The sequence below is a fragment of the Procambarus clarkii genome, chromosome 32 (assembly GCF_040958095.1).
Source record: "Procambarus clarkii isolate CNS0578487 chromosome 32, FALCON_Pclarkii_2.0, whole genome shotgun sequence".
NCBI classification, from domain to species: Eukaryota; Metazoa; Arthropoda; class Malacostraca; order Decapoda; family Cambaridae; genus Procambarus; species Procambarus clarkii.
In genome coordinates, this window is record NC_091181.1 from 40,429,039 (window position 1) to 40,568,138 (window position 139,100).

The following is a 139,100-nucleotide window of genomic DNA, read 5'->3' on the forward strand; positions in this document are numbered from 1 at the left end:
TCCCTGGTGTTCTCTGTGTCCCTGGTGTTCTCTGTGTCCCTGGTGTTCTCTGTGTCTCTGGTGTTCTCTGCGTCTCTGGTGTTCTCAGTGTCCCTGGTGTTCTCTGTGTCTCTGGTGTTCTCTGTGTCCCTGGTGTTCTCTGTGTCTCTGGTGTTCTCTGTGTCCCTGGGGTTCTCTGCGTCTCTGGTGTTCTCAGTGTCCCTGGTGTTCTGTGTCTCTAGTGTTCTCTGTGTCTCTGGTGTTCTCTGTGTCTCTGGTGTTCTCTGTGTCCCTGGTGTTCTCCGTGCCTCTGGTGTTCTCTGTGTCCCTGGTGTTCTCTGTGTCTCTGGTGTTCTCTGTGTCTCTGGTGTTCTCTGTCTCTGGTGTTCTCTGTGTCTCTGGTGTTCTCTGTGTCTCTGGTGTTCTCTGTCTCTGGTGTTCTCTGTGTCTCTGGTGTTCTCTGTGTCTCTGGTGTTCTCTGTGTCTCTGGTGTTCTCTGTGTCCCTGGTGTTCTCTGTGTCTCTGGTGTTCTCTGTGTCCATGGTGTTCTCTGTGTCCCTGGTGTTCTCTGTGTCCCTGGTGTTCTCTGTGTCTCTGGTGTTCTCTGTGTCTCTGGTGTTCTCTGTGTCTCTGGTGTTCTCTGTGTCTCTGGTGTTCTCTGTGTCCATGGTGTTCTCTGTGTCCCTGGTGTTCTCTGTGTCCCTGGTGTTCTCTGTGTCCCTGGTGTTCTCTGTGTCTCCGGTGTTCTCTGTGTCCCTGGTGTTCTCTGTGTCCCTGGTGTTCTCTGTGTCTCTGGTGTTCTCTGTGTCTCTGGTGTTCTCTGTGTCTCTGGTGTTCTCTGTGTCTCTGGTGTTCTCTGTGTCCATGGTGTTCTCTGTGTCCCTGGTGTTCTCTGTGTCCCTGGTGTTCTCTGTGTCCCTGGTGTTCTCTGTGTCTCTGGTGTTCTCTGTGTCCCTGGTGTTCTCTGTGTCTCTGGTGTTCTCTGTGTCTCTGGTGTTCTCTGTGTCTCTGGTGGTCTCTGTGTCTCTGGTGTTCTCTGTGTCCCTGGTGTTCTCTGTGTCTCTGGTGTTCTCTGTGTCCCTGGTGTTCTCTGTGTCTCTGGTGTTCTCTGTGTCTCTGGTGTTCTCTGTGTCCCTGGTGTTCTCTGTGTCCCTGGTGTTCTCTGTGTCCCTGGTGTTCTCTGTGTCCCTGGTGTTCTCTGTGTCCCTGGTGTTCTCTGTGTCCCTGGTGTTCTCTGTGTCTCTGGTGTTCTCTGTGTCCCTGGTGTTCTCTTTGTCCCTGGTGTTCTCTGTGTCCCTGGTGTTCTCTGTGTCCCTGGTGTTCTCTGTGTCCCTGGTGTTCTCTGTGTCCCTGGTGTTCTCTGTGTCCCTGGTGTTCTCTGTGTCCCTGGTGTTCTCTGTGTCTCTGGTGTTCTCTGTGTCCCTGGTGTTCTCTGTGTCTCTGGTGTTCTCTGCGTCTCTGGTGTTCTCAGTGTCCCTGGTGTTCTCTGTGTCCCTGGTGTTCTCTGTGTCCCTGGTGTTCTCTGTGTCTCTGGTGTTCTCTGTGTCCCTGGTGTTCTCTGTGTCTCTGGTGTTTTCTGCGTCTCTGGTGTTCTCTGTGTCCTTGGTGTTCTCTGTGTCCCTGGTGTTCTCTGTGTCCCTGGTGTTCTCTGTGTCCCTGGTGTTCTCTGTGTCCCTGGTGTTCTCTGTGTCCCTGGTGTTCTCTGTGTCTCTGGTGTTCTCTGCGTCTCTGGTGTTCTCAGTGTCCCTGGTGTTCTCTGTGTCTCTGGTGTTCTCTGTGTCCCTGTTGTTCTCTGTGTCTCTGGTGTTCTCTGTGTCCCTGGGGTTCTCTGCGTCTCTGGTGTTCTCAGTGTCCCTGGTGTTCTCTGTGTCTCTGGTGTTCTCTGTGTCTCTGGTGTTCTCTGTGTCCCTGGTGTTCTCTGTGTCTCTGGTGTTCTCTGTGTCCATGGTGTTCTCTGTGTCCCTGGTGTTCTCTGTGTCCCTGGTGTTCTCTGTGTCTCTGGTGTTCTCTGTGTCTCTGGTGTTCTCTGTGTCTCTGGTGTTCTCTGTGTCTCTGGTGTTCTCTGTGTCCATGGTGTTCTCTGTGTCCCTGGTGTTCTCTGTGTCCCTGGTGTTCTCTGTGTCCCTGGTGTTCTCTGTGTCTCCGGTGTTCTCTGTGTCCCTGGTGTTCTCTGTGTCCCTGGTGTTCTCTGTGTCTCTGGTGTTCTCTGTGTCTCTGGTGTTCTCTGTGTCTCTGGTGTTCTCTGTGTCTCTGGTGTTCTCTGTGTCCATGGTGTTCTCTGTGTCCCTGGTGTTCTCTGTGTCCCTGGTGTTCTCTGTGTCCCTGGTGTTCTCTGTGTCTCTGGTGTTCTCTGTGTCCCTGGTGTTCTCTGTGTCTCTGGTGTTCTCTGTGTCTCTGGTGTTCTCTGTGTCTCTGGTGGTCTCTGTGTCTCTGGTGTTCTCTGTGTCCCTGGTGTTCTCTGTGTCTCTGGTGTTCTCTGTGTCCCTGGTGTTCTCTGTGTCTCTGGTGTTCTCTGTGTCTCTGGTGTTCTCTGTGTCCCTGGTGTTCTCTGTGTCCCTGGTGTTCTCTGTGTCCCTGGTGTTCTCTGTGTCCCTGGTGTTCTCTGTGTCCCTGGTGTTCTCTGTGTCTCTGGTGTTCTCTGTGTCCCTGGTGTTCTCTGTGTCCCTGGTGTTCTCTGTGTCCCTGGTGTTCTCTGTGTCCCTGGTGTTCTCTGTGTCCCTGGTGTTCTCTGTGTCCCTGGTGTTCTCTGTGTCCCTGGTGTTCTCTGTGTCCCTGGTGTTCTCTGTGTCTCTGGTGTTCTCTGTGTCCCTGGTGTTCTCTGTGTCTCTGGTGTTCTCTGCGTCTCTGGTGTTCTCAGTGTCCCTGGTGTTCTCTGTGTCCCTGGTGTTCTCTGTGTCCCTGGTGTTCTCTGTGTCTCTGGTGTTCTCTGTGTCCCTGGTGTTCTCTGTGTCTCTGGTGTTCTCTGCGTCTCTGGTGTTCTCTGTGTCCCTGGTGTTCTCTGTGTCCCGGGTGTTCTCTGTGTCCCTGGTGTTCTCTGTGTCCCTGGTGTTCTCTGTGTCCCTGGTGTTCTCTGTGTCCCTGGTGTTCTCTGTGTCTCTGGTGTTCTCTGCGTCTCTGGTGTTCTCAGTGTTCCTGGTGTTCTCTGTGTCTCTGGTGTTCTCTGTGTCCCTGTTGTTCTCTGTGTCTCTGGTGTTCTCTGTGTCCCTGGGGTTCTCTGCGTCTCTGGTGTTCTCAGTGTCCCTGGCGTTCTCTGTGTCTCTGGTGTTCTCTGTGTCTCTGGTGTTCTCTGTGTCTCTGGTGTTCTCTGTGTCCCTGGTGTTCTCCGTGTCTCTGGTGTTCTCTGTGTCCCTGGTGTTCTCTGTGTCTCTGGTGTTCTCTGTGTCTCTGGTGTTCTCTGTCTCTGGTGTTCTCTGTGTCCCTGGTGTTCTCTGTGTCTCTGGTGTTCTCTGTGTCTCTGGTGTTCTCTGTCTCTGGTGTTCTCTGTGTCTCTGGTGTTCTCTGTGTCCCTGGTGTTCTCTGTGTCCCTGGTGTTCTCTGTGTCTCTGGTGTTCTCTGTGTCTCTGGTGTTCTCTGTCTCTGGTGTTCTCTGTGTCTCTGGTGTTCCCTGTGTCCCTGGTGTTCTCTGTGTCCCTGGTGTTCTCTGTGTCCCTGGTGTTCTATGTGTCCCTGGTGTTCTCTGTGTCCCTGGTGTTCTCTGTGTCCCTGGTGTTCTCTGTGTCTCTGGTGTTCTCTGCGTCTCTGGTGTTCTCAGCGTCTCTGGTGTTCTCAGTGTCCCTGGTGTTCTCTGTGTCTCTGGTGTTCTCTGTGTCCCTGGTGTTCTCTGTGTCTCTGGTGTTCTCTGTGTCCCTGGGGTTCTCTGCGTCTCTGGTGTTCTCAGTGTCCCTGGTGTTCTCTGTGTCTCTGGTGTTCTCTGTGTCTCTGGTGTTCTCTGTGTCTCTGGTGTTCTCTGTGTCCCTGGTGTTCTCCGTGTCTCTGGTGTTCTCTGTGTCCCTGGTGTTCTCTGTGTCTCTGGTGTTCTCTGTGTCTCTGGTGTTCTCTGCGTCTCTGGTGTTCTCAGTGTCCCTGGTGTTCTCGGTGTCTCTGGTGTTCTCTGTGTCCCTGGTGTTCTCTGTGTCTCTGGTGTTCTCTGTGTCCCTGGGGTTCTCTGCGTCTCTGGTGTTCTCAGTGTCCCTGGTGTTCTCTGTGTCTCTGGTGTTCTCTGTGTCTCTGGTGTTCTCTGTGTCTCTGGTGTTCTCTGTGTCCCTGGTGTTCTCCGTGTCTCTGGTGTTCTCTGTGTCCCTGGTGTTCTCTGTGTCTCTGGTGTTCTCTGTGTCTCTGGTGTTCTCTGTCTCTGGTGTTCTCTGTGTCCCTGGTGTTCTCTGTGTCTCTGGTGTTCTCTGTGTCTCTGGTGTTCTCTGTCTCTGGTGTTCTCTGTGTCTCTGGTGTTCTCTGTGTCCCTGGTGTTCTCTGTGTCCCTGGTGTTCTCTGTGTCTCTGGTGTTCTCTGTGTCTCTGGTGTTCTCTGTCTCTGGTGTTCTCTGTGTTTCTGGTGTTCTCTGTGTCCCTGGTGTTCTCTGTGTCCCTGGTGTTCTCTGTGTCCCTGGTGTTCTCTGTGTCCCTGGTGTTCTCTGTGTCCCAGGTGTTCTCTGTGTCTCTGATGTTCTCTGCGTCTCTGGTGTTCTCAGTGTCCCTGGTGTTCTCTGTGTCTCTGGTGTTCTCTGTGTCCCTGGTGTTCTCTGTGTCTCTGGTGTTCTCTGTGTCCCTGGTGTTCTCTGTGTCTCTGGTGTTCTCTGTGTCTCTGGTGTTCTCTGTCTCTGGTGTTCTCTGTGTCTCTGGTGTTCTCTGTGTCCCTGGTGTTCTCTGTGTCCTTGGTGTTCTCTGTGTCTCTGGTGTTCTCTGTGTCTCTGGTGTTCTCTGTCTCTGGTGTTCTCTGTGTCTCTGGTGTTCCCTGTGTCCCTGGTGTTCTCTGTGTCCCTGGTGTTCTCTGTGTCCCTGGTGTTCTATGTGTCCCTGGTGTTCTCTGTGTCCCTGGTGTTCTCTGTGTCCCTGGTGTTCTCTGTGTCTCTGGTGTTCTCTGCGTCTCTGGTGTTCTCAGCGTCTCTGGTGTTCTCAGTGTCCCTGGTGTTCTCTGTGTCTCTGGTGTTCTCTGTGTCCCTGGTGTTCTCTGTGTCTCTGGTGTTCTCTGTGTCCCTGGGGTTCTCTGCGTCTCTGGTGTTCTCAGTGTCCCTGGTGTTCTCTGTGTCTCTGGTGTTCTCTGTGTCTCTGGTGTTCTCTGTGTCTCTGGTGTTCTCTGTGTCCCTGGTGTTCTCCGTGTCTCTGGTGTTCTCTGTGTCCCTGGTGTTCTCTGTGTCTCTGGTGTTCTCTGTGTCTCTGGTGTTCTCTGCGTCTCTGGTGTTCTCAGTGTCCCTGGTGTTCTCGGTGTCTCTGGTGTTCTCTGTGTCCCTGGTGTTCTCTGTGTCTCTGGTGTTCTCTGTGTCCCTGGGGTTCTCTGCGTCTCTGGTGTTCTCAGTGTCCCTGGTGTTCTCTGTGTCTCTGGTGTTCTCTGTGTCTCTGGTGTTCTCTGTGTCTCTGGTGTTCTCTGTGTCCCTGGTGTTCTCCGTGTCTCTGGTGTTCTCTGTGTCCCTGGTGTTCTCTGTGTCTCTGGTGTTCTCTGTGTCTCTGGTGTTCTCTGTCTCTGGTGTTCTCTGTGTCCCTGGTGTTCTCTGTGTCTCTGGTATTCTCTGTGTCTCTGGTGTTCTCTGTCTCTGGTGTTCTCTGTGTCTCTGGTGTTCTCTGTGTCCCTGGTGTTCTCTGTGTCCCTGGTGTTCTCTGTGTCTCTGGTGTTCTCTGTGTCTCTGGTGTTCTCTGTCTCTGGTGTTCTCTGTGTTTCTGGTGTTCTCTGTGTCCCTGGTGTTCTCTGTGTCCCTGGTGTTCTCTGTGTCCCTGGTGTTCTCTGTGTCCCTGGTGTTCTCTGTGTCCCTGGTGTTCTCTGTGTCCCTGGTGTTCTCTGTGTCCCTGGTGTTCTCTGTGTCCCTGGTGTTCTCTGTGTCTCTGATGTTCTCTGCGTCTCTGGTGTTCTCAGTGTCCCTGGTGTTCTCAGTGTCCCTGGTGTTCTCTGTGTCCCTGGTGTTCTCTGTGTCTCTGGTGTTCTCTGTGTCCCTGGGGTTCTCTGCGTCTCTGGTGTTCTCAGTGTCCCTGGTGTTCTCTGTGTCTCTGGTGTTCTCTGTGTCTCTGGTGTTCTCTGTGTCTCTGGTGTTCTCTGTGTCCCTGGTGTTCTCCGTGTCTCTGGTGTTCTCTGTGTCCCTGGTGTTCTCTGTGTCTCTGGTGTTCTCTGTGTCTCTGGTGTTCTCTGTCTCTGGTGTTCTCTGTGTCCCTGGTGTTCTCTGTGTCTCTGGTGTTCTCTGTCTCTGGTGTTCTCTGTCTCTGGTGTTCTCTGTGTCTCTGGTGTTCTCTGTGTCCCTGGTGTTCTCTGTGTCCCTGGTGTTCTCTGTGTCTCTGGTGTTCTCTGTGTCCCTGGTGTTCTCTGTGTCTCTGGTGTTCTCTGTGTCTCTGGTGTTCTCTGTGTCTCTGGTGTTCTCTGTGTCTCTGGTGTTCTCTGTGTCTCTGGTGTTCTCTGTGTCCCTGGTGTTCTCTGTGTCTCTGGTGTTCTCTGTGTCTCTGGTGTTCTCTGTGTCTCTGGTGTTCTCTGTGTCTCTGGTGTTCTCTGTGTCTCTGGTGTTCTCTGTGTCTCTGGTGTTCTCTGTGTCTCTGGTGTTCTCTGTCTCTGGTGTTCTCTGTGTCTCTGGTGTTCTCTGTGTCTCTGGTGTTCTCTGTCTGGTGTTCTCTGTGTCTCTGGTGTTCTCTGTCTCTGGTGTTCTCTGTGTCTCTGGTGTTCTCTGTGTCTCTGGTGTTCTCTGTGTCTCTGGTGTTCTCTGTCTCTGGTGTTGTGTCTTATTTTGTTCCCTCAAATCATAATTATCTAAAACAACTTCCCAATACCGTATTAAACTATAACATATTAAAAAACATGTTTTTAACATATCTCAAATGATTGCTAATGCCATATTTATTACAGAAAACAACACGAATAAAAAAGCTTTACTTGATGTCTAAATATATGACGTCATCACGCATGCGTGTTTTGCACTAGTAAAGTTTAATTATTTTCTAAGAAAACCTTACTAATAGGTATTATTGTGGGTATGAGGACAAGGAGCTGGGGTATGAGACCAAGGAGCTGGGGTTGGAGCACACGTAGCTGGGGCAAGAGGACAAGCAGCTGGGGTATGAGGACAAGGAGCTGGGGAGTGAGGACAAGGAGCTGGGGAGTGATGACAACGAGCTGGGGTGTGATGACAAGGAGTTGGGGTATGAGGACAATGAGCTAGGGAATGAGGACAAGGAGCTGGGGAGTGATGACAAGGAGCTGGGGTGTGAGGACAAGGAGCTGGGGTGTGAGGACAAGGAGCTGGGGAGTGATGACAAGGAGCTGGGGTGTGAGGAGAAGGAGCTGGGGTGTGAGGACAAGGAGCTGGGGTGTGAGGACAAGGAGCTGGGGTGTGAGGACAAGGAGCTGGGGTGTGATGACAAGGAGCTGGGGTGTGAGGAGAAGGAGCTGGGGAGTAATGACAAGGAGCTGGGGTGTGAGGAGAAGGAGCTGGGGTGTGAGGACAAGGAGCTGAGGTGTGAGGAGAAGGAGCTGGGGTGTGAGGACAAGGAGCTGGGGTGTGAGGACAAGGAGCTGGGGTGTGAGGACAAGGAGCTGGGGTGTGATGACAAGGAGCTGGGGTGTGAGGAGAAGGAGCTGGGGAGTGATGACAAGGAGCTGGGGTGTGAGGAGAAGGAGCTGGGGTGTGAGGACAAGGAGCTGGGGTGTGAGGACAAGGAGCTGGGGTGTGAGGACAAGGAGCTGGGGTGTGAGGACAAGGAGCTGGGGAGTGATGACAAGGAGCTGGGGTGTGAGGAGAAGGAGCTGGGGAGTGATGACAAGGAGCTGGGGTGTGAGGAGAAGGAGCTGGGGTGTGAGGACAAGGAGCTGGGGTGTGAGGACAAGGAGCTGGGGTGTGAGGACAAGGAGCTGGGGTGTGAGGACAAGGAGCTGGGGTGTGATGACAAGGAGCTGGGGTGTGAGGACAAGGAGCTGGGGTGTGAGGACAAGGAGCTGGGGTATGAGGACAAGGAGCTGGGGAGTGAGTACAAGGAGCTGGGGAGTGATTACAAGGAGCTGGGGTGTGATGACAAGGAGCTGGGGTATGAGGACAAGGAGCTAGGGAATGAGGACAAGGAGCTGGGGAGTGATGACAAGGAGCTGGGGTGTGAGGACAATGAGCTGGGGTGTGAGGATAAGGAGCTGGGGTGTGAGGACAAGGAGCTGGGGTGTGAGGATAAGGAGCTGGGGTGTGAGGACAAGGTGCTGGGGTGTGAGGAAGGTGCCCTACTATTTTGGCCATCAGGAATCGAGCGTCGACCTTACAGGAAGTGGGGACTTTGCTCTACCCACCAGTCCAGGTGGGTGAGTTAATTAGGTAGCGGATGTTAGTGGGGTGAGACGCAGCAGAAGACCCATGTATTGTTACATGTGTACATCACAGTTTTGTATACTGAAGATACATATTCATTAATGTAAACTCTGCGCTTTTCGTCGACCATCTTCAGACACATGGCCTAACGAACATATTTATGCCTACATATGGATTCACGTGCATAATTATACACATATTTGGCTGCATATACATAAATGAACACACATCCGGCTACAAGTGCATGATTGTGCACACACACACACACACACACACACGGGACTACAGGTACACAATTGTACACAAACACACACACACACACAGGGCTACAGGTTCCTTATTGTACACACACACACACACACAGGGCTACAGGTTCCTTATTGTACACACACACACACATATACTCACGGGACTACAGGTACACAATTGTACACACATACACACATACACACACACACACACACACACACACACACACACACACACACACACACACACACACACACACACACACACACACACACACACACACACACACAAGGCTACAAGTATATAACATAATTGTACACACACACACACACACACACACACATTATGGGATGGGTTTACAAGCAAGGCGTGTGAATTTAAGGAAAGAACACAAGATAAAGCCCAGATGTAATTGGAATCACGGAAACAAAACTCTCAGGAATCATAACAAATGTGGTGTTTCCCCAAGATTACACTGTAATAAGGAAAGAGAGGGAAGGAAGGGGAGGAGGCGGAGTGGCCCTACTCATGAGAAAGGAATTGAGTTTTAAGGAGATGGTTATCCCAGGCTGTGAAGGGTTTAGAGACTACATAGCAGGCACCATGACGATGGGAGGACCTAGAGTAGTAGTAGCGGTGATATATAACCCTCCACCAAATGACAGACAACCCAGGCAAGAGTATGACACAGACAACATGGCAGTTAATAACATAATTGAGAGGGAAGCCTCTGTTGCCTGTAGAAATCGATCCCATCTGCTCATTATGAGGGACTTCAATCATGGAAGGATAGACTGGGAGAACAAGGAACGGCACGGAGGAGAGGATACATGGAGAACCAAACTAGTGGAGGTGGCGACAAGAAACTTTCTAAGCCAACATATCAGGGAACCCACTAGAATGAGGAGAAAATATGAACCAGCGAGACTCGACCTAGTCTTCACTCTGAATGACTCCGACATAAGGGAAATTGACTTCGAGGCTCCAGTAGGAATGAGCGATCACAGTGTACTGACGTTTGAGTATCTGGTCGAAGAAGGACTAAAGTACTCGAGAAAGGGAACTGAAAGCTAAAAGATACCATTCCGTAAGGGAAATTATTACGAGGAGATAAGAAAATTCCTAACGGATGTAACATGGGAATCAGAGCTAAGGGGAAAGACGGCCGAAGACATGATGGAATACATCACGCAGAAGTGCAAGGAGGCAGCAGAAAAGTTTATCTCGGCCCAAAAGGTAAAAACTGAAATGCAGATGAGAAACCCATGGTATAATCAGAGATGTAAGCTAGCTAAGCAACAAATTAATAGAAGCATGGAGAAACTATAGAAATAACAGGACACTTGAGAGCAGAGAAGGTTACCAGAGAGCCAGAAATGAATAGGTCAGGGTGAGAAGAGAGGCAGAAGGGTAATATGAAAACGACATAGCAAGCAAGGCTAAGACCCAACCCAAATTGCTGCACAGCCAAATCAGGAGAAAGACAACAGTGAACGAACAGGTAATAAGACTGAGGATAGGGGCAGACAGATTCACTACAAATGACAAAGAAGTGTGCGAGGAACTCAATAGGAAACTCCAGGTCTTCACATTAGAGCAAGGAGAAGTTCCAGAGATAAGAGAAGGAATAGTTAACCAGGCACCACTAGAGGAATTTGAGATTACCAGTGGAGATGTATGGAAGCTTTTGCTAGAGTTGGATGTGACAAAGGCTATAGGCCCAGAGGGAATATCATCTTGGATACTAAAGGAAGGAGCAGAAGCACTGTGCCTGTCACTCTCCATGGTGTATAACAAATCACTGGTAACAGGTGAACTGCCAGAAATTTGGAAGGCGGCAAACGTGTTACCGATATCCAAGAAGGAGAATAAACAGGAGGCACTGAACTACAAGCCAGTGTCCCTAACTTGCATACCATGCAAGCTAATGGAGAAAATTGTGCGAAAAAAGCATGTTGAACATCTGCAGGGAAGGAACTTTGTGTCACAACACCAACATGGTTTCGGGGATGGCAAGTCATGCCTCACAGGATTAATTGAATTCTACGATCGGGCAACAAGAATCAGGCAAGAAAGAGAGGGGTGGTAGACTGCATATTTTTGGATTGCCAGAAAGCCCTTGACACAGTGCCACACCAGAGACTAGGGCGAAATCTGAAGGTGCAGGCAGGAGTGAAATGGAAGGTACTCCATTGGATAAGGGAGTACCTAAGTAACAGAAGGCAGCGAGTCACTGTGCGGGGTGAGGTATCAGATTGGCGAAGGTACTCTAGTGGGACCCCACGGGACCAGTGGGGTCCCGCAGAGTTCAGTCCTTAGACCCATACTGTTTCTTATATATGTAAATGATCTTACTGATGGTATAGAATCATTTCTCTCATTGATTGCTGATGAGGCAAAAATTATGAGGAGAATTAAGACGGAGGAAGACAGTATGATACTACAAGATGACCTAGACAGACTGTATGAATGGTCCAACAATTGGCTACTAAAGTTCAACCCGAGTAAATGTAAGGTAATGAAACTAGGCAATGGCAACAAGAGGCCACACACAGAATACAGAATGAGAGATGAAGTCCTTCATGAAAAAGACAGAGAGAAGGATCTAGGAGTTGATATCACACCAACTCTGTCTCCTGAAACCCACATCAAAAGAATAACATCTGCCACGTATGGGAGGCTGGCAAACATCAGGACTGCCTTCAGGAACCTGTGTAAGGAATCATTCAGAACCTTGTACACCACATATGTAAGACCAATACTGGAGTATGCGGCCCAGCATGGAGTCCGTGCCTTGTCAAGCACAAGGCGAAGCTTGAAAAAGTTCAGAGATATGCCATTAGGCTAGTTCCAGAACTAAAAGGCATAAGTTACGAAGAAAGGCTGCGAGAAATGCACCTCACGACACTAGAAGACAGAAGAGTAAGGGGAGACATGATCACTACCTACAAAATTTTCAGAGGAATTGACAGGGTAGATAAAGATAAACTGTTTAACACGGGTGGTACGCGAACGAGGGGACACAGGTGGAAACTGAGTTCCCAAATGAGCCACAGAGACGTTAGAAAGAACTTTTTCAGTGTCAGAGTAGCTAACAGATGGAATGCACTAGGCAATGATGTAGTGGAGGCTGACTCCATACACAGTTTCAAATGTATATAAGTTAGAGCCCAGTAGACTCAGGAATCTGTACACCAGTTGATTGACGGTTGAGAGGCGGGACAAAAGAGCCAGAGCTCAACCCCCGCAAGCACAATTAGGTGAGTACAATTAGGTGAGTACAATTAGGTGAGTACACACATACACTCACACACACACGGGGCTACAGGTTCATAATTGTAAACACACACACGCACACACACACACACACACACACACACACACACACACACACACACACACACACACACACACACACACACACACACACACACACACACACACACACACACACACACAAACACACACGGGGCTACAGGTACATAATTGTACACACACACACACACACACACACATACACACACACACACACACACACACACACACACACGCATGGGGCTACAGGTTCATAATTGTGCACACACACTCGCGCGCACACACACACACACACACACACACACACACACACACACACACAGGGCCTGTGTGTGTGTGTGTGACACACAGGGCCACAGGGCCTCTTAGGGCCTCGTAGCCTGGTGGATAGCGCGCAGGACTCGTAATTCTGTGGCGCGGGTTCGATTCCCGCACGAGGCAGAAACAAAATGGCAAAGTTTCTTTCACCCTAAGTGCCCCTGTTACCTAGCAGTAAATAGGTACCTGGGAGTTAGTCAGCTGTAACGGGCTGCTTCCTGGGGTGTGTGTGTGTGTGTGGTGTGGAGAAAAAAAAACAAAAAAAAAAAACAGTTGATTGACAGTTGAGAGGCGGGCCGAAAGAGCAAAGCTCAACCCCCGCAAAACACAACTAGTAAACACAACTAGTAAACACACACACACACACACACACACACACACACACACACACACACACATGGGGCTACAGGTACATAATTGTACACACACACACACACTTAGAAACTAACAAATTTATGGATAGTGTCCGATAGTGAATATTAGACAAGTTCAGGGGTACGACATCAGTGCCAGGACAAGCACGTGCGCCACTGCATCGTCAGAGTGTACACAACTAGATGTGACAGTGAAGATCATAACAAATAGTGAATAGGATAGTGAAGAAGTGATTCTAAACGTGTGGCATTGATCTCTATCGGTGCGAAGAGGAACAAGAAGGAGAGTACTGGCGATAGATAGCGACAAGTTGGAGGGACCTACGCCTGGCAGCGGCGTGGATGGAGACAGCAGGCCTACACACCACTGTCAACAGTACTTTTAACACCTGTTTGTGCTGTGGGATGTTTTGAATTGGTGGTAAGATAAGGCCTCTCAAAAGTCAGTCAAAAGGTGTACAGTGTTGTTGCTTTTTAATAGTTAGTCTTGGATATAAGTTAACAAACGGAAACGAACCTCAGGGGAAATGTTCGGCTCATGTGGAAACTAGTTTTCTGGCACCCTAGTGTGAAAAAAAAACACTACGCCCTACACCAGACAACTCACCCCTCCTGCTCTTACCCCCACTCCTTCCCTACATTGGACCAACAGTACAAACACAGCCTCCCAACCCAACCCGTCCTCTTAAAAATAAGGTCACTTTTGGCTCGTATTGCGCGCTATGGCCAAATTTGGACGTAATTTGAAATGAAATCGACTCACAAAAGTGACGTTCTGTTCCATTTTCTATTTGAGTCGTCCAGCGTTCGCGCAGAGGTTATAAGAAGACACTTTAAATTCACGTTTTTCATAACGTTTTGAAACTTTATGAGAATTTCCTGCCCACCTAACCTATCAGAGGACCCTTAACTTACTGTTGTTGAAAAAAATATCCCAAATTTATTTTAATTTTTTTTCATTTTCAAATTACGTCCAAATTCGGCCATACGGGCAAACGGCCAAAAGCGACGCTCTTTTTAAGAGGACAGGTTGCAACCCGTCCTCTTAAAAATAACGTCACTTTTGGCTCGTATTTGGGACCATAGGGCCCACACCCTTCCACTCTAATCTGCACCACACACCCTCACCATCCCCTCCTTCTCTCCTACCTCCCCCACATACACACACACATATGCCTGCCTGCCTGCCTCCCTCCCTCCCTCCCTCCCTCCCTCTCCCTCCCTCCCTCCCTCTCCCTCCCTCCCTCCCTCCCTCCCTCCCTCTCCCTCCCTCCCTCCCTCCCTCTCCCTCCCTCCCTCCCTCCCTCCCTCCCTCCCTCCCTCTCCCTCCCTCCCTCCCTCCCTCCCTCTCCCTCCCTCCCTCCCTCCCTCCCTCTCCCTCCCTCCCTCCCTCCCTCCCTCCCTCTCCCTCCCTCCCTCCCTCCCTCCCTCCCTCCCTCCCTCTCCCTCCCTCCCTCCCTCCCTCCCTCTCCCTCCCTCCCTCCCTCCCTCCCTCCCTCTCCCTCCCTCCCTCCCTCCCTCCCTCTCCCTCCCTCCCTCCCTCCCTCCCTCTCCCTCCCTCCCTCCCTCCCTCCCTCCCTCTCCCTCCCTCCCTCCCTCCCTCCCTCCCTCCCTCTCCCTCCCTCCCTCCCTCCCTCCCTCTCCCTCCCTCCCTCCCTCCCTCCCTCTCCCTCCCTCCCTCCCTCCCTCCCTCTCCCTCCCTCCCTCCCTCCCTCCCTCTCCCCCCCTCCCTCCCTCCCTCCCTCCCTCCCTCCCTCTCCCTCCCTCCCTCCCTCCCTCCCTCTCCCTCCCTCCCTCCCTCCCTCCCTCTCCCTCCCTCCCTCCCTCCCTCCCTCCCTCTCCCTCCCTCCCTCCCTCCCTCTCCCTCCTCCCTCCCTCTCCCTCCCTCTCCCTCCCTCCCTCTCCCTCCCTCCCTCCCTCCCTCTCCCTCCCTCTCCCTCTCTCTCTCTCTAGCTCTCTCTCTCTCTCGCTCGCTCGCTCTCTCTCTCGCTCGCTCGCTCTCTCTCTCTCTACCTCTCTCTCTCTTTCGCTCTCTCGCTCTCTCGCTCTCTCTCTCTTTCGCTCTCTCGCTCTCTCTCTCTTTCGCTCTCTCGCTCTCTCTCTCTCTCGCTCTCTTTCGCTCTCTAGCTCTCGCTCTCTCTCTCTTTCGCTCTCTCGCTCTCTCGCTCTCTCTCTCTCGCTCTCTCTCTTTTTTTTTTTTTTTTTTTTTTTAAAACTAAGACTATGATTCATAAGGATGCCTAATGAAATACCTCGTGAAGCTGCAAGCAAGAGCTGTTATCCTACCTCAGCTCATCTGAAGCCTACACCTAGAAACTCATTTATTTCATAAGAGTATACTTTGAAACTAACACATTGGGAACTATCATATATTTAACTTATGTAAGCTAAGTTGAAACCTACTCCTAGCTGCCCATTTATTTCATGAGCCTGTTAATATTTGCTTAAGAAGGAACAGCCTTTATTCATTAAAAAAACATTAAGTAACAATCATATAAGGAACAGGATGAGCTAGTTGCCAGCTGTGTGCAAGAGTCTTCATGTTAACAGTTGACCTGATCTCTCGTGTATCAATCTGTTGAGCGAACAAGTTCCAGATACGAGTAAACCTCGGAATGAATGAACGCTGATGGAGTGATGTTCTTGAGAATGGCACTTCAAGCATGAGACTGTTGAAGGTTGAGAGCCTAGTGTTACGAGTGGGAACTACTGGTACTCCACGGAGTTAGGCCAAGTGCGGAACTTTGAGGATGTTGGCCTTGTAAATAACAGTAAGACCAACAACGTTCCTACGGTGTTGCAGGCTCTGATGTTCAGACCGTTCCCACCAGACTTGGTCAAGACTAAAGATAAGCCTTCTAGCCCGTCTCTCTACTTTGTCCAACAGTCTGACGAAAGATGGGGGGCAGGCAATCCAGGAAAGGGGTGCATACTCAAGAGGGGAGCGAACTTGTGCTTCATATAAGGTTTTGCATCTCTTGCTGTCAAGATCATATGAGATGCGCCGTAGTGCTGTAAGTTTCCTGGCTGCCTTTTTAGCTAGGTTTAGCACATGGCTCTTCATTGTCATTGAAGAGTCAAACTTCATTCTCAAGATGTCAAATTCTTCTGTGAACTCTAGGGATTTGCCACCCATTTGCAGTTCTGTCCGATTCGCCATGTGCAGTCTAGATATCATCATCGCTTGAGTCTTCTCAGCCGCAAATGTGACCTGCCATCTCCTACCCCAGGTAGAAATTGCTGAACGTTTGTAATTAATGATTCTTGCAGCAGTTAGCATTTCATCCTTTCTGTATGTAAAGGTTAGAGTACAGTCATCAACATAGGCTTGAGCTTCAGGAATGAGATGAAGAAGATCGTTGAAATAAACATTCCACAGCAGAGGGCCAAGCACACTACCCTGTGGAACGCTGGCACCAATTGAGCGGCTATCGGATTCTGCTCCATTGAGAACTACCCTTAGAGCCGTTCTTGAAGGTAGTCTTTTAATAACACTAAGATGGAGCCTGCAATGCCTAAAGCTTGAAGTAAGTAAGTAATTATCAAAAGAAGGCACCAAACCGGGAAGGCTATGTAGCACCATCAAATACGCAAAATAATCAGAGGGCGCTAAATATCACCAAGGATGCCAATACGAGAACAAAAACGCATAAGGCGAACGATATCAAAAGTATCCGAGTCACCAAGAATTCTATCGAGGGACAGGTGACCGCGAGGGGCGGTCGGAAAGCAAGACACACGCTCGTCCTGGAAGTCAGGACATTCAAGAAGGACATGCACGACCGTAAGAGGGACAATGCAACTAGGACAATAAGGAGCAGGGCGGCGCTCCATCAAGTGACCATGGGTTAAGCGAGTATGGCCAATACGCAACCTCGCTAGAGCTGTTTCCCACCGCCGGTTACGGTGGAAGGAGGACGGCCACGAGGAAACACAACATTTAAGAGTACGTAGCTTGTTACCAGTAACAGACAACCAAGAAGCCTGCCAACGGGTAAGGACTGAGGAATGGATAACCGGGTAAAAGTCGGAATACGGAATGCCTTTACGAGAGATGGGACAAGAGCGGACAGCTTCCTTAGCGGCAGCATCCGCACGCTCATTTAAAGACACGCCAATATGGCTGGGAACCCAACAAAACTCAACCGACTTAAATTTACTGTGAACGAGAAACAGCCAATGCTGGATCTCGACAACTACCGGATGAACCGGATTAAAGCACCCGAGAGCCATGAGGGCACTACGAGAGTCAACAACAACCACAAAGGAAGACTGACAACGAGAAAGCAGGAGACGAAGAGCATAGAGAATAGCATAAAGTTCCGCTGTAAAGATGCTAGTCTCCGGAGGCAAGCGACACATATAAGTGCGATCAGGAAAAACAACAGAGTAGCCAACACCGTCCGCTGACTTAGACCCATCGGTGAAGACAGAAACGGAGCGGGAGTGAGAAGAAAAGTGCTCGAGGAAAAGGCGTTTTAGAACTGTAGGAGGGGTAAAAGCTTTAGTGATACGAGTCAAGGATGTACAAAACCGCGGAAGAGGGACCCTCCACGGGGGCAAAGAAGGAACAACACGAGGAGAAACATCAGAAATACGAACGGAGAGAGAATCCTGCAGGCGAGATAACCGGACAGAAAGAGGGAGGTGGCGAAGAGGAACAGGAACCGCAGGAGGGGTAAAAGTTAAAGCACGACAGAGACGAGAGGAAGGATGTTGCAAGGACCGCGCAAGATAGCGAAGACAGTAGCGATCACGGCGGTCCTGGAGAGACAGGAAGCCAGTGTCAACATACAAGCTAAGGACTTGAGTCGAACGAAAGGCACCAGAACTGAGGCGCAACCCAGTATGGTGCAAAGCATCAAGACGGCGAAGAGTAGAAGGAGAAGCAGACGAGTAAGCAGGGCAACCATAATCGAGCTTAGACAGGACGAGAGAGGAATGTAAAGCAAGGAGAGTGCGCCTATCTGCCCCCCAAGAAGTATGGGACAAGACCCGAAGGAGGGTAAGGGACTTAGAGCACTCAACACGGAGGTAAGAGATATGGGGAGACCAAGACAAACGAGTGTCAAGGAATAACCCCAAAAGCTTCGCGGAATCTTTGTATTCAAGGGGATGACCATAAAGTGACAAAGAGGGACGAAGAACAACCCGTTTCCGCGTAAAAGTCATGGCACAAGTCTTAGAAGTAGAGAACTTGAAGCCATGACCTGTGGCCCAAGACGACACGGCATCAATCGCAAGTTGAAGCCGGCGTTGAAGGAGAGGCGAATCATCACCCTGACAACAAAGGGTAAGATCATCGACATAGAGAGCAGAGAAGACACCAGAAGGAAGAGAGGAAAGAAGACCATTGAGGGCAACCAGAAAAAGAGTAGTGCTCAGAACACTACCCTGGGGCACACCTTCGTATTGCTGAAAAGGGGGAGAGAGAGCGGTACCAAGGCGCACCCGAAAGGAACGACGAGAGAGGAAGCTGCGGAGAAAGAGAGGGAGATGACCACGAAGGCCAAAAGAATGAAGTTGAGATAGGATATGATAACGCCAAGTGGTGTCGTAAGCCTTTTCTAGGTCAAAAAGGACGGCAACAACGGAGGTCTTCGCAGCAAAAGCAGTACGTATATAGACCTCCAAGTTCACCAGGACATCTGTCGTGCTGCGGCACTTGCGGAAACCAAATTGAGAAGGGGAGAGGAGGTGATGGTGTTCCAGGAACCACATCAGACGAACGTTAACCATACGTTCAAAGAGTTTGCAGACACAACTTGTGAGAGCAATAGGGCGAAAGTCCTTAGGGGAAGTACCCAGAGACCCTGGTTTGCGAACAGGGAGGACAACGGCATCGAGCCAGTCCTCAGGGACTGACGACGACTCCCAGATCCGATTATACAGACTCAGTAAATACTGAGACGTGCTCGGAGGGAGATGGCGAAGCATCTCATAATGAATACCATCGGAGCCCGCCGCCGTAGAACCGCAGAGGGCCAGGGCAGAACGAAGTTCAGAGAAAGAGAAGGGATCATTATAGGGAAGCTGAAGATGAGTGCAGAAATCTAAAGGACGAGACTCAAGGACAGGTTTACGAAGAAGGAAAGATTGGGGAAGATGAAGACCAGAGCTAACAGAAGAAAAGTGGGAACCCAGTTCGGAAGCGACCTGCAACGGGTCCGCCACAAGAGTATCATGGAGGTGAAGGACCGGTGAAACATCGGGAACGAACTTACCCGCTATCTTGCGGATACGCTTCCAGATCTGGGCCAGAGGGGTTTCGGACGTAATTGTCGAGACATAAGATGCCCAACATTCACGTTTAGCCGTACGGATGGCCCTACGGGCCACCGCACTCGCTTTCCGAAAGAAAAGAAAAGAATCGGTCGTCTGCCTACGGCGGTGCTTCTTCCAGGCTGCACGCTTACAGCGGACAGCCCGAGCACAGTCCGCATTCCACCAGGGAACGCACTTCCGTGGACCCCGAGAGGAAGAGCGAGGAATAGAGCGGAGGGCAGCGTCGAAGACAGTGTCATGAAAAAGGAGGAGAGCGCGAGAGAGGGGCAGAAGGGAGAGGTCAGAGAGAGTAGCACTGAGGGAAAACAGGGTCCAGTCCGCCTTAGCAAACTGCCACCTAGGGAAAGAGAGGGAAGGGCGAAAAGAGAAAAAGGAAACAAGGATGGGGAAATGATCACTTCCATGGAGGTCATCAAGAACCTGCCATGTGAAATCTAAGTAAAGAGAAGAAGAGCAGAGAGAAAGATCAAGACAAGAAAGGGTGCGAGTTCGAGAGTCCAAATGAGTGGGCTCACCAGAATTCAGAAGAGACAGGGAAGAAGAGAGGAGAAACGGCTCAAGGAGGCGACCCCGGGTATTCGTCAGAACGTCACCCCAAAGAGAATGACGACAATTGAAGTCACCCAGCAGGAGCACAGGCTCCGGCAAGGAGTCAAGGAGGTGTTTCAAATCAGGAAGAGAGAGCGGGACACTCGGGGGGAGATAAATGGAACAAACTGTGTACCATTTCCCCACAAAGATACGAGCAGCAGAACAATGGAGAGGCGAAGGAAAAAGTAAAGGAACAAAGGGAACATCAGCCCGAATCAAGAGAGCAGAAGAATTAGAAGCCCCAGCAATGGCTGGGGGGGGGGGAGAGAAAGGAATAGCCACGAAAACGACCAGGACGAGCACCAAGCATCGGCTCCTGGAGACAGACACAAAGGGGCGAAAACCGCGAAACCAGAAGTTGGAGTTCGAGGAAATTGGCGTAATAACCTCGAACGTTCCATTGAAGAATGGACAACGACGAGAAGAGAAAGGACAAAAACAGAGAACAAGGAAGAAACAAAGGCGAAAGACCAACAGAGCACGTTAAAGAATATCAGGGTCGGGATCAGGGTCAGCAAAGTCAGGGTTAGGGGGCATGGGTAAACTGAGCAAAGACGGAGGGAAGGAAACGGGAGAACAGATCAGAGGTGGGCGGGCAGGGTCCGGAAGAGGAGGAGGAGGAGGAGGAGGAGGAGACAACGGAGAGGAGCAGTCAAGGACAGCAGCAGGAAGAGGGGGAGTAGAAAGAGAGGAGCGCACCCCAGCAAGAGCAGCAACCGAAAGGGAAGCAGGGGCCAAAGAAACCGCCATAGCAGGAACAGGGGGCGCAAGCACTGAAACGGGAGTGGAAGGAGCAACAGAGCCAGAAGGAGGAGCTGAGGAAGAAAGCGAAGCCTTCTTACCCGCCGGGGAAGAGGAAGGAGAGGAGCCAGGCTTACGCTTCTGACTTAAAGAGACCGGTGTCCCAGCAACTACGTACCGGGCAACGGATTCCAGTGTCTCAACAGGAGAAGCCGAACGAGAGCACACACGACGGCCGTTAGGAGAGCGATGGACATCCGCCCGCACCGACAGGCGGCGGGGAGAGCCGATAGATGGAGGAAGAGGATGGGAAGGAGGATCGGAGGGGGACGAGGAAGGAGACACAGAAGACACGACAGACCGGGTAGAAGGAAGGGGAACCCCAGACAGAGGACCAGGAGGAGGATCCTTCGGGAGAGAACCCAAAGGGACAGAGGAGGGGGCAGTGGGCGCATCAGGGTCCAAGGCCTGGAAACGGTTGTGAGTCTGAGGAAGGCGGGAAGGACGAGGAGAGGAAGAGCGCAACACGCGAGCATAAGAGATATTAGCATAAGGCGGGAGCCGGCGAACCTGGCGCCTCGCCTCAGGAAAAGATAAACGCTCCCGGTGCTTCAAGTTGAGGACGGCTGCCTCAAGCTTGTAATGGACACACGCACGGGAGAAGGTAGGATGGGCCTCACCGCAGTTGAGGCAACGAGCCTGGGGAGAAGCGCACTCCGACTTAGAGTGACCTTCGCCACCACACAAAGGACAGAGAGAGACAGTCCCGGAGCAGCGGAGGGCACCATGCCCAAACCTCCAGCACTTGTTGCAGAGCCGAGGAGAAGGAATGTACTCCTGGACAGAGCACCTGGCACCAGCAAGAATGACAGAGGGTGGAAGGGTCCTACCATCAAAGGTAATCTTCACAACCCGGAGGGGTTGACGGCGACTACCACGAGGGGGACGAGTAAACGTGTCCACCTGGAGAATAGAATGGCCCTGGGCAGCGAGGATATGTCGAATATCGTCGTGGCAGTCGCGTAGGTCCCGAACACCGGTCGCAACATGGGGCGGGAGCAAAATAGTGCCAACACTGGCATTCAACTGGACGTTCTTCGAGACCCGAACGGGGGTCTCGCCAAGGCAGGATAAGGCAGCCAAGCGGGAAGCAGCATCCTGAGAAGGAGCAGCAACGACACGCGTACCGAGACGAGTGGGGTTAAAAGTAATGGAGGCATCCACGGAATCAATGAGATGTCGATGAAGGGAGAAATCGTCAGGAGGCGCAGAATCAAGAGGGAGGAGATCAAAATATTTGGCCCACGAAGCGGGACCAAACAAGGCCTGATAGGTAGCAGAACTGGAAGGAATCGAGCGAGGGCGGCCGTGACGAGAACGGCGGTGAGAACCCCCAGAGAGAGAGGGGTTAAAAGGCGCAGTAGTAACAACTAGAGAAGGAGCCGCGCCAGGGGACGAGGTAGTCACCACTGGGGGCTTGGGGCTCGACCCAACCACAGAGGAGGGAGGGGAGCCAGGGGAAGGAGTCAGAGAGGCCAAAGGAGGAGCATGGTCGGGGCCCAATGCAGCGGAGGCTACAGAGCCCGGTCTTCCAATACGGACCGACTCGGGGGCTTGGTCGCCCACCCCACGAGCCTGAAAAGGTAAGCCAGAAGCAGCCGAAACAGGGGTTATCATCTTGACGAAATTACGAATTCACTCACGAATGTGCCCCTACACCCACCATGGAGCCACAATTAGAGGCAGGACACCCAACAAGAAGCTATCGCCGATCTTGTCGGGGCCTCCTAGGGGTGCGTCGTGAGTATACGCCCCACAAACGCCACCTTAAGAAACCGACAGTCCGTCGAGATCGGGTTCAGTGACGAAGTGGGGATTGACAATAAAAGGTTCCCCTCGCTCTCGACGTCGGGTACTGCAGTTCTACGGGTGCAAGAGTATGCCTCCTCAAGCACCCGGGCGTCAAAGTAGAAGAAGTCCAAGGGAAGAACCAGAACGAGCAAAAGGTCGGCAGGAAACGGCAAGCAGATAGGAGAAGAGGGGGGAGAAAAACGAAACAGAAGGAAAAGGAAAAGATGCCCAGCAGAATTGGAGAGGACGGCAGCAGGAGCACAAGGCTAGAAAAGGACAGAGGACTGTCCCAAGGAGCATCACACTCCGGCAGCCGCCCACTAAGCCCCCAGACGGCGACAACGAGCTGAGCGGGGAGGGGGCCTAAAGCTTGAAGCTTCACTGCTAATCCAGAGTGCCATATCCGATCAAAGGCTCCTGCTATATCTAGAGCAACAACACAGCTGATCTAAGACTCATCCAGTGACTGATGCCACTTAGAGGAGAGATTTAGCAAGAGATCAGCAGTAGATCGGCCTTTTCTAAAACCATACTGTCGATCACAAATTAGCCGATGACGGTCAAAAAATTATGTCATTTGCTGAGCAATTAATGATTCTAGGTTTTATGATTACCAACTACTGAGCGGCTCTTCTTTTTGTGCACTGGAACAACGTCGGCCTTCTTCCATGAGGAGGGCCAAATTCCTTGAACTAGGCAGAGTTGGAAGAGGCGCGTGAGAGGTGGATCCAACAGGTCAGCGCAGCAGCGTAGTAGTCTTGGACTGACCTTATCTGGCCCCACAGCTTTGCTTGTGTTCTCTCTCTCTACCTCTCCCCCCCCTCCCCTCCTCTCTCTCTCTCTCTCTCTCTCTCTCTCTCTCTCTCTCTCTCTCTCTCTCTCTCTCTCTCTCTCTCTCTCTCTCTCTCTCTCTCATAGGGAAAACATGGCAGAGACACGAACTCGGGGGGACAAACGCAGGAGGACAATCGCAGCTGGAACAAACTCAGAGGATGGGGTGGAACAGGAGGCCTGGATGAAGGGAGTATCCCCGCAAATTTGGGATGAATTCAGTGAATGACTGAGGGTAATGAGGGAGACAGTAGCCAACCTGCAGGATGAACTTAGGGCATCAAAGGAGGAGTTAAGATGCCTGAAGGAGACTCCTCCGCAATACCAGACACAAACCGTACCTCAGGGAGATGGGAATGCTATTGTGAAGGGGACCTCCATAGTAGCATTCCCATCTACAGAGGGGACCTCCACAACACAGTTCTCATTTGCTGAAATGCTTAAAAAGAGCCCTGAAGCTAGGTCTGCAGTTAGGGAAGTTGCCATGGAAGTGGCGTCCTCTCAGGAAGCAGCTAGATGTACTAGATAGAAAGAAAAAGAGTAGTAGTAGTAGCAGGCATTAAAGAGCAAACAGGGACCAGTCCAAAGGAGCGGAGAAACAAGGATAAAAACATAGTTACCGAGATCCTTAAAGAGGTAAGGATGGAGGGAACAGACCAAAATGTTGAAAAGGTTTTCAGACTTGGAAAGTACAACAAGAACAGAGACCGAATGATAAAGGTAGTATTCATGAGCGAAATCACTAAAGAGGAACTGTTAGCAAGGAAGAGCGGTCTAGCAAATATGCAGAAGATCAAAAAAGTATTCCTGCAGAGGGATGTGACAAGGGAAGAGAGAAAGCAGGCAGCAGACGCAAAGAAGGAGCGCAGGGAGACAGAAAGGAATCAGAGAACCACAACCCCGAACCCTACAATCCCAGAGGGGCGTGGGGAACCCTCCTCAAACAGTGCAACAGCCACAGGGAGTGAAACACCACCCCCACATTCTACCCAACAGACACCCTACCTGCCCCATCCCCCTGTCAGCTCCCCACTAAGTACCCACCTAGGGCACCCTCCCCTCCCCCACCCACCCCCTCCTCCCACTCGCCCCCCTCCTCCCACTCCTCCCTCTCCTCAGGACTTCCCTTCTCCCCCATCCCCCAAGCCCTCCTTCTCCCACATGCCCTCCCGTCTCTCCAACCCCAATCCCTCTGTTCTCCCCCGCCCCTTCTCCCCCACCCCACCTAAGCGTTCCCCTCTCCACCACTCCTCTGAACCCTCCTCTCTTTCTCACCCACTTCAGCCTTCCCTTTCCCCCCTTTTCTGCCCGCCCCAAGCCTCCCCCCTTCTCCCCCATCCCCCCAAGCCTCTCCTTCCTCAATACTCCCCCAACCCTCCCCCTCTCATACGCCCCAACCCTCCCCTTCTCACTCTCCCGCCCAACCCTCCCCCTCTCACTCTCCCTCCCTACCCTCAACCCTCTCACCCACCCCCCTACCCTCTCCCTCTCACCCCCCCTGCCCTCCCCCTCTCAAACCCCCTTTCCCCCACCCCCCCAAGCCCTTCCTTCTCCACCAGTCTCCCCGTACCAGATCCTCCCAGCTCACGCTCACCCCAGATCCCACAGGTCCCCCCCCTTCCCAGAGGAGAAGCAGAAGAGAGTCAGTTTCAGGGGTAATGTACTCGAACATAGATGGGATTACAAGCAAGGCAAGTGAACTAAGGGAAATAGCACAAGAAGTGAACCCAGATGTAATAGGATTACACTGAAACAAAACTCTATGGAATCCTAACGAATGCCGTGTTTCCCCAGGAGTACACAGTAATAATGAAAGAGAGAGAAGGTAGGGGAGGAGGTGGAGTGGCCCTACTCATGAGAAAGGAATGGAGTTTTAAGGAGATGGCTATCCCAGGCTGTGAGGGTTTCAGAGACTACATAGCAGGCACCATGACAATGGGAGGACCAAGAATAGTAGTAGCAGTAATATATAACCCTCCACCAAATGACAGAAGACCCAGTCAAGAGCATGAAAACAACAACATGGCAGTTAACATTATAATTGAGAGGACAGCATCTGCTGCCTGTAGAAATAGATCCCACCTGCTCATCATGGGCGACTTCAATCATGGAAGGATTGACTGGGAGAACAAGGAACCGCATGGAGGCAAGGATGTGTGGAGAGCCAAACTATTGGAGGTGGTGATTAAAGACTTTTTAACCCAGCATGTCAGAGAACCCACAAGGATGAGAGGAAATGACGAACCAGTGAGGCACGACCTAGTCTTCACTCTGAACGACTCCGAAATAAGAGAAATCGGTTTTGAGACCCCAGTAGGAATGAGCGACCACAGTGTACTGGTGTTTGAGTACCTGATTGAAGAAGGGTTATTGAACTCGTGGAGGGATACCGAAAACAAAAGGTTAGCATAACGAAAGGGAAACTACGAGGAGATAAGAAAATTCCTAACAGATATAGCATGGGAAATAGTGCTCAGGGAAAAGACGGTCCAAGACATGATGGACTACATCACGCAGAAGTGCAAGGACCCAGCAAACAAGTTTGTCCCAGTCCAAAAGGAAAACAGTGAAATAAAGATAAGAAACCCATGGTTTAATCAGAGATGTAGGCTAGCTAAGAAGCAAAGTAAAAGGACATGGAGAAACTATAGGAATAACAGGACACTTGAGAGCAGAGAAAGATACCAGAATGCCAGGAATGAATATGTCAGGATGAGAAGAGAGACAGAAAGACAATACGGAAACGGCATCGCAAGAAAGGCAAAGACTCGGCCTAAATTGCTGCATAGCCACATCAGGAGAAAAACAACAGTAAAGGAACAGGTAATGAAATTAAGGATAGGGGCAGAAGGATTCACTACAAACGACAAGGAAGTGTGTGAGGAACTGAATAAGAAATCCAGGAGGTCTTCACCTTAGAGCAAAGAGAAATTCCAGAGTTAAGAGAGTGAATAGTTAACCAGGAACCACTGGAAGAGTTTGAGATTACCAGCGGGAAAGTAAGGAAGTGTTTACTAGAGTTGGATGTGACAAAGGCTATAGGCCCAGATGGAATCTTCCCTTGGATACTAAAGATAGGAGCAAAAGAACTGTGCCTGCCACTCTCCATAGTGTATAACAAATCACTGCCAACAGGGGAACTGCCAGAAATTTGAAAAGCAACTAACGTAGTCCCGATATACAAGAAAGGGAATAGACAGGAGGCACTGAACTACAGGCCAGTGTCCCTAACCTGCATGCCATGCAAGCTGATGGAGAAGATTGTGCGAAGAAAGCTAGTGGAACATCTGGAGCGAAAGAACTTTGTAACACAGCATCAACATGGGTTCAGGGATAGCAGGTCCTGCCTCACAGGATTACTTGAATTCTACGACCAAGCAACAAAATCAGGCAAGAAAGAGAAGGGTGGGCAGACTGCATATTTTTGGATTGTCAGAAAGCCTTTGATACAGTACCACACAAGAGGCTAGTGAAAAAGCTGGAGATGCAGGCTGGAGTGAAAGGGAAGGTACTCCATTGGATAAAGGTTTACCTAAGCAACAGGAGACAACGAGTCAGTGTGAGGGGTGAGGTCTCAGATTGGCGAGACGTTACACGTTGAGTCCCGCAGAGGTCAGTCCTTGGACCTATACTGTTTCTGATATATGTAAATGATCTCCCAGAGGGTATAGACACGTTTCTCTCAATGTTTGATGATGATGTAAAAATTATGAGGAGGATTGAAACAGAGGATGATAGTAGAGGGTTACAAGATGACCTAGACAGACTGAGTGAATGGTCCAACAAATGGCTGTTGAAGTTCAACCCGAGTAAATGCAAAGTAATGAAACTAGGCAGTGGAAACAGGAGGCCAAACACAGTATACAGAATAGGAGATGAAGTACTCAATGAAACGGACAGAGAGAAAGATCTAAGAGTTGATATCAAACCAAACCTGTCTCCTGAAGCCCACATAAAAAGAATTACGTCTGCGGCATATGCGAGGCTGGCTAACATCAGAACAGCGTTCAAGAACCTATGTAAGGAATCATTCAGGAAGGAATTTTTTCAGTGTCAGAGTAGTTAATAAATGGAACGCAATAGGAAGTGATGTGGTGGAGGCTGACTCTATACACAGTTACAAATATAGGTAAGATAGAGCCCAGTAGGCTCAGGAATCTGTACACCAGTTGATTGACGGTTGAGAGGCGGGACCAAAGAGACAAAGCTCAACCCCCGCAAGCACAACTAGGTGAGTACACACACACACACACACACACACACACACACACACACACACACACACACACACACACACACACACACACACACACGTGCGCGCGCGCGGGGTTACAGATACTTCAAAGTACATACAGGTTTAAGGCCCAAAAGGAGAAAAACTAAAAGCAACAGAAAAATCTATGGTTCACTCAGGAATGTAAGGTAGTGAAGCAGTTGAGTACAAGAACAAAGAGAAACTACTAGAATAACAGAACACCAGAGAGCAGGGAGAGATACCAGAGAGCCAGAAATGAATACCTCAGAGTCAGAAGAGAAGCAGAGACAGTATGAAAATGAGATCGTGAGTAAAGCTAAGGCCCAACCAAAACTGCTCCACAGCCACATCTGGAGGAAAACAGCAGTAAAAGAACAAGTGATGAGACTGAAAAAAACAGAGAATGACAAGTAGGTGTGTGAAGAACTCAACAAGAGATTCCAGGAGTTCTTCACAATAGAGCAAAGAGAAGCCCCTATAATAACAGATAGGCGGCATATCAAGGAACCTTGAACGAATTTGACCCCACCAGTGATGAGGTCAAAAGGAATCTGTTGGAGCTGAATGTGACAAAGGCTGTTAGGCCTGACAGAATTTCACCGTGGATACTAAAGGAAGGTGCAGAAGCACTAAGTGTCCTACTCTCTATGGTGTATAACAGGTCACTAGAAATAGGAGACCTTCCGCAAAGTTGGAAGACAACTAATGTAGTTCCAATTTACAAAAAGAGTGACAGGCAAGAGGCTCTGAACTACTGGCCAGTTTCTACATGGTATAATTTATAGTTTCATAGAACAGTTTAATGGCATGGTATACAACTTGTATACAATGAAAGGTGATGGAGAAGATCGTGAGGAAAATGCTCATAGAATATTTGGAAGGAAGGAGCTTCGTAACACACCACCATCATGGTTTCATGGATGGTACATTGTGCCTCATAGGCTTAATAGAATTTTATGACCAGGCGGCAAAAATTAGGGAAGAAAGAGAAGGGTGGGTAGACTGCATTTTCTGGGACTGTCAGAAAGCCTTTGAGACTACCCCATAAGAGGCTGTTGGAAAAGTTGGAGAGACAGGCAGGAGTAAAAGGTAAGGTGCTCCAGTGGATAAGGAAGTATCTAAACAACAAAAAACAGCGAGTAACTCACACTAGAGTTACAGCCCCGCTCCTGTGGTAGGTAAGTACACTACGGGCTCACCATAGCCAGTGCCACTTGGAACGTTTTGTTCCGAGTCTCACGAGGACTCCGCTGGTGACTCCGTTCTTGGACCCATCATGTTTCTGATATATGAAAACGATCTTGCCGAGGGTATATAGACTCATGTCTTTCAGTGTTTGCTTATGATGCAAACATTATGAGAAGAATCAAGACAGATGAAGATAGGCAAAAGATAGATAGGATAATGACCTGGATAAACTGGAGGAATGGTGTAGAAAATGGTTACTAAAGTTTAACTCAGGAAAGTGTAAAGTAATGGAATGAGGCGAAGGGATCAGAAGGTTGAACACAAGGAAGGTGATATCCTGCAAGACTCAAATAGAGAAAAATATCTGGGGGTTGATATCACACCGAACCTGTCCCCAGATGTCCACATCAAAAGGATGTCATCAGCGGCATATGCTAGGTTGACCAGCATTAAAACTGCCTTTAGAAACTTGTGGTAGGAATCGTTCAGGACCTTGTTTACCACTTATGTCAGACCAATCCTGGAGTATGCAGCTCTAGCCAGAATTCCATACGTAGTTAAACACAATACAAAGTTAGACAAGATTCAGAGGTATGCTACCAGACTAGTCTCAGAACTGAGAGGTATGAGCTACGAGGAAAGGCTAAGGGAGCAAAACCTCACGTCCCTGGAAGACAGAAGAGAAGGGGAGACATGATCACCACCTACAAAATTCTCAGAGGAATTGACAGCATGGACAAATCTAAACTATTTAGCATGGGTGGAACACGAACAAGGGGTCACTGTTGGAAACTTAGTACCCAAATGAGCCACAAGAACTAGAAATATTATTTCAGCGTCAGAGTAATTAACAAATGGAATGCATTAGGCAGTGAATATAGTGGAGGCAGACTCCATACACAGTTTCAAATGAAAATTTAATTGAGCCCAAGAGGTTCAAGAATCTGTACACATTTGATTGACAGTTGAGAGGCGGAACCAAGAGCTAAAGTTCAACTAGATGAGTACAATTGAGTACATAACTGTACATACACACACGGGACTACAAGTACACAACTGTTCACACCAAGATACAAAATACAGAGAACCATACAGCAGGGGCGCGGGGGTATTCCCACCCAGAGTGTGGAACAGTGGAACAAGGGAACATTACATCACACGAGATACACAAATGAGTCAGAAGTCAGAAGGAACAGTTTAAGAATAGTAAATAAGTGGAACGAGTTAAAGAAGACCAATTAAATTCACAGTTTTATACGTAAGTATAATAATAAAAACGAATGAAAAAGTGATTACACTGAACTACTGTTGAGCCAAAAGTGGATCTTAAGAATAGATGTTCTGCCTTGCGAGTACATCTAGGTGAGTACAACCACATAGACAGCTGAATGCATTCATCAAACTCTCTTTCCAAATAAAAAAATATTAATATTGACCAAGGGCTTGCAGTGGTGTTAATGGAAAAAAGAGCTCTGCTATTAGTACGGCTGCAATATACCTGGTTGGTGTGGGCTCCATATGGCCGGACAGTTCCCTCCATTCCAGCATTAGTTCGTCAAAGCGATTGTTTATGAAGAGCTGCGTCGACAGTGCCGTATCGATGGATGTTTGTGAGTTATAACCATTCCAATGCAACAACGCAATCCCGCATATCAGATTTTTTTGGTGCGATGCAGAGGGATTCGTAATCCACGTTTGCAAAGTTTGCAATGTTGACATAACAATTTGAAAATGAAAATAAAAGGACGATAGAAAAAGCGTTTTAAAACAAGAATACGACGCAGTTAATATCGGAATATTCAGTGTGATTGACATGCAACTCGGGAACTCTTCAGGTATTAAATTAATAAAAAACTATTTTTGTAACCCTGTTTACTCAGTCGTTGGCGTAGCCTAATTTTTGATTGGCGTAGCGCTAAATTTTGATTGGCGAAGCACTAATTTTTTTATTGGCGTATCAATATTTTGTGGTTATTGTGTCATTAAGGTTGATGCAGAGACTAGCGGGCACACAGACATACTCTCGCTCTACACACACTGGAGTGAGAGGCTACTATGGAAGGTCTCACCGTCCCTGTCACCATCAACCCACACTCTTATTTTCGGTCCATTCTTGATCGTTATCAAGGTGAAATTGAGGAAGAAACCCCCACCTCACCTACCCTCTGGCCATAAAATGACTTCATTTTCCTTGAATAACCTGCCACTGCTCTACCTGTTGTACAGGTTAAAATACCCCTACGTTTTTCACCAACCAACTGACCAGAAGACTTTCCAGTCTTACCAAATAGTGACTCCTCCCACCAGGCGACCCAGTCTTCACAATGGGGACCCAAGGCCCCACAGGCTCCTTCACAGCCCCCTGCATCACGTGCAGGCATTATCCCTGGTCTTATTAGACTAGCGGAGAGGCTTGCTGGACCAGGCAACCACCGTTTTGTCAGTGAATTGAACGCATTATACATAGCCAATGGCCTGGACCCCATCATAGCTGCTGGCGCAAGTTTCATTACCTCCACTACCACTCCGGAGACGACCACGAGGTCGATTTCAACTCAGACTTTAGAACCACCCATGACCCAGGCGGCACAAACAGAGGATTTGTCCCGTTAAAATATAAGGAGTTCCCACCGGGCGTGCATCAATTCATGTTAATAAAACTACTACCTATGCTAAATATCAGAAAGTATTTTGGTTAATAGGATAAAATGTTCTCCTTCGAAAAATAGAGTTGTGAGTAAAGATAAAATTATTAGAATAGCAATTGAAGCTACTAAGGCAATAACTCCTCCTAGTTTATTTGGGATTGACCGGAGAATAGCATAAGCAAAGAGGAAATACCACTCGGGGTGAATATGGACGGGAGTTACGAGCGGGTTTACAGGAATAAAGTTATCTGGGTCTCTTAGAAGATACGGGTTAAGAAGAGTTAATATAACTAGGGCTCAAAAAAGGATGATGATACCTAAGATGTCTTTAAAATTAAAATAGGGGTGAAAAGGAACTTTGCCTGTAAATGAAGAAATTCCTAGAGGGTTATTGCCACTTGTTTCATAAAGAAAAATAATATGAATTACTGTTAGGGCGCCAATAATAAAGGGGGAATAAAAAATGGAAGGAGAAAAATCGAGTTAAAGTAGCGTTGTTTACAGCAAACCCGCCTCAAATTCATTGGACTAAGTCTGTTCCTTGAAAGGGAAGAGCAGAAAAAAGGTTAGTAATAACTGTTGCGCCTCAAAAGGATATTTGTCTTCAGGGTAGTACATAACCTAGGTATTTCCCTCTCCAGCTCCCATCACTCCTACCATCACCATCTCAACAGCCGCGCTAGCAGATGTGCTGTCCACTAAACACCACCGATGGAGGTTACGAACTCCTCAAACGAGGAAATCTTAGTAGGAGCTCCACCGCCGCACCACAAATACGACACCTACTCGGTTTAAGACCTCCTTATGGACGCCACCTCACCAAACGACAACGACAGCACGGCTCAGCCTAAATCTCAGGCAGAGAAAAAACGGAAAACCTAGAGGCCTACACTAACTCCACCAGCTCCATAACTGGTACAGCCAGCCCTACAGGACTGAAGACTCACATCCATCCCCAGATCACTAGTATCAGCAATTGATACAAATAATTGCTCCAAAGAGCCTCCACTTACGGGCTCACCATAGCCCGTGCTACTTGGAACTTTATGTTCTAAGCAGCTGAATGTAAAACGACAACAACAACAATCTGAATAACCTGCCACTGCTCTGCCTGTTGTACAGGTTAAACTGCCTCTATGTTTTTCACAGATTATGGAGCAAATCAAGAAGAAAATATTCCCAATTTATTCACAGAGCCAAAGTAGAGGAAGTACTCTCTTAAACCTCAATGTGTCCGAACGATCCTCTGTTCGGACAAATGTATTTGATAGCAGACCTCGAGGTCAGCTATCAAATACATTTGTCTGGGGTCCTCAAAATCAGGGGAGGTACTCCATGCAGTTCCTTCAATCTGCTGCATCTGAATTCCTCCTCAAATGTCAATGAAGCTCTCTCACACGGCTTCACACAAATGACGTGTAGCTCCCTACACTACTTGAAGATTCACTATGTCCATGAGGTTCCATTCTTCACTAGAAGTCCTAATCCACCTTGCAGTTTAGGTCCCACCTGGACTTCAGCATACACTCCTCCTCTGGTGCGAAGTTCCTTCACTAACCTCTTTTCCAGCCTCGAAGTTCCTCCATTTATTTCTTCCCAGACAAACCGCAGGGATCTATGACGTAGGGCACTCATTCCCTGGCCCTCAACAAGGTGCTCACACAGGCCGTTCTCAAAAATTCCTATAGAACTGCTTCACAAGGCTTCGTCTAGTCCTGACTTGAGTACACAGAGTCGCCCAGCAGGCTCCACAACTGAAACGCCTGCTTACTTCCTTACTCCTGAAGGAGCACATAGTTAGAGTTCTTCCTACTGTCAGGAGATCAACAAAGTACAACCTTTTCTGGTGTCTGCTGTGACTCAAGTGAGGTCCGACGGGTTGCTAGCATCACGTCATGTCACCAAAGTATCGACATCTCATTTCATGTCACTTAATTAAATGCTCATCCTCTGCTCATATTTTAAATTATTCACTGACGTTTATTACACATTTTCTTCCTCTAGCCTCTTAATCTCTGATCCGGAAAGTGGAATAACTTTCACAAGGGTAAACTTGTTCCATCCAAGCTACATGGGGTCATAACACAAGCCACTGGGTACTGCTCTCTCAAGCCTGGCAAAAAGGTATTCAGAGACATTGCAGTAGGCATACACAGCCTCAGACTTGGTTACAAGTGCTGCTGGGAGGTAATAAACCCAATAGTTTAAGAGTGTCATATCTGTGGAACAGAAGCAGAGGCGCCACTATCGCATTACTTACTAGAATGTGAAGCGACTGAAGCCCTGCGCATCAAACTCAACATTAATCCAACGACAGCAGCTGCATTAGATGCACATTCCACAGCATCTCCAAATTCCACAATGATTAGGAAAGCCGTTGAAGACTGGGACTCACTAGTGAACATTCTGCACCAACATCCGCCACCAAGATATTGTTATTAAAACAAGACTAAAACCGGGACACTAAAACAGTATGTTAAAACAGAAACAGGAGAAAAGGTGGAAACCCCACCTCCATCTAAAACTTTGACCCAAATATCACAGTAACAAGGTTATCACGAATAACCGAACTCAATTATGGGCTCACTTTAGCCCGTGCTATTTGGATATTTCGTTCTGAGTAGCTAAATCTAAAACAACAACAGCCTGAATGTTGAAGAACGAGTGGTGTAAAACCATTTTCTACCACTTACGGGCTATTCATGCCCGTGCCACCTCTTGGGTGGCTTAATCTTCATCAATCAATCAATCTGAATAACTTATGGGCTCACTATTGCCCGTACTACATGGACATTTTGTTCTGAGTAGCTAAATCTAAAGCAAGAACAACAACAACCTGAATAACCAAGTTACAACCCCATTCCGGTGCCAGGTAAGTCCACTATGGGCCCCATTCCTACTTGAATTTTTTTTGTTCCGAGTATCTGAATATGAAACAACAACAACAACTGAATAACATTACGGGCTATTCATGCCCGTGCCATCTCTTGGGTGGCTTAATCTTCATCAATCAGTCAACCTGTATATCTCAGTTTCGACTTCATACGAGTCCTTGAAGAGCCGCGAATTCCGCCATTTGTTTTATTCTCATATATGTGGGTTGTGTTATTTATTTAGAGAAATTCCCCTTTTTGATACGAGACTGGTCCCTGGATTTAAGGATAGAGTTATGGAGAATAGCTGAGAAGTAGACCTCATAACGCTTAAAATATTAAAAACGGGCCAGGAGGCGGACAGCCCGCCTGCTTTCATACCTCTCACTGTATTTCCCACTTCTAAACTGCCCTTCACCTATGCCTCTCCTTCCTCTTTACTCCCCCCCCTAAAAAGTGACATGATCACAACGTGCAAGATTATTAGAACTATTAACAAAATAGATACCAGTGTTGGTATGAACAGTGGTAAGAGGGATGAAAGCCACAGTAATAAGTGACCTAAGGCTAGAAGTCGGGTCCTATGCGGTAACACTAAATTTTAAGTTAATAGAAAATGATGTAGACTGCATCTAGCATGAAGTTAATGGAAATTCACTCGCCAAGGGAAAAATGTTGTAAAGGTCTGCTGTTTGGTTAATTTAAAAACAAATTAGCATCGAAGAGGTTTCTCAGTGAACTTGGCCGGCCAAAGGACTCAACAATTGTTCTGATAATTGCCGCACTAACGAACTATGCAATTGTGGAGTCTAGTTCATAAGAGAGACGGGCCCCTGTGGAGCCTCGTGGAGGAGTGAGAGAGAAACCTTGCTGATAAAAGAGAGAGTTATAGAAGCCTTCTGGATGAGAGAGAAGCCTTGTTGAGCCTCGTGATAGAGAGAGAGAAGCCACGTGGTAGAGAGAGAGAGAGAAGCCTCGTGGTAGAGAGAAAGAAGCTTTATGGAGCCTTGTGGATAAGAGAGAAAAGTCTTTTGAAGCCTCAGGCATGGGAGAGAGAGAGATATGTCTTATGGAGCCTGATGGTGAAAGAGAGTTTGAAGCCCTGTGAAGCCTCACTCAGAAATGAGACTGCCTGTATGTTATCAAAGTTCTGGTACAACTTTTTCCTTAAGCCAGGAGACCCGTGGAACCGACACCTTAATTCTTGTACGTCTTTTTTTTCGCCCAATGAAAAAATATTCACTAATATAGAACCTGTCCTAGCAAGGTGTTTGTACTCTTGAGATTATCACTTCAAACCCACTATGTAATTATTTGTGTTTTCTACTCTATTCATGGTTAGGTTATATAAGATTAGGTTTGATTAGGCTTGGTTATGTTAAAACAGTGTATTATTCTCAAACATGTGATATATAAAATTCGATAGCGATTTGAGACTCCCCTGAAATTTCATATTAATGAAAACCTAGGCTTCAGGCCGTATAAAAAACAATTGACTATACACATTTTGTATTTTAAACCTTCGTTCTATAATACAGTAAAGTTGCAACTTGAGAATATTCTCTGTTCAGGACAGATGTTCCCTTGCCAGTTTACAAGTAGACTAGTATTATTAGAACCATAATATGCTTCCAGACAATCACAAAATGTCCAGATAACTGTCCAAGTGGTGTGAGAGTGAGGTTGGTGTCTCCATTCAAACGTGGTATTGCGGCCCTCACTTTACCCTGAGGAGAGGCTGCAACTATAATGTCTGGTAGTGTGATTATCTTGCTACATACACTTTACACTATTCTCCAGGAAAGTAGTGTAAAGTGGTACTATTCATGAAAGCTCTCCCTTCTTGAAGTAATAGATACTTTGCAAGTAATTACCACTATGTTTTTATTTATTCAAGAGTACACATCAATTGTGCCTGTTGAGGTCTCTCGTAGCCTTCCGGTCGGGACCAAGTGGACACATCAAAGAGAAACCCAGATTCAACGTTGATTGAATGTCGAACCTACACCACTTTTGGGTCTTGTATCCACTGGGCGGAGAATCACCAGCAAACCAAATACAATGTTTTAGACATAAATTACATTGCTATGCATATACAACGATCAAGAAGGTTTGGGCTTTAATATAGGAACCGGTTCTGGTATTTAGTGCCATGTGCCCAGCGGGCACCATTCCAGAGCATTGTTAATTCGATGACGTTCTTGGATATAGTGTCCACTAGTTTGCCCCTGAGCTCGATCAGCTAACTGGTTTACACCAAGGTCACAAATTGCTGTTGATTGTTCAAAATCGAGTGAATGAAGTGACGGACCCCATCGTCCTGCTTTGCCCACTCAAACTTTGGTCCCATAGATTGTAACGCGATTACATTTATAATTAATCAGGATGCTCAATTTTCCATAAGTAGGATGTGATCATTTTCAATTTAGATAACATGTACCTTTTCATTCTCTATAATAATAATACGTCGTATTTCTTTATGGAATCAATGTATTAGTAAATAGTAAAACTCTGTAATCTCGATCTTTACTATGCGTTATTATGAATTGGTTAGGTGAGATCTTGGGTACGTACGTTTCTAATTAGGCAAAACAGTGGCATTTGTTACGAGTGACAAATCGCAAGAACGTGCTGATTCAACACTACAGGTTGAGCAAGATGAAGAAATGGTCACAGTGTACAGTTAGAAACCCATTAAGATTTCAACTTAGATTCAACAGAGCAGAAGTTGTCAAACACATATGGCAAAATCTTACTGAAGCGACCATACGAGTCATAAATAGTCATACTCCGCCCAAGTAAAACAGAAACAAGCAACCCTTAGTGGGCCAGCCAGAGGCTTAGGGCCCGCACAGGAATATCCCTGCAAAATAAAAAAAATTGTAAATTTTAATTGGTGGTGCATTCAGCAGTTCAGTTCGAAGTTGGAGAGTCGATTGCTGATATCCACCCACAATTTTCCAAGGTGAATTGAGATTGCATGGTGAGCGTCATAGGGAAGTTTGGGTAAACCTGTATGTCCGCCTTTAAGTAGGATTGGCTCTTATTGCAATAACGAGCAATTTCTATGAACATATGTAGAGTCTATGTGGACACTCTATGGACAATCAAACCCATATATCAGACTTCATTGGAATCTTTTATTATCGCAATTAGAGTCAATGCTACATAACGACGAGTATGGGGGTCGATGCCTATCACTTTATGAGCCCAACCATACAATAATGTTGACTCAATGTCACTTGAGCATGTTTTGCCGACTTGGAGAGAGAACGAGAGAGATAATGAGAAGGAGGTGGGGGAAGAGAGAAACAGAATCCCTCACACCCTAACTAGTATATTTATAATTCAAACTTAATAATGTTTGACAAAGTCTTTAAATAGACTGAATACAAAATAACTGCAGCCAAGTCTTATGACAAATACTTCAAAACAACTTATGTCTAAAACATGGAAATGAATCAAAAAGTGAAATAATAACAAAGTACAAAGTACAAAGTAGCGAGTCAAGCTGAGAGCGTCTGTTCTACAGGATGCTATCAAGTTATTATCTCGGAACACTGTTAGTGACAGCCACGAGTTGTCAGAGGCAATGTTGGAAAAGTTTCACCCATCGCATTTTGGTAACCTGTTCTCAGGACAGACTCGTTAATGCGGCGGCCGTCCCCAAGATGCATTTATAATTGGTTAGCATACTAGTATATTTTAAAGCTCTATATATATTTATGCATAATTATATGCATAGGTGAGGTGTTTAGGTACTGGTGGCAATTATATGTATTTAAAGCACATGAGTGAAACATTTGCAGAGTTGCAATTCAGACAGTGGTCGTCAGCAAAATACTGTTCAAGAAATGTTTCAACGTCATCAGTTGAGTTGTGTGTAAACCGTTTTCATTCATAACATTGGGCTCCAGACTTTACAAGTTGTGCTCTCCAGGCATGTGACTTCCTCGATCTCGGTGATGGGCTTCAGGCTTCAGAGTGGAACATAATGGCAACTACGCACTCGTTTCAGGCATGGTTTCCCGGTTATCCAGGCGTGTGAACAACTTACATGATACAGGCAGTATGCGCGGTCTAGTAAAGGCGCCGCCTGCGGCTGGATCGGGTGCTGTGCAGTTCCATGTGAAGGGTGAGGCCCAGGCGAAATGCTTGCCCTTCACATGAGACGAAGTTGTTCCAGGTCGACGCTGATGTGGTGGGTGGGTCCAGTGGCAATGCAAACTCCTCGTGACCAGGGACTCGGTCAATGGATGAACCACGCAGCATGGCTTGGCAGAGTCCTGGCCCCCTGGAAGCTGAACACGAGGAGGGAGTGGTGGAGTCGGAGGGTGATGGAGTGAGCTGGTGTGTAACGCCCGGGTGGTCTGGCAAGGACTTGAGTTTGAAGTTTGGAAGGCCTGAGGGCAGTCAGGTTTCATGTGATTGAAGGTCTGGCGGCCTAAGCCGATGTTCCTTGTCGGATTGTATTTATTATTGGCTGAAAGTCTGATTAATGTTACCCCACTGAGGGGCCCCTCTGTGTGTGTGTTGTGTGGCTGCGTGTGCACCTGCCTCCGCTTGTTACACACTGGGCCCCCCCCCCTGTGTGTGTTGTGTGGCTGCGTGTGCACCTGCCTCCGCTTGTTACACACTGGGCCCCCCCCCACTGTGTGTGTTGTGTGGCTGCGTGTGCACCTGCCTCCGCTTGTTACACACTGGGGCCCCCTGTGTGTGTTGTGTGGCTGCGTGTGCACCTGCCTCCGCATGTTACACACTGGAGCCCCCCCCCCCCTGTGTGTTGTGTGGCTGCGTGTGCACCTGCCTTCGCTTGTTACACACTGGAGCCCCCCCCCCCTGTGTGTTGTGTGGCTGCGTATGCACCTGCCTCCGCTTGTTACACACTGGGGCCCCCCTGTGTGTGTGTTGTGTGGCTGCGTGTGCACCTGCCTCCGCTTGTTACACACTGGGGCCCCCCTGTGTGTGTGTTGTGTGGCTGCGTGTGCACCTGCCTCCGCTTGTTACACACTGGGCCCCGTGTGTGTGTTGTGTGGCTGCGTGTGCACCTGCCTCCGCTTGTTACACACTAGGGCCCCCCTGTGTGTGTGTTGTGTGGCTGCGTGTGCACCTGCCTCCGCTTGTTACACACTGGGCCCCGTGTGTGGGGGGGGGGGGGGCAGCAGAAGAAGGTAGAGATGCCTCGGGTTACGAGTATAAACGTGGCTGCCTGGAAAGCTTCCTCACCAGAGATTTGTTGGTTACACAATGGCGTCCTCCCTCCCTCCCCGGGTCTAGTGACCCCACCAGGAACGGTTCAATTTTCTGCCAATTTATGGACGAAGGTAGAGAGGCGTTGATTATAATTATTATTTGATTTGATTCAGTCATAGAGAACAGTTTTTTATTGATTCTGATACTGAACTGAAAGTTTTAAGTTTTTCGTTTTTATTTGATGTAGATATTTTAATGGCGTGACAATAATATCTGATGTTCAAGGGAAAATTCCACTGTAATCTCGTTTTTTTAACGAGTTACTAAATTAGTTTGTGTTAGTATTGGTTAATGCATTAGTACAAGAACTGCATCGCAAATATCTACATATTGCAATTAAGATTATTAAAGGATGTCTGTTTTTTCCAGACATGTGCCTTGTTTTGATTAGTTTATTGTCATTACTATTGTTCAAAACGTGTTTGTGTACTCACCTAGTTGTGCTTGCAAGGGCTTGCAAGCCCTTGCAAAGGCTTTGATCTTTGGTCCCGCCTTTCAACTGTCAATCAACGGTTAAAGCTTCATGGGTCTATCATATCTACATTTGAATCTATGTATGTACTCTGTCTCCAGCACATCACCGACTGCCTAATGCATTCCATTTGGTAACAGCTCTGACACTAAAAAAGTTCTTTCTAATGTCTCTGTAGCATATTTGCCTACCAACTTGCCACCTGTGTTCCCTTGTTCGCATTCCACCATGATAAATAGTTTGTCTCTATCTACCCTGTCAATTCGTGTGAGAATTTGAAGACGGTGATCATGTCTCCTCTAACTCATATGTCCTCCAGGGACGTGAGATTTAATTCCAGTAGCTTTTAGTCGTAACTCACACCTCTCAGTTCTGGGACTAGTCTGGTGGAATACCTCTGAACTTCCTCTAATTTTGTCATATGTTTGACTAGGTATGGACTTCAGGGTGGAGCTGCATACTATGATATACAAGGTTCTAAATGATTCCTTACACAAGTTTCTAATAACAGTTCTTATGTTGGCCAACTTATCATATGGAGCTGACTATATCCTTTAGATGGGAAGTGAATCAGAACCCGAACCTGCTTCCTCCCTTCACCCATTTTCATTACACTTACATGAGTTAAACTCTGGTAGTCATTTGCTCAACCATTTTTTTCCATTTTTCCAGGTCATCTTGTCATCTCTTCCTAAGCCTTAATCCTCTTCATAATTTTAGCATCATCAGCAAACACTGAGAGGAATGAGTCTGTACCCTTTGGAAAATCGTTTACATAAATCAAAAGCAGAATGGGTCCAACTACAGAGCCCTGTATTCACCTAGTTGTATCCACCTAGTTGTGCTTGCGGGGGTTGAGCTCTGCTCTTTCGGCCCGCCTCTCAACTGTCAATCAATCAACTGTTACAAACTACTAACTAACTTTTTTCACATATACACACACACACCAGGAAGCAGCCTGTAACAGCTGTCTAACTCTCAGATATTTATTTACTGTTAGGTAACAGGGGCATCAGGGTGAAAGAAACTCTGCCCATCTGTTTCTGCCAGCGTCGGGAATTCAAACCCCGGTCCACGACTACGTAACCAGCGTGCTGCTCACTCAGCCACCAGCGTCCCCTGTGTGACACCGCTGGTGACATCTCGCCACATTGAGGTCTCTCCTTCACAGTACCTCGATGTTTTTTGTTGCTTAGATACTCCCTTATTTACTGGTGCACCTTACCTGTTATTCCTGCCTTTTTCTCTGATTTATGTACCAGCCTTTTAAAGGATACTGTGTCAAATGCTTTCTGACAGCTCTTGTCATAGAATTCAGTTAAACTTGTGAGGCACGATTTACCATCCCAGAACCCATGCTGGTTATTTGTTACAAAATTCCTTCCCTCCAGATGTTCTATGAGCATTTTCCTCGAATTATTCTTCTTTACCTTGCATGATATACAAGTTAGGGAACCGGCCTGTAATTCAATGGTGCTGTCTGTCAATTTTTTTATATTGGGTTTACATCAGTAGTGTTTCCAACTTTCCAGAAGGAGTCCTGTTTCCAGTGACGTATTACACAATAATGGCATGCAGACTGCTTCTGCACTCTATTAGTAACCACGGAGAGATTTTGTCAGGCCCAACAGCCTTAGCCACGTCCAGCTCCAACAGATTCCTTTTGACCTCATCATTAGTAAGTTCAAATTCCTCCAAGGTTACTTGGTTTACCGCCTTCTCTCTCAGTACAGGGAGTTCTCCTTACTTTATTGTGAAAACCTCCTGGAATCTCTGGGTGAGTTCTTCACACACCTTGTGAAGAACCTCTGTGTACCTTTTCTCTCGTTTTTCAGTTTCATCGCCAATTCCGTAAATGTTGTTTTCCCTCCTGATAGAACTGTGAAACAGTTTTCGTTGTGTCTTGGCTTTAGTTCCTATGTCATTTTCTTTGTCTCTTCGATTCCCTTCTGTTACCACCCTTGAGACTAAATAAGATTCTTCTCCCCGCAGTGCAATAAAAAAGATAATAAATCGGCCTTGTCAACAACTGTCTAGGGGTAAATATACATCACTGCATAAAATGGAGAACAATATATTTATGCTAAGGGGGACAATCATAACAATATTTAAATGTATAATAGCCAGAAATATTCTTCAGCATGCAATATCATAGAATGAAATTAATTATTGAGACATGAGCAATATCGCCAGAACATGGATTAATCAATAGTAATACTCATATCATCTAACCAGATAATTAACATTTATATGGGCTAAAATAACAGTGACCAATGACTTAACTTAAAATATGACTCCTCTCGAATACAGCTGCCACGCTTCTGCCCACGCCTTGGTCCGCAGGCCAAGTGTCTACCAAAAAATCAACTAAACGTCCACATAAACATTGTGGAAATTCTAATAATAAAATGCAGCACTAATATTCAAAACATTGTTAAACTAAAGAGTAGTAAACACTGGTACAACATTCCATACAATAATACGGAAACCAAATATGGGAATAATCAATGTACAACTATAAACACTCGATTGACAGCAATGTTCCCACACTGGCCATATCCAAATATGGTCAACCGCCCACACGGAGAAACTACATGAGAAATTAACACCAAAAGCCTCACACAATATAATGTAACTCAGGCACACTACAGCATGCTATAATATATATATAACATACAAAATCTTATATCATACAACTGGATGCTATATTAAAGAACAAGACAATAAAGTAATATGAGAATCAAGAGTAATGGCAGAATCCTAGTGAGATTCGTAACACCTTCTCACACTGAGGTGCTCATTCCTGGTACTCAGGTATCTCCCTTTGCTCTCTGGTGTTATTTCTGTAGTATTTTCATATTCTTGTACGTAATTGCCTTGCTTCCTTACATGCCTGATTGAAGCATGGATTCCTCTGTTGCCTTTCATTTTTCTCCTTTTGGGCCCAGCTAAACTTATTTTCAGCCTCCTGGCATTTCTGGGTAATGTAGCCCATCATATCTATGAATGTCTAAATGTTTGTATGGGGATTGACTCTGTGTTGTATGTAGTTTAATGCTTGATTTTAATTCTGTACTTACCTTATGTAATTTTGCAAATAAAGGTAAACAGACGCGGAAACAATCGTTTTACTCTGGTGAACATAAGCCGAGGAGTGACACTAGTACTCACCTAGTCGTAATCACCTTCTGGTGCTTGCGAGGGTTGAGTTTCGGCTATTTGGTCCCGCCGCGGAACTGTCAATCTGGTGTACAGATTCCTGAGCCTACTGGCCTCTATCATATCTAATTTTGAAACTGTGTATGGAGTCAGCCTCCACCACATCACTGCCTAATGCATTCCATTTGTTAGCTACAAAGTTCTCTATATTGTTTCTGTGTCTTATTTGGAAACTCAGTTCCCATCGGTGTCCCCTTGTACGTGTGCTCTTTGTGGTAAATAAACTGACTTTATCTACCATAGTTCCAAGGGTTGTTATAGCAGGGGTGAAGGGTTGTAGAGATAAGTTCCCACAGCCTGTAAAGTGCCCCTGATGGCGTGCGTCTCAAATAGCCTCTGACAACCATGTCCAGCTCCTGGCCTGCACGTGTGGCTTAGCCTCTAGGCCTGGCGGAACTGCTTCTACCAACAGGAGAAGGGGCGAAGGCGGGTCTCTGGCACCTTAAAACCAGTTGCTTCGGGCAGATGGGACTCGTTAGCCTGGAAAGGCAGCTCATCTAGGGGAAGGAAAACCCCGAATTCAAACCTCTGCTGTCTTGTGGCTAAACCCACTCATGGGAATGACTTCGGGAGTCAACCCTGAGGAAAAATCCGGAGTCGGAGTCCCTAAGGCAGTTTGCAGCTGTTTACAGCTACATTCTGGCAACTCCTGCGACGACACTGGTGCCAAGCGTATCGGCGCCTACCCATCCCTTGGATCACATCGGTGGCGTGGAGAGGGTGGATCTGCTGCATGGGCAACAGCCAGTTCTCCATAATTACTGCCCAGGCCTGTGCCCTGGAGAGGACACTCCAGCATCGCCTTGGCGATGGCTCAACACGGGAAGTAACAGTTACCGGTGATAAGCCTACCACTCAATTGGCGTAGAGTAAGGCGCCAGAGGTTGCTTCCGTTGGTGGGAGAAATCATCCGATTTCATAGGACAGCTACCGCCCGCCTCAAGCTGGGCAGCCCCCAGCCAAATAAGGTGCTGTCCCGCCACGGTCCACCTGCTTTACTGGGTGCGTGGGGCTTAGGCCACAATCCAATAAGCGGATCGTCAACCCATGCACCAGGCAAAAGAAAACAAACACAGAGCCACCCAGCTCTCAAACTTGGCACATGGAATGTAAGGACCATGACACTGGGTCTCTCGGAAGATCTACTGGAAGTGAACGACGCCCGCAAGACAGCCGTGATCAACAATGAACTGCCCAGGCTCCAGATGGACATAGTCGCCCTGCAGGAGACACATCTGCCCGCAACCGGCGGCATACAGGAGAAAGACTTTACCTTTTTCTGGCAGGGCAAACCACCAGAAGAGGTAAGGGAGCATGGCGTTGGCTTTGCCATCAGGAACAGGTTGTTAGGGTCCATAGTATCGCCTATGGAGGGGTCTGCAAGGATCATCAAACTTCAGCTTCATACAGCAGTACGAATGGTCAGCCTCATCAATGCCTATGCACCAACACTGACCTCCTCTACCGAAGTGAAGGACGAGTTCTATGATGACCTCGGCCTAGCTCTCAGAGACATACCTCAACAAGAGCCAGTCTTCCTCCTGGGAGATTTTAATGCAAGAGTTGCTTCTGATCACAGCTCTTGGCCTTCCTGTCTGGGCCAGTTTGGATTTGGGAAGATGAATGAGAGTGGGCAGCGCCTCCTGGAGTTCTGCTGCCTTCATGATCTCTGCATCACCAATTCCTTCTTCGACACCAAGCCCCAGCATAAGGTTTCCTGGAGAAATCCCAGGTCTAAACATTGGCACCAACTCTACCTGGTGCTTACAGGGCGTAACAATCTGAGAAATGTCAAACTGACCCGCAGCTTCCAGAGCGCAGATAGTGACACCGACCACTCTCTCGTCGTTTGCAGAGTAAAGTTCCAGCCCCGGAAAATCCACAGAGCAATGAAGGAGGGAAGACCACACATTAATGTAAACAAGACCCATGACCCTCACAAGGTGGAGGAATTCACTGAGGCGCTGGTAAATGCCCTTCCTGTACCACCCTGCGATAGCGCAAGTGAGAGGTGGTTACATCTCAGGGGCACTATTTTCAACACTGCCATGTCCACCTTCGGTAAGAGTCAGAACAAGTCAGCAGATTGGTTCGAGGCCAGTGCAGAGGAACTGTTACCCCTCGTAGAGGAAAAGAGACGAGCTCTCTCATCCTACAAGAACCTGCCCTCAGAAAGGAACCTACAGGCCCTCTGTACTGCCCGCAGTAGAGTTCAACAAACTGCGAGGGGTTGTGCTAATGATTACTGGCTTCGACTCTGTTCCAGCATCCAGACTGCGGCCACTGTCAGCAACATAAGAGGCATGTATGAAGAGATCAAACAGGCAACAGGCCCTACACAAAACCGGACGGCTCCTCTAAAGTCAGCCACTGGAGAGATCATTAAAGACCGTGACCAACAGATGAATCGCTGGGTGGAACATTACTCCGAACTCTACTCCATAGAGAACTTGGTCAGCGTAGAGGCTTTGGATGCAATTGAATGCCTGCCCATCATGGAAGAACTTGATCTTGAACCAACTGTGGAAGAAGTTGAGAAAGCAGTGAATTCACTTTTCTCAGGGAAGACCCCAGGAGACGACGGGATTCTGCCTGAAGGTCTTAAGTGCGCTCATGGAACACTTAAATCTGAGCTTCATGAACTTCTGTGCCAGTGCTGGAGGGAGGGCTCGGTGCCACAAGACATGAGAGATGCAAACATCATCACTCTCTACAAAAATAAAGGTAACAGAAGCGATGTAGACAACTATCGGGGCATATTCCTCCTCAGCGTCGTTGGCAAATTCTTCGCTAGGGTCGTTTTGGTCAGGCTTCAGATTCTTGCCGAAAGAGTGTACCCCAAGTCACAGTGTGGTTTCCGAGCAGAGAGGTCGACCACTGTCATGGTGTTCTCCCTGAGACAGCTTCAAGAAAAGTGCAGGGAGCAGAGAAAAGCCTTGTACATTGCCTTCATTGACCTTACAAAGGCCTTCGACCTCGTGAGTAGGGACGGACTCTTCAAGATATTGGCCAAAATTGGCTGTCCACCCATCCTACTCAGCATGATACAATCGTTCCACAAAGACATGAAGGGGACAGTCGTGTACGACGGCTCAACTTCTGAACCATTCAACATTAACAGTGGTGTTAAACAGGGGTGTGTTCTTGCTCCAACCCTGTTCGGCATCTTCTTCGCGATCCTCGTCAAGCATGACTTTGGAACAACCACAGAAGACATCTATCTCCGTACAAGATCTGATGGAAAGCTCTATAATCTATCCAGACTCCGAGCAAAGACAAAAGTACAGATGCGAATCCTCAGGGAGTTCCTCTTCACAGCCGACGCAGCGTTCACCACACACACAGCAGAAGGCCTGCAGCAGCTACTCAACCGCTTTGCCGCAGCCTGTTTCGCATTTGGCCTGACAATCAGCCTGAAGAAGACACAGGTGATGGGACAAGATGTCAATGAGCTACGCTGTATAAATATAGCAGACTATGTGCTGGAGGCAGTTCACGAGTTTGTGTACCTGGGCTCCACAATCTCAGACACCCTTTCCCTGGACACTGAGCTCAACAGGCGTATCGGGAAGGCCGCAACAACACTGGCCAGGCTCACAAAGAGCGTTTGGGAAAATGCCAAACTGACAGTACACACCAAGGCACAAGTCTACATGGCATGTGTGGTGAGTACACTTCTCTACAGCACGGAATCCTCAACCCTGCGCTCTCGCCAGGAGAGACGGCTTAATACGTTTCACCTGCGGAACCTGAGACGCATCCTTGACATCACGTGGAAAGAGCACGTCACCAACAACACTGTACTCGAGAGAATAGGAGTCCCTTCAATGTTTATTCTCCTGAAACAGAGACTCATGCGATGGCTGGGACATGTCACACGCATGGTCGATGGCCACATACCGAAGGACCTCTTGTATGGAGAACTGGAATCAGGAAGGACACCCACCGGAAGACCTCAGCTGCGTTTCAAAGATGCCTGCAAACGCGACCTCAAGCACATGAACATCGACATCAACACTTGGGAGGCAGCAGCTGCGGACAGATCTGCCTGGAGATGTAAAGTGCAGAAGGGACTCCAGCAATTCGAGGATGAACTGAAGAGGCAGGCGGAGGATAATAGATTTCAGAGGAGGTCTCGACCACTGTCAGACGCACCCGCTTCGGCGTTTATCTGCGCTCGCTGTAGTCGAGACTTCACAGCCTCGGTTGGTAGGTTGGCCTTCACAGCCACAGCAGAGGCTACATCCAACTACACTACAACAACTAGACACCCAGGGCACAACTCCATAGCCCCACGGGATTGACGGATGCCTACTATCTACCATATCAATTCTTCTGGGAATTGATTGGCATTTGGTGAGGTAGGGGGGGGGGGGAGAGGCTAGAGGGAAATATAGAGAGATACAGAGAGAGAAGGGGTGTGTGAAGAACTAGAGGGAGTGGGAATAACTAGAGGGAGTATGAACAACGAGAGGGAATGTGAACATCGTGAGGAAGTGTGGACATCGAGAGGGAGTATGAACAACGAGAGGAAGTGTTAACATCGAGAGGGAATGTGAACACCGAGAGGGAGTGTGAACAACGAGAGGGAGTGTGAACAACGAGAGGGAGAGTGAATAACTAGAGGGAGTGTAAAAAACGAGAGGGAGTGTGAACAACGAGAGGGAGAGTGAACAACGAGAGGGAGAGTGAATAACAAGAGGGAGTGTAAACAACGAGAGGGAGTGTAAACAACGAGAGGGAGTGTGAACAACGAGAGGGAGTGTGAACAACGAGAGGGAGAGTGAATAACTAGAGGGAGTGTAAACAACGAGAGGGAGTGTAAACAACGAGAGGGAGTGTAAACAACGAGAGGGAGTGTAAACAACGAGAGGGTGTGTAAACAACGAGAGGGAGAGTGAACAACAAGAGGGAGTGTGAATAACTAGAGGGAGTGTAAACAACGAGAAGGAGTGTGAATAACTAGAGGAAGTGTAAACAATGAGAGGGAGTGTAAACAGCGAGAGGGAGTGTGAATAACTAAAGGGAGTGTAAACAACGAGGAGTGTGAATAACTAGAGGGAGTGTAAACAACGAGAGGGAGTGTAAACAGCGAGAGGGAGTGTGAACATCGAGAGGGAGTGTAAATAACGAGAGGGAGTGTGAACAACGAGAGGGAGTGTAAACAACGAGACGAAGTGTAAACAACGAGAGGGAGTGTAAACAAAGGGAGATTTTGTAAACAACGAGAGAGGGTGTAAACAACGGGAGGGAGTGTAAACAACGGGAGGGAGTGTAATCAACGAGAGGGAATGTAAGCAACGAGAGGGAGTGTAAACAACGAGAGTGTAAACAACGAGAGGGAGTGTAAATTACAAGAGTGAAACAACGAGAGGGAGTGTAAACGGGAGGGAGTGTAAACCACGAGAGGGAGTGTAAACAACGAGAGGGAGTGTAAACTAGGAGAGTGAAACAACGAGAGGGAGTGTAAACCACGAGAGGGAGTGTAAACAACGGGAGGGAGTGTAAACAATGAGAGGAAGTGTAAACAACGGGAGGGAGTGTAAACAACGAGAGGGAGTGTAAACAGCGAGGAGTGCAAACAACGAGAGGAAGTGTAAACAACGGGAGGGAGTGTAAACAACGAGGCGTGTAAACAACGAGAGGAAGTGTAAACAACGGAAGGGAGTGTAAACAACGAGAAGTGTAAACGGGTATGGAGTGTAAACAACGAGAGGGAGTGTAAACAACGAGAGGGAGTTTAAACAACTAGATAGTGTAAACAACGAGAGGGAGTTTAAACAACTAGATAGTGTAAACAACGAGAGGAAGTGTAAACAGACGGAGGGAGTGTAAACAACGAAGAGTGTAAACAACGAGAGGAAGTGTAAAAAACGGGAAGGAGTGTAAACAACGAGTGTAAACAGGTAGGGAGTGTAAAAGACGAGAGAGAGTGTAAACAACGAGAGGGGGTTTAAACAACTGGATGGAGTGTAAACAACGAGAGGGAATGTAAACAACAGGAGGGAGTGTAAACAACGTGAGGGAGTGTAAACAATGGGAGTGTAAACAACGAGAGGGAGTGTAAACAGCGAGAAGGAGTGTAAACAACGAGAGGAAGTGTAAACAACGGGAGTGTAAACAACGAGGAGTGTAAACAACGAGAGAGAGTGTAAACAACGAGGAGTGTAAACAGGTAGGGAGTGTAAACAACGAGAGAGAGTGTAAACAACGAGAGGGATTCTAAACAACTGGATGGAGTATAAACAACGAGAGGGAATGTAAACAACGGGAGGGAGTGTAAACAACGGGAGTGTAAACAACAAGAGGGAGTGTAAACAACGAGAGGAAGTGTAAACAACGGGAGGGAGTGTAAACAACGAGAGGGAGTGTAAACAACGAGAGGGAGTTTAAACAACTGGATGGAGTGTAAACAACGAGAGGGAATGTAAACAACGGAAGGGAGTGTAAACAACGGGAGGGAATGTAAACAACACGAGCGGGAGTAAACAACGAGAGGGAGCGTAAACAACGGGAGTGTAAACAACGAGAGGGGGCGTAAACAGCGGGGTGGAGTGTAAAAAACGAGAGGGGGTGTAAGCAACGAGAGGAAGTGTAAACAACGGGAGGGGGTGTAAGCAACGAGAGGAAGTGTAAACAACAGGAGGGAGTGTAAATAACGGGAAGGAGTATAAACAACGCGAGGGGTGTAAACAAAGGGTGGGAGTGTAAACAACACGAGTGTAAAAAACGAGAGGGGTGTAAACAACGGGAGGAAGGGAGTGTAAACAACGAGAGGGGTGTAAACAATAAGAGAGTGTAAAACAACGAGAGGGGGTGTAAACAATAAGAGAGTGTAAAACAACGAGAGGGGGTGTAAATAACGGAAGAAATGTAAACAACGGGAGTGTAAACAACGAGAGAGGGGGTAAACAACGGGAGAGAGTGTAAACAACAAGTGGGTTTGTAAACAACGAGAGGGGTGTAAACAACGAAAGGGGAGGGGTGTAAACGAGAGGGGATGTAAGCAACGAGAGGGGTGTAAACAACGGGAGGGAGTGTAAACAACGGGAGTGAAAACAACGAGAGCGGGAGTGTAAACAACGGGAGGGGGTGTAAATAACGAGAGGGGTGTAAACAACGGGAGGGTGTGTAAACAACGGGAGGGGGTGTAAATAACGGGAAGGGATGTAGTTTTCCTCTCATAACAATCCCGGCAGTTTTTCTCACATTTATGGTCCTTCGTACCTAGATGATTATACCTAAACCTAGATAGTCTAGAAACTAATTTATATTTCAATAGCAAATACATAAGAAACTTCTTAATTTTGCATTGGAATAATTTTTACATATTATAGCCTAACCTAGCTAACAGCCAATATTTATAATATCTATATATCTAAGTGAACAAATTGTTTGCAGTGGCTTAAGCGGGAGGGAGTGTAAACAACGAGAGGGAGTGTAAACAACGACAGGGATGTAAATAACGGGAGTGTAAACAACGAGAGGGGGGTGTAAACAACGGGAGGGAGTGTAAACAACGAGAGGGATTGTAAACAACGAATGGGGGGTGTAAACAACGAAAGGTGTAAACAACGAGAGGGATGTAAATAACGGGAGGGAGTGTAAACAAGGAGAGGGGGTGTAAACAAGGGAGGGGGCGTAAACAACGAGAGGGATTGTTAACAACGTGAGGGGTGTAAACAACGATAAGGAGTGCAAACAAATAGAAGGCGTTTAAACAACGGGAGGGAGTGTAACCATCGAGGGGGTGTAAACAATGAGAGGGGTGTAAACAACGAGAGGAGGTGTAAACAACGAAAGGGGTTGTAAACAACGAGAGGGAGTGTAAATAACGAGAGGGGGTGGAAACAACGAGAGGGAGTGTGAACAACGAGAGAGGGTGTAAACAACGAGAGGGGGTGTAAACAACGGGAGGGAGTGTAAACATCGAGGGGGTGTAAACAACGAGAGGGGTGTAAACAACGAGAGGAGGTGTTAAAAACGAAAGTGGTTGTAAACAACGAGAGGGAGTGTAAATAACGAGAGGGGGTGGAAACAACGAGAGGGAGTGTAAACAACTAGAGGGGGTGTAAACAACTGGATGGAGTGTAAACAACGAGAGGGGGTGTAAGCAACGAGAGGGAGTGTGAACAACGAGAGGGGGTGTAAATAACGAAAGAGAGTGTAAACAACGAGAGAGAGTGTAAACAACAAGAGGGGGTGTAAACAACGAAAAGGTGTGTAAACAACGAGAGAGATTGTAAACAACGAGAGGGGGTGTAAACAACGAAAGGGGGTGTAAACAACGAGAGAGGGTGTAAACAACGAGAGGGGTGTAAACAACGAGAATGAAAGCAAGGAATCCATAAATGCATTATCTTCAACAATGTGTAATGGATAGAAACAATGCCCAAGTTAATGTACTTCTCAGACGAGAACGAATTGTTGGGGATGGGGCTGGGGGAGGTGGATTGGGAAGGGGGAGGGGAAGATAGATGAGGAAGGGAGGGGGGAAGGTGGATGGGGAAGGGAGATGGGGGAGGAGGATGGGAAGAGGGTTAACTGGAGAAGAGTGGGAGGATGAGGGAGAGTGAGGGATGGTAGCTGTCTTGGAGGTCTGAGGATGGAGTGAAATATAGTAATTAACATTATAGGTATCATAAAATGGTAGTCTCTCAGGGTACCGGAATGGGAAGAGATTTCAGAGGGATGGCGATGGGGAGGAGAGAGAGGGTGAGGAGACTAAGTGGGTTGAGAAGAGTGAGCGGGGATTTAAGAGGATATAAGATTGGAGAAAAATTAACAGGAGGAGAAACACGAGTAACAGAAGATAGTGGACAGAATAAAAATGAGAAAAGGGGTGAAATAAATGAGCCTAAATGGAGTTGCACCAAGGCGAACAAAAAATCCATGTTTTGAAAGAGAGGGACAGAGAAAGTTGGAAAGAAAATATGAAAGAGACAAAGAGAGAGCGACCCATGTGATATGTTTGTGTGGTGCCGTCAGCAGCAGGCCAGCAGGGCACTCCAACACCGGCGGCAACTCCGGGAGTGACGCCACCACCGCTAACACAGGGAGAGACGCCACCACCGCCAACACAGGGAGTGACGCCACCACCGCCAAGACAGGGAGAGACGCCACCACCGCCAACACAGGGAGTGACGCCACCACCGCCAACACAGGGAGAGACGCCACCACCGCCAACACAGGGAGTGACGCCACCACCGCCAACACAGGGAGAGACGCCACCACCGCTAACACAGGGAGAGACGCCACCACGGCTAACACAGGGAGTGACGCCACCACCGCTAACACAGGGAGTGACGCCACCACGGCTAACACAGTGAGTGACGCCACCACGGCTAACACAGGGAGTGACGCCACCACGGCTAACACAGGAAGTGACGCCACCACGGCTAACACAGGGAGTGACGCCACCACGGCTAACACAGGGAGTGACGCCACCACGGCTAACACAGGGAGTGACGCCACCACGGCTAACACAGGGAGTGACGCCACCACGGCTAACACAGGGAGTGACGCCACCACGGCTAACACAGGGAGTGACGCCACCACAGCTAACACAGGGAGTGACGCCACCACCGCTAACACAGGGAGTGACGCCACCACCGCCAACACAGGGAGTGACGCCACCACCGCTAACACAGGGAGTGACGACACCACCGCTAACACAGGGAGTGAGGCCACCACCGCCAACACAGGGAGTGACGCCACCACCGCTAACACAGGGAGTGACGCCACCACCGCTAACACAAGGAGTGACGCCACCACCGCCAACACAGGGAGTGACGCCACCATCGCTAACACAGGGAGTGACGCCACCACGGCTAACACAGGGAGTGACGCCACCACCGCTAACACAGGGAGTGACGCCACCACGGCTAACACAGGGAGTGACGCCACCACGGCTAACACAGTGAGTGACGCCACCACGGCTAACACAGGGAGTGACGCCACCACGGCTAACACAGGGAGTGACGCCACCACCGCTAACACTGGGAGTGACGCCACCACCGCCAACACAGGGAGTGACGCCACCACCGCTAACACAGGGAGTGACGCCACCACGGCTAACACAGGGAGAGACGCCACCACGGCTAACACAGGGAGTGACGCCACCACCGCTAACACAGGGAGTGACGCAACAACCGCCAACACAGGGAGTGACGCCACCACCGCTAACACAGGGAGTGACGCCACCACGGCTAACACAGGGAGAGACGCCACCACGGCTAACACAGGGAGTGACGCCACCACGGCTAACACAGGGAGTGACGCCACCACCGCTAACACAGGGAGTGACGCCACCACGGCTAACACAGGGAGTGACGCCACCACCGCCAACACAGGGAGTGACGCCACCACCGCTAACACAGGGAGTGACGCCACCACGGCTAACACCGGGAGTGACGCCATCACCGCCAACACAGGGAGGGACGCCACCACCGCCAACACAGGGAGTGACGCCACCACCGCTAACGCAGGGAGTGACGCCACCACGGCTAACACAGGGAGATACGCCACCACCGCTAACACAGGGAGTGACGCCACCACCGCTAACACAGGGAGTGACGCCACCACGGCTAACACAGGGAGAGACGCCACCACCGCTAACACCGGGAGTGACGCCACCACGGCTAACAAAGTGAGTGACGCCACCACCGCCAACACAGGGAGTGACGCCACCACGGCTAACACAGGGAGTGACGCCACCACGGCTAACACAGGGAGTGACGCCACCATGGCTAACACAGGGAGAGACACCACCACCGCTAACACAGGGAGTAACGCCACCACCGCTAACACAGGGAGAGACGCCACCATCGCTAACACAGGGAGTGACGCCACCACGGCTAACACAGGGAGAGACGCCACCACCGCTAACACAGGGAGTGACGCCACCACCGCTAACACAGGGAGTGACGCCACCACGGCTAACACAGGGAGTGACGCCACCACGGCTAACACAGGGAGTGACGCCACCACCGCTAACACAGGGACTGACGCCACCACGGCTAACACAGGGAGAGACGCCACCACCGCTAACACAGGGAGTGACGCCACCACGGCTAACACAGGGAGTGACGCCACCACCGCCAACACAGGGAGTGACGCCACCACCGCTAACACAGGGAGTGACGCAACCACGGCTCACACAGGGAGTGACGCCACCACGGCTAACACAGGGAGAGACACCACCACCGCTAACACAGGGAGTAACGCCACCACCGCTAACACAGGGAGAGACCCCACCACCGCTAACACAGGGAGTGACGCCACCACGGCTAACACAGGGAGAGACGCCACCACCGCTAACACAGTGAGTGACACCACCACCGCTAACACAGGGAGTGACGCCACCACGGCTAACACAGGGAGTGACGCCACCACGGCTAACACAGGGAGTGACGCCACCACCGCTAACACAGGGAGTGACGCCACCACGGCTAACACAGGGAGAGACGCCACCACCGCTAACACAGGGAGTGACGCCACCACCGCTAACACAGGGAGTGACGCCACCACGGCTAACACAGGGAGTGACGCCACCACGGCTAACACAGGGAGTGACGCCACCACCGCTAACACAGGGACTGACGCCACCACGGCTAACACAGGGAGAGACGCCACCACCGCTAACACAGGGAGTGACGCCACCACGGCTAACACAGGGAGTGACGCCACCACCGCCAACACAGGGAGTGACGCCACCACCGCTAACACAGGGAGTGACGCAACCACGGCTCACACAGGGAGTGACGCCACCACGGCTAACACAGGGAGAGACACCACCACCGCTAACACAGGGAGTAACGCCACCACCGCTAACACAGGGAGAGACCCCACCACCGCTAACACAGGGAGTGACGCCACCACGGCTAACACAGGGAGAGACGCCACCACCGCTAACACAGTGAGTGACACCACCACCGCTAACACAGGGAGTGACGCCACCACGGCTAACACAGGGAGTGACGCCACCACGGCTAACACAGGGAGTGACGCCACCACCGCTAACACAGGGAGTGACGCCACCACGGCTAACACAGAGAGAGACGCCACCACCGCTAACACAGGGAGTGACGCAACCACCGCCAACACAGGGAGTGACGCCAACACAGGGAGTGACGCCACCACCGCCAACACAGGGAGTGACGCCACCACGGCTAACGCAGGGAGTGACGCCAACACCGCCAACACAGGGAGTGACGCCAACACAGGGAGTGACGCCACCACCGCCAACACAGGGAGTGACGCCACCACGGTTAACACAGGGAGAGACGCCACCACCGCTAACACAGGGAGTGACGCCACCACGGCTAACGCAAGGAGTGACGCCACCACGGCTAACACAGGGAGTGACGCCACCACCGCTAACACAGGGAGTGACGCCACCACCGCTAACACAGGGAGTGACGCCACCACCGCCAACACAGGGAGTGACGCCACCACGGCTAACACAGGGAGTGACGCCACCACGGCTAACACAGGGAGTGACGCCACCACCGCTAACACAGGGAGTGACGCCACCACGGCTAACACAGGGAGAGACGCCACCACCGCTAACACAGGGAGTGACGCCACCACCGCTAACACAGGGAGTGACGCCACCACCGCTAACACAGGGAGAGACGCCACCACCGCTAACACAGGGAGTGACGCCACCACCGCTAACACAGGGAGTGACGCCACCACGGCTAACACAGAGAGTGACGCCACCACCGCTAACACAGGGAGAGACGCCAACACCGCTAACACAGGGAGTGACGCCACCACCGCTAACACAGGGAGTGACGCCACCACGGCTAACACAGTAAGTGACGCCACCACGGCTAACACAGGGAGTGACGCCACCACCGCTAACACAGAGAGTGACGCCACCACGGCTAACACAGGGAGTGACGCCACCACCGCCAACACAGGGAGTGACGCCACCACGGCTAACACAGGGAGTGACGCCACCACGGCTAACACAGGGAGTGACGCCACCACCGCTAACACAGGGAGTGACGCCACCACCGCTAACAGAGGGAGTGACGCCACCACGGCTAACACAGGGAGTGACGCCACCACGGCTAACACAGTGAGTGACGCCACCACGGCTAACACAGGGAGTGACGCCACCACCGATAACACAGGGAGTGACGCCACCACCGCCAACACAGGGAGTGACGCCACCACCGCTAACACAGGGAGTGACGCCACCACGGCTAACACAGGGAGTGACGCCACCACCGCTAACACAGGGAGTGACGCCAACACTGGGAGTGACGCCACCACCGCCAACACAGGGAGTGACGCCAACACAGGGAGTGACGCCACCACCGCCAACACAGGGAGTGACGCCACCACGGCTAACGCAGGGAGTGACGCCAACACCGCCAACACAAGGAGTGACGCCACCATCGCCAACACAGGGAGTGACGCCACCACGGCTAACACAGGGAGAGACGCCACCACCGCTAACACAGGGAGTGACGCCACCACGGCTAACACAGGGAGTGACGCCACCATTGCTAACACAGGGAGTGACGCCACCACCGCTAACACAGGGAGTGACGCCACCACGGCTAACACAGGGAGTGACGCCACCACGGCTAACACAGGGAGAGACACCACCACCGCTAACACAGGGAGTAACGCCACCACCGCTAACACAGGGAGAGACGCCACCACCGCTAACACAGGGAGTGACGCCATCACGGCTAACACAGGGAGAAACACCACCACCGCTAACACAGTGAGTGACACCACCACCGCTAACACAGGGAGTGACGCCACCACGGCTAACACAGGGAGTGACGCCACCACGGCTAACACAGGGAGTGACGCCACCACCGCTAACACAGGGAGTGACGCCACCACAGCTAACACAGAGAGAGACGCCACCACCGCTAACACAGGGAGTGACGCAACCACCGCCAACACAGGGAGTGACGCCACCACGGCTAACACAGGGAGAGACGCCACCACCGCTAACACAGGGAGTGACGCCACCACCGCTAACACAGGGAGTGACGCCACCACGGCTAACACAGGGAGTGACGCCACCACCGCTAACACAGGGAGTGACGCCAACACAGGGAGTGACGCCACCACCGCCAACACAGGGAGTGACGCCACCACGGCTAACGCAGGGAGTGACGCCAACACCGCCAACACAGGGAGTGACGCCAACACAGGGAGTGACGCCACCACCGCCAACACAGGGAGTGACGCCACCACGGCTAACACAGGGAGAGACGCCACCACCGCTAACACAGGGAGTGACGCCACCACGGCTAACGCAGGGAGTGACGCCACCACGGCTAACACAGGGAGTGACGCCACCACCGCTAACACAGGGAGTGACGCCACCACCGCTAACACAGGAAGTGACACCACCACCGCCAACACAGGGAGTGACGCCACCACGGCTAACACAGGGAGTGACGCCACCACGGCTAACGCAGGGAGTGACGCCACCACCGCTAACACAGGGAGTGACGCCACCACGGCTAACACAGGGAGTGACGCCACCACTGCTAACACAGGGAGTGACGCCACCACCGCTAACACAGGGAGTGACGCCACCACCGCTAACACAGGGAGTGATGCCACCACGGCTAACACACAGAGTGACGCCACCACCGCTAACACAGGGAGAGACGCCAACACCGCTAACTCAGGGAGTGACGCCACCACCGCTAACACAGGGAGTGACGCCACCACGGCTAACACAGTGAGTGACGCCACCACGGCTAACACAGGGAGTGACGCCACCACCGCTAACACAGGGAGTGACGCCACCACCGCCAACACAGGGAGTGACGCCACCACCGCTAACACAGGGAGTGACGCCACCACGGCTAACACAGGGAGTGACGCCACCACCGCTAACACAGGGAGTGACGCCAACACTGGGAGTGACGCCACCACAGGGAGTGACGCCAACACAGGGAGTGACGCCACCACGGCTAACGCAGGGAGTGACGCCAACACAGGGAGTGACGCCAACACATGGAGTGACGCCACCACCGCCAACACAGGGAGTGACGCCACCACGGCTAACACAGGGAGAGACGCCACCACCGCTAACACAGGGAGTGACGCCACCACCGCCAACACAGGGAGTGACGCCACCACCGCTAACACAGGGAGTGACGCCACCACGGCTAACACAGGGAGTGACGCCACCACGGCTAACACAGGGAGAGACACCACCACCGCTAACACAGGGAGTAACGCCACCACCGCTAACATAGGGAGAGACGCCACCACCGCTAACACAGGGAGTGACGCCACCACGGCTAACACAGGGAGAAACGCCACCACCGCTAACACAGTGAGTGACACCACCACCGCTAACACAGGGAGTGACACCACCACGGCTAACACAGGGAGAGACGCCACCACGGATAACACAGGGAGTGACGCCACCACCGCTAACACAGGGAGTGACGCCACCACGGCTAACACAGAGAGAGACGCCACCACCGCTAACACAGGGAGTGACGCAACCACCGCCAACACAGGGAGTGACGCCACCACGGCTAACACAGGGAGAGACGCCACCACCGCTAACACAGGGAGTGACGCCAATACCGCTAACACAGGGAGTGACGCCACCACGGCTAACACAGGGAGTGACGCCACCACCGCTAACACAGGGAGTGACGCCAACACAGGGAGTGACGCCACCACCGCCAACACAGGGAGTGACGCCAACACAGGGAGTGACGCCAACACAGGGAGTGACGCCACCACCACCAACACAGGGAGTGACGCCACCACGGCTAACGCAGGGAGTGACGCCAACACCGCCAACACAGGGAGTGACGCCAACACAGGGAGTGTTATGATCTCAGCCTACAGGAGAAACGAGTCTCCCTCCTTGAGAGTTATTCATCAAGCCTGACCTGATTAGAAGGTCTAGCGAATATTGAGGTGATAACGCATATGTAAAATAGTTGCTTGGATATGTGTAACAGTTTGAGATTATGGGCAATGAAGAAGAAAACAGATAAATGACTGGCGAGGAGATGTGGACATTTTGCTGGAGGCGTGAGGCTCACTTCCGGAGGACCTTGACCTCACTTGAGTGCCAGACATCGCAGGGGGAAGCCGCGCTTCGTTTGAGCTCCCGCCAGAAGGGAACCCCTAGTGATATATCTCTAAGAGAAGAGAAGTGTGCAGACGTGCCAGCTGTGGAATTGAGCTGAGAACGTTGTGGTGTCAAGTCTTGGACGGCGAGGAGAGTTTAATAAGCTGTTCAGAGGCATTTTCGTGGGCTGTGTGGAGCGCCCTGACCAGACGCCGTCAGAGGGAAAGCGCCCTCGATCAATTAATCTGTGGTAAGCACGATATACGCCAGTTCATAGTGATTGCTTGTAGTTGGTCGTGTGCCCAGCGACAGTAGCGATGTTTATTTTATAAGTTAGACATGTTTTAATAAGGCAGAAAGCCTGAAATAAGAGAGTGGAGAGGGAGGAACACGGAGCGACGTCCGCCCCCTCTGAGCGCTGGCGGACGACTGAGGGAGCCTGGCTCCTGATGGAGGAAGACCCTCCCAGCGAGTGAGGACCGCCGCCAGGCGAGGTGGAGTATGGACCCGCCCAAAGCGGGGGAGTCCACTCTCACTGTATGTAGAGGACAGATAGAGGTTTGAGGCAAGCATATTGTGTGGTTATTTTTGTTTATGTGTTAAAGGGGAACATTTTATTGGAGTGTCGATGGGTTGCAGGTTTGTCTTTGGGGAAGAAGTTGCTGAGAACTTCGAAGCCAGCAGATGAAGTAGCTGATGAGACTCCAAGGTAGTGGAGCAGAGGACCTCGAGCTGTGAGAAGCAGCAGTGAAGAGGAGTGTCACGTGCTTCTGTAGAGGTGGAGAAGCACCATAGTTGCTCGGGGAAACTTCATGGTGTAGCAGCCAAGAGAGCTGTGGAGGACCCTAGCAGAAGGGTGAAGCACCGTAGTTGCTCAAGGAAACTTCATGATAGCAGCCTGGAGGAGCTGCAGAGGATCCTGGTAGTGAAGCCCGGAAGAACCTAAGGATATTAGGGTAGTGAACTTCCAGAGGTGGAAGGGAAGTACTGGTAGATTAATTGTAGGGAGTTGATAGTGTTTGGTTGTCAGTAGCGTGCAAGACGCAGTGAGAGGTGAGTGACTGTTTGCATTCTTATGTCAAGGAGTGTTTTACGCTGAAGTTTAGAGTTACAGTCGTAGGCTTGATTACCTACAGATGTATGCGTTCTAGGACTGATATTGATCGATTAATCATTGTTGTGTATCAATGAACATTTATACTGATATATGTTATTGCATTCAAATGCTGGTTTTCTATATATACATTATCTTGCTGATAGTGCAACAGTGTATGTAGACTTGATCAACTTGAGGAGGTTGATAGTATCAGGTGGTGAACCAGGATATAGGATACCACTTGATAAGCTGATAATAGAGTTCTGATGGTGTTGGAGTGCAACCTGATTGTGATATTATAGAGTATAGGATTCATTATTATTATATGTGTGTATGTATCGTGTATGTGCTTTGTCCAGTAAATGTATCCCAATTTGCTGGTGTTTGCCCTTGTCCTAGTGAGGCTTCCCAGGAGGTAGTAAAGAAGGAGAGAGAGAGAGAGAAAGAACCATGAACCACTGCTGTGGACAGGGTAGGAGGTAATACTAGTAAGTCATAGGGGATTGAGGAGATCATATCTCATAAGGAGAGAGTGGGGAGTCACAGCGGCTCGAGTGGGTGTGTGCACATGACAACGAGGCTAAGTGTTGGAGCCGCATCCCCTAAACGTGTGACGTTGAGCCCCTCTCCAAGAGCCAGAAGCGCCAAGGGTGATCTCCTAGTATAAGCACTCTACAGAGTTGTGGGTTGGGTTGTCCATAGAGAAGGATCAACGACGACAACACCAACCAACCCACAGTCTATAATAAATTGGGGGCCTGTGTCCGGGAGAGTGAACTGACACACCCACACCCTGTCCATGAGTGGATTTGTACACCCTTGCTGAAATAGATAAACTGTGTGACCGCAGATGTATATTCTCTCTCTTGGGAAGGCTCACAGGACAAAGATGGATAAGGTGCAAGCGTTTGTGGAGTCAGGCAAGCCTGAGGACTTAGAAGGTTGCACGAGGGATCAATTGAAACAAATTGCAGAAAAATGTGGCATTAGGTTGAAAGCATCTAAAGTAGCTGGGATGAAGGATGAGATCCTGAGGCAGTTAAGAGCCAAAAGTGAAGCGGCAGAGCAAGGAGCCCAGAAAGGAGCTGAAAGTGGAAAGGAGGATGATGGACAGGATGAAGTGAGATCCCAGGGATCGAGTAGGAGCAGCAAGAGTAGCCGCAGTAGTAGGAGTAGCCGAAATAGGAGCTTGGAAAGATTCCAGTAAGAGCTCCAGATCCAACAACAGCGTGAGGAGAGACAGTTCCAGCTGGAAAAGATGAAATTGGAACTCCAGATGAAAAATGAAGCCGAGAAGGAAAAAGAGAAAACCAGACTGGAAATAGAAAAAGAGAAAGCAAGACTAGAGGTGGAGAAAGAAAAAGAGAAAACCAGAGTAAGAGAACTGGAGTTGGAACAGGAGAAAAAAAAAGAGAAAGCAAGGCTAGAGGTGGAAAAAAGAAAAAGAGAGAACAAAACAAATGCAGATAGAAGCGAACAGAACCTTGGCTGAGCAAAGGATTGAACATGGGTTGCCAGAGAGCACCACCCAGGTATCACACCCACCAGATGTTAGGGTTAGGGAGAAGGACATTCCCTTGTTTGTTCCCGAAGAGGCAGAGAGCTTTTTCGAGCACTTTGAAAAAGTAGCCAGTATCAAGGAGTGGCCACAGGAGGAATGGGCTCAGCTGGTCCAGTTAAGATTGACCGGTGCAGCCAGGGAGGCATACACCCAATTGTCACTGGAAGAGTGCCAGGATTATGCCACAGTAAAGAGCAGCATATTGCGCTCGTTTCAGTTAACCCCAGAAGCTTATAGAAAGCGCTTCAGAGAGATGATCAAAGTTGGAGCATGTACGTTTGCTGAGACAGCAAGAGATCTGGAAAGACGATTCCAGAAGTGGATTGAGGCTGCTGGAGTTGGATCTTACGCTGACCTGAAGCAACTGATGGTCATGGAGAAGTTCTTGGAGATGATGCATCCCGAGACAAAGTTCAAGATCCAAGAAGCAGGGATAATGGAGGTGAAAGATGCCGCAGATAGGGCGGATATGATTACTGAAGCATACAAGAGCTTAAGGGAGAACAGAGTGAGAAGCGAGGTGAGACGCAGCAATGGCAGATCCAATGGAGTCTGGGGAGGAAGAAGTTTTGGGGGGCAGACAAGCAGACCAGCTAGTTTTAAGCCCCAGGAAGGAAAGTTGCCGAGTCCGCCTGCTGGAGGTAAGCAGGAAAATAAAAGTGTGCAGAGGAGACAAGAGTCCAATGAAGTTCCACAGAGTATGAGTAGTACATCTGGCCCGAGGAACTCCAATACGAGTGGGCAGAGTCAGAGCTACTCGGGGGCGTATAGGAGAGATTTCTCCCAAATGAGATGCTACAAGTGCAACAGATCAGGTCACGTGATGCGAGATTGTCGGCAGGGCAAGAGAGTTGTGACCCTGGCCATGTGTGACCCCCGAAGTAAATATACTAATGTGTTCCGAGACAAACCACAGAAGATGAACTTAGTGAACGAGAGGTATAGACCGTTCATGAGCAAAGGTTGGATCAGTGTAGGAGGCCAACCTGAGGTAGAAGTTGGTATCTTAAGAGATACCGGAGCTAATCAGAGCTTGATTACAAGAAGCCTGATTGGGAATGGTCGACGGTTAGCTGGCAGTGGGAAGATGAAAGTATATGGGTTATTGTCTGAGAGTGACATGCCCGTATGTGCTGTCCAGCTAAGGTCGGAATATGTGTCGGCAGAGGTGATGTTGGGAGTGTGCCCCGACATACCTATTCCAGGGGTCCAAGTGATCCTGGGGAATGACTTGTGCGGGACAAAGGTGTTGCCAAGAGTCATAGCGGAGACTGTGCCAGAGGAGTGCCCGGAAGGCCACGGCACGTGTGGGACACCTGAGAGTGCAAACCTGACTGACATCCGAGGAGATGAGTCAGGAGACCGCCAAGCCATTGAGTACCCTGTCTCGGTAGTGACGAAGGCAGAGGTGGCCGACGAGGAAGACACTGGAGAAGGTGAGACAGTGTCGATTCAGCCAGTGGAAGAGATCGATGTAGATATAGCACGGCTATTTGATGAAGGTCCAGCCCAGGAAAATGAAGTCTCGGTGAGGTCAAAAGTGAAGATGGCCCAGCCGAGAAAGACTCATGTGAAGAGAGCGGACCTGAGTAGAGCCCAGACTGCTGAAATTAAGAGTCGGAAGGTGAATGCAACTGTGCTGAGTAGGAATGAGGAAGGATGTGGACAGACTGAGGACGGAAGTAGAGCGTCAAGTTGTCCACGAGCACAGAGGCATAGGGATAGTGGAGTTAAGTTGTTTGAGATGTCAGGAGTTGACATGTTTCACAGAAAACGCGGAGGAGAGATAGTGAAGAAGAGTAATAGCCGAGAAAATGAAAGGAGAAGAGACAGTATGTGTGGAGAGATGCTTACGAGCACTCTGGGAGAGGTAGAGCGACATGCACGGTCGAGTGCTGTTGAGTGTAGTACAGTGCTTGAAGAAACTTTTAGGGAACGAAGAAGAGTTGAAGGAGAAGAAATGGAGTTGTATAGAAGTGAAAAGTGTGGGAAGAGGAAGATGATACAAGCATGGAGGAATAGAGGAAAGCCGAGGACTCGGTGGGAGTCGAACAGGATGAGGTCTCGGATAAATGAGGAGACGAAAGGGAGAATCGTCGGTGAAGACAAGGGAGTGAAGTATGATGACAGGAGACGAAAGTATAATGGCAGTAGATGGAAGTGTGAAGACGACAGAGGAGGTACAGACAGCAGATGTCTGACTCTGGACGTGAAGAGAAGAAGACGAGGAAACGGAGGGAGGAGACAATAAGTAGAGTGGACCGATGGAGTGCAGGCGTCCAAGGAGGACAGCCTAGCCAAGAGGTGCCAGAGAGGTCAGATCATTTGTGAGAAGAACATGTTCCTGGAGAGTTGTGAGCCGGATGTTGCAAGGTGCAACGAACTAATTGTAGACTCCTAAGAGAGTATATGGGGTGAAGAACGAGACAGTGTGGTGGCGGATGTATTATCCCGAGCTTTGCCACTGGAATAACTCTCAAAAATAAGGGGAGGGGAGTGTTATGATCTCAGCCTACAGGAGAAACGAGTCTCCCTCCTTGAGAGTTATTCGTCAAGCCTGACCTGATTAGAAGGTCTAGCGAATATTGAGGTGATAACGCATATGTAAAATAGTTGCTTGGATATGTGTAACAGTTTGAGATTATGGGCAATGAAGAAGAAAACAGATAAATGACTGGCGAGGAGATGTGGACATTTTGCTGGAGGCGTGAGGCTCGCTTCCGGAGGACCTTGACCTCACTTGAGTGCCAGACATCGCAGGGGGAAGCCGCGCTTCGTTTGAGCTCCCGCCAGAAGGGAACCCCTAGTGATATATCTCTAAGAGAAGAGAAGTGTGCAGACGTGCCAGCTGTGGAATTGAGCTGAGAATGTTGTGGTGTCAAGTCTTGGACGGCGAGGAGAGTTTAATAAGCTGCTCAGAGGCATTTTCGTGGGCTGTGTGGAGCGCCCTGACCAGACGCCGTCAGAGGGAAAGCGCCCTCGATCAATTAATCTGTGGTAAGCACGATATACGCCAGTTCATAGTGATTGCTTGTAGTTGGTCGTGTGCCCAGCGACAGTAGCGATGTTTATTTTATAAGTTAGACATGTTTTAATAAGGCAGAAAGCCTGAAATAAGAGAGTGGAGAGGGAGGAACACGGAGCGACGTCCGCCCCTCTGAGCGCTGGCGGACGACTGAGGGAGCCTGGCTCCTGATGGAGGAAGACCCTCCCAGCGAGTGAGGACCGCCGCCAGGCGAGGTGGAGTATGGACCCGCCCAAAGCGGGGGAGTCCACTCTCACTGTATGTAGAGGACAGATAGAGGTTTGAGGCAAGCATATTGTGTGGTTATTTTTGTTTATGTGTTAAAGGGGAACATTTTATTGGAGTGTCGATGGGTTGCAGGTTTGTCTTTGGGGAAGAAGTTGCTGAGAACTTCGAAGCCAGCAGATGAAGTAGCTGATGAGACTCCAAGGTAGTGGAGCAGAGGACCTCGAGCTGTGAGAAGCAGCAGTGAAGAGGAGTGTCACGTGCTTCTGTAGAGGTGGAGAAGCACCATAGTTGCTCGGGGAAACTTCATGGTGTAGCAGCCAAGAGAGCTGTGGAGGACCCTAGCAGAAGGGTGAAGCACCGTAGTTGCTCAAGGAAACTTCATGATAGCAGCCTGGAGGAGCTGCAGAGGATCCTGGTAGTGAAGCCCGGAAGAACCTAAGGATATTAGGGTAGTGAACTTCCAGAGGTGGAAGGGAAGTACTGGTAGATTACTTGTAGGGAGTTGATAGTGTTTGGTTGTCAGTAGCGTGCAAGACGCAGTGAGAGGTGAGTGACTGTTTGCATTCTTATGTCAAGGAGTGTTTTACGCTGAAGTTTAGAGTTACAGTCGTAGGCTTGATTACCTACAGATGTATGCGTTCTAGGACTGATATTGATCGATTAATCATTGTTGTGTATCAATGAACATTTATACTGATATATGTTATTGCATTCAAATGCTGGTTTTCTATATATACATTATCTTGCTGATAGTGCAACAGTGTTTGTAGACTTGATCAACTTGAGGAGGTTGATAGTATCAGGTGGTGAACCAGGAGATAGGACACCACTTGATAAGCTGATAATAGAGTTCTGATGGTGTTGGAGTGCAACCTGATTGTGATATTATAGAGTATAGGATTCATTATTATTATATGTGTGTATGTATCGTGTATGTGCTTTGTCCAGTAAATGTATCCCAATTTGCTGGTGTTTGCCCTTGTCCTAGTGAGGCTTCCCAGGAGGTAGTAAAGAAGGAGAGAGAGAGAGAGAAAGAACCATGAACCACTGCTGTGGACAGGGTAGGAGGTAATACTAGTAAGTCATAGGGGATTGAGGAGATCATATCTCATAAGGAGAGAGTGGGGAGTCACAGCGGCTCGAGTGGGTGTGTGCACGTGACAACGAGGCTAAGTGTTGGAGCCGCATCCCCTAAACGTGTGACGTTGAGCCCCTCTCCTAGAGCCAGAAGCGCCAAGGGTGATCTCCTAGTATAAGCACTCTACCGAGTTGTGGGTTGGGTTGTCCATAGAGAAGGATCAACGACGACAACACCAACCAACCCACAGTCTATAATACGCCACCACCGCCAACACAGGGAGTGACGCCACCACGGCTAACACAGGGAGAGACGCCACCACCGCTAACACAGGGAGTGACGCCACCACGGCTAACGCAGGGAGTGACGCCACCACGGCTAACACAGGGAGAGACGCCACCACCGCTAACACAGGGAGTGACGCCACCACCGCTAACACAGGGAGTGACGCCACCACCGCCAACACAGGGAGTGACGCCACCACGGCTAACACAGGGAGTGACGCCACCACGGCTAACACAGGGAGTGACGCCACCACCGCTAACACAGGGAGTGACGCCACCACGGCTAACACAGGGAGTGACACCACCACCGCTAACACAGGGAGTGACGCCACCACGGCTAACACAGGGAGTGACGCCACCACCGCCAACACAGGGAGTGACGCCACCACGGCTAACACAGGGAGTGACGCCACCACGGCTAACACAGGGAGTGACGCCACCACCGCTAACACAGGGAGTGACGCCACCACCGCTAACACAGGGAGAGACGCCACCACCGCCAACACAGGGAGTGACGCCACCACCGCTAACACAGGGAGAGACGCCACCACGGCTAACACAGGGAGAGACGCCACCACGGCTAACACAGGGAGTGACGCCACCACCGCCAACACAGGGAGTGACGCCACCACCGCTAACACAGGGAGTGACGCCACCACCGCTAACACAGGGAGTGACGCCACCACCGCCAACACAGGGAGTGACGCCACCACCGCTAACACATGGAGTGACGCCACCACCGCTAACACAGGGAGTGACGCCACCACGGCTAACACAGGGAGTGACGCCACCACCGCTAACACAGGGAGTGACGCCACCACGGCTAACACAGGGAGTGACGCCACCACCGCTAACACAGGGAGAGACGCCACCACGGCTAACACAGGGAGTGACGCCACCACCGCCAACACAGGGAGTGACGCCAACACACGGAGTGACGCCAACACCGCCAACACAGGGAGTGACGCCACCACCGCTAACACAGGGAGTGACGCCACCACCGCTAACACAGGGAGTGACGCCACCACCGCCAACACAGGGAGTGACGCAGTAGTGGGATTGATGACGTAAAGCGTCCGTTTTGGTTTTTTCCAGGGACGCTCTACGGCATGATGACGTAAAGCGTCCGTTTTGGTTTTTTCCAGGGACGCTCTACGGCATGATGACGTAAAGCGTCCGTTTTGGTTTTTTCCAGGGACGCTCTACGGCATCATGCCGTAGAGCGTCCGTTTTGTTTTTTTCCAGGGACGCTCTACGTCGCAGCCCCATAGAGCGTCCGTTTTGGTTTTTTCCAGGGACGCTCTACGTCAGAGGGTTATTTTCAACTTTTAGACCGGTCGTTTTTTTTTTTTTCCGGGGCCTGTCTACGCACCCCTAGTTTCACGAACTTGAAGTACGACATAGACCGTGCGTTTTTGTTTTTTCCGGGCACGGTCTACGCACCCTGGGTTTTCTACAAGTCGCTCTATGGCCCCTGTCATTTTCTCTCAAGGGGATTAAACGGCCGCCTCCAGGCATCCCCAAATTTCGATGGCTCAGTGACCCTGCACAGACATTGCTAATGGTCAATGACGTCACCAGCTAGCCGCTCAGCATTCCTGCACCGGCATGTTCGAGGGGATTAAAAAGCCTGTCGTAGCATCATGGGTTTTGCGATACAACAGTGTCCTTGAAACCTAATATAAAATACCATCATCCCTAGTCTATTTTTTAATTTCATATTTACTTCCAACCATCACCCATTACATTTATCAAAGGGGATCATGTATGTGAGGGAAGAACATAACTTCAGCACTGCAAGAAGTGTTGTGTGTATTTTCAAGTTCGTCCCCTGCTGCCTGTATTTACCCAGGTCTTTTTCCTAAATATAAAACTTATCCAATTCATTCCTATTCTGTTTCATGTTGATACGTATAATAGGCTATTAATATTCCCCTTTAGTATGACCATTCAGTCACACCTCTATCATGTCACCCCTATTTCTTCTTCGTCGTCCTTCTAGAGAATGTAATTTGAGCTATGACAATCTTTCTTGAAGGATCGTTTATTATGCATAGGGCAAAAACGGTAACCCTGAAACCTAATGTAAAATACCATCAACCCTAGACTATTTTAAATTTCCTATTTACTTCCAACCATCGGTCATTGCATGAAACAAAAGGGGAGCAGCACTGCAAGAAGTTATTTGTGTATTTTTCGAGTTCTTCCCCTGTTACCTATATTCACCCAGGTCTTTTTCCTAAATATATAACTTATCCAATTCATTCCTGTTCTGTTTCATGTTGATACGTATAATGGGTCATTAATATTCCCCTTTACTATGACCATTCAGTCACACGTCTATCATGTCACCCCTATTTCTTCTTCATCATCGTCGTTCTAGAGAAGCACTGCAAGAAGTTATGTATGTATTTTCAAGTTCGTCCCCTGTTACCTATATTTACCCAGGTCTTTTTCCTAAATATAAAACTTATTCAATTCATGCCTATTCTGTTTCATGTTGATACGTATAATAGGTTATTAATATTCCCCTTTACTATGACCATTCAGTCGCACCTCTATCATGTCACCCCTATTTCTTCTTCGTCATCTTCATTCTAGAGAATGTAATTTGAGCTTTGACAATCTTTCTTGAAGGATCGTTTATTATGCATAGGGCAAAAAATAAAATGAAAAAACTGCTATCATTCATTTATATGAAAAAACAGAGCCCTGGGCATTGGCGATTTCAATGCGTTTTCAGTAGTAACCAATATTGTCCTTAACCTCACACACGTCTCACATTCGCTCAAAACATACCTCCCACACCTTGCTATGGCATATAACAAATAAAAAAATCTCATTCAGTAAAAGCAAGCCTCTCATATTTTAAAATAAGGCCTTCTGCGGCGCAAGGCGCGCTAAATGCGGATCCCAGGAGGTACACACATAAGTGTGAACTCTTAATCTAGCTTAATACCTCACCTATACTCTGTGCTTCATCAAAGTTGATATTCAGCTACAATAGCTCGTATTTTGGCTCATTGCTTATATTTTCTGTTATTCATAAACCCGATCAAACCTTCCTAACCTAACCTATCCTAACTTATTATATATAACAAACAAATACATTCTACAGAACAGTTATTGTTATTGTTTAGTGACATCGTGAAAAGCTACCTCAGGTATAGGGATAATGTATTGATGGTCATTAGCATATAGGTGTGAAGGTATTACAGCACCTGACTGGTCAACTATGTATGACGTCACCAGACAACCAATGCGACCTTTGGCGTCCTACTGGCATGAGTATTTGATGTTATTATTCAAAAATGACTAGACTATCCATCCCCACCTAACCTAATCAGAGGTATAAGAATATACATTTTAGTCATCCACAACTGTCATCATTATTCAGTGATAAGTTCAAAAGTATAACAGAATGCCAAATGTCATACTGCAATTTAAGCAGAATCGTACATCTGGCAGCATAGCAGGTGAGCTGAACATAAGAATAAAGGTGACTGCAGAGGTCCTATTGGCCCATACGAGGCAGCTCCTATATATTTCCACCCAATCTCATTCATGTCCACCCTATGCTTAAAACAACCAAGGGATCCACTTAAGGTATTAGTTTACAATAATAGTTTTAATAAATAGCTGTCATTCTAGTTTTATACACAACAGCAATTATTAAACCCTATAGCTAGATATTCTACTATAATCCACAAGTAGTTACCACACATCTGGCAGTACAGCGGATTAGTGGCTGTCTTCATAGGCTAGTCAACTGTCCTCACATCCATCAAATAGATATCCAAATGTCGCACCTCAATTCATCCATCTAGCAACTTAGCTGGATGCTAGTCACTATATTCATAGGCTAATCATTTCTACACCTCAAAAAATCCTAGTCTTACTACGCAAATCAGGTGACTTGTTTCTAAACCAACAGTCGCAAATACAATCATGCATACCTACACATACTCCACAACCCATACATTCATAGAGAATAGCCTAGTTTTTTGCCACCATTTCCCCCATTAATCAGATGTAATTTATGCCTTACACACAGAAAATACAGCATTTACACACCAAACATGCCATTTATGCACAAAATATATTATTTACACTCAAAATATGCCATCACATAAAAAATATGACATTTTCATACAAAATATGTCAGTTGCATACAAAATATACCATTTACACAATATTGCATGTACACTCAGAGTATGACATTTTACACAAAGTACGGTATTTTGCACAAATATATCAAAAGTCTTATGCATTTAGACAATCAAAAATGCGCTTTCACTAAAATTACACAATTTCACAAACATAATTTTCACAAAATACCCATACATTGTCTCATAAACCAAAATACACTTACACCATAAATCTATTTTATCAGATTACAGAGCTTACACAAAATACACAATTTTCACACACAAATACAGTTGCATCAGTTCCACTTCAACAAATTAAAAACACAACTTGCATAAATGCACTATTATCACAAAAATTATTATAAAACATGGACGATTATTACACAGTTTGTGTAATTATTTTACATCTTTGCACAATTAATACAAGAAAACTTGCTATATAATTACTCAACTTGCACAATGACAATCAATACACAAAGGTATAAATAAACAATTCGTCCATATGCAATTACACAACATGCTCAATTAATACACAACTTATACAAATATTACACATCTTTCATAATTATTACACAGCTTGTACAAATGCATATCTAGCACAAATACATACAAAACATAACTACCCCAAATATGAAAATACACAACTAGCATAAATACACGATTTACACAAATACAATTGCGGCATTTACACAACTTGCTCAAAAATATAATCAATACGCAACTTGCCAAAATATGAACAATACATAACTAGCACATATTCCTTAAATACACAACTATGCAATATCCGCAAATACACAACCAAAAACATATACAATTAATACATACAACTTGCACAAAACAATACACAATTTATAGAAATATAATCAATACATAATTGCAATAATCATACAACTTATGCAAAATACATAATCTGCACAATTAATACACAAGTATATTAATTGTGCTATATATGTACAAACACAACCAACTAGGACAAACAATACACAATTTGCATGATATTTTTCTGGGTATATTTAGGACATTAATTATAATATGCTGAGTTTAACCAACTCCCCAAAAGTCAGAATTTCACATATTAAAATGGTTCATATGACTTCCGATGAGCTCAATATATAACACATTCTTTTCCATTAAGATATCGACATTATTAGTGCTAAACTATTCATCTAACATATGTCCACTGTTTTTATGTCTTATTAATACCTTCCTTGTTGCATTCTCTCCAATCAGGCCACCATATTTATGTATTTATTCAAACCATCTATCAGACTTATTTATTCTAGCCTTAGTTATGTTAGGGCAGGTGGGGTTAGGTGAAGTCAGTATTGTCTATGATAATTTTAGACAAATTTGCTATATCTTATCAAAATGCATCCTGTTAAAACTTAAATTCATCGAAATCTATCAAAAATATACTTATACTACGCAAATTTGACTAAATTCAACCTAGCTAAACTTACTAAATATGAGCATCCCATATCCTCACATACAAGCCTATGTCGCCTCTGTCCATACATTATATGAGTCTGCCATATAGCACGAACCCCAAATAGGAAAATTTACACTATTTCATAAACATACTAGTTCATTAGCCTAAGATATTATATATGTCCTTCCCTACACGACCTCACCTAACCTGACCTAGCATATCCAACCCTTGATTTTGTTAAAGTTGGCGAAATTTATGCTATGCCACCTAAATTTCACCAAATTTAAGGCAATTTCCACCAAATATACCCAAATATTGCGTAGCATAGCACTGCCAAAGCCCATTTTCTCCTATTCCATACTACCCTACACAACCTCACCTAACCTGACCTAGCATATCCAAACCTGGATTTTGCTAAAGTTGGTGAAATTTATGCTATGCCACCTAAATTACACCTAATTGAAGGCAATTTCCACCAAATATACACAAATATTGCGTAGCATAGCACTGCCAAAGCCCATTTTCTCCTATTCCATACTACCCTACACAACCTCACCTAACCTGACCTAGCATATCCAAACCTGGATTTTGCTAAAGTTGGCGAAATTTATGCTATGCCACCTAAATTACACCTAATTGAAGGCAATTTCCACCAAATATACACAAATATTGTGTATCATAGCATCGCCAAAGCCCATTTTCTCCTATTCCATACTACCCTACACAACCTCACCTAACCTGACCTAGCATATCCAAACCTGGATTTCGTTAAAGTCGGCGAAATTTTTGCTATGCCACCTAAATTCGACCAAATATACCCAAATGTTGTGTATCATAGCATCGCCAAAGTCCATTTTTACCTACATTTTCTCCTATTCCATCCTACCCTACACAACCTCACCTAACCTATCCTAGCATATCCAAACCTAGATTTGGTTAAAGTCGGCGAAATTAAAGTTATCCCATATAAATTTGACCTAATTTAAGACAATTCCCACCAAATATACCCAAAAATGTTTTTTGAACATAGCACGGCCAAAGCTCATTTTAGCTGAGTTTTCACCTATTCCAACCTGCCCTAGACAACCCTACCCAGCCTCTCCTGGCATATCCAAAGTCAGATTTGCTTATAGTTGGCAAAGTTTATGCCTTTCCCACCTAAATTTTACCTAATTTATGCCAATTTCCACCGAATATACCCAAATGTTTTGTATCTTAGCATGGTCAAAGTTCATTTCACCCAAGTTTTTCACCTATTCCATCTTACCTTACACAGCCTTGCCTAACCTTACCTAGCATATCCCAAGCTAGATTTGATTAGAGTTCGTGAAATTTATGCTTACTCACCTAAATTCAACCTAATTTAAGACAATTTCTACCCAATATACCCAAAATGATTTGTTACATAGCACAGCCAAAGACCATTTTACCCGAGTTTTCACATATTCCAACCTACCCTACATAGCCTTACCTATCCCTGACCTAGCAGATTTGATTAAAGTTGGGGGGAAATTTAAGCTATCGCCATCAAATTGGAGACAATTTCCACCAAATATGCCTAAATGTTGTGTATCATAGCACAGCCAAAACCCATTTTACCTACATTTTCATCCATTCCATCTAAACCTGGACCTAGCCTCTGATACTACATATACTCAGAGAAGTGATGTTTTTTTTATATGAACCTAAATGCCCGTGCCTAACCTGCAAGAGTCTTGGAGCTTTGTTGAATATTTTATCTATTTTTCTTCGAAAACTGAAGTTTTGGATATGAACCTATCCGCACTGTGCCTAACCTGCTAGGTTCTTTGTTGACCATTGTAACCATATTCATAGAAAAGTGATGTTTTGGATATGGACCTAACAGCCCCTCTCCTTTAAAACTTGGAACTGTGTTCAATATTGTAGATATAGTGTTGGGTATGTGTTTTTGTTTTTACACATCAACCCAACCGACCTGGACCTAACCTCCCTTCATCTAACTTCAAATTTATCGTAAATATGGAAGGACGTGTTGTTTGTGCAACAACCCAACCGTCCTTGACCTAACCTCCATTTATCAAACTTCAAATTTATCATAAATATGGGAGGACCGTGTTATTTGTGCATCAACCCAGCCGTCCTGGGCCTAACCTCCCTTTATCTAACTTCAAATTTATTGTATATATGGGAAGAAGGTGTTGTTTATGCATCAACCCAACCGCCCTGGACCTAACCTCTGATACACGAATCTTGGTTCAACATTGCATTATACTCGTAGCATATTTTTTTTCACATAATTCATCCATCCTCAACCTAACCTCTATTACCTGGGGGAGGGAGGTTAATGGAAAATATGATAATAATAGGAATTTTTTCTACATCAGTTCAACTTAACCATCCTTAACCTAACCTTAGTTAGAAAGGGATATAACTCACCAAAACTATTTAATTACCATTTACCTCATTTTCCTTATCCTAACCTATAACTAAAGGGTTTAGACCCCCCTTTACCTCGAAATTATACTGTATATTTAAGGTAGGAATATATTTTCTCAGATAAACCTAACATTCCCTAATTTAACCCTATACTATAATTTCGAGGTAAAGGGGGGTCTAAACCCTTTAGTTATAGGTTAGGATAAGGAAAATGAGGTAAATGGTAATTAAATAGTTTTGGTGAGTTATATCCCTTTCTAACTAAGGTTAGGTTAAGGATGGTTAAGTTGAACTGATGTAGAAAAAATTCCTATTATTATCATATTTTCCATTAACCTCCCTCCCCCAGGTAATAGAGGTTAGGTTGAGGATGGATGAATTATGTGAAAAAAAATATGCTACGAGTATAATGCAATGTTGAACCAAGATTCGTGTATCAGAGGTTAGGTCCAGGGCGGTTGGGTTGATGCATAAACAACACCTTCTTCCCATATATACAATAAATTTGAAGTTGGATAAAGGGAGGTTAGGCCCAGGACGGCTGGGTTGATGCACAAATAACACGGTCCTCCCATATTTATGATAAATTTGAAGTTTGATAAATGGAGGTTAGGTCAAGGACGGTTGGGTTGTTGCACAAACAACACGTCCTTCCATATTTACGATAAATTTGAAGTTAGATGAAGGGAGGTTAGGTCCAGGTCGGTTGGGTTGATGTGTAAAAACAAAAACACATACCCAACACTATATCTACAATATTGAACACAGTTCCAAGTTTTAAAGGAGAGGGGCTGTTAGGTCCATATCCAAAACATCACTTTTCTATGAATATGGTTACAATGGTCAACAAAGAACCTAGCAGGTTAGGCACAGTGCGGATAGGTTCATATCCAAAACTTCAGTTTTCGAAGAAAAATAGATAAAATATTCAACAAAGCTCCAAGACTCTTGCAGGTTAGGCACGGGCATTTAGGTTCATATAAAAAAAACATCACTTCTCTGAGTATATGTAGTATCAGAGGCTAGGTCCAGGTTTAGATGGAATGGATGAAAATGTAGGTAAAATGGGTTTTGGCTGTGCTATGATACACAACATTTAGGCATATTTGGTGGAAATTGTCTCCAATTTGATGGCGATAGCTTAAATTTCCCCCCAACTTTAATCAAATCTGCTAGGTCAGGGATAGGTAAGGCTATGTAGGGTAGGTTGGAATATGTGAAAACTCGGGTAAAATGGTCTTTGGCTGTGCTATGTAACAAATCATTTTGGGTATATTGGGTAGAAATTGTCTTAAATTAGGTTGAATTTAGGTGAGTAAGCATAAATTTCACGAACTCTAATCAAATCTAGCTTGGGATATGCTAGGTAAGGTTAGGCAAGGCTGTGTAAGGTAAGATGGAATAGGTGAAAAACTTGGGTGAAATGAACTTTGACCATGCTAAGATACAAAACATTTGGGTATATTCGGTGGAAATTGGCATAAATTAGGTAAAATTTAGGTGGGAAAGGCATAAACTTTGCCAACTATAAGCAAATCTGACTTTGGATATGCCAGGAGAGGCTGGGTAGGGTTGTCTAGGGCAGGTTGGAATAGGTGAAAACTCAGCTAAAATGAGCTTTGGCCGTGCTATGTTCAAAAAACATTTTTGGGTATATTTGGTGGGAATTGTCTTAAATTAGGTCAAATTTATATGGGATAACTTTAATTTCGCCGACTTTAACCAAATCTAGGTTTGGATATGCTAGGATAGGTTAGGTGAGGTTGTGTAGGGTAGGATGGAATAGGAGAAAATGTAGGTAAAAATGGACTTTGGCGATGCTATGATACACAACATTTGGGTATATTTGGTCGAATTTAGGTGGCATAGCAAAAATTTCGCCGACTTTAACGAAATCCAGGTTTGGATATGCTAGGTCAGGTTAGGTGAGGTTGTGTAGGGTAGTATGGAATAGGAGAAAATGGGCTTTGGCGATGCTATGATACACAATATTTGTGTATATTTGGTGGAAATTGCCTTCAATTAGGTGTAATTTAGGTGGCATAGCATAAATTTCGCCAACTTTAGCAAAATCCAGGTTTGGATATGCTAGGTCAGGTTAGGTGAGGTTGTGTAGGGTAGTATGGAATAGGAGAAAATGGGCTTTGGCAGTGCTATGCTACGCAATATTTGTGTATATTTGGTGGAAATTGCCTTCAATTAGGTGTAATTTAGGTGGCATAGCATAAATTTCACCAACTTTAGCAAAATCCAGGTTTGGATATGCTAGGTCAGGTTAGGTGAGGTTGTGTAGGGTAGTATGGAATAGGAGAAAATGGGCTTTGGCAGTGCTATGCTACGCAATATTTGGGTATATTTGGTGGAAATTGCCTTAAATTTGGTGAAATTTAGGTGGCATAGCATAAATTTCGCCAACTTTAACAAAATCAAGGGTTGGATATGCTAGGTCAGGTTAGGTGAGGTCGTGTAGGGAAGGACATATATAATATCTTAGGCTAATGAACTAGTATGTTTATGAAATAGTGTAAATTTTCCTATTTGGGGTTCGTGCTATATGGCAGACTCATATAATGTATGGACAGAGGCGACATAGGCTTGTATGTGAGGATATGGGATGCTCATATTTAGTAAGTTTAGCTAGGTTGAATTTAGTCAAATTTGCGTAGTATAAGTATATTTTTGATAGATTTCGATGAATTTAAGTTTTAACAGGATGCATTTTGATAAGATATAGCAAATTTGTCTAAAATTATCATAGACAATACTGACTTCACCTAACCCCACCTGCCCTAACATAACTAAGGCTAGAATAAATAAGTCTGATAGATGGTTTGAATAAATACATAAATATGGTGGCCTGATTGGAGAGAATGCAACAAGGAAGGTATTAATAAGACATAAAAACAGTGGACATATGTTAGATGAATAGTTTAGCACTAATAATGTCGATATCTTAATGGAAAAGAATGTGTTATATATTGAGCTCATCGGAAGTCATATGAACCATTTTAATATGTGAAATTCTGACTTTTGGGGAGTTGGTTAAACTCAGCATATTATAATTAATGTCCTAAATATACCCAGAAAAATATCATGCAAATTGTGTATTGTTTGTCCTAGTTGGTTGTGTTTGTACATATATAGCACAATTAATATACTTGTGTATTAATTGTGCAGATTATGTATTTTGCATAAGTTGTATGATTATTGCAATTATGTATTGATTATATTTCTATAAATTGTGTATTGTTTTGTGCAAGTTGTATGTATTAATTGTATATGTTTTTGGTTGTGTATTTGCGGATATTGCATAGTTGTGTATTTAAGGAATATGTGCTAGTTATGTATTGTTCATATTTTGGCAAGTTGCGTATTGATTATATTTTTGAGCAAGTTGTGTAAATGCCGCAATTGTATTTGTGTAAATCGTGTATTTATGCTAGTTGTGTATTTTCATATTTGGGGTAGTTATGTTTTGTATGTATTTGTGCTAGATATGCATTTGTACAAGCTGTGTAATAATTATGAAAGATGTGTAATATTTGTATAAGTTGTGTATTAATTGAGCATGTTGTGTAATTGCATATGGACGAATTGTTTATTTATACCTTTGTGTATTGATTGTCATTGTGCAAGTTGAGTAATTATATAGCAAGTTTTCTTGTATTAATTGTGCAAAGATGTAAAATAATTACACAAACTGTGTAATAATCGTCCATGTTTTATAATAATTTTTGTGATAATAGTGCATTTATGCAAGTTGTGTTTTTAATTTGTTGAAGTGGAACTGATGCAACTGTATTTGTGTGTGAAAATTGTGTATTTTGTGTAAGCTCTGTAATCTGATAAAATAGATTTATGGTGTAAGTGTATTTTGGTTTATGAGACAATGTATGGGTATTTTGTGAAAATTATGTTTGTGAAATTGTGTAATTTTAGTGAAAGCGCATTTTTGATTGTCTAAATGCATAAGACTTTTGATATATTTGTGCAAAATACCGTACTTTGTGTAAAATGTCATACTCTGAGTGTACATGCAATATTGTGTAAATGGTATATTTTGTATGCAACTGACATATTTTGTATGAAAATGTCATATTTTTTATGTGATGGCATATTTTGAGTGTAAATAATATATTTTGTGCATAAATGGCATGTTTGGTGTGTAAATGCTGTATTTTCTGTGTGTAAGGCATAAATTACATCTGATTAATGGGGGAAATGGTGGCAAAAAACTAGGCTATTCTCTATGAATGTATGGGTTGTGGAGTATGTGTAGGTATGCATGATTGTATTTGCGACTGTTGGTTTAGAAACAAGTCACCTGATTTGCGTAGTAAGACTAGGATTTTTTGAGGTGTAGAAATGATTAGCCTATGAATATAGTGACTAGCATCCAGCTAAGTTGCTAGATGGATGAATTGAGGTGCGACATTTGGATATCTATTTGATGGATGTGAGGACAGTTGACTAGCCTATGAAGACAGCCACTAATCCGCTGTACTGCCAGATGTGTGGTAACTACTTGTGGATTATAGTAGAATATCTAGCTATAGGGTTTAATAATTGCTGTTGTGTATAAAACTAGAATGACAGCTATTTATTAAAACTATTATTGTAAACTAATACCTTAAGTGGATCCCTTGGTTGTTTTAAGCATAGGGTGGACATGAATGAGATTGGGTGGAAATATATAGGAGCTGCCTCGTATGGGCCAATAGGACCTCTGCAGTCACCTTTATTCTTATGTTCAGCTCACCTGCTATGCTGCCAGATGTACGATTCTGCTTAAATTGCAGTATGACATTTGGCATTCTGTTATACTTTTGAACTTATCACTGAATAATGATGACAGTTGTGGATGACTAAAATGTATATTCTTATACCTCTGATTAGGTTAGGTGGGGATGGATAGTCTAGTCATTTTTGAATAATAACATCAAATACTCATGCCAGTAGGACGCCAAAGGTCGCATTGGTTGTCTGGTGACGTCATACATAGTTGACCAGTCAGGTGCTGTAATACCTTCACACCTATATGCTAATGACCATCAATACATTATCCCTATACCTGAGGTAGCTTTTCACGATGTCACTAAACAATAACAATAACTGTTCTGTAGAATGTATTTGTTTGTTATATATAATAAGTTAGGATAGGTTAGGTTAGGAAGGTTTGATCGGGTTTATGAATAACAGAAAATATAAGCAATGAGCCAAAATACGAGCTATTGTAGCTGAATATCAACTTTGATGAAGCACAGAGTATAGGTGAGGTATTAAGCTAGATTAAGAGTTCACACTTATGTGTGTACCTCCTGGGATCCGCATTTAGCGCGCCTTGCGCCGCAGAAGGCCTTATTTTAAAATATGAGAGGCTTGCTTTTACTGAATGAGATTTTTTTATTTGTTATATGCCATAGCAAGGTGTGGGAGGTATGTTTTGAGCGAATGTGAGACGTGTGTGAGGTTAAGGACAATATTGGTTACTACTGAAAACGCATTGAAATCGCCAATGCCCAGGGCTCTGTTTTTTCATATAAATGAATGATAGCAGTTTTTTCATTTTATTTTTTGCCCTATGCATAATAAACGATCCTTCAAGAAAGATTGTCAAAGCTCAAATTACATTCTCTAGAATGAAGATGACGAAGAAGAAATAGGGGTGACATGATAGAGGTGCGACTGAATGGTCATAGTAAAGGGGAATATTAATAACCTATTATACGTATCAACATGAAACAGAATAGGCATGAATTGAATAAGTTTTATATTTAGGAAAAAGACCTGGGTAAATATAGGTAACAGGGGACGAACTTGAAAATACATACATAACTTCTTGCAGTGCTTCTCTAGAACGACGATGATGAAGAAGAAATAGGGGTGACATGATAGACGTGTGACTGAATGGTCATAGTAAAGGGGAATATTAATGACCCATTATACGTATCAACATGAAACAGAACAGGAATGAATTGGATAAGTTATATATTTAGGAAAAAGACCTGGGTGAATATAGGTAACAGGGGAAGAACTCGAAAAATACACAAATAACTTCTTGCAGTGCTGCTCCCCTTTTGTTTCATGCAATGACCGATGGTTGGAAGTAAATAGGAAATTTAAAATAGTCTAGGGTTGATGGTATTTTACATTAGGTTTCAGGGTTACCGTTTTTGCCCTATGCATAATAAACGATCCTTCAAGAAAGATTGTCATAGCTCAAATTACATTCTCTAGAAGGACGACGAAGAAGAAATAGGGGTGACATGATAGAGGTGTGACTGAATGGTCATACTAAAGGGGAATATTAATAGCCTATTATACGTATCAACATGAAACAGAATAGGAATGAATTGGATAAGTTTTATATTTAGGAAAAAGACCTGGGTAAATACAGGCAGCAGGGGACGAACTTGAAAATACACACAACACTTCTTGCAGTGCTGAAGTTATGTTCTTCCCTCACATACATGATCCCCTTTGATAAATGTAATGGGTGATGGTTGGAAGTAAATATGAAATTAAAAAATAGACTAGGGATGATGGTATTTTATATTAGGTTTCAAGGACACTGTTGTATCGCAAAACCCATGATGCTACGACAGGCTTTTTAATCCCCTCGAACATGCCGGTGCAGGAATGCTGAGCGGCTAGCTGGTGACGTCATTGACCATTAGCAATGTCTGTGCAGGGTCACTGAGCCATCGAAATTTGGGGATGACTGGAGGCGGCCGTTTAATCCCCTTGAGAGAAAATGACAGGGGCCATAGAGCGACTTGTAGAAAACCCAGGGTGCGTAGACCGTGCCCGGAAAAAACAAAAACGCACGGTCTATGTCGTACTTCAAGTTCGTGAAACTAGGGGTGCGTAGACAGGCCCCGGAAAAAAAAAAAAAAACGACCGGTCTAAAAGTTGAAAATAACCCTGCGACGTAGAGCGTCCCTGGAAAAAACCAAAACGGACGCTCTATGGGGCTGCGACGTAGAGCGTCCCTGGAAAAAAACAAAACGGACGCTCTACGGCATGATGCCGTAGAGCGTCCCTGGAAAAAACCAAAACGGACGCTTTACGTCATCATGCCGTAGAGCGTCCCTGGAAAAAACCAAAACGGACGCTTTACGTCATCATGCCGTAGAGCGTCCCTGGAAAAAACCAAAACGGACGCTTTACGTCATCAATCCCACTACTTGACGCCACCACCGCCAACACAGGGAGTGACGTCAACACCGCCAACACAGGGAGTGACGCCTATACCGCCAAAACAGTGAGTGACGCCAACACCGCCAACACAGGGAGTGACGCCCACACCGCCAACACAGGGAGTGACGCCTATACCGCCAAAACAGTGAGTGACGCCAACACCGTCAACACAGGGAGTGACGCCAACACTGCCAACATAGGGAGTGACGCCAATACCGCCAAAACAGGGAGTGACGCCAACACCGGCAAAACAGTGAGTGACGCCAACACCGCCAACACAGGGAGTGACACCAACACCGCCAACACAGGGAGTGACGCTAACACCGCCAACACAGTGAGTGACACCAACACCTCCAAAACAGTGAGTGACGCCAACACCGGCAAAATAGTGAATGACGCCAACACCTCCAAAACAGTGAGTGACGCCAACACCGGCAAAACAGTGAGTGACGCCAACACCGCCAACACAGGGAGTGACGCCAACACCGCCAACACAGTGAGTGACACCAACACCTCCAAAACAGTGAGTGACGCCAACACCGCCAACACAGGGAGTGACGCCAACACCGCCAACACAGGGAGTGACGCCATCACTGCCAACACAGGGAGTGACGCCAACACCGTCAACATAGGGAGTGACGCCACCACCGTCAACACAGGGAGTGTCGCCAACACCGCCAACACAGGGAGTGACGCCATCACTGCCAACACAGGGAGTGACGCCAACACCGCCAACATAGGGAGTGACGCCACCACGGCTAACACAGAGAGTGACGCCACCACCGCTAACACAGGGAGAGACGCCACCACCGCTAACACAGGGAGTGACGCCACCACCGCTAACACAGGGAGTGACGCCACCACGGCTAACACAGTGAGTGACGCCACCACGGCTAACACAGGGAGTGACGCCACCACCGCTAACACAGGGAGTGACGCCACCACGGCTAACACAGGGAGTGACGCCACCACCGCCAACACAAGGAGTGACGCCACCACGGCTAACACAGGGAGTGACGCCACCACGGCTAACACAGGGAGTGACGCCACCACCGCTAACACAGGGAGTGACGCCACCACCGCCAACACAGGGAGTGACGCCACCAGCGCTAACACAGGGAGAGACGCCACCACGGCTAACACAGGGAGTGACGCCACCACCGCCAACACAGGGAGTGACGCCACCACCGCTAACACAGGGAGTGACGCCAACACCGCCAACACAGGGAGTGACGCCACTACCGCTAACACAGGGAGTGACGCCACCACCGCTAACACAGGGAGTGACGCCACCACCGCCAACACAGGGAGTGACGCCACCACCGTCAACACAGGGAGTGACGTCAACACCGCCAACACAGGGAGTGACGCCACCACCGCTAAAACAGTGAGTGACGCCAACACCGCCAACATAGGGAGTGATGCCCACACCGCCAACACAGGGAGTGACGCCTATACCGCCAAACCAGTGAGTGACGCCAACACTGTCAACACAGGGAGTGACGCGAACACCGCCAACATAGGGAGTGACGCCAATACCGCCAAAACAGGGAGTGACGCCAACACCGGCAAAACAGTGAGTGACGCCAACACCGCCAACACAGGGAGTGACACCAACACCGCCAACACAGGGAGTGACGCCAACACCGCTAACACAGGGAGTGACGCCACCACCGCTAACACAGGGAGTGACGCCACCACCGCCAACACAGGGAGTGACGCCACCACCGCTAACACATGGAGTGACGCCACCACCGCTAACACAGGGAGTGACGCCACCACGGCTAACACAGGGAGTGACGCCACCACGGCTAACACAGGGAGTGACGCCACCACCGCTAACACAGGGAGAGACGCCACCACGGCTAACACAGAGAGTGACGCCACCACCGCCAACACAGGGAGTGACGCCACCACCGCTAACACAGGGAGTGACGCCAACACCGCCAACACAGGGAGTGACGCCACCACCGCTAACACATGGAGTGACGCCACCACCGCCAACACAGGGAGTGACGCCACCACCGCCAACACAGGGAGTGACGTCAACACCGCCAACACAGGGAGTGACGCCTATACCGCCAAAACCGCCAACACAGGGAGTGACGCCCACACCGCCAACACAGGGAGTGACGCCTATACCGCCAAAACAGTGAGTGACGCCAACACCGTCAACACAGGAAGTGACGCCAACACTGCCAACATAGGGAGTGACGCCAATACCGCCAAAACAGGGAGTGACGCCAACACCGGCAAAACAGTGAGTGACGCCAACACCGCCAACACAGGGAGTGACACCAACACAGGGAGTGACGCTAACACCGCCAACACAGTGAGTGACACCAACACCTCCAAAACAGTGAGTGACGCCAACACCGGCAAAACAGTGAGTGACGCCAACACCTCCAAAACAGTGAGTGACGCCAACACCGGCAAAACAGTGAGTGACGCCAACACCGCCAACACAGGGAGTGACGCCAACACCGCCAACACAGTGAGTGACACCAACACCTCCAAAACAGTGAGTGACGCCAACACCGCCAACACAGGGAGTGACGCCAACACAGGGAGTGACGCCATCACAGGGAGTGACGCCAACACCGTCAACATAGGGAGTGACGCCACCACCGTCAACACAGGGAGTGTCGCCAACACCGCCAACACAGGGAGTGACGCCAACACCGCCAACATAGGGAGTGACGCCACCACGGCTAACACAGAGAGTGACGCCACCACCGCTAACACAGGGAGAGACGCCACCACCGCTAACACAGGGAGTGACGCCACCACCGCTAACACAGGGAGTGACACCACCACGGCTAACACAGTGAGTGACGCCACCACGGCAGTAGTAGGGTGTACGACTCACAGACGAATTTTTTTTTTCTGGGAGAAAATTCGTTTGAGAGTCGTGGGGGTTTCAGGTGAATTTGGAAATTCCCCTGTGAGTCGTACGACTCACAGACGAATTTTTGTTTTCTTGGAAATTCGTGTGTATCGCTTGGGGGTTTTCAGGTAAATTTTGTCAGTCACAGATTTTAGAAGTAAGGATTTCTTACGAGAAAAATAATTTCCGAGACTTAGAAGTTTGTTAAGGCCTTATGGGACAAATTCAAGTAACGTATGTAGCTCTTTAGGGCTTTCAGGAGAACTCTACCGACATGTTTTACATGTTTTCAACTTACAAAATCCGTCTGTGTAAGCCATAGTTTTCATGTAAATTTAGAAAATCACCTGTGCGGGCCAGGGTTTTCAGGAGCTCGTACCTCACATCACCTCCCTCCCCCTTACCTCGCAATCTGTCGCGTCACCTTTATTTACTTTACGCCCAGCCAGCCAGTCGGCTCTTATCATATCTTATCTTCTCCATAATATCTCGACCGTCCCTCCTCTCTCTCTCTCTCCTCCTCCTATTTCCTTACAACTATTTTCAGAGTTTCAAATAATTATAGAAGTTTATTTATATGTTTATGACCGAATTTGTAAAAGGACCATTTCCAGAGAATATTGTCTTAGATGTTTTGTTAAGGAAAACAGACAACTTATCCATAACATTTAGTTTTATATCCATTTACGGCTATTTCGCCTGTAATCTGTGAAAACTTGACAGAGTCCATTTTATACCCAATTTTCGGCAGAGTCCAGTTTATGCTCAAATTCGCCAGAGTCTACTTTGAGAGCAAAATTAGTCAGAGACTGTTTTAAGCTCATATTTCATCAGAGTCCAATTATCAACAGAAATTCACCAGAGTCTTCTTTGAGAGCAAAATTAGTCAGAGACAGTATTTAGCTCATATTTCATCAGAGTCCAATTTATACCTAAAAATGAACAGAGTCTACTTTGAGAGCAAAATTAGTCAGAGACAGTTTTAAGCTCATATTTCATCAGAGTCCAATTATCAACAGAAATTCGCCAGAGTCTACTTTGAGAGCAAATTTCATCAGTGTCCTGTAATCTGTGAAAACTTGACAGAGTCCATTTTATACCCAATTTTCGTCAGAGTCCAGTTTATGCTCAAATTCGCCAGAGTCTACTTTAATAGCAAAATTCATCAGAGTCCAGTTTTCTAGCAAATTTCATCAGTGTCCTGTAATCTGTGAAAATTTGACAAGAGCCCAGTTTTAAGCTCTTATTTCATCAGAGTCCAGTTTATACCGAAAATTCGCCAGAGTCTACTTTGTGCCAAAATATTCAGAGTCCAGTTCATGATCGAAATTAATCAGAGTCCAATTAAAGACCCAAATTTGACAGAGACCACATTTTCGCTACTAGCAGTCCAATCCCCCTGAAATTTTAAACAGTCATATTTCAGACACCGTAAATAAAATCAAGTCAGTTACTGAGCTCCAGCTCTCGTCCCCCCCACCCTCTTCCACCCTCAAGTCTTTAACCCATCAATTTCCCTGAAATTTTTACCCTCTGTATTTCAGACATAGTAAATATGAAGTAAACAATTATAAAACTCTAGCTCTTGTCCTCTGTCCAAGTTCACTCCTGTAAATTCATTACTCTCAGTCCAAATCCCCCTGAGATTTAAACACCCAACTACATTTTCAGACATAGTAAATAAAAACCAGTTCAGTTATCAAGTTTCAACTCTTGTGCCCCAGCTTAGTTCATTTTGTACAAGTTCTTTATTTCCAACTAAATCATCCTAAGATTTAAGATCACCTTATTTTCTAACGTAGTAAAATTAATCAGGGCATTAGCAAAGCTCCATTTCCTCAGCCTTAGATCATCAGACATAAATATTTTCGATCAAGTCCCTCTCCAGCCTATCTGTTTATCAGAGTAATTACTTTACCGTTCTCATCCCCAACGTATCAATCCCCAACGTATCAAAACCTTCAATAATCATACTGTATTTGCATATTTTCTCTATATTCAGCTGTGTTCTTCACATTTTGTCCATGTTTTCTGTGTTCACTCCATGTTCTTCAAATGTTCACAGTCCCATTCAGTTCATATTTTCACAAGTATCTCCATTTTTTCTGTAATCTTTCTCTTAGTCTCATTACTTTCTCTACAAATTCTAGTCATATTTTCTATGTTTTCATGTTCATCACATGTTCTCTTTACAACTTTTATACTCAATATTCATGCTAACTTCCATATTTTTGTGTTCTTTGTCAATATTCATGTTCCTCTACAAGTTCATGTTCCTCACAAGATCACTTCGTTTTTCACCTTCACTTACATGTTTTCTACATTCTTTGTCATATTCTCCATGTTCTTCACAAGTCCATTGTTCATTCTTTGTATTCCCTATTCTCCTTATCATGTTTTCATGTTCTCTGTAAGTTCATATTCCCAGCATGTTCACTGTATTCATCAACTTTTCTTACATGTATTCTTTGCCATGTTCCCCATATGTTCTCTGGGTTTTTCCCCTTACATGTTATCTAACGTTCCTTAACTAAAAAAATCTTTCACCAATCAACTAAAAACATAGTCACTTTCGTCATTTCTCAACTAAACTTATTATCCAGTCAACTAAAAATTGTCAAAGGAATCTTTCCAACACTGTTCATAACTAAACTTATTCCCTAGTCATCAGAAAATAACCGTGTTCATCATGTTTCATTGTCATTTCATAACTAAAATTATCTGCCAATCATCAGAAAAAGTCATGTTCATCATGTTTTGTCTTTTGCTCAACTAAAAGTATTCATCGGTCAACTAAAAATAGTTACTTCATCATGTTTCCTTGTCATTTCTTAACTGAAATATCACTTCTCTCATCTGAAAATAGTCAGGATTAATCTCTTTCAACACCGTTCTTAACTAAAACAGCCTTTCGCTTAGCTAAAAATTGTCAAAGGAATCTTTTCAGCACTGTTCATAACTAACTTTATCCATAGTCAAGTAAGAAAATATAGTCAAAGATATCTATCATCGTCGTTCTTAACTGACATTTATACTTTGTGGAGCACTAAAAATAGTCAAATGTAACTTTTTCAACACTTTCGTAACTAAAATTATATGTCGCAAAGTAAGAAAAATAGTCAAAGGTGCTCTCCGTTACACCAAAGTAACTCTTCGAGAAATCAAAGACACTCTTCAATACATCAAGGACTTACTCAAAGATACCAAAGTTACACTCTAAGACATCCTTCGAGACATCAAAGACATCCTTTAAGACTTCAAGGGCACTCTTCGAGATATCAAAAGACACTCTCAAACACTCAAAATTTACTCGCATCCTCAAAGTTATTCTCAGAGTCATCAAAAAGTTAATCTCAGTCATCAAAATGCTATTCTCTAAGTAGCCTTTCGTTCATCAGAGAAACTTTCTAAGACATCTTCGTTCATTAAAGTTAATCTCAGAGGCATAAAAGTTATTCTCGGAGCTATCAAAATTAATCTCTAAAACAACAAAAGTTAATCTCTGTCATCAAAGTTGATCTGCAAGATATCTTCGAGACATCAAAGTTACTTTTCATTACATCAAAGACGCATTCAAATACTACCCATGTTCTCAGAAGTCATTCTCTAAGCCATCAATGTTCTTCTCTAAGACATAAAAGTTAATCTCAGTCATCAAAATGCTATTCTCTAAGTAGCCTTTCGTTCATCAGAGAAACTTTCTAAGACATCTTCGTTCATTAAAGTTAATCTCAGAGGCATAAAAGTTATTCTCGGAGCTATCAAAATTAATCTCTAAAACAACAAAAGTTAATCTCTGTCATCAAAGTTGATCTGCAAGATATCTTCGAGACATCAAAGTTACTTTTCATTACATCAAAGACGCATTCAAATACTACCCATGTTCTCAGAAGTCATTCTCTAAGCCATCAATGTTCTTCTCTAAGACATAAAAGTTATTCTCTATGTCATCAAAAAGTTATTCTCTGAGCTAACAAAATACTACTCATGTTCTCAAAGACATTCTCCAATTCGTCAATGTTGTTTCAAAGACATCAAAGTTAATCTCAGAGTTATCCAAAGACATTCTCAAAGTCATCTAAAGTTATTCTCTAAGACATCAAAGTTATTCTAAGAGTTATCAAAAGTTATTCTCAGTCATGTTATGTTATTCTCTAACTCACTTCCATTCATCAAAGACATTCTCTAAGCCCTCAAAGTTATTCTCTAAGACAGCAAAGTCATTCCCAGAGTCATCAAAAAGTTATTCTTCGAAACATAAAATTTGCTCTGTAAGATATCTTCGTTCATCAAACTTATTCTCAGAGATATCTAAAGTTATTCTCAGAGACATCTAAAGTTAATCTTGGTCATCAAAGTTGTTCTCTAAACATCAATGTTGTTCTCCAAGACATCAAAGATGTTCTCAAAATCATAAAAGTTATTCCCAGAGCTATCAAAGTTAATCTCAGAGTTATCCAAAGATATTCTCATGTCCACAAAAGTTATTCCAAGAGACGTCAAAGTTATTCTCAGAGACATCTAAAGTTATTCTCTAAGACATCAAGTTATTCTAAGAGCTATCAAAAGTTATTCTCAGTCATGATATGTTATTCTCTAAGTAACCTTCCATTCATCAAAGACATTCTCTAAGTCCTGAAAGTTATTCTCTAAGACAACAAAGTCTTTCTCAGAGCTACCAAAGTTGTTCTCTAAGACATAAAAGTTATTCTCAGAGTCATCAAAGTGATCTCTAATTCACCTTCGTTCTCCCAAAGTTGTTCTCTAAGACACCTTCGTTCATCAAAGAAACTCTCCTTCTTCCATCATGTTATTCTTTAAGACATCTTCAGTCATAAAATTTCTCTCCAAAATGTAACTAGTTCAGCTTTTCATACCAAACCTGCATTTCTGTTAAAACATATTTTCTTAGTTGCTTTACCCTAAAACTGTTCTCTGAACTACACTGTTCAAACCTACGTAACCTATCCTCTCCACCCAATGTTACTTAGTTAACGTAACGTTCCTAAACCTAGCTTTACCTATCCTAACATAACTTACCTTACCTTACCTATCTTACCTAACTTTACCTATCTTACCTAACTTAACCTGCATAACCTAACTTTACCTTTACCTTACCTTACCTATCTTACATAACCTAACCTAACTTTACCTATGTTACCTAACTTAACCTTCATAACCTAACTTTACCTATCCTAACATAACTTACCTTACCTTCCCTATCTTACCTAACTTTACCTATCCTAACATAACTTACCTTACCTACCTTACCTAACTTAACCTGCTTAACCTTACCTTACCTTACCTTACCTATCTTACCTAACTTAACCTGCATAACCTAACTTTACCTATGTTACCTTACTTTACCTATCTTACCTAACTTAACCTGCATAACCTATCTTACCTAACTTTACCTATCTTACCTATCTTACCTAACTTTACCTATGCTACCTTACCTTACCTATCTTACCTAACTTTACCTATCTTACCTATCTTACCTAACTTTACCTATCTTACCTAACGTAACTTTCATAACCTAACTTTACCTATCCTAACATAACTTAACCTACGCAAACTTAACTTTACCTATCTTACCTAACTTAACCTGCATAACCTAACTTTACCTATCCTAACCTAACTTACCTTACCTTACCTATCTTACCTTACCTTACCTATCTTACCTAACTTATCCTGCTTAACCTATCTTACCTATCTTACCTAACTTTACCTATCTTACCTAACTTAACTTTCATAACCCAACTTTACCTATCCTAACATAACTTACCTTACCTTCCCTATCTTACCTAACTTTACCTATCCTATCCTAACCTAACTTGTCTTACCTAACTTAATCTTACTTTCCCAAACTGATGTATCCTAACTTATCTAGTCCAACCAGACATGCTCTAACTTACATAAGTATTCCTTCTTGTCTTTTGTGTTTCGTCAATCAGTGTCTCATATTCATTTACTCATTTCATTAGTTAATTTCTCAAATGGTCACTTATGCATTTCAAGTGCTATTTGTTATATATGGGCATTTACTCATTTCAAGGGATAATTTCTCAAATGGTCACTTATGCATTTCAAGTGCTATTTGTTAGAGATTGGATATTTAAGCATTTCAAAGAATTTTTGTTATATATGGGCATTTACTCATTTCAAGGGGTAATTTCTCAAATGGACGTTTTGCATTTCAAGTGCTATTTGTTAGAGATTGGATATTTAAGCATTTCAAAGAATTTTTGTTATATATGGGCATTTACTCATTTCAAGGGATAATTTCTCAAATGGACGTTTTGCATTTCAAGTGTTATTTGTTTAAGATTGGGTGTTTAACCATTTCAAAGGATTTTTGTTATATATTTGAACTTACTCGTTTCAAGGGCTAATTTCTCAAATGGTCATTTTTGCAGATCAAGGGTTATTTGTTAAAGTTCAACAAGTTGCCCATAAGTTGTATTTATTATGTTTGTTATCATTTATTCTTATTCCCCAACCCCTTAACCTAACCTCTTGTAATCTTAGTGTATTTAGTAGGTTCTATCTTATGTTCTTATTCCCCAACCCCTTAACCTAACCTCTTGTAATCTTAGTGTATTTAGTAGGTTCTATCATATGTTCTTATTCCCCAACCCTTTAACCTAACCTCTTGTAATCTTAGTGTATTTAGTAGGTTCTATCTTATGTTCTTATTCCCCAACCCTTTAACCTAACCTTTCAGATGTAGTGTTGTTTCTCCTTTTTATATATTTTTACCCAAACCCACCATCCCACTTAACCTTCTTTCCTTCTTTTACTTTGTTTTACTCCTACTCCTTCTAACCCTCCTTTTCTATCTCTCTCCCTTATTCGCTCTCTTCCTCCCCCTCTCTCTCCCTCATTTGCTCAAATGCTCTCTTGTTTCTCAAATTCAAGTCTTAATGCTCCCATTCTCACACCCTCACTCTCATTCACTTAGTTTTTCTTTTTCTCAATTCAAGTCTTAGTGCTCCCATGCCCACACTCTCTCATTCTCTCTTCTTTGGTCCCATTTTCTTCCGCCCCCTCTCTCTTACTCCTTGCTCTTCTTTCATGCTCTCACTCCCTTAAGCTCTTGTTTCTCAATTTCAAGTCTTAGTAGATCTGATTCTTTACTATTGTAATTTTTATTATTACTATGATAAAGAATGAACTTATATGTGAAAACAAAGTAAAGAAGGAAAGAAGGTTTGGGTAAAAATATATAAAAAGGAGAAACAAAACTACATCTGAAAGGTTAGGAAAAGGATAATATATTCAACAAATATGTCAAAAACACAATAAACTACATCTGAAAGGTTAGGTTAAAGGGTTGGGGAATAAGAACATATGATAGAACCTACTAAATACACTAAGATTACAAGAGGTTAGGTTAAGGGGTTGGGGAATAAGAACATAAGATAGAACCTACTAAATACACTAAGATTACAAGAGGTTAGGTTAAGGGGTTGGGGAATAAGAATAAATGATAACAAACATAATAAATACAACTTATGGGCAACTTGTTGAACTTTAACAAATAACCCTTGATCTGCAAAAATGACCATTTGAGAAATTAGCCCTTGAAACGAGTAAGTTCCCATATATAACAAAAATCCTTTGAAATGGTTAAACACCCAATCTTAAACAAATAACACTTGAAATGCAAAACGTCCATTTGAGAAATTATCCCTTGAAATGAGTAAATGCCCATATATAACAAAAATTCTTTGAAATGCTTAAATATCCAATCTCTAACAAATAGCACTTGAAATGCAAAACGTCCATTTGAGAAATTACCCCTTGAAATGAGTAAATGCCCATATATAACAAAAATTCTTTGAAATGCTTAAATATCCAATCTCTAACAAATAGCACTTGAAATGCATAAGTGACCATTTGAGAAATTATCCCTTGAAATGAGTAAATGCCCATATATAACAAATAGCACTTGAAATGCATAAGTGACCATTTGAGAAATTAACTAATGAAATGAGTAAATGAATATGAGACACTGATTGACGAAACACAAAAGACAAGAAGGAATACTTATGTAAGTTAGAGCATGTCTGGTTGGACTAGATAAGTTAGGATACATCAGTTTGGGAAAGTAAGATTAAGTTAGGTAAGACAAGTTAGGTTAGGATAGGATAGGTAAAGTTAGGTAAGATAGGGAAGGTAAGGTAAGTTATGTTAGGATAGGTAAAGTTGGGTTATGAAAGTTAAGTTAGGTAAGATAGGTAAAGTTAGGTAAGATAGGTAAGATAGGTTAAGCAGGATAAGTTAGGTAAGATAGGTAAGGTAAGGTAAGATAGGTAAGGTAAGGTAAGTTAGGTTAGGATAGGTAAAGTTAGGTTATGCAGGTTAAGTTAGGTAAGATAGGTAAAGTTAAGTTTGGGTAGGTTAAGTTATGTTAGGATAGGTAAAGTTAGGTTATGAAAGTTACGTTAGGTAAGATAGGAAAAGTTAGGTAAGATAGGTAAGATAGGTAAGATAGGTAAAGTTAGGTAAGATAGGTAAGGTAAGGTAGCATAGGTAAAGTTAGGTAAGATAGGTAAGATAGGTAAAGTTAGGTAAGATAGGTTATGCAGGTTAAGTTAGGTAAGATAGGTAAAGTAAGGTAACATAGGTAAAGTTAGGTTATGCAGGTTAAGTTAGGTAAGATAGGTAAGGTAAGGTAAGGTAAGGTTAAGCAGGTTAAGTTAGGTAAGGTAGGTAAGGTAAGTTATGTTAGGATAGGTAAAGTTAGGTAAGATAGGGAAGGTAAGGTAAGTTATGTTAGGATAGGTAAAGTTAGGTTATGAAGGTTAAGTTAGGTAACATAGGTAAAGTTAGGTTAGGTTATGTAAGATAGGTAAGGTAAGGTAAAGGTAAAGTTAGGTTATGCAGGTTAAGTTAGGTAAGATAGGTAAAGTTAGGTAAGATAGGTAAGGTAAGGTAAGTTATGTTAGGATAGGTAAAGCTAGGTTTAGGAACGTTACGTTAACTAAGTAACATTGGGTGGAGAGGATAGGTTACGTAGGTTTGAACAGTGTAGTTCAGAGAACAGTTTTAGGGTAAAGCAACTAAGAAAATATGTTTTAACAGAAATGCAGGTTTGGTATGAAAAGCTGAACTAGTTACATTTTGGAGAGAAATTTTATGACTGAAGATGTCTTAAAGAATAACATGATGGAAGAAGGAGAGTTTCTTTGATGAACGAAGGTGTCTTAGAGAACAACTTTGGGAGAACGAAGGTGAATTAGAGATCACTTTGATGACTCTGAGAATAACTTTTATGTCTTAGAGAACAACTTTGGTAGCTCTGAGAAAGACTTTGTTGTCTTAGAGAATAACTTTCAGGACTTAGAGAATGTCTTTGATGAATGGAAGGTTACTTAGAGAATAACATATCATGACTGAGAATAACTTTTGATAGCTCTTAGAATAACTTGATGTCTTAGAGAATAACTTTAGATGTCTCTGAGAATAACTTTGACGTCTCTTGGAATAACTTTTGTGGACATGAGAATATCTTTGGATAACTCTGAGATTAACTTTGATAGCTCTGGGAATAACTTTTATGATTTTGAGAACATCTTTGATGTCTTGGAGAACAACATTGATGTTTAGAGAACAACTTTGATGACCAAGATTAACTTTAGATGTCTCTGAGAATAACTTTAGATATCTCTGAGAATAAGTTTGATGAACGAAGATATCTTACAGAGCAAATTTTATGTTTCGAAGAATAACTTTTTGATGACTCTGGGAATGACTTTGTTCTCTTAGAGAATAACTTTGAGGGCTTAGAGAATGTCTTTGATGAATGGAAGTGAGTTAGAGAATAACATAACATGACTGAGAATAACTTTTGATAACTCTTAGAATAACTTTGATGTCTTAGAGAATAACTTTAGATGACTTTGAGAATGTCTTTGGATAACTCTGAGATTAACTTTGATGTCTTTGAAACAACATTGACGAATTGGAGAATGTCTTTGAGAACATGAGTAGTATTTTGTTAGCTCAGAGAATAACTTTTTGATGACATAGAGAATAACTTTTATGTCTTAGAGAAGAACATTGATGGCTTAGAGAATGACTTCTGAGAACATGGGTAGTATTTGAATGCGTCTTTGATGTAATGAAAAGTAACTTTGATGTCTCGAAGATATCTTGCAGATCAACTTTGATGACAGAGATTAACTTTTGTTGTTTTAGAGATTAATTTTGATAGCTCCGAGAATAACTTTTATGCCTCTGAGATTAACTTTAATGAACGAAGATGTCTTAGAAAGTTTCTCTGATGAACGAAAGGCTACTTAGAGAATAGCATTTTGATGACTGAGATTAACTTTTTGATGACTCTGAGAATAACTTTGAGGATGCGAGTAAATTTTGAGTGTTTGAGAGTGTCTTTTGATATCTCGAAGAGTGCCCTTGAAGTCTTAAAGGATGTCTTTGATGTCTCGAAGGATGTCTTAGAGTGTAACTTTGGTATCTTTGAGTAAGTCCTTGATGTATTGAAGAGTGTCTTTGATTTCTCGAAGAGTAACTTTGGTGTAACGGAGAGCACCTTTGACTATTTTTCTTACTTAGCGACATATAATTTTAGTTACGAAAGTGTTGAAAAAGTTACATTTGACTATTTTTAGTGCTCCACAAAGTATAAATGTCAGTTAAGAACGACGATGATAGATATCTTTGACTATATTTTCTTACTTGACTATGGATAAAGTTAGTTATGAACAGTGCTGAAAAGATTCCTTTGACAATTTTTAGCTAAGCGAAAGGCTGTTTTAGTTAAGAACGGTGTTGAAAGAGATTAATCCTGACTATTTTCAGATGAGAGAAGTGATATTTCAGTTAAGAAATGACAAGGAAACATGATGAAGTAACTATTTTTAGTTGACCGATGAATACTTTTAGTTGAGCAAAAGACAAAACATGATGAACATGACTTTTTCTGATGATTGGCAGATAATTTTAGTTATGAAATGACAATGAAACATGATGAACACGGTTATTTTCTGATGACTAGGGAATAAGTTTAGTTATGAACAGTGTTGGAAAGATTCCTTTGACAATTTTTAGTTGACTGGATAATAAGTTTAGTTGAGAAATGACGAAAGTGACTATGTTTTTAGTTGATTGGTGAAAGATTTTTTTAGTTAAGGAACGTTAGATAACATGTAAGGGGAAAAACCCAGAGAACATATGGGGAACATGGCAAAGAATACATGTAAGAAAAGTTGATGAATACAGTGAACATGCTGGGAATATGAACTTACAGAGAACATGAAAACATGATAAGGAGAATAGGGAATACAAAGAATGAACAATGGACTTGTGAAGAACATGGAGAATATGACAAAGAATGTAGAAAACATGTAAGTGAAGGTGAAAAACGAAGTGATCTTGTGAGGAACATGAACTTGTAGAGGAACATGAATATTGACAAAGAACACAAAAATATGGAAGTTAGCATGAATATTGAGTATAAAAGTTGTAAAGAGAACATGTGATGAACATGAAAACATAGAAAATATGACTAGAATTTGTAGAGAAAGTAATGAGACTAAGAGAAAGATTACAGAAAAAATGGAGATACTTGTGAAAATATGAACTGAATGGGACTGTGAACATTTGAAGAACATGGAGTGAACACAGAAAACATGGACAAAATGTGAAGAACACAGCTGAATATAGAGAAAATATGCAAATACAGTATGATTATTGAAGGTTTTGATACGTTGGGGGATTGATACGTTGGGGATGAGAACGGTAAAGTAATTACTCTGATAAACAGATAGGCTGGAGAGGGACTTGATCGAAAATATTTATGTCTGATGATCTAAGGCTGAGGAAATGGAGCTTTGCTAATGCCCTGATTAATTTTACTACGTTAGAAAATAAGGTGATCTTAAATCTTAGGATGATTTAGTTGGAAATAAAGAACTTGTACAAAATGAACTAAGCTGGGGCACAAGAGTTGAAACTTGATAACTGAACTGGTTTTTATTTACTATGTCTGAAAATGTAGTTGGGTGTTTAAATCTCAGGGGGATTTGGACTGAGAGTAATGAATTTACAGGAGTGAACTTGGACAGAGGACAAGAGCTAGAGTTTTATAATTGTTTACTTCATATTTACTATGTCTGAAATACAGAGGGTAAAAATTTCAGGGAAATTGATGGGTTAAAGACTTGAGGGTGGAAGAGGGTGGGGGGGGACGAGAGCTGGAGCTCAGTAACTGACTTGATTTTATTTACGGTGTCTGAAATATGACTGTTTAAAATTTCAGGGGGATTGGACTGCTAGTAGCGAAAATGTGGTCTCTGTCAAATTTGGGTCTTTAATTGGACTCTGATTAATTTCGATCATGAACTGGACTCTGAATATTTTGGCACAAAGTAGACTCTGGCGAATTTTCGGTATAAACTGGACTCTGATGAAATAAGAGCTTAAAACTGGGCTCTGTCAAATTTTCACAGATTACAGACCACTGATGAAATTTGCTAGAAAACTGGACTCTGATGAATTTTGCTATTAAAGTAGACTCTGGCGAATTTGAGCATAAACTGGACTCTGACGAAAATTGGGTATAAAATGGACTCTGTCAAGTTTTCACAGATTACAGGACACTGATGAAATTTGCTCTCAAAGTAGACTCTGGCGAATTTCTGTTGATAATTGGACTCTGATGAAATATGAGCTTAAAACTGTCTCTGACTAATTTTGCTCTCAAAGTAGACTCTGTTCATTTTTAGGTATAAATTGGACTCTGATGAAATATGAGCTTAAAACTGTCTCTGACTAATTTTGCTCTCAAAGTAGACTCTGGCGAATTTGAGCATAAACTGGACTCTGCCGAAAATTGGGTATAAAATGGACTCTGTCAAGTTTTCACAGATTACAGGCGAAATAGCCGTAAATGGATATAAAACTAAATGTTATGGATAAGTTGTCTGTTTTCCTTAACAAAACATCTAAGACAATATTCTCTGGAAATGGTCCTTTTACAAATTCGGTCATAAACATATAAATAAACTTCTATGATTATTTGAAACTCTGAAAATAGTTGTAAGGAAATAGGAGGAGGAGAGAGAGAGAGAGGAGGGACGGTCGAGATATTATGGAGAAGATAAGATATGATAAGAGCCGACTGGCTGGCTGGGCGTAAAGTAAATAAAGGTGACGCGACAGATTGCGAGGTAAGGGGGAGGGAGGTGATGTGAGGTACGAGCTCCTGAAAACCCTGGCCCGCACAGGTGATTTTCTAAATTTACATGAAAACTATGGCTTACACAGACGGATTTTGTAAGTTGAAAACATGTAAAACATGTCGGTAGAGTTCTCCTGGAAGCCCTAAAGAGCTACATACGTTACTTGAATTTGTCCCATAAGGCCTTAACAAACTTCTAAGTCTCGGAAATTATTTTTCTCGTAAGAAATCCTTACTTCTAAAATCTGTGACTGACAAAATTTACCTGAAAACCCCCAAGCGATACACACGAATTTCCAAGAAAACAAAAATTCGTCTGTGAGTCGTACGACTCACAGGGGAATTTCCAAATTCACCTGAAACCCCCACGACTCTCAAACGAATTTTCTCCCAGAAAAAAAAAATTCGTCTGTGAGTCGTACACCCTACTACTACTCACGGCTAACACAGGGAGTGACGCCACCACCGCTAACACAGGGAGTGACGCCACCACGGCTAACACAGGGAGTGACGCCACCACCGCCAACACAAGGAGTGACGCCACCACGGCTAACACAGGGAGTGACGCCACCACGGCTAACACAGGGAGTGACGCCACCACCGCTAACACAGGGAGTGACGCCACCACCGCCAACACAGGGAGTGACGCCACCACCGCTAACACAGGGAGAGACGCCACCACGGCTAACACAGGGAGTGACGCCACCACCGCCAACACAGGGAGTGACGCCACCACCGCTAACACAGGGAGTGACGCCACCACAGCTAACACAGGGAGTGACGCCACCACCGCCAACACAGAGAGTGACGCCACCAACGCTAACACAGGGAGATACGCCAGCACGGCTAACACAGGGAGTGACGCCACCACCGCCAACACAGGGAGTGACGCCACCACCGCTAACACAGGGAGTGACGCCAACACCGCCAACACAGGGAGTGACGCCACTACCGCTAACACAGGGAGTGACGCCACCACCGCTAACACAGGGAGTGACGCCACCACCGCCAACACAGGGAGTGACGCCACCACCGTCAACACAGGGAGTGACGTCAACACCGCCAACACAGGGAGTGACGCCTATACCGCTAAAACAGTGAGTGACGCCAACACCGCCAACACAGGGAGTGACGCCCACACCGCCAACACAGGGAGTGACGCCTATACCGCCAAACCAGTGAGTGACGCTAACACCGTCAACACAGGGAGTGACGCCAACACCGCCAACATAGGGAGTGACGCCAATACCGCCAAAACAGGGAGTGACGCCAACACCGGCAAAACAGTGAGTGACGCCAACACCGCCAACACAGGGAGTGACACCAACACCGCCAACACAGGGAGTGACGCCAACACCGCTAACACAGGGAGTGACGCCACCACCGCTAACACAGGGAGTGACGCCACCACCGCCAACACAGGGAGTGACGCCACCACCGCTAACACATGGAGTGACGCCACCACCGCTAACACAGGGAGTGACGCCACCACGGCTAACACAGGGAGTGACGCCACCACGGCTAACACAGTGAGTGACGCCACCACGGCTAACACAGGGAGTGACGCCACCACCGCTAACACAGGGAGTGACGCCACCACGGCTAACACAGGGAGTGACGCCACCACCGCTAACACAGGGAGAGACGCCACCACGGCTAACACAGGGAGTGACGCCACCACCGCCAACACAGGGAGTGACGCCACCACCGCTAACACGGAGTGACGCCAACACCGCCAACACAGGGAGTGACGCCACCACCGCTAACACAGGGAGTGACGCCACCACCGCTAACACATGGAGTGACGCCACCACCGCCAACACAGGGAGTGACGCCACCACCGCCAACACAGGGAGTGACGTCAACACCGCCAACACAGGGAGTGACGCCTATACCGCCAAAACAGTGAGTGACGCCAACACCGCCAACACAGGGAGTGACGCCCACCGCCAACAGGGAGTGACGCCTATACCGCCAAAACAGTGAGTGACGCCAACACCGTCAACACAGGGAGTGACGCCAACACTGCCAACATAGGGAGTGACGCCAATACCGCCAAAACAGGGAGTGACGCCAACACCGGCAAAACAGTGAGTGACGCCAACACCGCCAACACAGGGAGTGACACCAACACCGCCAACACAGGGAGTGACGCTAACACCGCCAACACAGTGAGTGACACCAACACCTCCAAAACAGTGAGTGACGCCAACACCGGCAAAACAGTGAGTGACGCCAACACCTCCAAAACAGTGAGTGACGCCAACACCGGCAAAACAGTGAGTGACGCCAACACCGCCAACACAGGGAGTGACGCCAACACCGCCAACACAGTGAGTGACACCAACACCTCCAAAACAGTGAGTGACGCCAACACCGCCAACACAGGGAGTGACGCCAACACCGCCAACACAGGGAGTGACGCCATCACTGCCAACACAGGGAGTGACGCCAACACCGTCAACATAGGGAGTGACGCCACCACCGTCAACACAGGGAGTGACGCCAACACCGCCAACACAGGGAGTGACGCCAACACCGCCAACATAGGGAGTGACGCCACCACGGCTAACACAGAGAGTGACGCCACCACCGCTAACACAGGGAGAGACGCCACCACCGCTAACACAGGGAGTGACGCCACCACCGCTAACACAGGGAGTGACGCCACCACGGCTAACACAGTGAGTGACGCCACCACGGCTAACACAAGGAGTGACGCCACCACCGCTAACACAGGGAGTGACGCCACCACGGCTAACACAGGGAGTGACGCCACCACCGCCAACACAAGGAGTGACGCCACCACGGCTAACACAGGGAGTGACGCCACCACGGCTAACACAGGGAGTGACGCCACCACCGCTAACACAGGGAGTGACTCCACCACCGCCATCACAGGGAGTGACGCCACCACCGCTAACACAGGGAGAGACGCAACCACGGCTAACACAGGGAGTGACGCCACCACCGCCAACACAGGGAGTGACGCCACCACCGCTAACACAGGGAGTGACGCCACCACAGCTAACACAGGGAGTGACGCCACCACCGCCAACACAGGGAGTGACGCCACCACCGCTAACACAGGGAGAGACGCCACCACGGCTAACACAGGGAGTGACGCCACCACGGCTAACACAGGGAGTGACGCCACCACCGCTAACACAGGGAGTGACGCCACCACCGCCAACACAGGGAGTGACGCCACCACCGCTAACACAGGGAGAGACGCCACCACGGCTAACACAGGGAGTGACGCCACCACCGCCAACACAGGGAGTGACGCCACCACCGCTAACACAGGGAGTGACGCCACCACAGCTAACACAGGGAGTGACGCCACCACCGCCAACACAGAGAGTGACGCCACCAACGCTAACACAGGGAGATACGCCAGCACGGCTAACACAGGGAGTGACGCCACCACCGCCAACACAGGGAGTGACGCCACCACCGCTAACACAGGGAGTGACGCCAACACCGCCAACACAGGGAGTGACGCCACTACCGCTAACACAGGGAGTGACGCCACCACCGCTAACACAGGGAGTGACGCCACCACCGCCAACACAGGGAGTGACGCCACCACCGTCAACACAGGGAGTGACGTCAACACCGCCAACACAGGGAGTGACGCCTATACCGCTAAAACAGTGAGTGACGCCAACACCGCCAACACAGGGAGTGACGCCCACACCGCCAACACAGGGAGTGACGCCTATACCGCCAAACCAGTGAGTGACGCTAACACCGTCAACACAGGGAGTGACGCCAACACCGCCAACATAGGGAGTGACGCCAATACCGCCAAAACAGGGAGTGACGCCAACACCGGCAAAACAGTGAGTGACGCCAACACCGCCAACACAGGGAGTGACACCAACACCGCCAACACAGGGAGTGACGCCAACACCGCTAACACAGGGAGTGACGCCACCACCGCTAACACAGGGAGTGACGCCACCACCGCCAACACAGGGAGTGACGCCACCACCGCTAACACATGGAGTGACGCCACCACCGCTAACACAGGGAGTGACGCCACCACGGCTAACACAGGGAGTGACGCCACCACGGCTAACACAGTGAGTGACGCCACCACGGCTAACACAGGGAGTGACGCCACCACCGCTAACACAGGGAGTGACGCCACCACGGCTAACACAGGGAGTGACGCCACCACCGCTAACACAGGGAGAGACGCCACCACGGCTAACACAGGGAGTGACGCCACCACCGCCAACACAGGGAGTGACGCCACCACCGCTAACACAGGGAGTGACGCCAACACCGCCAACACAGGGAGTGACGCCACCACCGCTAACACAGGGAGTGACGCCACCACCGCTAACACATGGAGTGACGCCACCACCGCCAACACAGGGAGTGACGCCACCACCGCCAACACAGGGAGTGACGTCAACACCGCCAACACAGGGAGTGACGCCTATACCGCCAAAACAGTGAGTGACGCCAACACCGCCAACACAGGGAGTGACGCCCACCGCCAACAGGGAGTGACGCCTATACCGCCAAAACAGTGAGTGACGCCAACACCGTCAACACAGGGAGTGACGCCAACACTGCCAACATAGGGAGTGACGCCAATACCGCCAAAACAGGGAGTGACGCCAACACCGGCAAAACAGTGAGTGACGCCAACACCGCCAACACAGGGAGTGACACCAACACCGCCAACACAGGGAGTGACGCTAACACCGCCAACACAGTGAGTGACACCAACACCTCCAAAACAGTGAGTGACGCCAACACCGGCAAAACAGTGAGTGACGCCAACACCTCCAAAACAGTGAGTGACGCCAACACCGGCAAAACAGTGAGTGACGCCAACACCGCCAACACAGGGAGTGACGCCAACACCGCCAACACAGTGAGTGACACCAACACCTCCAAAACAGTGAGTGACGCCAACACCGCCAACACAGGGAGTGACGCCAACACCGCCAACACAGGGAGTGACGCCATCACTGCCAACACAGGGAGTGACGCCAACACCGTCAACATAGGGAGTGACGCCACCACCGTCAACACAGGGAGTGACGCCAACACCGCCAACACAGGGAGTGACGCCAACACCGCCAACATAGGGAGTGACGCCACCACGGCTAACACAGAGAGTGACGCCACCACCGCTAACACAGGGAGAGACGCCACCACCGCTAACACAGGGAGTGACGCCACCACCGCTAACACAGGGAGTGACGCCACCACGGCTAACACAGTGAGTGACGCCACCACGGCTAACACAAGGAGTGACGCCACCACCGCTAACACAGGGAGTGACGCCACCACGGCTAACACAGGGAGTGACGCCACCACCGCCAACACAAGGAGTGACGCCACCACGGCTAACACAGGGAGTGACGCCACCACGGCTAACACAGGGAGTGACGCCACCACCGCTAACACAGGGAGTGACTCCACCACCGCCAACACAGGGAGTGACGCCACCACCGCTAACACAGGGAGAGACGCAACCACGGCTAACACAGGGAGTGACGCCACCACCGCCAACACAGGGAGTGACGCCACCACCGCTAACACAGGGAGTGACGCCACCACAGCTAACACAGGGAGTGACGCCACCACCGCCAACACAGGGAGTGACGCCACCACCGCTAACACAGGGAGAGACGCCACCACGGCTAACACAGGGAGTGACGCCACCACCGCCAACACAGGGAGTGACGCCACCACCGCTAACACAGGGAGTGACGCCAACACCGCCAACACAGGGAGTGACGCCACCACCGCTAACACAGGGAGTGACGCCACCACCGCTAACACAGGGAGTGACGCCACCACCGCCAACACAGGGAGTGACGCCACCACCGTCAACACAGGGAGTGACGTCAACACCGCCAACACAGGGAGTGACGCCTATACCGCCAAAACAGTGAGTGACGCCAACACCGCCAACACAGGGAGTGACGCCCACACCGCCAACACAGGGAGTGACGCCTATACCGCCAAACCAGTGAGTGACGCCAACACCGTCAACACAGGGAGTGACGCCAACACCGCCAACATAGGGAGTGACGCCAATACCGCCAAAACAGGGAGTGACGCCAACACCGGCAAAACAGTGAGTGACGCCAACACCGCCAACACAGGGAGTGACACCAACACCGCCAACACAGGGAGTGACGCCAACACCGCCAACACAGTGAGTGACACCAACACCTCCAAAACAGTGAGTGACGCCAACACCGGCAAAACAGTGAGTGACGCCAACACCTCCAAAACAGTCAGTGACGCCAACACCGGCAAAACAGTGAGTGACGCCAACACCGCCAACACAGGGAGTGACGCCAACACCGCCAACACAGTGAGTGACACCAACACCTCCAAAACAGTGAGTGACGCCAACACCGCCAACCCAGGGAGTGACGCCAACACCGCCAACACAGGGAGTGACGCCATCACTGCCAACACAGGGAGTGACGCCAACACCGTCAACATTGGGAGTGACGCCACCACCGTCAACACAGGGAGTGACGCCAAAACCGCCAACACAGGGAGTGACGCCAACACCGCCAACATAGGGAGTGACGCCAACACCGCCAACACAGGGAGTGACGCCGACACCGCCAACACAGGGAGTGACGCCAACACCGCCAAAACAGTGAGTGACGCCAACACCGCCAACACAGGGAGTGACGCCAACACCACGAACACAGGGAGTGACGCCAACACCGCCAACACAGGGAGTGACGCCTATACCGCCAACACAGAGAGTGACGCCACCACCGTCAACACAGGGAGTGACGCCAACACCGCCAACACAGGGAGTGACGCCAACACCGGCAACACAGGGAGTGACGCCAACACCGCCAAAACAGTGAGTGACGTCAACACCGCCAACACAGGGAGTGACGCCAACACCGCCAACACAGGGAGTGACGCCAACACCGCCAACACAGGGAGTGACGCCTATACCGCCAACACAGAGAGTGACGCCACCACCGTCAACACAGGGAGTGACGCCAACACCGTCAACATAGGGAGTGAAGCCACCACCGTCAACACAGGGAGTGACGCCAACACCGGCAAAACAGTGAGTGACGCCAACACCGCCAACACAGGGAGTGACGCCAACACCGCCAAAACAGTGAGTGACGTCAACACCGCCAACACAGGGAGTGACGCCAACACCACGAACACAGGGAGTGACGCCAACACCGCCAAAACAGTGAGTGACGCCAACACCGCCAACTCAGGGAGTGACGCCAACACCGCCAACTCAGGGAGTGACGCCAACACCACCAACACAGGGAGTGACGCCAACACCGCCAACACAGGGAGTGACGCCAACACCGTCAACACAGGGAGTGACGCCAACACCGCCAACATAGGGAGTGACGATAACACCGCCAACATAGGGAGTGACGCCAACACAGGGAGTGACGCCAACACCGCCAACATAGGGAGTGACGCCAACACCGCCAACACAGGGAGTGACGCCGACACCGCCAACACAGGGAGTGACGCCAACACCGCCAAAACAGAGAGTGACGCCAACACCGCCAACACAGGAAGTGACGCTAACACCGCCAACATAGGGAGTGACGCCCACATAGTTAGTGACGCCAACATAGGGAGTGACGCCAACATAGGGAGTGACGCTAACATAGGGAGTTGCGTCAACACCGCCAACACAGGGAGTGACGCCAACACAGGAAGTGACGCAAACACCGCCAACACAGGGAGTGACGCCAACACCGCCAACATAGGGAGTGACGCTTACACAGGGAGTGACGCCAACACTGCCAACATAGGGAGTGACGCTAACATAGGGAGTGACGCCAACACCGACAACATAGGGAGTGACGCTAACACAGGGAGTGACGCCAACACCGCCAACATAGGGCGTGACGCCAACACCGCCAATATAGGGAGTGACGCCAACACCGCCAACATAGGGAGTGACGCTTACACAGGGAGTGACGCCAACACCGCCAACATAGGGAGTGACGCTTACACAGGGAGTGACGCCAACACTGCCAACATAGGGAGTGACGCTAACATAGGGAGTGACGCCAACACCGCCAACATAGGGAGTGACGCTAACATAGGGAGTTACGCCAACACCGCCAACATTGGGAGTGACGCCAACACCGCCAATATAGGGAGTGACGCCAACACCGCCAACACAGGGAGTGACGCCAACATAGGGAGTGACGCCAACACCGCCAACACAGGGAGTGACGCCAACACCGTCAACATAGGGAGTGACGCCACCACCGTCAACACAGGGAGTGACGCCAACACCGGCAAAACAGTGAGTGACGCCAACACCGGCAAAACAGTGAGTGACGCCAACACCGCCAACACAGTGAGTGACGCCAACACCACGAACACATGGAGTGACGCCAACACCGCCAAAACAGTGAGTGACGCCAACACCGCCAACTCAGGGAGTGACGCCAACACCACCAACACAGGGAATGACGCCAACACCGCCAAAACAGTGAGTGACGCCAACACCGCCAACACAGGGAGTGACGCCAACACCGCCAACATAGGAAGTGACGCCAAAACCGCCAACATAGGGAGTGACGCCAACACCGCCAACATAGGGAGTGACGCCAACACCGCCAACATAGGGAGTGACGCCAACACCGCCAACACAGGGAGTGACGCCAACACCGCCAACATAGGGAGTGACGCCAACACCGCCAACACAGGGAGTGACGCCGACACCGCCAACACAGGGAGTGACGCCAACACCGCCAAAACAGTGAGTGACGCCAACACCGCCAACACAGGAAGTGACGCTAACACCGCCAACATAGGGAGTGACGCCCACATAGGGAGTGACGCCAACATAGGGAGTGACGCCAACATAGGGAGTGACGCTAACATAGGGAGTGGCGTCAACACCGCCAACACAGGGAGTGACGCCAACACCGCCAACACAGGAAGTGACGCAAACACCGCCAACACAGGGAGTGACGCCAACACCGCCAACATAGGGAGTGACGCTTACACAGGGAGTGACGCCAACACTGCCAACATAGGGAGTGACGCTAACATAGGGAGTGACGCCAACATAGTGAGTGACGCTAACACAGGGAGTGACGCCAACACCGCCAACATAGGGAGTGACGCTAACATAGGGAGTTACGCCAACACCGCCAACATTGGGAGTGACGCCAACACCGCCAACATAGGGAGTGACGCCAACATAGGGAGTGACGCCAACACCGCCAACACAGGGAGTGACGCCAATATAGGGAGTGACGTCAACACCGCCAACACAAGGAGTGACGCCAACACCGCCAACACAGGGAGTGACGCCAACACAGGGAGTGACGCCAACACAAGGAGTGACGCCAACACAGGGAGTGACGCCAACACAGGGAGTGACGCCAACACAGGGAGTGACGCCAACACAGGGAGTGACGCCAACACAGGGAGTGTCGCCAACACAGGGAGTGTCGCCAACATAGGGAGTGACGCCAACACAGGGAGTGACGCCAACACAGGGAGTGACGCCAACACAGGGAGTGACGCCAACACAGGGAGTGACGCCAACACAGGGAGTGACGCCAACACAGGGAGTGACGCCAACACAGGGAGTGTCGCCAACACAGGGAGTGTCGCCAACACAGGGAGTGTCGCCAACACAGGGAGTGACGCCAACACAGGGAGTGACGCCAACACAGGGAGTGACGCCAACACAGGGAGTGACGCCAACACAGGGAGTACATTAGTGTCACAGTCCAGCACACAGTGGTGCGCCGGGAGGCTCGTGTCTGACTGTCAGGAGTAATGGGGTCTCGGGAGATGTTGCCGGCTCTGTCTGTCTCTCTACCTCTGTTTTGTATAATAATAAAATTATAATAGAAATATGTTTGAAATCAACACAAAATGTTCAGTTTTCACTCAAATTACATTATTTATCTTGTGATTATTAAATATCAAGTGACACCAGGTATGACATGTATGTATGTGATGGGTGCATGTATCTAGACCCCGGGAGGGGGGGGGGGAGGAGCGTGGCAACCTTAGCTAGTGCAACAGCAGGGAAAATTTCTCAAACATTAAACTGGTAGATGATAGTGATCTGGGTTCATACTGACACAGAGAACATGATAAAACATGATAATCAGTTTTGGAGAATAGAGGTAAAATGTTGGGCAAAAATAATATAAACAAAAAATAGAGATACTAGTGTACTTGCAACAGGGTGGAAGCAGACCAATACGGACTGCATGGGTTGCATTGCGGAAGCACAAAGGGCTGGCATGCAAGACACAACGAGGTCAATGACATCATCAAGAGAAGCCACGTCAGTAGATTATTTGGAGACAGATAGAGCCACCTATGTATGTAGATCAGATAAGAAAATCAGAAGCGGGGAGCCACATAGTGCCACTCCATATTAGGTCACCCAAGGTGTGAGTGGTAGCAGTCGAAAAAACAGTGAAGATAGGTATCTATTATGTGCCACTATGATCATGTTCATTTACAGTAAAGTAGCTGCCTATGAAGGGTAATCAGATAAGAAAATCAGAGGCGGGGTGCCACTTAGAGCCACCCCATATTAGGTCGCCCAAGGTGTGGGGCAGCAACAATCGTAAAATAGTGAAGATAGGTATCTATTATGTGTCGCTATGTTCATGCTCATGTTCATTTATACAGAAAAGTATGACAGTATATTTGTATAATAAACACTCAGGTGAGCGGTAGTTACCCCCCCCCCCCCACCTCCCCCTATGGGACAGGTGTAAAAACAGGATCCTCGCAGTAGGGGCGGTCCCCCCTCACCAGCCCTCCTCATACTTGATGACCTTGAGTGTACCGTAAGAGGGACCAGCCTCCCTTAGTTGTTTTTAAGTTGGATATATTTTAAGCCTCTATACTTAAAGAAGGAGAAAAAGAAATAATCCTGATGATTTATAGATTATATTATCAAAGTACATAGGGTTAAACATAGTCGTATTGTAGGTCATCTCCCCCCACATAATATTTATTAACAAGACCTCTCCTTCTCGCCCACAAGTCCGTTGTGGGGTCTTCCTCCCCCTCCTCCTCCTCCTCCTGGGACGAAGATGATGACTCATCATCTCCCAGAGAGTGAATGGGATGTAGTGCGCCTCCCTCAGGTGACTGACTGCTGACGTCATAGGGTTCACTCTCGCTGGTGGGGTGTTGTCCTTCCTCTCCTTGTGGTTCAATGACGTCACCACCTTCACTCTCGGTGGACATTCCTTGGGCTGAGGTGTTGGGGTGGGGCTCGGATGGTATGTCTGGGTGACCATACGCTAGGCTAGTGTATTTATTTAGGTAAAAGCGCTTATCATCAAATGCACTTAAACCCCTCTTAGTTTTGAATGTGGTTGCCATCTGCCCCCCTATGTTTCTTATTTGTGAGTAATTAAAAGTATTTACTACACCATTACTGTGAAGGGTCTCTTTAAAGTGGTTATGTGTTAAAGATCTTTGCACAGCTCGGGGAATACCCTTAGCGGTGATGGAATTTTTATTGTCAAGCAAAAGCACACTATACATTTTGGGCTTGAGTGCCACAACTTCAAGGATGTGTTTATCTGACACCTCTGACTTTAACAGCCCTAAAACACCCTTTTTAGAAGGATCATACAAGGGGTGAGTTTCAGGAAAATTACTCGTATCCATCCACAAACTAAGGGGTTCTTTCCCCATCTCATTAAAGACATCTTCAGCTAGTAAGGTGAAAATGAAACTGTCTGTATCACTATTGTGACGGTAACGCGTTGGTGTTCGGCTGTTTAAGGCTAGGGGTATGGCCTCGTCACATAGTTATAAAAAAAAATAGAAAACTGGAACTTCGTCTGTGGTAAGGTAAGGAGAAGACACACAAAACACAAGTAAACTTTAACAATGAAATTTTAATTACGTTAAATAAATCAAAACATGAAAATAATGCACAAACAAATTCTTATAATAAAATCAATGAATCAAAATAATAAGAATACTTACATGACACAATGAAAGTTACGTTAAGGCAAAATAATAAGAAGTGCAACACAAAGGTTAAGTGGGAGGTGCTGGAATATTGGCTTAAAGCCACCACCTCTCTCAGTACACTCTAGAGTCTAGCTGGGAGGAGTGCTGGCTACGAAAGCACGGAACATTCTGAAGACTGATGTTGGGGCGACCCCAGACATCGGGTAGTATTGGGGGGCGAGTGCAGGTGCAGCCAGACCGGCGACCAATCAGCGGAGCCGTAGCGATCAACGGGTAGTTTGGTGATTTGGGTCCGAACAGGTGGCGGGCTGCATACGTTTCTGCTCACCCTGGCAAGCCTTGCTGGTGCTGGTGTTGTTGTCGTTGTTGGACATTTCTTCCATAGTCTTTTTATATAATTGTGAAGACGTAATTTTGGAGGGAAGAGCAGGCTCAATCTCTTGAAGGAGATTATCGTCACAACTCTCCCCCGAAGCCTGCGGTTCTGGAAGAAGTACGTCGTTATGTGGTGGAGTATTAGATGGAGTTGCTTCTACTTCATAAACTCTGGAGAGATCATGGGCTAAGATGTTGTCAGACTCTTGGTATAGCGTGTCTCCAGGTTGAATTTCTGCAGTTAACAAGCCCATAGTAGAAGACGTTGAGATGAGAAGTGGGCGTGCTGCAGGAGGTGTAGGGTGGTGTGGTCCGTATTGATGGTGGACCGAGCACTTTTCAGGTGTGGAGTGAAGTGCTGAAGCTTCAGGATGAGGAAGAGTAGCTCCTTGCCAATTGTTCCATCGTTCCTTGTAGCAGTAGTCGCTGACAGGTGTATTCTTCTCGCCTCGTTGCTGCATCACGACACCACCATCGTCGGTACCATTGGCGTCGACATGGAGGATGTAGGGCTTATCTGACGAGGTGAGAGTGGAATTAGAAGAGGGCATAGGAGCACGAGTATTATCCTGAAAGCATTTGGGAAGATCATTAAGGATTTTGGAATTAGAAAGCGCCGACTCCTTGTCAGTGCTTTCGGGAGAAGAAGCTGGGATGGTCTCACTGTGGATGTAGGGTTCTGTGAAGGTAGAACAATTAATCAAGACAGTGGGAGGAGTACCATTATATTGCTTCAGGAGGTTGACGTGGCACAGCTGGGTCTTCCGCCGCCTATCTGGAGTCTCTATGACGTATGTGTTGTTGTTTCTGCACTCTTTGACGCAGTAGGGTCCTGAAAATCTGTTTTGTAAAGGTGAACCTGGGATAGGGAAATAAGCAAGGACGAAGTCTCCCGGCTTGAATTTTCTTACTTTGCTGGTCTGGTCGTAATGAGTCTTCATTCTCACCTGGGCTTTCAATAGATTATCATGGGCAAAGCGGTGGACTCTCTCTAGAATGTGTTGAAGGTTTTGAAGAAACTGGGGCACATTCTGATGCTCACTGAAGGTGGCATCTCTGAGAGAGTCTTTGAAAGCCTTAAGGGGAGTACGGCACTTACGGCCGTAGAGCATCTCATAAGGAGATACTCCTAGGGACTCATTGGGGAGACTTCTGAAAATACACATTATTAGGTCAATCTGCTTATCCCAATCCTTTGAGGTTTCACTACAAAACTTTTTCAAGAGTGCTTTGATGGTCTGATGACTACGTTCAAGAGAACCCTGTGAAGCAGGATGATAGGGGCTGGACAATACCTGTTTGATGTTGAACTCCTCCAGTGTCCTTTTGAAGAGATCACTGGTGAAGTTGGTGCCACAGTCACTTTGAATCTCCCTGGGAAATCCGTATTGAGTGAAGATCTTCAGTAGATGTTTGATAACCGTAGCAGCCGTGATGTTCTTCACTGGAACTGCTATGGGAAATCTGGTGGTAGGACACAGGATGGTTAGGATGTAGGCGTTACCTGAACTGGTCCGAGGTAAAGGACCAACACAGTCTATTATGAGTCTGTGGAAAGGTTCCGCAGGCACCTGTATGGGAATCAGTGGTGCTCTGGGAATGGAGACGTTCGGTTTGCCTGCCATCTGACATGTATGACACTGTTTTACGTACTGTTTGACGTTGTTTACCATACCTGGCCAGTAGTAGTCTTGGCGAATCCCATGGTAAGTCTTGTTGAAGCCGTAGTGGGAGAATGCTCCGTGGGCCAGGTGTAGAATAGTGGGCCGCAGGCTGGTGGGAATCACAAGTTGTTCGGTGTTGGCCCAATCGTCCTCCTCCTTCAGTTTACTGGGTCTATATCTGCGGTAGAGCAAGTCGTTCTCTAGGAAGAACCCAGGAATACTGTCGGGTTGAGTCTCAGCCTGGAAAAACAATGGTGTTAAAGTAAGATCTTCCCTCTGCAACTTACGGAACTCCAACTTGGTCAGATGCGGGGGTAGTTTCTGAGGGTCTTGAGGGACAGCGGTAGCAGTAGAGTCAGCTGGCTGTGGACGTGCGGCTTGTGCACGGGTGGTCACGAGAACCGGAGGAGAAACTTCATCACTCTCTTGAACCTCTGCTGGAACATACTCGAGAATAGGATTACTTGGCACAGAGTTACACACCTGGGGTTTGTCCATGACGATCAGGTTGGTCGGTTGCAGGTCTTCTGCCAAGTCGTTGCCTAGGAGAAGTTGCACTCCAGGCATGGGAAAAGGCTTTTCCCTGACGGCGACTTGGACTTCCCCGTTCACGTAGGGACAATTCAGGTGGACTCTGGCGAGAGGGTATGGAGTGGTAGCAGTGAGGTCAGTGATGAAGACTGTTTCCCCGGTGTAGACTATGTTGGGCACAGCCGACTTCAAGATGATCGATTGTAGAGCCGCTGTGTCCCTCAAGATCTTCAATTTGAAACGTCCCTCCGGATTTGAACCGTTGGCAGAGACAGTTCCAGTATACAGGTGGTTACTGAAAAGAGAAAGATCATTAACATCAACACCAACATTCATCACAGGCTTACCGGACTTAGGAGGAGTTGGTTTGGGTCGTTGTTGGTCAGTGGTTCCCTTGTATTGAGACTTACCACACTTGTCTATGGTATGTCCATAGAGTCTACAATACTTGCAGTACAGTTGTGAACCAGCTTGATCGGGGCTCACCTTCTCGTAACTGTACCACGACTTCTTACTGGAGGATGGTTCAGGTGTCAGCCGGTGGATGAGGCTGTAAGTGTCAGCCGACTTAGCACACTTCAGGTAGTCGGTTTCTTCTTTATCTGCTAAGTAGAGGCGGACAGGAGGCGGCACACGTCTCAAGAATTCTTCAACAAGCATCAGGTTGACGAGTTCTGTAAAAGTAGAGACATGTGCTGCTTCCAGCCATTTCATGAAATACCTCCGTTTCGTGTTAGCAAACTCGAGGAAGGTAGTGGTACTTGCCTTCAGGTGGTCACGGAATTTCCTTCTATAACTTTCAGTAGAGAGGAGGTAGGCGTCCAACACTGCTTGTTTCAGAGTGTAGTAGTCATTCTCAGACGCCAAAGTACTGAGTGTGACTGCAGCTCTACCTGTAAGATGGACTCTGAGAAGTGTGGCCCATTGGTCGACAGGCCAACTGAGTTGATTAGCAAGGGTTTCAAAGGTGGTAAAGAACACATCAACTTCTGCTTCTACAAAGGATGGCATTAACTTACTTGCATGTGATATATTAAAACTGACGGGAAGATTGGCAGTAGCTTGTTGGCGTTGAGTGAAGTGTGAAGTTTCCAAGGCGATTTCACGTTGACGACACTCTAGAGCCAGAGTCGCTTGTTGTTTGTCATGTTCGCGTTGCATCTCCAACTCTCGTCGTTTGGTTTCAAGCTGTACTCGTTCCCGCTCCTGGAGTGTTTCAAGCTGTACTCGTTCCCGCTCCTGGAGTAGGGCAACCTCACGTTCCTGGAGGGCGAGTCCGCGTTCTTGTTCTTCTCTTCGTATGGCAGCTGCTCGTTCTTGTTGTTCGAGGGCTTCCCTTTGCTGCTCACGTTCAATCTTGGCCAGCTCTAGTTTGAGTTTCAGCGTTGCCAAATCAGTTTTATCTGCAATATAGTAAGTTTCATGAGTTTCAGAGTCTATCTTACCTTGCTCTAAATAGTAATCCAGCAACAGGTTGTGTAGGTCATTTTTGTTGGCTTGGTAGGGAACTTCTAGTTGATACTCATGTGCAAGAGTTTGTAGTTCAGTCCTCTTGGCACGACTCAAAGTCCCTATTTCACCTGCTGGATTTGTACGGAAAGCTTGGAGACGAAACATGGTGAAATTAGCAAATAAAGGTACACGAATGTTCAATAATGAAATGTCAGAAACAGGACAACGTGGCAACTGGTACCTATCCTGTGTGATCTTTAACAATTAACGTTAAGTGAAAGATATTAAATGATTAAATTAAATCAAGGGCGCAGGAAATCTTGTACCCGGTACTCATGTAAGAGAATAAGGGCAAGAAAATCCTACTAACAAATGAAACAAAGTTTCGAAAACAAATGAAACAGTTAAATGCTTCAAAAGTAAAATTGGTAGTCCAAGGATGTAGGCATACCTTGCCAAGTCTCTATAGGACATAAAGCAAGTTTTTCCTACTGAATTTAATATGATACTTACAGAATTAGCGAACTTTTGTGCTCTGAAAAAATAAGCTAATTCCCTACCGTTGTATGTATCATCATCTCTGACTGACGTGTAGGGGTGCGAGGTGTCAACTGGTGACGAGAACTGCTGCTGAGGTCCCAATTCAGCAACTAAAGTTCGAGCTAGAGGAACTATGGCCCTCTTTGTCCTCCTACAGTCAGATTGCAGAAGATTGGGTACTCTTGACCCGGGGCAGACCACAGTACCAGGGTACCAATATGATGATCTGTCAGAATGAGAAATATTCAAGGGACATAGATGGTAAATACGAGTAATAACAAGGAGGGAGAGATGACCAATTAAGAGTATGACTGAGGCCTACAGTCACCACGTAATCCAAAGTTGTCTCACCTTCACTATATGTTACTCTCGTAATGCACAATACACCGCACCTTATAAAAAATGAAATTGAATGAAAAATAGTAAAGCTACGTTAACAGAGTTAAATACGCTTACCATAAATTACCACTTGGCACCAGTACCTGAGTGAAGCTCCTAGGACAGGCCCCCATATAACTTGTGACGGTAACGCGTTGGTGTTCGGCTGTTTAAGGCTAGGGGTATGGCCTCGTCACATAGTTATAAAAAAAAATAGAAAAACTGGAACTTCGTCTGTGGTAAGGTAAGGAGAAGACACACAAAACACAAGTAAAACTTTAACAATGAAATTTTAATTACGTTAAATAAATCAAAACATGAAAATAATGCACAAACAAATTCTTATAATAAAATCAATGAATCAAAATAATAAGAATACTTAAATGACAAAATGAAAAGTTACGTTAAGGCAAAATAACAAGAAGTGCAACACAAAAGTTAAGTGGGAGGTGCTGGAATATTGGCTTAAAGCCACCACCTCTCTCAGTACACTCTAGAGTCTAGCTGGGAGGAGTGCTGGCTACGAAAGCACGGAACATTCTGAAGACTGATGTTGGGGCGACCCCAGACATCGGGTAGTATTGGGGGGCGAGTGCAGGTGCAGCCAGACCGGCGACCAATCAGCGGAGCCGTAGCGATCAACGGGTAGTTTGGTGATTTGGGTCCGAACAGGTGGCGGGCTGCATACGTTTCTGCTCACCCTGGCAAGCCTTGCTGGTGCTGGTGTTGTTGTCGTTGTTGGACATTTCTTCCATAGTCTTTTTATATAATTGTGAAGACGTAATTTTGGAGGGAAGAGCAGGCTCAATCTCTTGAAGGAGATTATCGTCACACTATACACCAGTTGTGCCCTATCTGAATAGTGGTTCTTAAGTACCCTGTACCAAAAATGGTACAAGCTGTATTTTGCTAGCTCAAGAATCTGGAACCCAATGTAATTAGGATGAGTAATTTTAATGAATGGTCTGGAACTGACAGACAATAATTTATTGTCGCCTAAATGCACCATTCGTTTAAAGCGGGGATTCTTCACCTCTCGTAAAAAGGCCCTAGCTGAAGTCACTAGTTTGGTGTCAATGGCATAACGAGCTGGATTCAGTAGCGTTTTACCAAAAACACTGTTCGTCAGTAATTTGAAGAGTGTTTTCCTATCATTACTGCTGGAGGCATTTCTATTGTTAACGTTGGTGTTAACAAATTCTGCCATAAAATCTGACTGGTGGAACTCGTAAATTGCATGTATTGTTTCCACTTCAAGTCCTATCTCAATAAATAGTTGTAAAAGGTGAAGAGATATGAAATAATGTTTTTTGGGGAGATGATCTCCAACCAGTTTGATGTTTTTTGGGGGGAGGTGTGTGATGTTATTTGTTTCCAGAAGTCCCCTACTAAATGGTGAGATATCCTCCATACTTATTCCCCTATGGTGTAAACAAAGGGGCAGATCGTCTGTTAGTCTAGCTATTTCGGGTCTTAAAAGTTTGGTGTCAATTAAGAGCCAGTACCCTTTGTTAGAAGAGAAAGGCTGTTCTGTCATTATCTTCCCCCCACTAATGAAGGAGTTCATCTCATCAGATGATAGTCTCCTTAGTCCCCCATGGGGCAATTTCCTAGTCATACAACTCCCATAGAGGCTGTTAAAGTCGAGATAAAGTAAGAATGAAGACCTATCCTCCTGGGGGTTAAAAGATGGGTTGACATAGCGGTTGTTAGCTCTGACATAACTCCTAACTGCAGTTGTAAAACCCCCTCGTATGTTTTGTGATAAGAGATTGTGCAACGTCACATCTGCACTTAACTCCAACGATATTCTACTACTTTTCAGGAAGCAGTCGTAGGAGTACCCTGGGAGGCTGCAATAGTGTGTCAATTCTAAAGAATATATATCATTTAGAATTGCCCTGTGGTGTGTAAAAATGTCAGCCAGTAATCCTACATCACACCTCAAATAAATGAGGAGGTAGTCTTTTAATGTCCTACACCCTGTAGCCTCCCATACTAATTTAGAATGTCTATATTCGTCCAAAGTTATACCTGATTTGTTTAGGGAGCTGTAGAACATTTCAATAGGAGGGAGTGATGTGTCATTAAAGCAGCTGATTTTTGTGGTATATTCATAAGGGAAAAACTGCTTACCCTTTAAGAGTAGGTGGTGACTCTTTTTGGGCAAGCCCTCTATCATTGAGTGAGTGAATGTTAAGGGGCTGGCTGAATCAATGTGGGTCTTTGCTAGGGATGAAAGACTACCTGTAATAAAAGCCAGTGAATCAAGAAATTTAAGCTTCCCTATTTCCACCTTAAGATATTTCGTCCCCTGTCTCATGAGGATATTGCTCTTAATATTTGAATCCATGGTAAACTCCCTCAAAATTAAGCCCATGTCATAAGACATATTATGGGCAATTAGAACTAAACTCTCCAGAGCATTCTTGTGGCGGAGGTTGCAGTAATTACATAGAGCTCCAATATAATTGAGCTTTTCCCTAAGGTGATCATGATGTTGAACCTTGAAATTGGAGGGGGTAAATACCTGCTCACAAAACTGGCAGTGAGTCTGTCTCCTAAAATGGATCATATCCTCAAGAGACATGTCTATTTCATAATGGTGGAGGGTAGATCTGATAATTTCCCATTTGGTGGCAACTCGCTGCATGAAATGAGTAACACTGTCCCCCCCAAAATAAGTAAATTTATCAACGACAGTGTGGTTCCTATCAACAATTATATAGCTGTATGCTATAGGTCTATGTATGGCTGTAACAGAACCTAGACAATCCTCAGTGCTTAGGACACACTCGAAATCAAAATAGCCCACATGGGAAGGGGCATAACCTTTCCCCGTATTTTTAAAATGGAGTGTGTCCCCAGGCTGAGGGTAAATAATTTTCTGAGTGATGTCGCAGGAAGATGAGTGATTTGTTAGCTCAGACGAATTTTGATATTCTGAGAGACAGTTTCTACAGAAGACTGTCTTTCGTTTGTGGCTGCGAGTAAAGTTCCGAAGGAACTTATCGAACTCTTTTATCAAGGTCACATGAGATTCCCCCAATAACAATAAAGGAACTATGATCGAGTACTGTCTGCTACCACGACGACAAAGAGAGACGTGATAGACGCCATCTGTATGTTTGTGTATTGAATACAAAAAAATGGATAGTTTATTTCTATTCTCCAATTTAGAGATATCCTCCCAAGACAGAGGGAAGGATAAATTGTCGTATTTGACCATTTTCCTAACCCTAGAGTGAGACTCTACAAGTCTCCCTATACGTCTCCACTTCCACCCTTGTTGTGACGCCAGAAAAGCAGCAATGCACTGAATAATACATGTTTTATTGTTACCAGCCGGGTTTGGGTTGAAGACCTCATGCCGTCCCCTTAGAAATGGGGGATAAGGGACATAATCCCCCAAAACTGACCTTACACTTGCATTACAGATGACGATTTTGAGGAAATCGACATTATATAATATGAAACCACTCCCCTCTGTTTCTGAAAGGAGATCTTCCAGTCGTGTAATCATATAAGCCACCCAGCTATCAATAAGATTACCCACATCCTCAAGAGTTACCAGTCTAGCGGGTGTTGTTATGAAGTGTTCTCTAAAGTCATCATCTTCCGTGAGTCGTTGTTTCAAAAGTGTTACCTTTACCTCGAGGAGGATTTTTAATGATGAAGTAAAATTGCCATGTCCCCCAAGAGAATTCATGTAATTCTCTATTTCAGATATGTAATAGTCCCTAAAGTTGCTTAGGAGTCCTATAGGGTCTGTGGCGAAGGCTGAGGGGATGGAATATTCCAGCCTAGTAAAGAGATTCCCCAGAGCCCCCACCCTATTAATTAAGTGTGGAGTGTCTATAGCATCCTCCTCATCTGGGGAATTTTCATCACTATTTAGGGCATTAAGTCTATTGATGACAGGGGGTCTAAGACCACTAGGGCCCGGCTGAGAGATGTCACCCCTATCACCATCATCACCATCATCATCATCACTCATCGCTTCCTCTCCCCCCTCCCCTCCACCTAAGGGGATATTGTCACGCTGTGCTTTGTCATGTTCCTCCCCTACCTGCCTCTGAATCGCTCCTGGAATGGAATAATAATAAATAATAATAATAATAATAATAATAATAATAATAATAATAATAATAATAATAATAAAAAGGCAACACCCTCTCACTAACCCCCATGACATAAGTTCTCAAAAAAGATTCTTAAGAGAAATAAAGGTGGAGGGTTTATTCACTCACCACGGGGGCATGTTTGTAGATGTTCAGAGGTCAAGTCCTCACACACAGAGGTCCCACAATTATCACAAGGGGAAGTGTGGTGAGGTCTCAAGGATGTATTTCCACACAAAAAGCACAAGAAGCCATCCTCTCTGGAAGGGAGGGTGGGCTGGCGACGTTTACCTAATGAAGGAAATAGTGTATAATTTATATACACTCTCTCTCCCACACTCATGGAGAAGGGGAAAACCCTTCTTAATATTTTTTTTATTTGAAATAAGTGAATAAATAAATATATAAAATACGGTCATACCTCCAGCACAGGTTCTCCTGTGTTCACCACTAGACTGTACACATACAGTTTCTCCGCAGAAGAAACATGTGTAACACCTATGAACGAAGAGATGTGATGACCCCCATCCACAAATTCTACAAATATCACCAACTCGAGACATAACGATCACGCTTACCTAAAATAAATAAATAAATAAATAAATAAATATATATATATATATATATATATATATATATATATATATATATATATATCCCCCCAGCACTCAAATCACTCCACTTCTCATTCCTGCCCCTACTTATCTATATAAATATATATATATATATATATATATATATATATATATATATATATATATATATATATATATAATATATTTATATATATATATATATATATATATATATATATATATATATATATATATATATATATATATATATAACCCTTATATGAAATAGATACTAATTTACTTACATCTCGGACTAGACGGGGAGGAGAGTGGATGGTTTGGTCACAATTCAATAATACATGATGTGGGGGAGGTGTAGCGTCCTTTTATTGACTCGGAAACGTGGGGGGCAACGTTGCCACATACAACACCTCTCAGTCCTTTTGTAAGAGAAGGGTTAGGCCTGCTGTAGAAAACTTTTTTTTTTTTTCTCTCTCTCTCTCTCGTCTGGAGGTCATCACTAGGGGACTTCTACTTCAAAAAAACATCAGGAGGACTGGCTATGTCCTGAGGGGGACACATCCCTTGATGGGTGAATACACTCACACTCACACACACACACACACACACACACACACACACACACACACACACACACACACACACACACACACACACACACACACACTCAATATATATATATATATATATATATATATATATATATATATATATATATATATATATATATATATATATATATATATATATATATATATATATAATATGAATATATAAGCGACCACTCCATAGGTAATTGAACCATTTATGGGGAAAATATGGAGGAGTGTGCGTCTGTCACAGACGAGCAACTTAATATTTTCCACCACCCAGCAAGAATATTTGTAGCTGGATTCAGTAATTCTGGGAAAACGACCCTAGTGGGGAATTTATGTGTTAAATACCACGGAAAATTCTCAAAAATTTTAGTGTCATCTGCAAATAATACAGAACAACCTCTTTCAAACATTCCCTCTCTGCGAAACAAGGTTACTGTCTCCCAGGATCTGATTAACCCACTAGAGTATAAAGATCCTTTTTCAAATGAGTCAGTTTTGTATATAATTGATGACTTATACCTGGAAGCCATACAGAGTCCAATTATAGCCAATATCTTCACAAGAGGGAGACACGGTAATATTTCCGTAATTCTAATTAGTCAAAATTTGTTTCCCCAGGGGAAATACGCCAGGACAATAACTCTGAATTGTAGTCATTATATATTAATGAAGCAGAGAGACATAAGCCAACTTGAAATTTTAAGTGGACAGTTATATGGGCGAAAAACAACTAGTAGTTTCGTTGAAATATACCGTCGGGCAATATCCCAGAACAAGTATGGTTACTTATTGGTCGATCTGACGGTTCCTGAGGCATTACAACTACGAACGAGCATCACCAACGAAGACCACTGTGAAATTGTGTATCAAATGTAATCATCAACGACAACAAAAAAATGTCTCTAACGACACAGAAACGAACAATTCTCACCAGTATCTATAATGACATTTCTAGCCCAGGTGGTTTCACAGGGTCAATTCAAAAATTGTATAAGGCTGCCAGACTTAAAGACCCCAACATTAGTGTTGCAGATGTGAAGGAATTTCTCCATGGGGAGCGATCTTACACATTACATAGAGGAAATTTAGTTAGGTTCCCCCGACGGAAAATATTAGCCCCTAAACCTCGTACCATAATTGCCTGTGACCTAGGGGACTTTTGTAGTTTACAAAAATACAATAATGGTGTTAAATATATTTTAATTTGTGTCGATGTTTATTCCCGCCTAATGCAGACTCAAACTTTAAAAACAAAAAATTCGAGTGAAGTGTTAGTCGCTCTGAAGAAGATATTAGAGGAAACGCCTCAGTTTCTCGGTGTAAGGCGGATATTCACTGACCGAGGTAGAGAATTTTACAACAAGTCAGTTCAAAATTATTTTAATAAGAAAAATATTAAATTATATAGTGTATTTTCGGAAATGAAATCTAGCATAGTGGAGCGAGCCATCAGAACTTTAAAACATAAACTGTATCATTATATGACTCAAGCTAATTCATTAAAATACACCCACATCCTCCCTAAAGTTGTGGACGTGTACAACCACACTTTCCACAGGATGCTAAAAAATACTCCTCATGCCATTCATAAGTTGCAAAATATTGAAGATATACGAAGACAGTTTAAGGTCATGTATTTAAACAATGACTCCTCCATAACTGCCATCAGTCCACGGCTGCACCTTGGACAGCATGTGCGATTGGCAAAGCGCAGGAATATATTTCACAAAGGCTTTTGGCACCAAAATACAGAAGAAATATTTGTAGTGTCACATATTGACAGAACACATCCAATCCCGACATATAAAATCAAAGATTTAAACAACGAGACGATCAGTGGCATGTTTTATGAGCAGGAATTGATTGCAACATCCCTTCCAGACTATTTTCCTGTAACGGTATTACAGTCTAGGAAAACATCGAAAGGACACAGAATATTTCGTCAAGTGGAGAGGGTACCCAGATTCTGCCAATAGCTGGATTAAAGCTCAAGACATCATCAAATTTAACAAAAAATGACAGTTCAAGAGGACTCTCTCGTAGAGAAACATCATCAGTTGTTATTTTTATTAAACAATTTATCACCCAAGAAGCGGAATAAACTAATCAAGGCTTTAAAACGGCAGGAAATTGAATCAATTTGTGAAATTTTTGCCAATTTTCTGAAACGAAACATCCCAGTTCAACCTCAGATAATTAATGGCTTACAGAGATATCAGAACGACATACGATCTGTAGCACGTAAGAAAACTCCTTTATACAAAAAGAAGCTCATACTGACCTCCAGACGTGGTGGGGCGATATTAGCAGCTCTGCTACCTTTGGCTGTATCGTTAATTTCCTCCCTAATAAGGTAATTGCGTAAATAAGTAACGAGAGAATAAAATGGTGAAAGAATATTGCCTGGTACCACGATTCATAGCTGAAAAATATTTATTTAATAAAAACAAGAACTCACCATCACCTCCTAATGCTGTGGGTCTGCCCTCCCCCGGTGGTGATGGTAGTGAAAGTATGTCCTTCTCTTTAAAAAACGAATCCACCCCAAGTAATAATATTGGGGGAGCCCGTAACCTACCCACCTGCGACTCTGGTAGGGGTGATGGGGGGGGTGGGGGAAGAGGACACTCCTTCCTCCCACCTGACAACAACGGGCTGTGGGCGGTGTTGCCGTAGTAGCACCTCCAGACGGGCGGGGCTGGTCACACACCCTTTAAATGACATTGGGGCCCCCGGCGACCGTCGCCCGCCGCCACCCTTAAAAAGAAAAAAAAAACGCGGGCTGCCCGGCGCGACCATCGCCTTTTAAAAAAAAAAATAAATAAAAAAAGGGGACATTCCATCCTCCCGCCCGAAGTGCAAGTAATTGTTGCTGGCCACACTCCACATAAAGCCACCATCACACCCCAAAATCCAAGTCTGGACAACTTAATAAATGTGAATTTTAAAATTGAGGAAATTCCTCATGTCAAAGCATTATTGAACATGTTTGGACAAAACAGCCAACAGGTGATGTGGGATAGTCGCGGAAATTTATTAAAGCCTGTACAAAATTTAAATATTTTAGATATAATTAAAACTCTAGCCTTCACAAAGGGGCAATTTAGGGCAAGTGACAAGGAAGATGTAAGGGTTTTACTGAGGGTGGCTGGCATAGACCCAACCCTCATACGTAATTATCGCGCTAGATCTCAGTTAAAAGGGGGGAGGGGTATCCATAGGAGACCCCATTGGGAGCCGTATTGAAGACCTATATGAAGACCATCTTAAAGACCACCATATTCAGTTGCATATCCACCATGGAGCAAGCTTCTAGACCCACTCCTCCCCCAGCTACACCCCCAGAAGACAAATCTCCCTTATTAAAGAAGTTGGTTGCTACTCAGCGGTACTACAAGTATGTCGAACACAAATGTAGATTGATATATGCATTGTGGGATTGTTATGACCGTCTTGTGTTGAGTGCCCCTCCAGAACGGTTTTTTAAGTCATTTGGAGAGACGGTGAAACGTTATGAAGAATATTCATCCCAGGAAATCCAGACGGAGATATGGCAAATGGAAAAATTAACCTTCCAACATCGAGACCAGATTACAGCCTTCGAGACTGGACGGAGTGTGTATGGACTTTTAAGGTAGGGAAGGCAGCCTCTACACCACACCCCATACATCCCTCCCCCTCCAGGTGGGGGACACAGGTGTATTTAAAGGCCTCCACCGTCACCCTCGGTCACCATAGTTGACGACGACTCTACCCCGTTCCTCTCAACCGCCCCTCCGCCATGGCTTTATCGTCCATTAAGTCAATAGACAGCGACATCACCGACACCCACGCCTTTGGGGTCGGTGATGTCATAGTGTATGACTTACCCGCTGCTGTTGTGCGTCCCTATGGACTGGCAAGTGTAATTTGGAAATGTTACAACTATGCCCGTGTGGAACGTGAAGGACTGACTCGTGTCAACAGGGCCACAATACGTTACCGGTCTACCCCGGGTGACATCGAGGTGAAGATAGCTCCCCTACCCTCCGACGGTCAAGACATTGTCGAAGAGCCAGTCTTGTTCTTCCGCCCCACCATCGTGGCGCTAATTTCCGCTTTCGGCGCAGGAGCACCCTTCGAGTCCAACCCTATAGCTCAGGAGCAAGTGCAGTCTTCCTCCGACATCCACTACATCACCAATGTCACCCTGGATACTGCCAAGAATAGGCTGTTTTGGCTGAAAACAGCCCTAACAAAGGTTGGCAATCTCATGGTAAGAACTCCAACCATGTTTCGGCTGGTGGTGCCCCATGGGCTGGGGGCCTCCCGTGATGGCATGGACAACTGGCACAAGGACGTCGGGCCCATGCTCATTTCGCTCAACGCTGAGCTGGCCAAGCATAACAAGGAGTTGGTAATCCTCAAACGTCCCTCTACCATCACCCCATCGATGGTACCCCTCCCGAATGATGATCCCAGGGGAGAGGGTGATAGTAAAACTATCACCCTAGATGCAGTGGTGGGGGAGGGTGCCACCACCCCAGGAAGCTCTTCTCGTTCTACACCACCAGCACCACCAGCCACCCCCAGGAAGAAGAGACACCTACAAGAGTACTCATCCACCTCCAGCGCTGCTCCACCCCCACCCACAACATCTGGCACGGCCAAACGACGGATCGAAACCACTATTGACTTCGACCCCCTCTCAAATCATCGTATTGACACCATCCTCGATGGAGAGTCACAGGAAATATTCCTGTTATCCTCATCACCGAAAAAACAACGAAAGCTGTAACCATCAACGCTCAAAGAAGACGTGCCAGCACCACCACAGTCAGTAACAGCAGCAGCAGCAGCAGCAGCAACAGCAGTACCTCCATCTACAACAGCTTCGGTGGTGGTAGCAGTAGCAGGTCCACCGACGATGGTGACAGTGTTGTCAGCGGTAGTGGTAGCGGCAACGGTACCACCAACTACAGCAGTTCCGGCGGTGACAGCGGCAGCAACAGTACCATCATCGCCGGCAGCGGTAACGGTAGCGGCAGCAGTACCACCAACTACAACGGTTCCAGCGGTGGTAGCAGCAGCAGCAGCAGCAGTACCGTCAGCGGTGGCAGCGGTGTCAGTGGTACCAACAGCTCCCCCAGCAGCAGCGGCAGCGGCAGCAGCGGACGACAGCAGTACCAACAGCTGCTGCTCTTTATATGTAATTTGTTATGGGGGAACAAAATGTAGTCCCCCCTGTTGTAGTTCTTTTAAAAGTAATATTTCCTTAGTAGATTAATAAAATAAAATATAAGTAATGATGTTTTATTCCCACCCCAGTCAGTACATAACTTAACAATGGACGAGGAACACTACATATACCTCACTAGCCTCGACCAAGAAGATATATACAACAACACAAGTTCAGCATTTACAAACACCATCCCCACTCTACATTTAAACCCTTCCATTAAACATGAAGTGGCCTTAGTCAACATACTCCTACCCAGACGAATTAACGCTATCATCAAGGATGAGGGGGAGTCTGGTATAGACGTCTATGCTACTTTTAAGCGAGGAACTCTTTCTAAAAGCCCAGAACATCTCATCTACACCTTCACCCCCAAAACCAACATATTATCCAGAAACATCACATTCATCACGAGTGAGCTTAGCCGACAAATAATCACCGACATGAAGCTTAGCTTCCGAGGTGATTTCAAAATATACTTCTCAGAAAGAGAACCAATCCTCACCTATGATCAATCCTTAGAGCGCGTGTTACTATCCTCTACACTTAACAATGAAGGCACTGGTTCCTTATATTCTCTTAGTCTTCAATTTAAACACAGAATAGCTAATGTACTTGGTTTTGACAGCAGTCGCAAATACACCATTTATCAGGCAAAATCAGATGACATTACAGCAGCCTCAAAGATCGTGGCCTCATTCCCCCCAGACAATGACGGAGGTTGTGACTATTTACTCATTTATAGTGACGTCATCGAGCCGGATCGTTACGGGGGACAAATTGTAAATATCTTAGATGCAATCAATTATCATGACTCTTATTCTAGAGGGGCTCATCCCCTAGTGTACAAGACATTAAATACTAACACGTTGGAGAAGGTGAGCATTAAGATAACAGATCAGTTTGGGCGAAAGGTTAGTTTTGAAGATGGGAGGTCGGTTACGGTAGTCTTACACCTCCGCCCTAAGGTATAACAATATAATCTATATAAATATAAATATATATATATATATATATATATATATATATATATATATATATATATATATATATATAGAAGTGTTTACCCACATCATCGGTTATTATAAGAAGAGGAGTCGGGATGCGAGTACCTTTCCACACACCCTCCCAGAAGGAGTATGGGGAGATCTTCTCCCCCCTCTCTGGGAGATACGGGGTGAGGGGGGGAGCGATGAATGACATACGCACATTCCAAGCGCCTTATCTCAGATCTGGTGGTGGTTTTTTTGGGACCTTAGCCGGCTTGGCTCGACGAGCCATACCATTTTTCATGAAAACTGTAACGCCGACTGCTATCGATTTTGGGAAAAATGTTCTTGGTGATTTAACCAGTGGTAGACGGGATGTAAAGAGCGCTCTGAGAACTCACGGTATTGATGCTCTTAAGACTGTGGGGAAGAAATTGGTAGCAGGCGGGAAAATTAAAAGACTCTCTAGGAGAAGAAAAAATAAAAATAATAAATGTAAACGAGCCCTTGGGTATAAAAATGATGTATTTTCACTACAGTAAGCAGTCATACTTCACCTTTCGGAGGAGATCATGGCGGAGGCTAGTGGAGCTGGGTTGAAAATCCCTGTAGAATATTATACTTCCAGTATTATTGACCAATTTCCTAGAAGTAACAGAATACGTAATGTGGAGAGTTCAATTGCCTCCACACAGCAAATAGACATTCTACCTGTTAACCTACCTATTAATCAACGTTTGCGGGATAATTACTTAGAATTCCGCATCCCCGGAACCCAGGGCGCCTTCTTAGATTTAGCTAATATTGTTATAGATTTTAAGGTATCTTTAACGAAAGATGACGATACCACAAAATTGGAAGAGGATGACCATGTGGAATTTGTTAATGGGTTGTCAAATACCATGTTTAAAGGTGTTCAGGTGTTTTTAGGAGAGCAGGTAGTTGAAACAAATTCTAATTTTAATTATTGGTCGTTTATTAAATTAATTACCTCCATGCCTCCATCAAAAATGTCTTCCTTGGGGAGGATTGGAGCCTTTCGTAGGGACTGGAGTGATGATGGTGTAATCCCTAACGAATTTACTAATACATTTTTTACTGGGGCAACCGCCAAGGATAAAAAATTTATGACCGATTTAAAAGGTAAAGGATTGTCAATGTGTTTTCCCCTACTATTGGACGTAACAACCCTAGACCAATACATATTAGATAATATAGATGTGCGCCTAAGATTGGAGCTCTCCCCACATGCTTGGGTGCTAAATACAAGTGTGGACGATGGCTCTAAGTATCGGCTGCATATGGATTATGCTAAGTTGTGGGTAACACGAGTGTTCCCCTACCCAAGTGCTTACCTAGCCTTAAACAGCTCACTGTTAGCATCCCCCGACCCCATAAGCTATACTTTCAATAAAACCATTTCTAAAACATATGTCCTAGCAGGGAATCAAACTAGTCTCTTAATTGATCAGCCTTGGGCGCAAGTAATTCCTCACAGGATATTCATGGTAATTGTGCCAATGAATTATTTCGCTGGCCTTCACCAAGGTAATGGATTATATTTTGAAAATGCAAAACTGAAAAATATCGCCATGTATTTGAACAATAATGCAATTTACCGAATTGGTGGTGATTTCGACAATCATTATGCCCGCCTTTATTACGAAACTTTGAAGACATTAGGCTTAGAGCGTGATTCACTTCTAGCCTATGACACTTTTAATAAGGGAAGATCGATATTCGCCTTTGACTTAACCACCATTCAAACAAAGGATTCCCTCCCTGTGGAGAAATCTGGCAACTTGCGTATGGAGCTTGAGTTTGGTGGTGGTGTTACATATAACAGGCTGGTTTTACTGTTTGGGGAAACGACCGGGGTACTATCCATCGACGGACAGAGAACTGTTCTGTGTGACGTGCGAGCTTAAAAACATAATGAATTGTAATGATATAAATATTAATTTAAAAAATAATCTAGGGGATCGAGCACTCTACCTAGGTTGTTATAATGCTGATGAAATAGAACATTTAAATATCTCATCAAGAAAACCTATTGTTCTCATAACTAATATTTTACCATCACATAGCAGATTAACTATGGGACATTGGGTAGCTATTTATGTTGATAAAGTTAAACATCGAATGTTTTTTTTCGATAGTTATGCAATGTCGGCGGTTACTTATGGACATTATTTTCAAGGATTTATTAAAACTAACACAATAACAAAGGTGTTTGGAATGTGCTACAGACTCCAGAGTGATTTTACCCTTGCTTGTGGACTGTATTGCGTAATGTTCGTCCATAGGGTGAGTCACCTGGGGTTGCCTTCAACAGTACATTACTTACATAATGTATTTTCAAGCGTTAGTTTAAAATTAAATGATAAACGAGCCCTCGCTTATGCGAGACGATATTTTCCTATGAAACATCACTGTGTTAGGACATTTTGTAGAGGAGTAAGGGTTGGTTCTTATAGGTGGTGTAGAGAATATTTTTGTTAGCTAGGCAACCCACCTAACAGGGGGATTACCCCACATATAAAACACCTCTCACCCCACAACCTCCCTAGAAGACCCCCATCCCCCTTATCCTACAAATGGAAGGCGTCTCCCCAGAAACACACGCAGGGAAGATTGAAGTCCTTGAAGGGCCTGGTTAGTATTACCCTCACTTTCTGGTAAAGATTTATTTTTTTTTCCCACAATAGAAAGTTTGCTCAACCTCTATTTTACCTCTTCTTTTTTTCAGTGCAATTCTTAGGACCTGTCCACATTTGTAGAGTAGTAATTCTACGAGGAAGGTCTGCCCCAAACAAGATGCTGTTACGTACCCTAATTGATGATGCCTGCTGTAGAGGACACAAGGTCGCTCCTGCAGGGGGAGAGGTATGTACTAACTGTTCTTAGAGGAAATAGAATATTTTTCAAATAAAAGATATAGTCCTATAAATTATTTTCCCCATCTCTTTCCAGAACACTTCAGATGAGAGTCAGAAGGAAAGTCGTCCAAAAGGCAACCAGCCAACTCACCCCACTCCCCCAAGAGAGGGGGGAGGGGGTCAAGACCTCCCCCCACTCACCACGGATGGGGAGACGTCAGAATTCTACTCAGATGAGGAAGGGGAGGTGGAGGGGGGAGAGGGATAGGGGTCATAATTAACTTCTTATACATCATTTGTGATTTTTACCTAATAAAACATTAATAAATTCTTTGATTTTTTTAACCCCTGGAGGAGATTTATAATTTAATACCCCTATATAAGACCCACTCAACCTCCGCTGGGTGTGGAACTCTGTTACGGTAAAGTCAAGGCCATTAGGTGCGAGGAAGGGTACGGGCGACCACCCTCACCGGGAGGAACCTGTTTTACACCTGCCCCATAGAGGAATGTGTGGGGCGTAACTGGCACTCACCCACGAGTGTTTATTATACAAATAAATTCATTTTTACTTAAATATATTGTCATACTTTACTGTATAAATGAACATGATCATAGTGGCACATAATAGATACCTATCTTCACTGTTTTTTCGACTGCTACCACTCACACCTTGGGTGACCTAATATGGAGTGGCACTATGTGGCTCCCCGCTTCTGATTTTCTTATCTGATTACCCTACATAGGTGGCTCTATCTGTCACCAAATAATCTACTCACGTCTCAGCTAGGTGCCCAGCGGAGAGAGAACCTCGTATCCTAGGGGTCCAAACCCCAGATTTCCCCGCACTTCGCCCTGATGGCTTCACTATATACTCCTGGAAGGAGGGTAGACAGTTGGTGTGGGACTACACATGTGTATCCACCCTGGTTGACACCTATGTACACCTCGGAGTTGATCAAGCAGGTGGGGCGGCCAACCACAGGGAAATAGCAAAATCAGCCAAATACAGGCGATTGTAAGATCGGTACACCTTTGTTACCATAGCGTCTGAGAGACATGGCCCCTGGGGCAAGAGAGCCTTGGGATTTCTCAAGGAATTGGGCTCCAAGCTCATTGACGTCACCAGAGACCCAAGAGCTGCCAGTTTTTTGTTTCAGCACCTCAGTGTGGCGATCTAGAGGGGAAACGCTTGCTGCATTCTCGGTTCCTGTCCGGAAGCGGAGGAGCTTCAAGAGATCCATAACCTTTAAGCACTCTTTATATCAACCAATGTATGTCATGTAACCTTTAAATACATAATAAAGCAAAAAAAAAAATCAAAAGGAAGGGGGTGGTAGGAAAAAAGCAAACAGAAACAGTATTAGGGGACCCAAACATTCCCTCTAATGCGTTATGTGTGGTTTCCTCCGAGGCTATGGGTCCCCCTTCTTCCAGTCAGAGGTGGTACTCCCTTCCTATTTATAAAAACAAAAAACAAAAAAGAGATTATTAAAAAAATTCTCAACACTTGTGGAAACAAATATCAGAATTATTGTCCACTAATTGCACTTGTGTATGCATGAACAATATATAATGTTGTGATAACGGAAATATGGAAGAATGTATAAAACAATTATTAGCAAAATACAAAATTATAAAATACAAATTACTGAAATCAGATAAATTTGGCAAGGAATGGGGGAATAACAGTATATATTGAGAAAAATATATAAAATTATGAAAAGTAGAATATAAACTTCCCACGCTCTAAAATTATTTGAATAGAATTAAAATAAAATTAAAAGTAAATAATTAGGAACAAAATAATTCAAGTCTAATATAGGATATATATATGTCGTACCTAGTAGCCAGAATGCACTTCTCGACCTATTATGCAAGGCCCGATTTGCCAAATAGGCCGAGTGATTTTCTTTTTTTTTCAACAAATTGTTTCCAATTGGTTTATTTGAATTATTATTATTATATTATATTAAGAACATAAATTATTGACTTAGTTATGTTAGTTTAGGTTAGGTTATGCTAGGATAGGTTAGGTTAGGTAGGGTAGGTTAGGTTAGGTTAGGTTAGGTTAGGTTAGTTTTGACTCAAATTTCAAAAAATGAACTCATACATAGTGAAATGGATAGCTTTATCAATTCATATGAAAAAAATTAGAAAAATATATAAATTCAGGAAAATTTGGCTTATTAGGCAAATCGGGTATATATATATATATATATATATATATATATATATATATATATATATATATATATATATATATATATATATATATAATAGGCCGAGTGATTCTGTTCAATTCTGTTTTGTGTCTGGAGTCCAGACACAAAACAGAACGCTTTAAAAGAGACTAACGTCGTCTATGCCTTCAAATGCCCACTTGGGGACTGTAAGCTCCAAAAAACCCAGTATATAGGCAAGACAACAACATCTCTTTCTAGGCGTTTAACGATGCATAAGCAACAGGGCTCCATTAAGGAACATATAATCTCTTCCCATAACCAAACCATCGCCAGAGAAATCCTAGTAAACAACACAGAAATCATCGATAGATACAGCGATAGCAGGCGGCTTGACGTTTGCGAGGCACTACACATCAAGAAGTCAACACCAGCAATCAACAGCCAATTATTGCACAACTATATTCTACCCACCTCAAGACTCCACTCCAATATAGAAGCATCAAGAAATATGGACCAATAGGCTTTCTACAAACACTTCTATTCAATACCCATTGTTTCTGTTCTGTCTTGTGTTGATACTTTTAATACCCTATTAATATCCCATCTTGTTCTAATGCCACATCACCCTTCCCACCTCACTCAAATGTAGATATAAACTCAGAGATACGTAAGTTCTAATCAGTTGTGTATTTGTGAAGTCTTTGAAAATGTAATAAGTTTTACGAAACGCGCCCGTGTCGCGTCAGACTAGAAATAAAAATGAATTTTGGAGAAGTGATTTTTGATTTACCTCCAACAGTGAAGCGTAATGTACGAAAGATTGAGAAAATTCGTGTTAGAATTATTAATCTTACTTTTTCGGTCATATTTAATAATATATATATATATATATATATATATATATATATATATATATATATATATATATATATATATATATATATATATATATACACTCACACAAGAAGAAGTGACTCGCACCCATACTCTCAGGAGCACTCTGCTGGCGTACAGAATCCCTTAACTACTCGACCAGACAAAAAAAAGGATGGTAGCCGAGGCTATTTCCATCCCCCCCCCCCCGCTGGCCCGCTGGCACTCGGATGGTAATCTTGGGCATAGTATTTTATCAAATCACGTCATTCTTTTGGGCACACATGAGGAACATAAATGCGAACAAGCCTGAATGGTCCCCCAGGACTATATGCAACTGAAAACTCACACCCTAGAAGTGACTCGAACTTGAAGTGGATTTAATTCAGTTAGATGATTCATTCACGTAACCAAACATGTATGAATACACTCTGGCTTCCTGTCCCCGACACAGTGAATTTTTATTAATTATTAATTACAGCAGGTATTGCAAATATTTTAATTTCTGAATTTGAAAGTGGAAGTATGTGATGTTGAGTGTTACACAGGACAGAGATGACCCTATCAGAGGTTTGGAGGGGGGACAGTTATTCTCCATTTTACCTTCCCATCCTCTTCTTCCATTTCTTCCTCTTTAATGTGAATAAAAACAAACACTACACTGTATCAATTTTATAATAAATACTTAGTGTGTTATTAAACTAGTGGGTTTAGTTTAGAGGGCCTTTAATTGTTTTATTAATTAAGTAACTTCCTCCCTGGTAACCACTAAACTAGTCAACATGCTCTTTTCAGCACCAATTTGTTCGGCTAAAGACATAATACTTGTAAATCTGGCTTTCGGAAATCTGGCAATACTTAGCAGAACTTCCCAAGATTATCCATTTGAGCTCACTGTTATTTGATCTAGTCAATTTTAAGGTATTCTGGACTACATTCCTAGGCTTTGCTAAGATATTTTTAAATGTTATATTTCGATTTTGCATCGCAATCCCTTCTTACGCTATGGCCAGGTTCACATCACTTTCCTAGACCGACCACCGCACATGTTTAGGTCCGTCCAATCTATCCTTCCCAAGAATTTTTTTTAGTCCATTAAATCTGGTTTTCGGAAACCTGGCAATCCTTAGCAGAATTTTCTCTTAATTATGTATTAAATTATATGCAAAATCTGGTATCACTGTTCCCCAGCTCACTTCCCAATTTATATGGCATTTGTTTGTGTCTTCCTGTTAGTTAACACTAAGTATAAAATATTATTTTCCCGTCTTGGCTCCTTAATGTGTTGTTTAACAAAACAATCGTCAACTAATTCTAAAAAATGTTCTTTTTCGGTATTCTCTGTTTTGATAATCCAGTTTATATCTACTAAAATTAATGTCCCGCAGAACACTAATGCTGTTTGACCTAGATGCTCTAGATATTACATACCATGATGTTTACAGCCATTATGTCGAAGTTTAGTGGTCTATATATCTCCTATTATTAGATTGCTATTATTTTCATTTATTTCTAATAAATTAGTTTCTGTGTGTGGGACAGTTTTGATCCCCCACTCTGACACTACATTGTAAAAGTCCAGTGACATATATGGCTATTTCCAGCCCTCGTCCAGTCTGTCTATCTGTGTGAAATAATTTGAATCCGTTTATTTGATATTCAGCTAACAGTTCCCTCTTTTCTACTTTCATCCACGTTTCGACTACTGCAATAATATATATGGTTTTTGTGCAGACAAGAGCATTTGTATTGTTTATTTTGTTGTCTAAGGCTTCTACTATTTGTAAAATACACCTTAAGAGTATTGTTATTCTGAGACACTTCTCTATCCGTCTTCCCTTTACTCCAAACATTTTCCCTACCAACATAATATTTGTGGGAAAAATCTTCCAACATATAGTTTGATATAAACATAAATTAAATAAATAATTTGGATGAATATATAAGATGAGTGGACTGTATGAAATTAATGGTTATTTGGAAACTTCCACTTCCACAGATTTTTTTTTTTTTTTTTCGGGGGGGGGGGGGGGGTAGATCGAATAGTACCTTGGGGGTAGAGTGAAATTAATTAATATGTTGCATAATTTCAATAATAAAATTTAAAAGTAATAATAGTTATGGAATTAGAAAACTAACTACAATATCATAACTAGATAATTGTCAGCTTAGCCGTCAAATAGATAATAAGAAGTACGTCTGACAGTCTTCCGTAACCAGTATAATCCTGATTCAACGTGGCGGCGTCGTAGACACGTGATTCCAGTCGAGATGACCCACTCTCGTAGATATAATTCTACACTGTGAAAGGTACATTATGTAATTTGTATTGGATTACAGTTATATCTAATAATTCTATTGAAAGAATCAATCGATTCGAGGAATTAAACTTACTAGGTTTATTTAATAATCTTACGTCCTAACGATTGCACAATTTATCACTGAATTTATGGCCATAAACAATGACTAGATAACTTAGCCGACCGGACGTGGTGTCCACAATGTTTGATGAAGCCGTCAGCAACGTATGGGACTCGTTAATGTATGGATGATCCTCAAATTTCACGATGCGAAATGACAAGCTTCCCGGACCACCAGTCAAGATGGCTGACAGAGCAAAGCCTCTCAGCATTGTGATGCGCATGCCCTCTAGCGTCCTGTCAGTGTATGATCTCGCCATACAAGTCAAGATATTTTACTCTGTTTTGCTATTTAATAAGGTGTTACCGACGTTATTTTAAGTCGTAATAACATATTTTAGGTATCAACAGACGGTTTTTCGCTGTTTATATTATTGAATCGAAGTGTCATTAGATAAAAACACATATGCATAGATAATATTCGGTTTAAGACTTATTCGACCGGAATCAGCTGATTGCGGCTATAACAAATTCTGCCTAGATACGGAAGTATAATTTGTTAAAATGAATTAAATCAAGTTCCAATCCATTATACCTAGTAAATCAAACAAAGATTAGACTGGTTTTAATTCGATTTATGTAAATAGTTTGTTCTCATAGGAACTGGGCGGCTGATTAAATCAGCGGCCATGGATAGCAGGAAGAACTTGACGACACCACGCTACTTGTTAGTAATGTTAGTATGATTAATTTCCTAGCACAATAAATTTAACTCATTGTACAAGGTGTTAGTATTTGGGGGTGTCGGAAATTTCCGACAATATCCTTGTCTTATAATCCATTCCCAGACCACTATCAACTAACAGTTTAAGCAAAAACAAACTCCTCTGTCCAAAGATTCTAACGAATTGTCAAAGGCAACAACCTCAGCCCTAGGTAAATGAACCCATCCCGAACATACATATTCCTTTCATAGAAATGTTCCCAGTTAATAAATGATATTGCAATATTTGAGAAGATGGCAATTTACGCCAAGTGCTCTAGACAGCCATTTATTTCCAACTACCCTTCTTGGAAGAATGCCACATGTGATCGGAATTCCTCCCTTACTCCTCCGTTGAAGACTTAAATCTTTGCAATAGTGCTTCACTTCTAACTGGTCCTCCATTAATTAGGAGCATTAATTAATGCTCCTAATTAATGCTTTAATTAGGAGCATTAATTAAATGCTCCTAATTTCTAGCCATAATATCACTTATATTGTTAACAATATCCCCCGTGTTACGGTTATCTCCTGCATAGCTGTATATTCTGCCTGTTCCTTATCACCAACGTATCTGCATGCTCCAACATCAAGATTCAACATCAACAACAACACTAATGTGCGCCACACGAATTGTGTAGACACACACCTCTCCCCACCACTCCACTCTACCTTCCACGAGAGACAGCCACCTGTCGTTTAGACAGCTCTCCCGACTGCACGTAAACTATGGCGAGTGGTAGTTATCTCGCCGGCTTCCAGTCTACAGCTCCAGTATTTGCGCCATTATGACGTCAAGCCCCGTATAAGAAGGCTTGCCAGCATCCAGCGCAGCATATTACCCTTCCGGTGCTCATTGCTGTAGCATATATCCTCGCTCAAGGATGACGGTAGACGCACATAGCATTTTGTATAAAGTATTACCTGCACCTTTGTTATTAACGTAAAATTCTCTTGTATATATTTCTCTTTTGATTGTGTTTAAGCCAAGTGGATAAGGAGTTTTGTTTTCTTTAGTTGTTACTTATCATTTTGTGTAAAATTAGTAATTTTTTGTTATATTAAATGTTTAAATGTTTTATTCTCTTTGTTTTTTGCCCATAATTGATACACCGTAGCAGTTTTGGTACTACGGTGCTACACCGTAGCACCCAAGCAGTTATATTTAATTAATTTTTTTTATTAATGTGCGATTGGCTTAACACCTGCCAGAATAGTTACTGTTCTATTCCAGATCACGTCACAACCTATTCCCGCTCCTGGATAGCAATTCCTTCACCTGTTTTCCTCTTTCTCTGGCACAAAAAGTTCTGTCTAATTGCCTTACCTGGGAATCACTCAACCAAAATTAGCTTGTTTACCTGTTTTTACCGGTGACCCTTTCCTCGTCTTACCTTTCGAGCGAACTGCAGCCTCCCTACATCATCCATCCTCCAAGGAGGCGAATGAATTGGAGGTCTTCAGGAAAGCTGTAGACAGTCTTGTTAGTCTACTAAAGTGTGGGAAATTTCCCACATCTATTATGAATTCTATAATACAGTATGCGAGAATAATATTAGTGTTGTTTGTATTAATTAAATATAAATTAAAATACTTTAGTTACTCATTAAAGGAGATTATATACATGGCAAATTTCTCCAGAAAAGGAGAATTCAATTTCCGCATCGTTTTGCATCTCGCCCCAAAACGAAATTAATCAAGAAATACCAAACCCAAGAGTCGCATGATTGAGACTAATAAATAACACTTTATTGAATTCTACTGAATTATCAGTAACTAAAATCATGAGTAAAACTTCTCCTTTCGGAACCCATATATGAACCGTTTGTTGTACGCGTCATCAGTACGGGAGGGAGGAGGAGGAGGAGGCCACAAAGGGCAGACCAAGCCTTCCCAGCCAACACGTAAAATTTGTAGGTGTCGATTAAAGCGCACCGTTGGTATTTGAACTGATAAATACCTATGTAGACGGACGTCTTCCACCACGACGACAACAGGGAACTGCTTAATTATCCGTCTTTAACCTGCTCTTAGTTGGTCACTGTGAGACCTTTTAGTTTAGCTGGTTATGTGGCATGATTGTCGAAGTCTTCTAGACAAAGAATGTTTTAAATTATTTATACTAACAATTACTATAAATTTAACACACAATAACAGTTTAACTATTGTTTAATGAAATCAATAATGTTAATTGTTTTATTATGGTATAACCAAATTTAATCATTATATCCCACCTAGGGTGTGTGAAGAGAAGTTTACTAGTGATTATAAATCATAATTCATACAAACGCTTTGAATAAATAAATAAATAAGAATTAAAATAAATACAATCCATTTAAATAATAAATGTAATAAATAGATTAATCACCGGTGGATTTCCCCACACCAAGTCCCTTGTCCTTCAAGACAAAAGACCTTTTGCAGTTTCTTATATTTAGATTCTTCACACAATACATGCAAGACAATGCAGGGCGGCTGTTTACCCAATAATGTCTAAGACAATGCAGGGCGGCTGTTTACCCAATATTGTCCAAGACAATGCAGGGCAGCTGTTTACCCAATATTGTCCAAGACAATGCAGGGCAGCTGTTTACCCAATATTGTCCAAGACAATGCAGGGCAGCTGTTTACCCAATATTGTCCAAGACAATGCAGGGCAGCTGTTTACCCAATAATGTCTAAGACAATGCAGGGCAGCTGTTTACCCAATATTGTCCAAGACAATGCAGGGCAGCTGTTTACCCAATATTGTCCAAGACAATGCAGGGCGGCTGTTTACCCAATAATGTCTAAGACAATGCAGGGCAGCTGTTTACCCAATAATGTCTAAGACAATGCAGGGCAGCTGTTTACCCAATATTGTCCAAGACAATGCAGGGCAGCTGTTTACCCAATATTGTCCAAGACAATGCAGGGCGGCTGTTTACCCAATAATGTCTAAGACAATGCAGGGCGGCTGTTTACCCAATAATGTCTAAGACAATGCAGGGCAGCTGTTTACCCAATATTGTCCAAGACAATGCAGGGCAGCTGTTTACCCAATATTGTCCAAGACAATGCAGGGCGGCTGTTTACCCAATAATGTCTAAGACAATGCAGGGCAGCTGTTTACTCAATAATGTCTAAGACAATGCAGGGCGGCTGTTTACCCAATATTGTCTAAGACAATGCAGGGCAGCTGTTTACCCAATATTGTCTAAGACAATGCAGGGCGGCTGTTTACCCAATATTGTCCAAGACAATGCAGGGCAGCTGTTTACCCAATAATGTCTAAGACAATGCAGGGCAGCTGTTTACTCAATAATGTCTAAGACAATGCAGGGCGGCTGTTTACCCAATAATGTCTAAGACAATGCAGGGCAGCTGTTTACCCAATATTGTCTAAGACAATGCAGGGCAGCTGTTTACCCAATATTGTCTAAGACAATGCAGGGCGGCTGTTTACCCAATATTGTCCAAGACAATGCAGGGCAGCTGTTTACCCAATAATGTCTAAGACAATGCAGGGCGGCTGTTTACCCAATATTGTCCAAGACAATGCAGGGCAGCTGTTTACCCAATAATGTCTAAGACAATGCAGGGCGGCTGTTTACCCAATATTGTCCAAGACAATGCAGGGCAGCTGTTTACCCAATAATGTCTAAGACAATGCAGGGCAGCTGTTTACTCAATATTGTCCAAGACAATGCAGGGCAGCTGTTTACTCAATATTGTCCAAGACAATGCAGGGCGGCTGTTTACTCAATATTGTCCAAGACAATGCAGGGCGGCTGTTTACTCAATATTGTCCAAGACAATGCAGGGCGGCTGTTTACTCAATATTGTCCAAGACAATGCAGGGCAGCTGTTTACCCAATATTGTCCAAGACAATGCAGGGCGGCTGTTTACGCAATATTGTCCAAGACAATGCAGGGCAGCTGTTTACTCAATATTGTCCAAGACAATGCAGGGCGGCTGTTTACTCAATATTGTCCAAGACAATGCAGGGCGGCTGTTTACTCAATATTGTCCAAGACAATGCAGGGCAGCTGTTTACCCAATATTGTCCAAG

General features: G+C 45.8%; 1 protein-coding gene across 1 annotated transcript; it reads left to right on the top strand.

Annotated features, from left to right (window-relative positions):
- Positions 1 to 45,392: 45,392 nt before the first annotated feature.
- Positions 45,393 to 107,960, top strand: LOC138370538 (serine-rich adhesin for platelets-like). The gene is given in 6 exon segments (XM_069334923.1): positions 45,393 to 45,701; positions 52,236 to 52,496; positions 54,222 to 54,470; positions 81,387 to 82,194; positions 104,142 to 107,024; positions 107,761 to 107,960. Coding segments are annotated over 6 exon segments (4,710 nt in total).
- Positions 107,961 to 139,100: the final 31,140 nt, after the last annotated feature.